Below are 144,179 nucleotides of genomic sequence, written 5' to 3'. Positions count from 1 at the left end.
TTCTTTCTTTTTCTTTCTCTCTTTCTTGTCTCCTTCCTTCCTCCCTCCCTCCCCCTCCTTCTCTCTCTTTCTCTCTTTCTTTCTTTCTTTCTTTTTCTCTCTTTCTCTCTTTCTTTCTTGGTTCTGGGACTTGAACTTAGGGCCTGGGTGCTGTCCCTGAGCTTTTGTCCCAAGGCTAGAGCTCTACCACAGTTCTGCCTCTGATTTTGTTTTGTTTTTGTTGGTTAATTCAAGGTAAGAGTCTGAAAAACTTTCCTCCTGGAGCTGTTTTTGCTGCAATCCTCCGATCTCAGCCTCTTGCCTGGCATGAGTCACCACCACCCAGCTTTTGCTTCTTTCTTTAACCATAACTTAAAAACATAAAACTACAGAACTGCCTGCACTGACTCTTTATTATTAATGAGCCATTAAAGGAGGAAGCTACTAACTCAGAGTCATACTGAAACAGAGCCAAAGTCAGGGAAATGGAACTGCTGCTCAGATGCTGCGCCAAAAACACCTTTTCTCTTCATCCTTGCAGTTTTCACAAACTGGATGCTATAATTTTTTTCCTATATAACTTTGCTCAATGTTCCTCTGTATATGCAAAATCTATGATGGAGGCTTGTAGAGCAGGAAGAAAACTAAGCCTTTGTCATGCCAATCTATGATGCCCTACAAGGTGGACAGCATTGCCCATGCTGTTCAAGTTGTTTTACACTCTTCCAGCCTCCTTTCCCAAAATCCTGCCCCTCCTTTAGGCATGAATTAGGAATCAGATCAATTAGATTGCTTTCCTTCTCTACTCCTCTTTCCTGTCTACTCTGCTTGGAGTACACAGCCAGTCTGTCATTTCTTGTAGAAGATCTTACCCACCTTTAAAAGCAGAAAACTCTGCCTTTTGCTCCAACACTTCAATCACTTCTATTGCAGAAACTTGTACTAGAAACCATCTCAAAATAAAAAGGTAGAAGCTAGGTGCTTCACACCTGTAATCCTAGCTACTCAGGAGGCTATTCGAAGCAAGCCTGGGCAGGAAAGTCTGTGAGGCTCTTATCTCCAATGAACTACCAAACAGCTGGGAGTGGAGCTGTGGCTCAAGCCATAGGACACTAGCCTAGAGCAAAAGAAGCTCAGGAACGGTGCCCAGGCCCTGAGACTAGCACAGGAACACACACACACACACACACACACACACACACACACACACACACACAAAAGGAAAAGGAAAAGGAAAAAAAAAACCAACAAACCCTAAACAAGATAAAGAACTGTGATTCTGATTTGCAGTATCTGCCAATTTCTGAAGTGTAAATTCTCCCAGATGGCTCAGTTCAAGAGACTAATGTTATACTTGTACCTGGAGTTAAGGAGATGCTTAATATCAGTATTAACCAGCTCCTGCACACCCTAGCACTCTATAGGCCTGGCTCATGGTGGTACAGTGTTTACGTAGACTGTGCAATCACTTAGGGAAGGGAGGGAGGGGGCTTGTCTTTATGCATCTTTGTTATTATTACATTTTTGGATTTTTAGCATATGGCAAGCCTCAGTGAATATTTATTTCTAGTGCATGCTCTCTCCCCTATGCATGACCAAGTGGTGACTGTGTCTCTCTTGGACCAGCTTGATGGCTGACTTGTTTGGAGAGGGATCACTGACTGTCCTATAATGGTCTTTAAGCAGATAGAGTACCCTGGGGAAAGCCACATGCCTTGCATCAGATGCAGGACAATATACAAACAACTGGGAACAGGGACAGGAATCTGAGAACTTGGAGATCAAGACCCTCTCAGCCTCCTCCAAACAATGCTAGGATGAGCATTTGTCTCAACTGCAGCTTCCACAGAGACTTCTTGTGGAAGCGTCCTTGGGCACAGAGAAGTCCCATTGGCACAGGTGAAAGGCTACAGAAGGAAAGGCTTTGACAAGTCATTGGGATGATTAGGACAGAGGGAGGCCGTAGCTCTTGGCGCAATTTGTGACACTTTTGCTATGAAGGGCGGCAAAAAGTGCTGTGGTAGTAATTTGAAGGCCCATTTGGGAATGGTAGATGCCCAGTATGTCAATATTTGCAGGCATGAGAAGAAAGAAAAACAGAGGTGAGTCTGGTGGAGAACAGCCGGAGTAGCCAGAGCTCATCCTGGCCTGCTGGTTTGTTGCTTCTTTGAATTCTTGTCTGGATTTGGCCCAGCATTTTGGGCCATGACCAAGGTTTCACGATCTTTGGAGGTGCCGGTAGACTTCAACACAAGAAGATATTCTCTGCTGTTCAGGTTGATTGGCAGAAGCACTGTTGAGGACCAACAAATGTTGGCCTTAGACTTTTATTTTTCCTTTTAGGGCATTTAAACAGGAGAGGACTTTGTCAAAATTGCTTACTGAGGTTGAGGGGCTGATTTGATCAAACAGCTGAAAAACAGTGAGGCAGGATATTCTAAGTGTGGCAGAAGCAAACACTGAGATCTGTCTCGTATTATGGGTCATCGTGTAACACCAAGAGGTTTCATTGGAGTAGTCTTTGCCTCAGTTTCTTTTTACTGCCTTGAGCTCCCTTTCCTTAATGCATTTGTGTGTGTGTGTGTGTGTGTGTGTGTGTGTGTGTGTGTGTGTGTGTGTGTGTGTGTGTGTGTGTTAGGTGTCAGTCCTGGAGCTTGACCTCAGGTCCTGGGCACTGTCCCTGAGCTTTTGTGTTCAAGGCTAGTGCTCTACCTCCACTTCTGGCTTCTTGGTGGTTAACTGGAGATGAGAGTCTCATGGACTTTCCTTCCCTGGGTTGGCTTTGAACCATGATCCTCAGATGTTAGCCTTCTGAGTAGCTAGAATTATAGTGTTGGCTAGGGCATTTTTTTCTCTTTAGGATTTCTCCTTATTTCAGGAGATTTCCTCTCTTTAAGCTTCATTGTAACACAAAACATCTCTGGCTGTTGTGTCAGTCATTTATATGCTAGTGTGAATTTAACGAATATTCTACCACAACCTGTGATACTTCACTTCAGATATCCCAGCAGTAGGACTTTCCCAGGTGCAATAAGATAAAAACCCTGCCAGCCAGTCATCTCTGGTGGCTCACACCTGTAATTCTAGCTACTCAGGAGGCTAAGATCTGAGGATCATGGTTCAAAGCCAGCCCTGGCAGGAAAGTCTGCGAGACTCTTATCTCCAATTAACCACCAGAAAACTAGAAGTGGAGCTGTGGTTCAAAGTGGTAGAGTGCTAGCCTTGAGTGAAAGAGTTCAAGGGCAGTTCCTAAGCCTTAAGTTCAAGCCCCATGACAAACAAAACACCCCCAAACAAACTAACAGCTCCCCTCAAAGCCCCTAGCCATTTGCAGGTTCTTTTACCCTGCCCCTCTATAAGCTATAAACATAGAGATGAGAAGGACACTTTGAGAAAAGTGCATGCAACACTCCATTCTTTTCACCCACAACGCGAGTGCATTGTTCTCCTAATCTGCTTCCCACCGTGGAAACATTCGCCTCTTTCCTCAGTGGGTGCAGGAGGATCGCAAACTGGAAATCTCAGCTCAGAAGTCTGCAACTGGAACCAAGTTTCTAAAAATGTGGTGCGTTATATAATTCAGGGGATGGCATGGAAAAGTACAGGCTGGTATGCAGCTGGAGGCTTTCCTGCCTCTGACTCACCAGGCACAAGTACTGGAATTAAGATGCAGCTCAGAAAAGCCAGACAAAATCCATTCATTGTCCATTCATTGTCCTGCTTCACGTTCATTGCAGGGAAGCCGAAATGTAACCACGGGACCGAGCTGGCCCAGAGCAGTCACACAAGCTCACAATGTTGGTTCTTGTGCCCCTCCAGGCCGGCTTCCAGGCCTCCCCCATCCCGCTGTAGATGCCCGATGCCATCGCTGTATCTAGGGCATCATTCTACCTCCAGGAAGACCAACTCTGACACCAGCTGGTCTCCTTTGTCAACACCTCCTTCTCGGCCCCATGGTCTCTCATTGTGCTCAGCACTGGAAAGTATTATCCTGAATGAATGCTCAGGTCCTTGTCAGCTCACCAAATAGGGTGCCTCTCAGGAGGCTGAGACCCAAGGATTGTGGTTCAAAGCCAGCCTGGGCAAGAAAGTCTGTGAGACTCTTATCTCCAATAAACTTCTTAGAAAAAGCCAGGAGTGGTGCTGTGGCTTAAGTGACTCAAGCACTAGCCTTGAGCAAAAGGAATCTCAGAGCAGTGCCCAAGCCCTGAGTTCAAGCCCCAGGACCGGCCAAAAAATAAAAAACTCACCATATCTTACCCCCAAACAGTGTATGGCTTCTACAGTCAGTGGCAGAATAATCTGTCATGCATATCAGGAGTGGAGAGCCTGGCCTAGCGAGGAGATGCTTTGGGCCAGTGAGCATCCCGATTCAAGATGTCTTCCGATTGGAGCTAACAGTTCTCTCCACCATGAGCCTTATGTGACGGAGCCCATCTGGAGCTTGCAAATGCTCTTCTCAGCCCTCTGACTGCTTCAGAAGTTGAGAGAATGTACACACATACTCACGCATACTTGCATGCACGCATGCATAAAGACTACACACACATATACATGTGTACACAAATAAGCATATACACAAAGACACAAGAGCACACATGTATACAATGAAATATGTACCATACACATGGATGGTGTCCATGTAGACACACATGTGTGTTCACACCATATGTACATATATGCACACACATGTACAGATATACATACACGCTCCCTTGGCCGTGTCTGTGCATCACTGAGAATTTAACCTTTTCTTAGGTGTCCTCAAGCCTTGCTATGAAAATATGACATTTTATGTCAGTTAAAGAGTCTGAGGAGGGTTCTTCTGATTTAAAGAGCTGAAGACAGCCAGAAAAATCTTCGCTCTGTCTGAGCCTAGCACTTCTTGTCTTCAAATTCGGGTGAGTCATCCATGGTTAACACCATATGCAGTATTTAGTAAACAATGGCATAACCTTACATGGAAATAAATAATATTGATTCAAAAAGGGTATGATTGAGTTTGCTCCTGTCTACTGTGCACTCAGAGTCCCCCGCCAAGTCCTCCCCTCTCCTGGCTGTTTTTGTTGTGTGTCTGTTGTAAGATTTGAACTCAGGGCCTGGACGCTGTCCCTGAGCAATTTTTTTTGGGGGGTCTGGTCATGGGGCCTGAACTCTGGGCCTGGGCGCTGTCCCTCAGCTCTTCAGCTCAAGGCTAGCGCTCTACCACTTGAGCCACAGCGCCACTTCCGGCTCTTTTCTTTTTGCTTATGTGGTACTGAGGAATCGAACCCAGGGCCTCATGCATGCAAGGCAAATGCTCTACCACTGAGCCACCTTCCCAGCCCCTCCCTGAGCAATTTTTGCTCAAGGCTAGTGCTCTAACCACTTTGAGCCACAGCACCACTTCTGGTTTTCTTGTGGTTCATTGGAGATAAGAGTCTCATAGCTTTTCCTGCCTTGGCTGGCTTGGAACCATGATTCTCAGATCGCAGCCTCTTGAGTAGTTAGAATTACAGGCATGAGCCACCAGCACCTGGCTCCTGCTGGATTCTTTGATGTTTGATTTTTCTCCTTTTGATTCTTACATTTTTCTTGGGGCCAGCTGACTGGAGCATGAGCGAAGGGCAGGTATTCTAAGATCCACCCTCATTATCGACAGTCTTTAAAAAGTAAAGATGATTTTGATGGACATGTTGTACCTGTTCACCTTTATGAGGTATAATGTGATGATGCACGCATACAGTGAGTCGCGATCAGGTCAGGGTACCTAGCATATCAACATCCTGAATTTACAGTGTTTGTGACGTGTCCATACTAATTCCTTTCTTTGTGCTCTTCTGAGATTCACCCTACATTGCTGTGAATTCTAGGCCCCCAACACCAGCGTGTTTCCCTCATCTCTCGCTGTCACATGGAGCCATTGCTGGATTATGAATCTTTCCTGTGCCCTCCCCTCCCTGTGCTCCTTGTCGCTACCTGTCTACTCTCAGGTCACACAAGATCAGCTTTTTAAGATTCCATTTATAAATGAGAGCAGGCACATCTGTCTTCCTGTGCCTGATTGATTTCACTTAAGATAATATCCTTCATGTCTATCCCTATGGTCATAAATGGCAGCATTTCGTTTAAAAAAAATAACAGTGAAATGAAGGATACAACCACTGTACAAATGAGCAATCCCACGACTGCGTCCAAACCCAAAGGAAGTGATGTCAGCCTGCCCAAATACATCTATTCCTGTTTCTTGTAACACTATCCACAATAGCCAGGATACGTGGTGGAGCTAAAAGTCCAACACTGACTGGTAAAGAAAATGTGGTTTATAGACACTGCTGACCCTTCAGAGAGATTGGCTCTCTGGGGTTTCCTGCAAGGTTCAAATATGCACAACTCGGCTTGTTTTATAGACAGCTAACCTGAAACCCAGAAAGACTGGGTATCAGGCCTAGCCCATGAGACCGTGGGGGAAGCCATTTGAGTAGTCATACTTCTGCCTCTAATCACATGGCCTCTACACTCACTAGAATCACAAGAATCCCAGAAGACCATTAGGACAGCCATGGGTAGTCTTGTCAGCATGCTCTATACTCTGTCAGTAAGAGGAGATGTGCTGAGTACTAAGCTCTTCAGGTGTGTGTGTGTGTGTGTGTGTGTGTGTGTGTGTGTGTGTGTGTGTGTGTGTGTGTGTGTTCTAGGACTTGAACTCTGGGCCTGGGCATTATCCTTTTTACTTAAAGCTAGCACTCTACCACTTGAATAACAGCTTCACTTCCAGTTTTTTTGGTAACTAATTGGAGGTAAGACTTTCCTGCCCAGGCTGGCTTTGAAAGCACGATCCTCAGATCTTAGCCTTCTGTCATAGCTAGGATTACAGATGTGAGCCACCAGCATCTGGCCTGCCCCTCCGTTTTGTATTTAAAGAACTTTGGATTTTCGAGTAATAGCCTTTGGAAGCACAGAGCTTTCTCTTGCTTAGTTGTGAGGAAACAGAATCACAGGCCACCAGCTCTGCAGGGTTCAACCCAACATCCTCCCTTTACAGGGAGTATACTGAGATCTCTTAGAGTCAGGCTGGTCTACTGGATATGTCTCAGGATTGCTAGTGCCTGAACAGAGACCACAAACTTAACCTGATTTCTAAATTTACCTGGGACACACCTTTGCCTCCTTCAGGGCCCAATCGTCATGCAACTTTGGACGGCAACGGTCTCACTTTAAGTATCGTGGTCCAGGCTGTACTTTGAAGTCTCCAGGGAGAGGGCCTACTGTAAAGTTTTACACGCATTCCCTGTGTGACTTGGCCTTCTGTTGCTATGATAAATACCTGAGCAAAGGTTAATGTGGGACGTTCTAGTCCAGTTGCTTTGGGGCTGGAGATGGGATGGTGCATCTTAGTGGAAGTGTATCATGGAGGAAGTTGTCAAAGTCACAGCCGGAAGTGAAAGAAAGGAAGAGAAAGAGACCATGCATTCCACAATCCCTCAAGGGCACTCTTCTGATGACCTATGACCATTGGCAGGCTCAACCAGCTAAAGATTCTGCCACTTTCTGAGAGAGCCATGGAATATGGCACAAAGCTTGTTTTTAATGCCTACGTCTTTGGAAAACATTCTAGATCCAAGCTTTAGCATTACAAGAATGTAAGACCTAAGAACAGGGCTGCAGGGATTACCTGCCATTGACACACCTTGTGATGAGAATGATTCCCTTTTCCCACCAGAAGACAGCCTGGGGCTGGCATGGGTGAAATGACCCTAAGCTCCAATGCAAGCTGATCCCAGAAGTGATTCCAGTTGGCCATGCGGAGTGGGAGGGGGCAGTGGAGGCAAGGTGAAGGGGAGAATAACTGTATTGTAGTTGGAGTTAAGTGCTCGGACCAGGAGAAGAGACACTTATTACTGCAGATGAGACTTTATCCCTTGCATTGGAAACAGAATAGCTCTTAACTCTCGTCCTTCAGTTTATGTCCGTTATATCTACTTCAGACCCTTCAGATACAAACCATAGAACACAACCCACAGGAAAAAGTGACTGAGAGTTGGATTTAGGGAAATAGAAGTTCTAATCCACAATAAAAGTTTTGAGACTGTAAAAGGTGATATTGGAGAAGTCAACACATAGGATACAATTTCTTTTTCTATTGAAATTATCTTAGACATTCAGAAATGGCAAAAAGAGCACAGAGAGCTTACATCTGTCCTTCTCTGAAAGTTAATGAAGTCTTGTGTTATATGGGAATTTGATCTCGAGATACAGAGAAGCCACGAGAGTAGTTCAAAAGTGGAGGTTGAGGCACTGGGGCCTAAATAAGATCATGATCAGGAGGCAGGGTTACCGGGAGCTGAGAGTTAGAGTCTTGTGAGTTCATGGTATAGTCCTGGCAGGTCCAATAGCCTATTGTCCAAGTCACCACCCCCTGGCTCTAGGAATTCAGGCACATCATTCCCCTGGGGTGGGGGTAGGACTGTACCTCTAAGAGTTTTTGGACATTCCTTATCATCCACCACATTGCCAAGATGGTGCCAGTTAGACTCAGTATCCATATTTCACTTGCATATCTGAAAACCAAGCATGAGGGGCTGAGGATGTGGCTTAGTGGTACAGCCCTTGTCTAATATGTTTGTGGCCCCAGGTTCCAATCCTAGCACCACCGAAAGGGGTAGGCAATTGATTGGTGTATCTCGTGTACGTAGGCTGTATTTTACTGACTTCTGACTTAGGATATTTTTCATAGACACCACCTCCGCCCCTCTGCCACCCAAATAACAATCTGAAATATAGGAAGAGATACAGATGTTGAATCAATTATCACAGAGGTATACCCTAGGATCTGGGACCTGAAAGTTGACTGATGGTGTCTTATTCTCCTAAAATACATTAAATCCATTTAACTTGTAGCCTGAACTTCCTGTCTGAGCTCAGGTCTGCCTCCTCTAGATGTTAAGGTCTTTTAGGGCAGTGTCTCTACCTTGCCAATACTTGTGACCTTCTTAGAACACTTCTGGGGTGAAGCTGACAAGCAACACACTGGGGTTAAATGAGTTGACAAAGATATGGAGAGGAACAATTTCTTAGAATCCCCGTGGAAGGGAGCTGATGGGGCCATTTATATATATGAGATCTGATTAGTTTATCTATGAACGTGACTTTCTAACTAGCCTTATCTGTAGTGATAAGTAGGGTTCAACTCGGGCCTGCTTGCTTTTGGTATTCATGCTCTGGATTCACTGGTCTCCAGCGTGGAGAATGTGCTGTGGCCCTGTTATTTGAATGCAAACAACCCAATATGGCTGGCTAGAGTCCTTGACCTACATCAGTCATATGTTTCTGATCTACTACTTATTTCCTACAGTAGAAGGGATGAATGTGACACACATATTTTAAAAAGCAGGAAAGTAGGGGCACCAGTGGCTCAGGCCTGTCATCCTAGCTATCCAGGAGGCTGAGATCTGAGGACCTCAGTTCAAAGCCAGTCCAGGGAGGAAAGTCTGTTCAGACTCTTATCTCCAATGAACCACCAGAAAACCGGAAGTGGAGCTGTGGATCAAAGTGGTAGAGAGCTAGCTGCCTTGCACTGAAGAGCTCAGGAACACTGCCTAGGCCCTGAGTTCAAGCCTCATGGCAGACAAAAAAGCAGGAAAGTCCCACAAGTCATTAAGTCTCTGATTTTCAGCTTCAGTGAGTAGCCCCTTTCGTCTTCCTGACATGAGCACAACTTGGGGCCAGAGGGCGGTATGAGAGGAGAAACCTACCTGCTCAGACCTATGTGAAAATGCCAGCTCCACATTGGAATTAGAATATGCTCCGGGTGAGCTGCTGGATTAAATGAATCCACACTAAGACTGGTTGGGAAAAGGGTGGGAACTCGGGGAGGAGAAATAAAACCCATATAAGCCGCTCCCCAGAAGCAGGGTAATTTCGTGATGTTTCCTCCAAATCAAACACTACCTGTGTCGGGATGGGAAGGGCGGAGAAGGTTAGCTGACTTAGGAAGTGTTTTTCGGGGCATCCCTGCTCTGTCCATTTGAAGGCCCTTCACACACCAGGGCGGCGGCCTCCAGGCAGGACTCTCAATCAGCCACACCACGGAGGTCCTGCCCAGAGTCCCAGTCTCAGAGGCTTCCACTGCTCCTTCTGCCCCTGAGCTGTTGCAGTGTTTGCTCCTTGGTATTTGGGGGGGGGGTTCATTTTCAAAGGCCGTGAGATTTGAACTCAGGATTTCATGCTTCCAAGGCAGGTGTTCTACTGGTTGAGCAAAACCACCAGCCCGTTTTACTCTGGTTATTTGTGACTTTCCATCATGGCTGGAATGGCAGATGTATATTACCATGCTCAGCCTTTTCTGTTGAGAAGGAGTCTTGTGAAATTTTGTTGGGCGCCTTGATTGAACATCAGTAAGGATATACATAGGTCTGGCTTTGATCCCCTCAATCTCCAACTCTCAAGTAGCTAAGACCACTGGCAGGTGACCACTCTTTGGTCTGTTTTGAGACAGTGTCTCACTGTGTAGTCCAGGCTCGTCTTGAACTCATGATTCTGCCTCAACCTTCAAAACTGCTGGGATTAAAGGCATGTGCCGTGACACCTATTTTCCTCAAAGTTCTCTCTCAGTAAGATGCAGGAGACATCATCCTTGAGCAATCCTTAAGCATTAAGACATAACTCATGGGACAAAAACAAAGAGTAGATATTAACACTTCCCAATAACAAATAAGTTCTGATAGTGCTATCACAGTTCTAGGAACTTAAATACTAATATTAGTACTTAAGTGGATAATTTGTTACAAAACTCACTGATAAGTATTATGTATAACAATTACTCTTATCATCTGCTAGATTTTAATATCTTCAGTAAAAGTAAGTCTCTTTTTTGCCTTCGAGAGTGGACATATTTTTATAAGCAAATTTTATTTATTTATTTATTTGCCAGTCCTGGGTCTTGAACTCAGGGCCTGGGCACTGTTCCTGAGCTTCTTTTGATCAAGGCTAGCACTCTACCACCTGAGCCACAGAGCCACTTTCTGGCATTTACTGTGTATGTGGTACTGAGGAATTGAACCCAGGGTTTCATGCATGCTTGACAAGCACTCTACCACTGAGCCACCTTCCCAGCCCCAAACAAATTTTATTGACAGGTAATTCTTACATCATAAAATGAACCATAATATAATCCAGTATTTTTACATAGTTACAGTTATATAATGACCACCATAATCTGATTTCAGAACATGTTCATTACCCAGCAGAGAATCTGTTCATTAGCACCCATTCCTCTGATTCTTAAGATTATAGGTTTGAGCCACCACACCCAGCTTCTGACTATTTTTAACTAAGACTTTTACTGTTGAGCTGTAAGAGTCATTTTATATACTCCAGACACACTAGGCTCTTCACAGGTACATATGATTTGCAATGTCTTCTTCCAGCTGGCCTTTCCCTTAGTTTCTTGAAGCTGTTGTTTGAAATGTAGACATTTTAAGTTTGGATGAAGCCTGGAGTATCATCTTTTTCTTCTCTCATCTCTGCTTTTCTTTGTTGTCATTTCTAAGAAACATTTGCCTAACTCTCAATCAAAAGGGTGGGCTCTTACTTTCTTTTAGTTGTATACTACTATTTTGTTACATACTACTATTTTGTTAAATTCTCCTGGCCCCCTTATTGAAAATCAATGGCCATAAATGTAAGGGCTTAACGATAAGCCCTATTCTACTCATCAATCTATATACATCTACTCTTATGTCAGTACCACACTGGGTGGTTTTGTGGTAAATTTTGAAATTAGGGAGTCCAAGTCCTCTCATATGATTCTCTTAGAGATGATTCTTTTTTTTTTTTTTTAAAGAAGGAGTTACTTGTCATATCACTGGACAGTGCCTTTCAAGCCACATTTAGATTTTCAGAGGTTGGCAAAAGTCACTCAATGTCTTCTTGTGAAGGCCAAAAAGCTTTGCCTGCTCAAAATTACATCACCTGGTTTTGCGTACATTTGTCATGGGCATGAGTTGTCAACCTTCAGCGAGTTGTCGAAATGTTCTTGAATAACTTTATTCCAAAAGCGTGACATGATCAGCAGACACATGTTCCTCATTTCCCCTCACGTGGCTGCCTGGAGGAGAATGATAGATCAGACACTATCTCTGCATTCGGGGTGCTTATTGTCTATCCAGCAAGGTACTGGTCAGAATTTTAGAGGTGAATTTCTTAGATTGTAAACTAACCCCTTTATAGATAGCCAAAGGAATCCTAGACAGAGACAGACATTTATTGGGGAACCAACTATAATGCCCACACAAGTTACTAATTATGTGTCAGTGGTCTGCATCCTTAATCCATATTTGCTATGATTGAATTACTAAATGGCGTGGAGGTTAGTGGCTGTAATATTTAACTGTGGACATACATAGAATATTAACAATATGCTCCTTTTTTTTTTTTTTTTTTTGCAGACTGGATTTCAAATTTAAAACTTCTTTAGTGCTCCCTGCCTGGCCCGGGGTCTAGCTGAGGCTTTGAGTGACATGATCCTGATTGAACCAGCAGTCTGGACCCTGCAATCCACGTGGGCAATTGCTTTTTTTTTTTTTTCCCCCTTTGGCACAGAGAGGCTTGAGACTGGTTGAATAACCACCAGGGTCATGAGATGAGGAAGGCAAGAAGCAGGAGAAAGCAGCGTGAGGAGGAAAGGGGACTGAGCGAGGGACAGGAAATTTGACATCATGTGGTTTCAATGGTTCAAACATACTTCATGCCAGCATTAGGGCAAGCAATTTAGCCTTTCGGGAAAGCCGGCTTTTTCTCCTAAAAGCCATTTGTTTACTCCTGTCTGGCAGGCTTATCAGGTCAATTCCCCAAAGTCATAAGCCAAGTTTTCTTAGGTGGAGCAGGACGTGGTCATTCCGGCTGGGGTAGACCCGGAATTCCCAGGGCCCATGGCTAGTGGGAATTTAAACTGCATCCCACATTAAGTCATTATTGTAGAGGCTGTTTGGCCTAGATGGTAAGATACTGAGTTTAGTTCAAGAGAAGGTTGCTAGGTGTTTTTCTTTTTTGCCGCTTCAGGAGGAAATAAGTTTGAATGTGGTGGCAAAGTTAGACAGCTGTCAGAACTGAAAGAGAAAGCCAGTGTTGAAGTTAAAAAACAGGAACTGGGCTAGATTGCATGGTTAGATTTGTTACTGAGCCAATAGAAGCATTGGAAACTATGTGTCACTTTTCTTGTAGTTTCTCATTCAATACTTCAAATCCACCATGTTCTAAACCCTCATTTATGGGCAGTACACTTCCTTTGTAGTATATGATGAGATTTACTTGTTTATTATGTTTATTATTTAACTGCTTGTATTCTTTATCCTCTACTTAAAAAAATAGTACTGGGATGTTTAAATTCAGTTTTGCCCTTGCTTAGGTGGGCACTGTAACACTTCATCTATGCCTCCAGCTCTTTTGGTCTTGAGCTGTGCTCAGTCCGAACTAGACTATGATCCTTCTATTTCAACTTCCTCTTATAGCTGGGACGACAGGTGTGTGCCACCAAGCCCAGGCTTTTCTGTTGAGATAGGGTCTCAAGAACTTTTTCCAGAGACTAGTCTTGGACTCTAATTCTCCCAATCTCTGCCTCCAGAGTAGCAGATTATAGATATTATAGATGTGGGCCACTCTTGCTTGGTTCACCCTTTCAACTCTGTGTGTGTGTGTGTGTGTGTGTGTGTGTGTGTGTGTGTGTGTGTGTGTGTGTGTGTGTGTGTGTGTGTGTGTGTTATGTGCACATGCACGCCAGTTCTGGGGCTTGAACTCAGGACCTGGGTGCTATCCCTGAGCATTTGTACTTCAGGTTATCACTCCACCACTTGAGCAACAGCTTCACTTTCAGCTTTCTGGTGATTAATTGGAGACAAGAGTCATACAGACTTTCCTGCCCAGGCTGACTTTGAACCATGATCCCCAGATCTCAGATTCCTGAGTAGCTAGAACTACAGGTGTGAGCTACTGATGCCTGACTGTCTATTCTATTCTTAAGGGGGACTTGTTTTATGATGGTAGTTATTGATATGGTCGTAGATGACTCTAGATTTTGGAAGATTTTGAGATTTTGGGACACATAGCAATTGGTGAGTAAATCTTTGTTGGGTATGACTAGCAGGTCAAACTCCACAGGGTGGTTAGGAAGATGAAATGATTTAGTATGGTAGACCCCGAGCCCTGTGGCCTTCATCAGAGGGGTGTCTGAGTCAGCCCACATTGCAGGACAGGACCACTTCCCACCTGTTTCTTGGAAGTAATTACTCACAGTGATTCTTTTTTTTATTTAATTTTATTTTATTTGTGAACATACTGTACAGAGGAGTTACAATTACATGGGCAGGATAATGCGTACATTTCTTACCAAGCATTGCAGCCTCCTCCTTTGTTTACCCTTCACATCCCTTCCCAGCCTCCCCCCTCCCCACCAATCCCAATCCTTCTCCTTCCCCCCCCTTCCCCCCCCCCCCCCACCGATGTTGTAAAGCTCGTTTTGGACATGACAACTTGTACTTCTCATTATTGCAACAGGTCCACCTGTATCCTTAAACAACTGGTTTTCCCCCATCTCCTCCACAAGTTATACTGACATCAAATATAGTGAAAGCAGGGGTTATACTGTGGGGGAGGGACATACAAAGCAACAAAGAGATAATCTTATAAATGCGTTAGAAACACATGCATAAAAGAAAAAAACATTAAAATACATATCTAAGGGTTCATTTTCCTGACATCACATTATCTGACCTTTTCCACTTGACTCATACATCTACTAGATATTACAAATAAGGGAAACCATGGGACCTATGTTTCTTTGGGCCTGGCTTACTTCACTTAATATAATTTTTTCCAGGTTTTTCCATTTCCTAACAAATGGGGCAATGTCATTCTTTCTGATGGAGGCATAGAATTCCATTGTGTATATATACCACATTTTCTTGATCCATTCATCTACTGAGGGGCATCTGGGTTGGTTCCATATCTTAGCTATGGTAAATAATGCTGCAATAAACATAGTTGTGCTGGTAGCTTTAGTGTGGTCTTGTTTGTAAACATTTGGGTAAATGCCCAAAAGTGGGATTGCTGGGTCATAGGGGAGTTCTATGTGAAGTCTTTTGAGGAACCTCCATACTGCTTTCCAAAGTGGTTGAACAAGTTTACATTCCCACCAACAATGAAGTAAGGTTCCTTTCTGTCCACATCCCCTCCAGCATCTGTTGTTGTTAGAGTTCTTGATTTTTGCCGTTCTAACTGGGGTGAGGTAATATCTCAATGTTGTTTTGATTTGCATTTCTTTTATGGCTAGGGATGTTGAACATTTCTTCATGTGTCTATTGGCCATCCTTCTTTCTTCTTCAGAGAAGTTTCTCTTTAAGTCTTTCGCCCACTTATTTATTGGGCAGTTGTTTCTTTGAGGATTTCACAGTGCTTCTTACCACTGAAAACAAATACATATAGGACTGGTATCGTGACACATACCTGTAATCTCATCACTACAGTAGCTGAGGCAAGAGGATCTGGATATTGATGCTATAGTGAGAGCTGTCTTAAAAAAAAAAAAAGTCAAACAAAACAAGCAAAATAAAACACATTTTAGTGGTAAATTATGTAGTTTTTCCCCTATGGGTGTTTTACTTAGTCACTTAAGAAACTCAATGAAAGTCATCTCCTATTTACCAACCACCATCTTTGATGCTAAGTGCAATAGCTGTAGTTCCTTGCCTTCTGGAACTCTCAATGGAGAACTGTAAGAACTCATCGAAGTAGACAACCTCATGGCTCAAATGCCTGGTTAATAGGAACCATTGTGTTTACATCTATAATATTCCTTGCTCTATAATTTCCTACAAGTGTACAGAGTATCCTCTATTAAAAGCAGGTGACATATTTTGAGTCAATAAGAAGGCTGAAATACCTAACTCCATTTCTCATCTTGCCTCCAAATGAAGCATTGAATTCGCCAAGCAGCTGTAGCTTTTCTCATGTTTCTCTGCTGCCACCTAGCGGCCCAAGCTCTACATTGCCACTTTGTATAAAGCATGGTTTGTGTATTACAGTTGGTAACTATTGAAAGTTACCAAGAAGTTGAGCCTTATCTACCCCTCCCTTCCGCCCTCTCTCCCTTTCTCTCAAACATCTACTATGGGTAAAACACGGTGTTAAATTCCAAGGACACAGAGATGAACATCCCAGGCTGCGTTGCCCCACTTAGGATTTCTTGGATGTACCTCAAGAAACAAAGAGGACTTAGAATTTGGAAGGGGAGTGGCAGGGTTGACTGTTTCCCATCTTTCTGGTAGAAGGCAAAGCTTTGAGAGCTCTTGAGACTTCCACTAAGGGAAACAAACCTCGTGTGTGTGTGTGTGTGTGTGTGTGTGTGTTCTGGGGCTTGAACTCAGGGCCTAGGTACCTTCCCTGAGCTTTTCTTTTTTTCCCTCAAGACTAGAGCTCTACTACTTGGGCCTCCAGCTTTCCGTGGTTAATCAGAGAGAAGAGTCTTAAGGACTTTCCTGCTCAGGCTGGTTTTCAACTGTGATCCTCAGATCTCAGCCTCCTGAGTAGCTAGGATCACAGGCATGAGCCAATGGTACCTGGCTTACCAAGCATTCTTAGTTCAACATCTGCCCACAATATCTTAATCACCACACCACTGCGACCCTTTTCATCTTCCTGTCTCCTCCTATTCTTCTGTTCCTCCTCTGGCGCTCTTAGTTTATTTGATCTCCTTTGCCAGTCAGTGTACCAGGCAAGGGCACCGCGCGTGGGCCACGCTCAGGCTTGAAGAGATCATTCCTGCCTTGTTACAATACCCAGGTTCCAGCGTTTTCCAGCAATTCAGCACTCAAAGGCAATGGGGCACGAGTTGGACTTTTCAACAACCTTGAAGGACTTTTCACCAACGTCTTAAGTCACCATAGGGTGGAGCCCACCACGCAGGCGCCTCCTCCATCTGCAGTGCAGAGCCGGGCTCTACAGCTGGGTCAGGCACCATCTTCCTTCCAGGGTGAACAGAGAGCATGTCTGCAGGCCTCGGGCATGTGGACCGAGCCCCTCGCCTGGCTCGCTGCGGACCCGGGTGTTTCCAGTCTCACTGATAAGCAGTTGTTTCTTTGTATCCAAGCCTCCAGTTTTGTGGCCCAGTCTCAAGGTTGTGTGCAGGCTGCTTGTGTGCAGCGAGACCACGGTCTCAGTCCTAAGCCTGGGGCCTTCCCACTACAGAGGGCCTGGCTGCAGGTCTATGGGATGGGGGAAGCAAACAGTTATCCCCTACGAGGCTAGTCTGTGACATGGGGTAAGTCACTGCACCCCCAAGTCCCAGAAGAGGTGTCCCTATGCTTGTGGAAGGTGTGGATTTGTGCTTCTACTTGGTCTATCATTCTGCCTGGTGTTCTGGGTACTGGGGGCTTGGCTCCCCTCCCTCCAGGGAGCCCACACATGGGGCTTCAAATTCTTTCCTCCTTTCTCCTGTCTCTGGTCTGTTTTGCCACATGGTTCAGCCATCCGGTGCCTGGTGCTCTTCCTCAGATTTGCTTTTCTGCACATAATCTCTCCCTGGTTACCCACATACTTCCCCTTCGCAAACTCTGGCAGAGAAAGCTTCTACTCTGCCACCCTGAAGTCCCTCCTTTCCATGCCCAGCAGGTTCCAGGCCATGCCATTCCCTCGGTGCAAAACCATCTATGTGTTTCTAAATAAACACACGGCATATCTACCTCCAAACTTCTCAAAGGAAGCCCTTTTAAAATACAAGCACAATACTATTGTAATACCAAGAAAATGAATGCTAATTCTTCATATCAAAGCTCTGGTCAGTGTTCAAATATCCAAATGGGTTCATGTAGTTTTTATTATAGATTTTGGAATCAAGGTTCAGATATTGTCCATATGTTGTGATCAACATGGCTTTTTGCACATTTTCAATCTATGGTTTTACACATCCCATTTTCTTTATAAATTATTTGTTGAAGAAAATAGAGGTCTTATAGAATAGCCAAGTTATGATCTTATTGATGTTAGTTAGATCAAAAAGGAGAACATCTGTAATTCTGCACCTCTTGGGAGGCTGAGGAAGAAGGATTGTAGGTTTGAAGGCAGCTGGGGCTGTATAATGAGATGAAGGAGGAGGCAGAGGAGGAGGAGGAGGACAAGGAGAAGGAAGAAGAGGAAGAGAAGGAAGAAGAGAAGAGGAAATAAAGGAAGAGGAGGAGGAGAAGGAGGAAGAAAAGGAGAAGAGAAGGAGGAGGAAAAAGAGAAGAGGAGGAGGGAGAGGAGGGTAAGGAGAAGAGGAGAATAAGAGGAGGAGGAGGAGGAGAGAGAGAAAGATAAAGACACAAAGTCAGCCATACTGAGGAAGAGGTAACAAATCACACTGAATGTGAGGAGTCATGTTGTGACTGCTACCATCATTATATCTGCCTTTATGTCAACAAGTCTGGAGGTGTAGCTTCCCTTTATTATTCTGTTTTGATAAAGGGTTAGATCCATTTATGGACTCCCTGACAAATGAGTCTTGGGTTTCTACTATTCACTATGATATACAAGTTCGAATTTCTGCTGTGTTTGATCAGACATTCAAAGGAACACAAATCATGAATGATTTTTTTATTATACTTTCAGATTTGGGCATATTAGAATTAGACTGGGCTCTAGGATTTATGTTCCTCTTAATTCACTATTATAGAAACCATGTGTGATGTATTCTCGAAGGAAGTACAATGAGGGGGCACTAGAGGTCTTCACCTTACCATTGAACAAGGAGCACCTCAGAGAAAATCCACCAGAGCTCACACAGCCTCCCAGGCAGTAGCCGTGGAGTCTCACTTCTGTGGGGTTGGAAGGAAGGACCCAAGAAGGAAAATTGCTGCAGAAGCAAACTAGAAACAAGACGTGGTTTCTAGCTTCTGTGGTTGGATGTCACCTGCTCGTGTTTTGAAATATGGATAGAATTTCAGTAGGCTTTGGGGGACTTAGATTTTCCATTTGTTTTTCAGATTTTTATCTTGGGGAGGACTTCCAAAGCTTCTCAGAGCCTACGGCATTGGTGAAAAACAAAACATGAGGCTGAGGAGTTCAAATGGAAGAGCACTTGCCTAGCATGTGCAAGTCTTGGGTTCAATGATTAGTATTCAGAAAACAACAACAACAATGACAAAGACAATTAAAAAATAACAACTGAGTCTGGCTTACTTCACTTAATATAAGTTTTTCCAAGTCTTTCCATTTCCTTACAAGTGCTGCAATATGGTTCTTCCTACTAGACGAGTAAGATTCCATTGTGTATACATACTACATTTTCTTGAACCACTTGTCCATCAAGGGGTATCTGGGCTGATTCCTTACCTTGGCTATGGAGAATAATGCTGCAATGAACATGGTTGTGCTGGTGTCTTCACTGGAACCTTGTTTGTGTTTTATTGGGTAAATGCCCAGGAGTGGAATAGTTGGGTCACAGTGTAGCTCATGAAACAAAGGTTGTATGGTTCCCCTCATTTGTGGTACATAGAATGTGCCTATAAATCTAAAAGTAAACATGTTGGGTGGTATGTAAGTTGTTGCCAATGAATTAACTGAAGTTTAATAGGCTCTATGGAGAACTCCAATAGTACAATTTTTAGAAAGACTAGGTCAAAGCCCAGCAAAATCAGCGCCAGGAAGTGGGTATGTGGGAGAGGGGGTTAGGGCCAAGAGGAGAGGAATAGACAGATGAAGGAAGGAAGAGGGAAGGCAGTCAAGAATTCATTGTATATGCCACAAAATTAAGAAAAGTCAGGGAAGGGGTGGGTGGGGAGGGATAGGTGACAGACATCAAAATGCATTGTATTCATTAACTCCTTTGTTGAATGACGTCCCCCTGTGTACAACTGCTTAAAGGTAATACAAAAAATAAAAAAGCAAGAAAACTTCAACCAACCAACCAATCACCCAACCAATCAAAACCAAAACCCAAACCAAAAAACCCACTCCAACGGTGTGGGGATTACTACACCCACTTGCAGAAAAATCTTCATCCTTTTAGCAGCCCAGGTAACTCCAGCTCTTTGATGCCACTTCTTCACCTTCACCTTTCCCCAGACACCATTGTTTTATTTTACCTTCCTCCAAAATGCATTTCTTCTGAAAGTCTACCTAAAGCAAGAATTTGACTTTTATTTTCCTTCAAATAATGTTCTTTAAAAAAATTGGTTAAATGCTATTTACATGTAAAAGTTCACCCTGAACGCTGGTGAGAATCTGTTCTCCACGCCCCACAAGCAGGCTGCACCCTGTCTCTGGCTGGCCACAGGCTGTAGGGAGCAAAGCTAGGTCTGGTTCTTTCTTGGTTTCCAGCCTATGCTCCTCTGCCCTCTCCATCCTTGTGAGCTGCCACATAACCTGCTGGGTGCTCTTAACACAGGTGGCCAGCCCTTGCTCACACCCTGCACTTGGCTCAGGAGCCCCAGGGCTCTTCTTTGTGTAAGCTCCTTGAGAACCATTGAATTTGCAGGGAGGCGTGGGGATTGTTCTCACCATAACGACCATGAAAAGTCCTCTAAAGCATTTCTGACAAGGTGATTGTATTTCCTGTGCTTTTGTAGATCATGTTGCAAAGAACTGCCTTTGGTAGAATCTGTTATTTATACCTGTTATTTCCTATGTATGTATGTATGATTATCTATCTGTCTGTTTGCTGCCTATCACCTATCTACTTACCTATCACCTTTTAAAAATCACCTCTGCATCTATCCACTCATCCATCTATTTTATTTATCCATTCATTTATCTAACCTATCATTTATCTAACATCTATCTACCTATCACCCCATCTATCATATCCTTTCAAATCTTCTTTCTCTTCTATTTGATCTATATTTTCGATTTCTGTCAGGCTCTTGATGCACTTGTTTCTCTATCTGTCATCTTAGCTATCTAAAAGTGTGCACACATCATATGTATGTATGTGAATCTTTGTAAGATGTATGTTCAATGTAACAAAGGCACATAATTTATTTTTTCTTTTACAGATAGTTTATTTACAGTGTATCTCAAGTAGATTTGTGCATGGCCCTTTCTTGCATTTTACATTTTGAGATTCTCCTTTGGTTTTGTGTTAAGTAGTACACCATTCATTCATTCTCCCTCTGTCCCTCTGTTCTCTCAATTATGTTATAACTCTCAGTTTGCATTTACATAATTGTTGGCATGTGAATATTTCTCTCCAGTGGCTCTACTTAATGCATAGCACTTTTGAATAAAGTTTCATATTAGTCAAAATAAGTACTTCGATTTTATAGTAAGTATTTAATTTATTAATACAGTTGAATTACTGGTGTATCATTCATCTCCCCATCTCTGACAGAGACCTCTTCTCTTCTCTTCCTCCTCCTCATTTTGCTCCTCCTATTCTCCTTTTTCTCTTCCCCCTCCTCCATTTTCCTACCCCACCTCTCCTCTCCTCTCCTCTCTTCTTCCTTTCTGCTTCTTCTTGCTCTTTTCTAGAAGGCTCACCTTTAGTCTGTGGGCAGTAAGGGCTTGTTAATAGAGACCGTGTCTGATGACTGCCCAGCAAGGTCTTGGCTCACAGCAAGGTCTTGCCTCAAGAACAGATCACCTCTCATCGTCCACCCAACACCATCATCCTCTATGATCTCCATCATCCAAATTTCTGATCCGATTTAAGATTCTGTGGGATAAATACTCTTCGGGCTGGGTATATATTTTTTCTTTTTCTGCTGTGCCAAGTCTTCAACTGCTTTCCAGCTTCCAAAATTCTCTTAACATCTTTCATCTTTCCTGTCTCCTTTCTTGTTCTCTATTCTTACAAGTAACATAAATATATTTAAAAAATTAAATGAGCTTGGGAAGGAAATGAATGAAAATGCTGTCACTGATCTGACTTCCACACAGGGTGTTTCTTAGATGGTACAGAGCTGGAAGAGTCTGTTTTAATTAGAATACAGTTCTCACATGCCTCTTCTATTTTTTTTTTTTTTGCCAGTCCTGGGGCTTGAACTTAGGGCCTGGGCACCGTCTCTGAGCTTCTTTTTGCTCAAGACTAGTGCTTTACAACGGGAGCCACAGTTCCACTTCCAGCTTTTTCTGTTTATGTGGTACTGAAGAACCCAGGGCCTCATGCATGCTAGGCAAGCACTCTACCACTGAGCCACCTCCCCAGCCCATGCCTCTCTTATTTTACTAACAGCTAATCTCATTTTCCCTTATGCCAATATCAAACCAACTGAAACAAATACAGCCTCTCTTAAACATAACAACTTCATTATTTGACCACAGTGGTCATAGCTTTTTAAAAATTCTTCCTGGTCATGACTTTACTATAAGTAAAATATCTTCAGTTCTTTGGGTAAGTTTTTTTTCTTTTTTCTTTTCTTTTTTATTTATTTATTTATTTTTGCTTATGTGGTGCTGAGGAATCGAACCCAGGGCCTCAGGCATGCAAGGCAAGCACTCTACCACTGAGCCACCTTCCCAGCCCCTTTTCTTTTTTTTTTGAAGAATTGAAAAAGCCACAAGTTGGTTTCCCTTTATCTTTCTGGTCAGTGAGCTTTAGTTCCTCAAGGTCCCATTTAAAATGTAGCATCAAACTCTCAGCACTGGCTGATATTTTCAGAATATGACATTATTGGTATTTAAGATTTGCTATCTTTTTTTGGGGGGGGGTCCAGTTGTGGGGCCTGAACTCTGGGCTTGGGCTCTGTCCCTCAGCTCTTCAGCTCAAGGCTAGTGCTCTACCACTTGAGCCACAGCGCCACTTCCGGCTTTTTTTCTTTTTGCTTATGTGGTGCTGGGAAATCGAACCCAGGGCCTCATGCATGCAAGGCAAGTGCTCTACCACTGAGCCACCTTCCCAGCCCTGGGATTTGCTATCTTTAATCAACTTCCAGGCTTTCTCTGAGGCAGTAAGGGCCTGGCTCCCAAGACTGGAACTGAATAGCTCTTCCTAATATCACAAAATAAACCATAGTACAGTATTCTTCAAACTGAGAGTTCGCCAGTGGTCTGATAAAATAGCTATATGTTTGAAAATTTCTGTGATAAACATATGCTACACATTTGAAAAAATTTATGTGTGCAACCTACCTGCATTATATTGATAAATATATATGATCTATAGGTATATCATATGTGTGTGTATATATGAATATACAAATATGATATGGATGTAGGCGTAGAGATAGTTGCATGGGATCAAAGTGCTACATGATAATTCAGAATAGCAGTACTCCACATGATAACTTGTATGATACATGTAGCTATTAAAGGTTAAGTAATGAATACTGATAATCAATAACTAATTATTTGTATTTAAATTTCAAGTATATTGCAAGCATGCAGTAGTGTAGGTATCCCAAGGTGTCTAGTGGCTGCCACGATCATTTCCACTGTGGCAGAAGGTTCTGTTAAAACTTCAGAGTTGGAGGGCTGGGAAGGTGGCTCAGTGGTAGAACGCTTGCCTTGCATGCCTGAGGCCCTGGGTTTCATTCCTCAGCATCACATAAGCAGAAAAAGCCGGAAGTGGTGTTGTGGCTCAAGTGGTAGAGCGCTAGCCTTGAGCTGAAGAGCTGAGGGACAGCATCCAGGCACTGAGTTCAGGCCCCACGACTGATAAAACAAACAAAAACAAACAAACAAAACAAAAACCAAAAAAAACCCCTTCAGAGTTGGAGCCAGGCACCAGTGGCTCATGCCTATAAAAATCCTGGCTAATTAGGAGGCTGAGATCTGAGGGTTGTAGTTTGAAGCCAGCCCAGGGAGAAAAGAGACGCTTATCTTCAATTAACCCCTCAAAAATCTGGAAGGGGAGAGTTATAGCTCAAAGTGGTAGAGCCCTACCGTTGAGCAAAAAAGAAAAAAAGAGCTCAGGGACAGAGCCCAGGCCCTGAGTTCAAGCCTCATTACAGACAAAAAAAAAAAAAGAGTTAGAGTTGGTGGTATATTTTGTTTGTGGCTGTATTCCCACCCAGTAACTAATTTGTCACATCCTATAAAAGCAGATCTGAACTGAAACATTTATGAGCAAATGGAGATCAGAGAAAGCAGGAAGCACTGGCGAGGGGCTGAGGCATTGAGTTCTCACCTCATCTATGGTCATCTACCTCCAGATTTGGAATTTGCATCTTGGCAATTAGAACATTGAAGGGGTGGTGGTGATTTGGTTTCAGCCTCCTCATGTCCTCATCACATAAAATTGTATTACTTTAGTGTGATCACTTTTTTTTTTTTTGGTCGGTTGTGGGGCTTGAACTCTGGGCCTGGGCGCTGTCCCTGAGCTCTTCAGCTCAAGGTGAGCGCTCTACCCCTTGAACCACAGCACCACTTCTGGTTTTCTAGTGGTTTATTGGAGATAAGTCTCATGAATTTAACTGCCCAGGCTGGCTTTGAACTGCAATCCTCAGATCTCAGCCTCCTGTGTAGCTAGGGATTACAGGCATGAGCCACTGGTGCCCAGCTAGTGTGATCACTTTTATAGCTTTTTGTTATATTAACGTATGTGTGCATGTGTGTGTGTGTATGTGTGTTTATGTGCCTATACTGAGGCTTGAACTCAGGCCTTGCCCAACTCACTTGTTTCTTTCACTCAAAGCTGGTGCTCTACCATTTGAGCCACACCTTCACTTCTGCCTTTTTGCTGGTTCACTGGAGATAAGAATCCCATGGATTATCTCTTTGTTGCTTTGTATGTCCCTCCCCCACAGTATAACCCCTGCTTTCACTATATTTGATGTCAGTATAACTTGTGGAGGAGATGGGGAAAAACCAGTTGTTTAAGGATACAGGTGGACCTGTTGCAACAATGAGAAGAACAAGTTGTCATGTCCAAAACGAGCTTTACAACGTCGGTGCGGGGTGGGGGGGGGGAAGGAGAAGGATTGGGATGGGGGGAGGGGGGAGGCTGGGAAGGGATGTGAAGGGTAAACAAAGGAGGAGGCTGCAATGCTTGGTAAGAAATGTACGCATTATCCTGCCCATGTAATTGTAACTCCTCTGTACAGTATGTTCACAAATAAAATAAAATTAAATTAAAAAAAAAAAAGAATCCCATGGACTGTTTTCTTCCCAGGCTGGCATTAAACCATGATCCTCACAGCCTCCTGAGTAGCTAGAATTACAGGTGTGAGCCATAAGCGCCCCCACTTTCTTACAATCCATCCCCACTTTTTTATGATCTGCTACCTGGAGCTTCTCTGAAGAGCCAGCTCTCTGCCTGAGGGGTTTTGATAAGGGCAAATGCCTAGCTGCCACTCTGGATGGTAATTTAGGACTTTATAACTTCTTCCTCACCCCAAGCCTGGTCTTGATAGAGAAGATCAGAGCAAACCCTGGGTAGCACTCTCTCAGTGCTTTGCCTTGGGCACCCGGTAAGACCTCCTGTCTCTGTCTGCATGTGAAGCAGCTGTGCAGGGGCTGGGAGAAGAACTGAATGCTCCAAAGTTTTTGGTTATTGCCCAAGAACTGTGGCAGTTTCCACTGGTAGGATGGAATGTGGGTAGGAGGTGTGATGCAGAAGGCGATTGGGGTCTCTGAGGCTGTGTCCCTGAGCTGACTTCCCTATACCTGGAAGCAGGGATGACTCTGGAGAGTCATACCTAAATAAAAGTCACTGGAAATAGCAGGTAGACATTGGTAGTTGGGGGTCCTTTACCTTAGAGTGAAACAGGAACAGATGTTATAACATCTGTACTCTTCTACCTCTCTTTTTCTCCCCACCTTTCTCTCTCTTGTCCTTTTCCTTTTATTCTTTTTCTTTCTCTATTTTGTATCTTCGTATAAGGACTTGAACTCAGGTTCTCCTGCTCTTGTGCTCAGCTTTCTTGCTCATGGCTGGCACTCTACCATTTCAGTCAGACTTCTAATCCAGCATCTTGCTCGTTAATAGAAGATGGAAACTCTGACTTTTCTGCCTGGGTTGGCAGGCAGAACTGAGATCCTTCAAGTCTCAGCCTCCTGAGGAATTAGGTATGAACAGGGGTTCTGTAGGGACCTAGAACTTGGGAGAGGAGGGATAAAGGAGAAGAGAAGGCCCAGATGGCTTCAGGCAATCAGAAAGTAGATTCAGGAGGTGCCTCTCTCTCTCTCTCTCTCTCTCTCTCTCTCTCTCTCTCTTTCTCTCTGTGGAAATAATTGCTCACTGTCTTTTCCACTTCTCAGGATTTGGATTCTGATTAGAATCAGAAAACATTCTAGCCCGAAGGGGCTTGAGATATCATCTTGCTGACCCTCTTATTCTGAGGCCCCAAAGATGAAATGACTCGTTCAAGATTTCACAGAAAATTCAAAGCAGAGGAGTGCCCAGAACATACGGTATTTTCCCCAGCTCCCAGACCACAGAATGGATTCTCTTCCTCCTCCAAGTGGGTAAACTTGCAGCATGGATTTTAAAATTACTATACTGCAAAGATGTTTTTGGAAGATAGGAGCCAGAATAGTATGAAATACTTCTGAAGCAGTCTAAAGAAACATCTCAGATTCCTCTTGTATTGTTAAATATTCCAGTTCTTGGTTTCATCTCTCTCTTTCTTTCTTTCTTCTTGTTTGTTTCTTCCTCCCTCCACTCTTTTTCTTTCTCTCCCTTCCTTTCTTCCTTCCTTCATTCGTTTGTTCCTTCCTTCCTATCTTTCCCAGTCTTTTGGCTTTAACTCAGGATCTGGGCACTGCCCTGAGGTTTTTTTCTTTTCTCAAGCCTAGTTCTCTGCTACTTGAACCACAGCTCCACTTCTAGCTTTAAAAAAAATTGAGATTAGGTGATTACATAATCTTCACATATTTACAGTATTGTGGAATAGTGATACTGAAAGTCACACATTTTAACCTTCACAAGGCAAATTGTCATTATCATGGTCAATAAAGTTTGTGAATTCTACGAGCTTTGACAATACAGTTATTTCTTCCACATCAGATGATATTTGAACCACAACTCCACTTCTAGCTTTTATTGGTGGTTAATTGGAGATAAGAGTGTCACAAACTTTCCTGCCTGGGTTGGCCTTGAACTGGGATCTTCAGATCTCAGCCTCCTGAGTAGCTAGGATGACAGGTGTGAGCCACTGGCACCTGGCTTTGCTGTGCTGCCATTTTGATGTGGCTGGGAGTTGGGTGTGGAAGGTTGGCTGGGTGGGGGAGAGCTCTTTGAGTGAGTGAGCGTCAGAGTAGGTCTTAGGCAGTTCAGGGAGTGCTTCTTGAATATCTGTTTGCTCTAGCTGGGCCTCAGGACCTCCAGAAAGAGCTGCTTCTTAGTGGAGCCACCCCAACCAATCACTCTCAAAAAGAGGACAGGCAATTAAGGCACTGCATGGACCATCTAAAAGTCCATCCAGAATTTAACGACTTCCAACCCATCTGTCACTGTGTGGCCTGCTAGATTCGGAACATCAATGGTGGAAGAAAAGTAAGTGACCAGCCTATTTGTCTAGGACATAACCCTTCTGCTCATGACTGCTTTTCCAAACTCTCCACAGACTCGCATTGTGTAGATGTGGCCAATTAGAACAGAGGCCAGCTGTCACGTGTTCATGTGTTCCCGTCTGTGTGTTCCCAGTGAATTTAGCCCAGGAGATGAACTTCTCTGTGTCACAAACAAACTGGGATATAAAATAACAAATGAGAGAAGAAAAAGGCCAGCGTCAGTAAGCTCAGGGGCTGATCAGAGCCATTGGCGGGAAGGCCAATCAGGCAGAAATAAATAGCAACAGCAAAACTAGCTTTTAAAGGATTCATTAAGAGGGTTATTGATCTGCCTTGCTTCTCCAACAGCTCATTTCTTCTGGGTGCTCTCGCTAACGAAAAGGACACCTACAAAGCAGGTGAAACTACATTAAGAACTCAGGCTAGGTTTCCCCTAAATCTCACAGGGTAACAGCTGTTGGCCTGAGAGCTCCTTGGGCAGTGTCTGCTCCTTGGGTTCTCAGTTTCCCTTTTTGTTGTCTGCAAGAAAGGCCATGAGACTAAACCCATCACCAAAGCCAGCCTAGACGGAGACATTCCTGCATGGCGGGCCAGACCCACCATCCAAGATCCCAGGCCACTGGGGTGTCTTGGAAAAGAGCACTGAAGTCATTCCTCTGCCTTCTTTCCTAAAGGGCCCACAGCCAGCGCACAGCCTCTCTGGGAGCTGTGTTTCTGTTGTTTTACTTTAGTTATTGCAGGGGCAAAAGTCCCAGGGTAGCTGTGGAGCAAGTTGTCAATCCTAAGAAAGTGTTTTCCTCTGTCCCTTTTAATGGGAAAAACTTTTAAAGGAATTAGGACAATTGAGCTCCAGGAATCGAGTCCTGATAAACGTATAAAAGCTTTCGAGTAAAAATAAGCCTTGGAACCAACGTCAGTAACAGATTGGTTTTGAACTAGATGTCATTCTCTTTTTTAAGCCTTTCAGGGAGCTGTAAGCCGCTCTGCCTGTTATTTGTCAGGGGGTCTGAGTTCTGGTCTGAACTTTGCTACTGGATAAATAAACAAAGAGGGTAAGGTTTAAGAGATCTCCGAAGTCCCCTTAGTAGAAGTAATAGAAGCATCACAAAAATAAAAACACAGAAAAGAATGTTTCTTTTAAAAAGTCCCCCCCCCCCACTTACATTGTAGGGTCTAGATGCCCTGCAATGGATGAATGGATAAAAAAGGTGGTATATATACACATGATGGAGTATTATTTAGCCATACAGAAGAAAAGAATGATGTGTTTTGCAGGAAAGTGGATGGAATTGGCTGGAGAACTTCCTGCTAAGTAAGTCAAGGTCAGAAGGACAGAGGTTCTTGTTTTCTGTCCTATGTGGATCCGAGACCTAAAAGTTACTTTTGAAACATGCATGTAATATCATGAAATAGGTGAAGTGGTCCTGGCAAAAATAAATCGGAGTAATAGAAAATGCATATTTTCCCTTTGTGCCACCCCATCCCTGCTCAAGCCCTCTGTCTTTCTCCTGGTAATTTCTGTTATTAGCTCACAGTGGAACCACCCAGACTTAGTTTAAAATGATTGTGTAGGAGTTCTTCAGATATTCTGGATATTAGCTCAGTAGTCAATATATGACTTGTTTATATGAGCTTGTTTATAGTTCCTCCTATTCTACAGATTGTCTGTTCACTTTGTTGATTGTGTCCCAAGATTTATTTTTTGTCAGTACCTGGGCTTAAAATCAGGACCTTGTGTTTGCTTGGCTGGCTGGCATTCTACAATTTGGTCCATACCTCCAGCCTAACTTTTTGATAACTTGTGATTGTTTGGAAGTGAACAGCTTATTTCTCATCTTCTCCCGTGACTGTACACTAAGACACTATGCACATCGATGGTGTTTTCTGGATCTTCCTCTCTATAAATTCAGCCACATGATCATTGCACTTAGTTTCTTTCTAGTTTTCTCATTGTAGCCTACTCACTGTTGGACCACTTCATCTTCGTTCCTGCTGTGACCACTTTTGTTTTTCTACAATGAATAATGAGCCGATTACTAAGGCAGCTAGCTGCCTGGCGTTTACCAAGGCTCATTGTTCCCATGAGTGGACATGCCTTTGGATTTATGGAATCTATTGACATTTTCCAATATCTTAGGAATTTCAGAGCAGAGATTCTGACTTGCTTAGTATTTTATTAGGTTGACCCCTTTAATCAAGTCAGGATGTCTTTCTTAAGTTAGGAAAGAATGATCTTCCCTGATTCCTGTTATGTGTTTTCTTTTATTCTTCTAGGTATCACACGTGACATTTTGTAAGGGGGATAAGGAGTCTGTGTGGAGCGTGCTTCCCCTAAACTCTGATAAGAGTGAGCCACCACAGCCCTGAGGGACGCCTGAAGCTTCAGAAGTTGGAGGAGGCAAGGAAGGATCTTCCCCCAGAAGCTCCCACACAGAACAGTTTGGCCTTGCTTTAAACACTCCCATCATCCCTCAGAAGGGGGAGAAAATTATTTTCTGTTGTTTTAAGCCACCTGATCTGTGTTGACGATCACTTGTTACAGCAGCCAGAAGATAACTTGTTCAAACTCTTGTGTGGGTTTGGATGCCCACTGATGACAGACAAAGAAATGGGATACATGGACACAGTGGAATACTCTTGGGCCATAAAGAACAATGAAATTGCAGTCATTTGGAAGAAAATAGAATTACAGGTCAGGTTGTGAAGCCAAATAAACAAGATGTAGAAAGACACCCATCACATGTTTTCTGTCATATGTGGGAGCTAAAATAGTATTTTAAAAAGACAATCTGAAAGAAGTAGAAGAACTTATTAGAGAAGGGGTAAGGACTGAGGGGAGGGAAAGAGAGGACAGAACAAGAGAGGATATTTGGGAGCGTGGATTTAACCAAAACACGTATGCAAATGTTTCAGTGAAATCCATTGCTGTGTACCATTAGTATGCACTTATAATTAGGAAAAAAAATAGATTGTTCTCAGCCATTGGGTTTGATCTTTTTGTCCACTATGCAGTTAAGAACTATTGACTCCACAATTACCAACATGACCAAGGTTCACTGTGTGTATACACGGACAAGTGAAAATAACATCCCTTTGTGTAACTAAATTGCTAATTAAAAAATGAAACATTAAGAAAAAGAGGACTACTAGAACCATCTGGGGAATTTTTAATGATTTCCAAATTTTAAGACATCCATTCAACATTGGCTACATTTTGGCGATCAACATGACAGAAGCAAGTTCTTTGGGGGTAGGGGACTAGAAATTAAACTATTAAGAGATATCTTCCTCTGTTTTAAAATTCCATTTTATGTATCTACTTCTTTGTCCTTAAGTCACAACACTTTAAACACAAATACTTTCAAATGTATAATTAGACTTCTAATTAAACAAGATGGATGACTACCTATAGCATGCATGGGTCATTTATCTTGCAGGATACCTACAGACTTGCCATGAAATCCCCAGTAATGGTATAATAAGAGATGGGCTCTCTTTTCTCTTAGAATAATTGTACACTTTGTTTCTTGTTTTGCCTTGAGATGTGAGGATGGTCAATGGAAAGCAGCCAAGAAGAGGTGGGAGACAGCAGGGTTTTAGGAGAAGGAATAAAATCACATTCTCTTTGTTGGACTTTAAACTTAATTTCTCTATGGACAAGATACCCAGCGTTAAGTGTTCTAGTCAACCTTTCTTATCACTGACATGAGCTCTGCCCATTTTCCATCGTTCCCATTTCCTGGGAATGTCATGGCCAATCAGAATGAACATATCGGTAAAGCTCAAGTTACAAGCTATGTTTATTGTGAAGAATCCCATGAAAATTTAACCAGCCCCTACCCTCAGCCATTTACACATCCACAGATATCCACAGAATGAAAGGGGTTAAGTGGCTCCTTGCCCTTGACTGAGGATGCCAGGCAATGAGCTACTTCGGTCTTGAAAAGTGATTTCTGCTTGTTCCTCCATTCATCAAGCATTCTATCCATGAGCTGTTGGTACCCTAGTGAAGAGCCATCATTTAAAGCAGGCTTAAGTTTCAAATCCTTCACAGTGTGGGGAGCCATTTTGTTTTCAAGTAAACCCCTAGGGTTAGTAATGACCTAACTCCATGAAAGATGCCAGCAGATAAAAAACAAGGTGTTGTCATTAATGAAAGCAGAGTTGGTTTCTGCTACAGATTAAAAAAAATCACGTGAGGAGCTAAAAGATCTCAGCCTCTATTGAGTGTTTCTTCGCTCTTCCAACTTGAAAAAGGAACCCAAGAAGTGCTACTTGAACCAGTTCCCGGAGGGAAGGAAATTCCTTCCAGTCTGCTGACAGAGGAGGTTCAGGAGATGAATCCCTCCATGCCTGGATTCATGAAGGAAAAGTTCCTGAACATGTTCTGGTCCATGCTGTTGATCAGCACTCCGTCGGCGAATGACAGCCGGGGCTTCTCGCTTAAGAATTCTTTGTCGAAATTGCTACAGTCGCAGGGTGATTTCTTGATTGAAGTTTAAGGGGGAGAAAAAGAGGAGGGGAGAAAAAATTCAGCCATTAAATCCACGATCTCTAAGGTTAATAATCTGTATATAACATTTACTACAGGGGCTTTTGAACTACAGAGGTTAAGTTCTGTAAGCAAGAGCAATGTCCCACTACCCCAAGCCACATGACCTAAAGAAACACATTGTGCCCAGGAAGAGAGAGGGATGGAGGGTAAGGTAAGGGGCTGGGAGGGGTAAGGAGCTGCCTGGGTGGGGTCATGCCCACCGCCTGTAAGGGAAGAAACCAAATGCTCCCACAGGGGAGTTCTTACCACTTTAGGTCTGAATGGGGGGTCGATCTCCTTTCTCTCAAGTTCTTCCCAGTTGATCTCCCGAAACAGAGGGTGCTGGCGGATGTTCCCCTTCACTCCCAGCCTCTTCTCAGGCTCCCTCACAAAGAGCTGCAAAAGACAGAGAAGGGGCAGTTGACCTTTATAGGAATAAACCATTAGTGTCAGGTAGGGGTGTGTGTTTCTTAGCATCCCAGACTCCTGTGTTTCTAACCTTCTTACTCTCCTGGATGAAGATGAGCGAGGATCAAACTTTGTCCTGACCCCTCTTCTCCCTGATGGAGCCTTTCTGCACATTCCCCAGTCTGCGCTTTGATTTCCTCCCTTCCTCTTTGTCCTGGGCACGCTCTACTTGAGGTCAGTAGACCTGATAAAAGATCAGCTTTTCTTTGTCTTATTGATAGGATCTCTGGCAAAGGGACAGACCCCACATCAACTTCCGTGCCTGGAAAGTGAGATACGTGCCCTCCTCCAGAACTGTTCCAAAGACCGATACAAAAGCAACAATATACACATGCATACATGCATGTAACTTGTACGCACACACCCTCACACACATAGGCAGATGCTGGAAAGACAGGACAGACACTGGAAGGCTTTTCAAACTTAAAAGAACCAGCCAAGGCTGCCAAAGATCAGAACAGTGTAAATATGAACTTGGAAAAGTAACAGGGCCTGAGCATTGGGTGCTTTCATTTCTCCTTTGTCCATCAGCCTGGTGTTTGTGTATAAATGGCAGCAAGTTATAGGTTTTAAGGGAAAGGATGGATACTTCAAATAGAAAGCCTGGTGAAGGGCCAGGATTTTGCAGGAAGCTCCAGAAAGGACTTCTCTTCCATCTTTTGTTTCTCCTGCTTACAAAAGTGTCCAAGCTTAGCCAGGTTTGGTGCTGCATACCTGTAGTCCCCCATTTGGGAAGGAGATGCAGGAGGCTCTTGAGTTTGAGGCTACCTTGAGCTATAAAACATGTCTCAAGACAGCCTGGGCAAAGAGGCCCTGTCTCAATAGCTCAAAACAAATGAAAACCCCAGGCTTATGTGCTTTGAAACACTGATTTATTTGGTCATCTTACTACCTGAAAACTGCAGAGGTGCCAATTACCAACTGATGAGACCTTGGCATTGCCCTAACCTCCCCTCTTCTCATTATCCTAGGATGGCCAAAGAGCACTGGAGTTCGGGGCTTTATAGAACCACATGAGACTGCCATCCGAGAGCTCTACTACCACCCGTTTACCTTTGGGTAAGTTTTCTGAGTGTCACTTGTCTTTGTGCCAGTCATCTGTGTCTATTCCTCTAACGAGGCACCTGAGACAATTGTCTTGCAGAAGAGAAAAGTTTTATTTTGGCACATGGAGTCAGGGATGCCTTTTCTTATCTGCATATCATACCTCTACGCTCATTTTTCAGTATATAAAAAAAGGCGCCAAGTCCACAGAGAGATAAACTTTTCTGTAGACTCAAAACCCAGCAGATAGATTCATTTAGAAGCAGAGGAAATCAGGGACTTACCCATCTATCTCTTCCCTAGAAATAATCACACTAAGTTCTTGACCATCACTTATCGTATTTTCCCCCCTATTGGGGTTTGAACTCATGCTTGCTAAGCAGGTGCTCTTGCCACTGAGCCACACTTCCAACTCTGTTTTCTCTTAGTTATTTTTTAGAGAGGGTCTCACTTCCTGCCTGGGTTAGGCTTCCCGCTGTAGCTAAGACAACAGGTTGACACTACCGTGTCTAGCTCTTTGTTGAGGAGTCTTGAACACATTTTTGCCCAAGCTGGTCTTGACCATCAGTTCTCCAAATCTCAGCCTCACAAGTAGCTAGGATTACAGGTGTGAGAAGCAGCACCCTGCTACTGAGGGATATTTTGAAGAAAGAAGATTAGACAGAGAAAGTTTATGTGTCTCAAAGATGGGGGACCCGAAACGAGGTGATTGTAATGCTTCTGTGAATTGTTAGAAGACGTCCTTTGGCCCTGTGTGCACCATATGTTTCCCATCTGTTTTTTTTCCCCAGCAAAAATATGGGACATTGGGACCAAGATAATCATAACCAAGAACCTTATGGGCTAGTTTATATACCCATGAAGTATATATATATATGTATGTATATATGTATGTGTGCATATATCTATATCTATATCTAACTATAAGTAAAATAGATAAAGACAAGCTGTTGGGGTTGCAGCTAGATCAGGGGGCTCCATCCTGTGCCAGCCCTGAGCATGAGGTACCTCTGCCTCCAATGGTACAGGAGACGCCATGTTTAATTTTCTCTGTTCCCAGTGGATTTTCTAGCCCAGGCTTTAAAGAGCAACCCTCATGCTAAGGACTGAGTTGCCTCCCCTCAACATCCACGTGTTGATGCTCTAACCACCACTATGGCTGTGGATAGGGGATGTAGGGAAGAGTTCAGGTTGAGTGAGGCTCAATAGAATTAGTTCCCTTATCAGAAGGAGGCAATGGTATTCTCTCTCTCTCTCTCTCTCTCTCTCTCTCTCTCTCTCTCTCTCTCTCTCTCTCTCTCTCTCTCTCATACTATGTAAGGACATGACAAGAAGGTGGCTACGTAAGATCTAGGAAGAGAGCCATTCGAACCTTGGACTTCCAGACTCCAGAACTGTGAGAAAGAAGTCTACTGTTTCCGTTGCTCAAGGTAAAGGATGCAGTTGTATTTCTAGATGACAGGTGAGGGAAGATGAGGGAGAGCTGATCTGTATGTCTACTGATCACTGCCAAAGACAATCTGCAAGGCAGGTAATGAATGGGTGGAAAGAGTTTGTTTTGGCAGTGCCAGTTGATGCATACAGTTCACACTGAGTCCTTTATAGAACCAAAGGTAGAGTACATGGAGTAGTTACCATCCTATTGGAACTTGTGTTTCTATGATGGAAAATCAAGCCCTTCAAAAGAATCAAGTCCTTGATAGAGCCAAGGGTAAGGTCCAGGTAGCCATTGCAACATTGAAAATCCCACTGGCATATTTTTTTTTATTGATGCCATCTTTCTTATTGGCTAATTTTGAAATTAGATTTCATTTTACCTGTGTTTCATGCAGTCATTAAAAGTGAATTTAATTGGTTATTTTGGGGCATTCTAGGTTTTATTGTGCATTTGGCTCATAGTCAGAAGGCAAATGCTGAATGAAACAGGTTCCGATTTTTAAATTTGGAGTTCCATTAACCTTGCGCTGAGGAGTCTGAGAGCCTCGTGGACACCTCTCACGGCAAGCTCGTGATTCCTGGGAGAGCTCTTGGAGTTCTCCTCAGACCTCTAATGCCGCAGACAAGTTGTCACTTGTCTAAGGGAGGTGGAAATGTAATGCCCTTTAAATTGAATTCCCCTTACTAGTGAACAAAAAAATGAACTCGGAAATAGTTTTCAAAGCTTCGATTTGAAACTCACGAATGGCTTTTGATACTGAAGAATCTATTTCCATTTTTTCATGGAGTGAAAAAAAAAAGCCCAAAATGACTCCACTCAATGGTAAGTCTTTTTTTTTTTTTTGGTCGATGACATATGAGATTTTAGAAATCAAAATGTATCCTGAGGTTTCATGGGTGTCTGTCTGACTTCTGCCTCGCAGATGAACTCTGGGTACTGCTACGAACATGGTACAAAAGGCTGATCTCTTAATTTGTATCTGAGAATTTGTGTTCCTCTTTTGAGTGCACCATGTGGACGGCATGCGGAGAGAAAGGCAGTCGGTCTGTGTGTATTTTAAGTACTGTTTGAGACAATCTGCTGTGTAAGAAAAAAGCAGTAGGAAAGAGGGCTGCTCAATTGCTGTTTGGTATGTTACCGAAGGCAGGCAATAGTCTGAATAGCCTGTCTCTCAAGAGCTTCATCCCCAAATGTCCCCAAGATTAAATATTTCAAAAGAAACCTATTGAAGTTTCCATCCATCCAAAAGAGGATGAGGGACAGTCATCCAGAGCATGCCTGTAATCGCTGCTCCAAAACTGAGCAGCGGACAGACACGATCTCTGACCAGAAAACAGACAGAAAAAGTCTTAATTTTGCCATGGAGAGTCATGTGGTAACTGATGCTTGTGGGTGGGGTCATTTTCAGTTTCTCAACTGAGTCAGGGTTTTATGACTTAGACAAAAGTTGTTGTTCTTTTTTAAAGCTGAGACTGAAACAGAAGATTCATGTACCCTGCCTAGTGTTCCAGAGGCAGAAAAGAGAAATTGGACTAACCCCAGCTGTTCAACAGGAATTGCTTGGAACAGTCTAAAGTTGTGGAAATTGTTTTGGTGCATTTCTTTTGTAAATGATGCCCCAGAATGTTTATCTTAAATTTATGTTTCTACTGAGTGTACACAGTGTCCGAGCCTGAGTTGCAACAGGCAGTGAGTATTTAAGTCCATTTAAGTTAAACCAGTCCAATACCAGCAGTTTCACTCTCTGATATTTCAGTTAGAATGTAGCCATGCATGGGAACACTGACTGAGCAGAGAACCAAATACAAATCTCAACGAAAACCTTCTTGCCCTTATTTCTTACCTTTACCAAAAGGTCTTTGGCCTCCTTCTCAAGCCACCGTGGGTAAAAAGGATTGTCCATGCGGATGGAGTGGAAGAGCTCTTCTTCATCTTGCCCATGGAAAGGTGACTGGCCAATGAGCATCTCATAAAGGAGCACACCAAAGGACCACCAGTCCACAGAATGGTTGTATTTCTGACCCAGCAAGATCTGTGTGACCAGAAGACCAGGGACATAATTAACAGATGAGGTTGATCACTGATGACACTTTTTTTTTGGTCTGGCCATGGGGCCTGGACTCGGCCTGGGCGCTGTCCCTCAGCTCTTCAGCTCAAGGTTAGTGTTCTACCACTTGAGCCACAGCGCCACTTCCAGCTTTTTTCTTTTTGCTTATGTGGTGCTGAGGAATCGAACCCAGAGCCTCATGCATGCAAGGCAAGCGCTCTACCACTGAGCCATCTTCCCAGCCTGACACTTTTTTTTTTTTGGTCTTCACGCAGGGCCTGGGCACTGTCTCTGAACTCTTTTTTATTTTATTTTATTTTATTTGTGAACATACTGTACAGAGGGGTTACAATTACATGGGCAGGATAATGCATACATTTCTTACCAAGCATTGCAGCCTCCTCCTTTTGTTTACCCTTCACCTCCCTTCCCAGCCTCCCCCTCCCCCCCCAATCCCAATCCTTCTCCTTCCCCCCCTTCCCCCCCTCCCCCGCACCGACGTTGTAAAGCTCGTTTTGGACATGACAACTTGTACTTCTCATTGTTGCAACAGGTCCACCTGTATCCTTAAACAACTGGTTTTTCCCCATCTCCTCCTCAAGTTATACTGACATCAAATATAGTGAAAGCAGGGGTTGTCTCTGAACTCTTTTGCTCAATGCCAATGCTCTACCACTTTGATCTACTTCTCTGATGACATGTCTTAAAGCCACTTGGTCTATGATTTCCAGTCCCATCCATTTTTTTTTTCTGTAAAGGGCATAATTACATTCTCCTTTCTGGCTGATTAAAACTCCTTTGCATATATGTATCTGATTTTTCTCTGTTTAGACATTTGGTGGTGAGCCCTTAGGCTTTGACTAAAACTTAGCTATTGTGAATAGTGCAATAAACATGGGCATGCAGGTATCTCTATTGCTTGATGACTTAGAGTCCTTCATGTAAATACCCACCAGTGCTAGAGCAGGATCATATATATTAGTTCTACTTTTGGTCTTTTGAGAAACCACTGTACTGGTTTCCATAGTGGTTGCACCAATTTTCATCCCCATTAATATTGCAGAAGTTTCTTCCTACTGCATCCTCATTCCTACCAGCACAATGTCAACATTTTTGACTTTGGATAAGCATTTTACTTTTCCTCTGTCTTCAAGGGAAATGGTTGAACCCTGACTCTTCCATTTTCCCATCTGAACTGTGAGGGACTTGGGTGGTAGATATTAGAACCAAGAAGGCTGGTGTGTGTCTAGATTCTGCATTGCCTCTGACGTGGATGTATCACCAAGCCCATGTATTTTGGGGGGATTCTACTGCTGCTGAGTCTTTGTGTAATATTTGAAAGACTCAAGCATCTTAAGGCATTACCCAACAATGTCTGTCCTTAAAGGATAAAGAAAATGTGGTACATAAATATAGTAGAATACTGATGGGTCATACCAAAGGAAGGAGGGAAACGCTGCCATTTGGGGCAACATGGATGAGCATGGATGGAATTAGGCTAATTAAAACAAATCAGCCCCTAATATAATTCCATTTTCACGAGGTACCTCAAGGGTGGGTCAATGAATGCAAAGTCCCTAATATAAACCCAACGAAACACAGGAACATAAAGGTGACTTCCAGATGGAAATTGCTACTAATGCTGTGATAAATGTCTACTTGGAGAAACACATTTCCATTTGTGAAAAGTCAATGTCAAGTAGTACACAGAATTTTGCAATCTGCCACTAATTTCTAGCATAAACATGCTACCTGCTAGTTTTTATTCAGTATTTGCATATGAAAGTTCACCCTAAAATGGATAGAAAGAAAAACTTTGTCTGAAGGAATAAAGGTAGATCTTGAAAGAATTACAAGGGAAGAATGGAGGCCTACAATTAGTCTGTGAAACTTTCTTCAGCTTCCTTTGCCCAACGAAACGGGGTCCACATGCAACTCCACAGATTTACCACAAGGGGGTGCCAAAGGCAAGTGGAAGCAGCTCTGAGTAATGACAGGTTTGTAAACAACTTCATTTTGGAAGAGCAAAAATGGTGCAAATTAAACCTTCTAGGCTAGGTGATGTTGAAAAAAAAAGACGCAATCTTTCATTAGGAGGAAGAAGGAAAATGGAATCCAGAATCAAATGCAAACAGAATATTCATGGAAGGAACTCTAATAAGACATGACAGGCGTTTCCACACAACATGTCTACATGTATAAGAGCTCCCTGGGGAGAATGAGGCTCACAGAAGCTATGATTCTCGTTTATTTAAGGTCTCCTAGTTAGCTGGGTGCTGGTGGCTTATGTCTGTAATCCTAGCCACTCAGGATCGAAGTTCAAAACCAGCAGGTGCATGAGACCTTTGTCTTCAGTTAACCAGCAAAAAGCCAGAAGTAGAGATGTAGCTCAAGTGGTAGAACACCAGCCTTGAGCAAACAAAAAGGCTAAGCAAGAGTGCAAGGCTTTGGGTTCAAGTCCCCTTATTGCCAGCCCTGTCAGCTCTTCTTTTATTCTCCTTTCTTCCCCCCATCTTTACCCTAAGGATTGAGAAGCACAGCCCTCTAAAGCACAACTTGAAACTTGAAAAACCAGTAAATGACTAATAATGGTTGGATACCAGTGGCTCATGCCTGTAGTCCCAGTCACACAAGAGGCTGTGGTCTGAGGATCGCAATGCAAAGCCAGGACAGGAAAATCTCTGACACTCTTAATCTCTAATGAACCCTAAAAAGCAGAAGTGACACTGTGTCTTAAGTGGTAGAGTGCTAGTTTTGAGTACAAAAGCTCAGGGACAGTGTCCAGGCCCTGAGTTCAAGCCCCAGCACTAGCATCAGAAACAAAATCAAATGATTAATAATGGCTTCCTCAGTTTATGTCACCCTCCCTTCCTATCCTTTCCAGTGAGAAAAGTCTGTCTGATCTTTGGCCCCATGGGGGCCACAGACCTACGTTGAGTGCTAAGTGCCCCTGTGGAGCCAAATGGCCTTGATTTCCACGAGAACCTGCTTTCTGCAGAGAGAGGCCTCTATTACTGAGATCAACGTGGCTTGCCTAGGTAGCCAATGAGAATCAGGAAGTACGCGATGCCCCTCCTACCTGCCTTTACTATGGGATGAAACATAGATTTTCCTCATTCCCACAGCCCGGTACTGGGGAGCAACAGGAGATTGAGAGAAGAGTAAAGGAGTCTTTTGTTGAGAAAGCCAGTGGTGGATCTGAGCCATATGAGTGTATTTTTAGGATTATTACAAAGGGGATCTGGTGTGCAGTGAAGTGTGTCTGCTGAGCTCTCCTTCATGTGTGCCCTGTTTAGCTTTGACTTCACTGCATTGATATTTGTGTTGGTGCTCACCTTAAGGAAGTGCAGATTTCTAATATCAGAAAGTTATTAAATCAAATGAGCAGTGCTCTGTGGCTGCCATGATTCCTGGACAGCTGGAAGTCATCCTTCTTTGCCTATCAGAGGTCAACCTTGCCTTTAGACATGGTCAAATGAGAATGAAATACACAAACACAGAGCAAAGCCACATCGTCCTTAGACTCCAGCCTCTGCAGTTAATTGGGCAATGACAGGGATTTGTTGCAGAAATTGTTTTATGAAAGATCAACCCTATCAGTTGATCCTTCTCTGTTTACCAGTTTATTTGGTCATTCGTTCATTCTTCCTTAGGCTAGTTAGTGACCTTTTAATGTGTCAGTCTCTGGACTGGGCCTTGCCTATTAAGGGGAAGATGGGCTCGCACCTATCTGTGGAGGAAGTGCCAGAGAAGCCCGCACTCCTGTAACCAATGCTCGCCTCCTGCTTTTCATATTGGACCTGAGCTATGGAAGATGCAGTCACTGCGGGAAACTGGAGACATTTCTACATTACGCTTGCATTGGCCTGCGGATCTCTAGTTATTTCAAGTTAAAAAATTAAAAGAAAACGCCGGGCGCTGGTGGCTCACGCCTGTAATCCTAGCTACTCAGGAGGCTGAGATCTGAGGATCGCGGTTCAAAGCCAGCCCGGGCAGGAGAGACCGTGAGACTCCTATCTCCAATAAACCACCAGAAAACCGGAAGTGGCGCTGTAGCTCAAGTGGTAGAGCGCTCGCCTTGAGCTGAAGAGCTGAGGGACAGCGCTCAGGCCCAGAGTTCAAGCCCCACGACCGACAAAAAAAAAAAAAAAAAAAAAAAAAAAAAAAAAAAAAATTAAAAGAAAGAAATGGAATAAGAAACAGTACCAGACTTTGGAACCAACATGCAGTCCACACACACACACACACACACACACACACACACACACACACACACACACACACACACACACACACACACACACACACACACACACACACACACACACACACACACACACACACACACACACCTAGAACAAATACTATGTTATGGTAAGGACCAGATAGTTTACCAGTCTCTCTCTGGGGTGGGTACCTGGAGAAGAATCCATAAAAGGAAAGGGGAGGGTTTTGTGACATTGGGTGGATTTCTTCTGAGCAAAATGCTGTTATAGAAGAAGAAATCCGGGGAGGGAGACTTTGGCAAACGCCTCTCTTCTCCCTGCGATCAGTTCCTCTAGCCTTACAATGACACCTTTGGACGGTAGTGGGGTGGTATTTCCCCTGGGCATCTCACCAGCCATTCCCTCTGGCCAGTCTGAGCAGGGTGTGGTGTTTGAAGGCTGCTGGGGATGGCGGTATCTGAGCCATGACTGATAAAGCCGTGGGATGTTTTAGCTCTCGCAAGGCATTAGGAATACATTGCCTGACGTCCCTCTAAGGCCTCAGTAGCTACTCATGGGCATCTAGGGAGTGTTTGCTCCAAACATCAAGTACCAATTTCAAATCCCGAGATAGAAAACCTTGGGATGAGCAGGGCCAGGCCAGGCGGGGCATCCTCACCTCGGGGGCGATGTAGTCAGGAGTTCCACAGAACGTGTTTGTCTTTGCCCCTCCTAGCATGTTCTCCTTGCACATCCCAAAATCTGCGATCTTGATGTGGCCATCTCGGTCCAGGAGGATATTATCTAGCTTGAGGTCCCTGGAAAACGAGAGTGAAGCAAGAAAATCTCACTGGAAGACATGTGACTCGGTTAAAAGGAGATAGTTGTGGGGTGGCAGCTCATGTCTTCCTGGCTGAAGAGGGGCTCCCTGTGAGGAGCGTGGCCGGTCCTCTCCCCACCCCCATGCTAGCCTCCAGAACCACCCAATTTCTCTTTCTGGATGTTAGGACTGCTATGTGGGCTCTAGTCTGTCTCGGCTGGAGACTGGAAAGATACCCAGGCTGCTGTACTTGCCCTAGATGAAAGAGAAGACTAACATATAAATGCAGAGGAAAATAGTGAGTGGGCCAAAAGCAGAGAGAGAGACACAGAGAGAGAGAGAGAGAGAGAGAGAGAGAGAGACAGAGACAGAGACAGAGACAGAGACAGAGACAGAGAGACAGAGACAGAGAGACAGAGAGACAGAGAGACAGAGAGACAGAGACAGAGACAGAGAGACAGAGAGACAGAGAGAGACAGAGACAGAGAGACAGAGAGACAGAGAGAGACACACACAGAGAGCAGAGAGACAGAGAGAGACAGAGAGAGACAGAGAGACAGAGAGAGACAGAGAGAGACAGAAAGAGACAGAGAGACAGAAAGAGACAGAAAGAGACAGAGATAAATGGAAAGAGATAGAGACACACAGAGAGACAGAGAGAGACAGAGAGACAGAGAGAGACAGAGACAGAGAGACAAAGACAGAGACAGAGACAGAGAGATAGAGATAGAGGTAAAGACACACACAGAGAAACATGCAAAAACAATGAGCACCATAGATGTCAAGCAAGCTTCGCTGGTCTCTGATGGCTCCGGTTTCTTAAGGAAACCTCATTTATGCTTATGGAAACATCGAACTGATTTTCTGGAACTCGCCACCAGCATGCATATTCTTCTAACTTTCCCATCACCGTGTCTCCTGTCCATGTCCTGCGCTTGTGAAGAGTCACATGGTGAATGTCAAGCGTGTTTTTTGAGAAAAGAAGATGACCAGAATACCACGGCTCTCCTCCAAAGGCCGTGGCAGCCAGAGGTGAGATAATATCAAACAAAAGAGAAATTGTGAGTTCAAGCACGGGGACCCCAGGAAGGTTTTATGCACTTTTCTATAGAGTATAGACCTGCAGGTTTCCACAGGAGTGTGAATGTTCCTGAAAGAGCTTCCTTCTCCCAGCCAAGAGGAAAACATTTCCCAAGCATCTCTAGAGGCTCCACACATGGTCGAGGGGACACGTGGTACAGAGGGGACACATGAGGGAAAGCAGGACTCAGGTAGCAGGAAGGGGGGTGAGGGAGGAAGTGGGAGGAGGGCAGAGAAAGGGAGAATAAGAACGAGGACCCAATTAAGTGCAGAATAAGACTAGAATCTCCATGCATTTTCCTCCTTGCTTGTAGGCAAATCATCATTCTGTATAGTCACGAGGAGCAGCAGGTGTGGGTGAGGAATGTTCTTCCATAGAAACACACTCACAGGCTGGCAAGCACAAAGATACATCCAAGAGCTTAGTATTTTCTTTTTTTTTTTTGCCCAGTCCTGGGGCTTGAACTCAAGGCCTGTCCCTGCGCTTCTTCTGTTTAAGGCTAGTGCCCTACTACTGGAGTCACAGAGCCACTTCTGGCTTTTACTGTGTAGGTGGTACTGAGGAATCGAACCCAAGGCTTCATGCATGCTAGGCAAACACTCGACCACTAAGTCACATTCCCAACCCAATATTTGTTTTCAAAGAGCATAATTTACCTATAGACAATTCCTTTGGCATGAAGGAATTGCAGGCCCAGGATGATTTCAGCAGCATAAAACCTGAGGTGTGGAGGGGGGAGAGGGTGAAGAGAGAGAGAAAGCCAAAATTCAGCATGAATGCATGAACAGAACAAAATACAATCCACTTGGTCTGATCTGTGAGGTGTGGACAGTGCCAGAATAAATGGTATTTGCCCATAAATGTTGTCAACTTTTTTTTTTAAACAGGGAAAATGTCACTCTGTGTACTCTTATCATAAGAGATCTCTAGCCTCAGGTTTCAGAGTATGAAACAGAGCTACCCTCTCCTCCATCAGAGATTCTTCTTGCATTTTATACTACGCTTGTCCTGACATTTTTTTGCTAATTAAAACTACATAAATATTGACTATGACAGCATAGCACTGCAGGAAAAGAACTTGTCCCTTTATTTCAGACTCTGCTTGGAGTTCTCAGACCGGTCACGTAGGCTCATGGCAAACAGACTTGGTTGGTTTATTTTCATATTGACAGTGTTTAACCGTGGCCAGGACATACACGCCAAGAGGTAGAAGAAAGGAAATGAGGAGATGGGAGGTGATTAGTCACTCCTCATCTTCCATGGTGACAGGCTTAACGGAAATGAGTTTACATCAGACACAAGGCAGAGCTTTCTGGAAGGGAAATTTGCTGGGCGAATTCTCATGAGAGAATGCATTAGGAGTCCCTTTTGGAAAATGCTCAGGACATAATAGATAGAGAGCAGGTGTCCAAGGTGGATTCCTGTTACAGTGCTGGACAGAGGATTGGGCTGACTGGATGGATGACTTCTAATGCAATAGCACTCATTAGGTGCTTTGCGGAGGTTTTCTGAAGACTGCTGGATCACTAGACATGACAAAGTGTCAATTTCAGTGAGAGTTTTGTAGGAACTGCTGGACTAAGTCCATGTTCAACCTATTTCATGTTCAACTTCAACCACTCAATATGGACATGCAGAATGGAAGGAATAGTGAGCAGCAAGTAAATAGTAATAATAATTAATAATGATGATAATGACAATAATAATAAAGAATAATAGCAACCTAGCACATGACTAACATTTTATGATTGCTACCAGTACTGGGGCTTGAACTCAGGGCACTGTCCCTGAGCTTTTTTGCTCAAGACTAGTGCTCTACCGCTTGAGCCACAGCTCTACGTTCACCTTTTTGGTGAACTGGAGATAACAGTATCATGGACTTTCCTGCACAGGCTAGCTTTGAACTGTAATCCTCATATCTCAGCCTCTTGAGTAATTAGAATTCTAAGCAGGAGTCCCTGGTGCTTGGCTTCAAAACTACCATGCCTGTAATCCTAGCTACTCGGAGGCTGAGATCTGAGGATTGCAGTTCAAAGCCAGCCCAGGCAGGAAAATCCATGAGACCCTTATTTCCAATGAACCACCAAAAAACCGGAAGTGGTGCTGTGATTCAGAGTGGTAGAGCACTAACCTTGAGCTGAAAAACTCAGAGACAGCACTCAGGCCCAGAGTTCAAGCCCCATCACCACCAGCACCACCACCACCACTACCACCAAAAAGCCATACAGTTAGATCTCTATTTATTATTATCTTTAGGTATTTGTGCCAAGAAGTTGCCAGGACTTCACTTTTAAATGAGCACTATGGTGCAGCTCCTTACCACGTGATGGTCAGGGTGGGTTTACTAGGTGGGAATTAGGAGTCAAGGGAAATGGCGCCCGCAGGTGCTGTGGGACCTAACTGCAGTCTGAGCAGGTCAGCACAGCCCGCTCTATTTCCCTTGCAGCTGCACCTTCCTGATGCCTTAAAAAAGGAAGAATTATTTTCAAAGAGACTTAGTGTCTCTTCCCATTTCTTGCTTCTCATGCACCAGGAGCCCAGATAGATGCTTTCTACCTTGGCATTGAACGTCCCACAAAAGGCCTCAGCCAAATGTTTCATCCCTCAGCCACCTTGAAGATTCTGTTCTTGTCAGAGGGCAAGTATTTGCTCCCGTGCTCAAGTATTTCAACTAGGGTGGGAAGCCAAGTACAAGTTTTTTTTTTTTAAATTGTGAAAATAACGTACAGAGGGGTTACAATTACACGGGCAAGGTAATGAGTACATTTCTTATCAAGCATTGTTGCCTCCTCCTTTTTGTTTCCCTTTCCCTTCCCTTCCCATCTCCTACGTACAAGTTTTTTAAACCACGGAAAAAGGCATCAAAACAGAGTCAAAGTTCACTCTTACAAACTGGGAAGCCACTGACTGGCTTGACATATTCTTGCCAAGGGTGTACCTGGCCCTGATTTGTAGACACGCCAAATGAAGAAGCAAGGAGAAACTATCTCTGGGTGCTGGTGGCTCACGCCTGTAATCCTAGCTACTCAGGAGGCTGAGATCTGAGGACTACGTTCAAAGTCAGCCTGGGCAGGAAAGTCCATGAAACTCTTATCTCCAATAAACCATCAGAAAACCAGAAGTGGTGCTGTAGCTCAAGTGGGAGAGCACTAGCCTTGAGCTGAAGAGCTGAGGGACAGTGCTCAGGCCCAGAGTTCAAGTCCCACGACCGACAAAAACAAAAAAAAAAAGAAAAGAAACTATCACTTGGGAAAATATTCTGTGGGCACCAGATATGCATGGATGGACAAGACCAGAGACCCCTCCCTCCCGCACCCCTGTGCTCTGTGGAGGCTCTTACGTGGCTCTGGAGAGATCGAATTTGTGGCAACTTTGAATATGGTACATCAAGTCCCCACCGTTGAGATATTCCATCACAAAGAAGAGGTTTTCCTGAGAAAGAAACAAAAAAATCCCAAATTGTAGCTTCTTTCATTAAAAAATATAATTTTATTTTTATTATTAAGGTGCTGTACAGAGGGGTAATCATTTCATGAGTCGGGGAGGGAAGACATTTCTTTTTGGACAATGTCATGGCTTCCTTTGCTTTCCCTCAGTTTCCCACTCCCATCCCTACCTACAAGTTAGGTAGTTCATTGTTTATATAGTATATTCTGAATACCATGATTGCATTTGTTCGTCCGTCCTTCCTCCATTTTTGTACCCCTTTGTCCACCAAAAGACAGCAAAAGGAATAAAGAGAAACAAAACAAAACAATTCTCCTCCCCGCCAAATGCCCCCAAACAAACAACACCAGCCCTACCACCACATCACCACCAACTAAAACCCACATTTCCATTTCCCAGAATTTGTTTCAATAAATAGTAGTTGAAATGGTTGGAAGCCTCATGCCTTTGAGTTCCTCCCTTAAGAGTATAAAGTGTAGCTTCTTTAAAAAAAAAAAAAACAGTTAAAAAAAAAAAAGAAAACCAGGATGAGCTTTTAAACAGGTTAGAGAATTTCAGCTGAACCACGTTCCATCTTGAAATTGCCTAGGGAAAGGCTGTCAAAATCATTTAGCTGATTCCACCACTGGAAATCCTAGTGAGCTGCTCAGTAACCTCTCTTTGAGAGCTATGCCATGATCCCCTGCATGGAGGCTGGTCTCATCCACACTCACGGGACAATGAGACTTTGTGGAGCATGGAATCCATGTTGATAATACACTTATTGAAAGTGGTCAGGTGTGAGATGGAGCAAAAGATATGTAGGTCAGCACCCTGGGTCTCTGACTCAAGGCCAAGACACAGAAAGATGAAACACTCAGTAAATCCCACTGACCATGCTCTGTGCATGTTCAGACTGTGTCACCCATCAAAGATAAAGGAGACCTGGGCCCTATCTTTGGGAACTCTAATTAAAATTTGCTTTGTTATCCTGCTCGTCCTTAGGTCAGAGGGCAGCCAACTGTCTGAGAGAATGTGGTTCCTAGAAGACTAGCTCCCCACTAGCGCCCCCAAGGGGCAGCACTAGATGGAGGCTGGGTGGTCTTCAGGTTGTGAGACAATATTACTTTAACCCAAATGGTCAGTAGCTCCGTGAGCACCCTGAATTTTCCAGGGATCTTAAGAATCACAGAATTAGTAGCCATGGAATTGGGGATGTTGGGCGTGTCCGTGCACGCATTTGCACCTAAAATAATCTCACGTGGATGACTTTTTAACAGCCTTAACCTTTACAACTCCACGAGAGACTCATCAGGGCCTAGGAGGAAATGGTACCAATGGAGGTGTGGGCCCTCAGTGACATTCACTGCCTGCCAGCTTCCCCGCAGGTGCGAAGTAATGACTTGAGTTGTTTTTTTAGGGCCAGGTCTCTTATGTCATTCTAAGCTAAGTGGAGCCTGTGGTGTCCGTATCCTCTCTTTTCAGTTCCCTTGTTCCAGGTCTCTGCCAGAACACTGGTATGTGGGGAGGTTCAACAGCAGAAGTAGGGTTCACTTCAGGGTGGACTACCCTAGGATATCAGCCTTATGCTCACATATTAAAGGCACACAGATCAGCTTGTCCCCCTAAACAAGGTTTGAGTTGATTAGAGACTCTGAGAGCTGTGCTTCTGGCATTCACACGTCTGTGGCTGTGAGAATGATTCAAGCAAGACCACAGAGCTGGCCAAGCACATGATTGCTGGGAACAGAGTTCGGGGTGGGAGGAGGTGTGTGTGTGTGTCCCACAGGCCAACCTATAACACTGTGTGTTAGTATGCTCACACCAGCATGGAGTTTCTTACGTATGGTGGCAATTTGGACTGGTGGAGTGATTTTGATTCTGAAGTAGTTTCATTTCTTCCTGATGTATTTAGCGGTCAACAAAAACATCCTAGAAAAATTTTTGTTTTTTTTAAAAAAACTAAGGATTCACTGTCAAAAAGTCCCAAATAATTGTTTGGGTACGTTCTATAATTGTGTTGTGCTGTGTGTGTGTATGTGTATGTGTGTGTATACACGTGCATATAAGGGAGAGAGACAAGGAGGGAGAAAAATGGCATTCTGAAAATCAGCCAACTCATTTATTAAGGCCTGTTTGTATTTCTCCTGTGAACTCTAATTAGTCAAGCTGCTCTCTTCCATGGACTCATTAGGGAGTGTTAGAAATAGCCCTCCTGAGTTTCTATAGGTCTGTGCCCGGCCAGAGGGATTAGAGCCGAGTTGGCAGTGACTCCCTTAATTGTCCCATTGGGTCTTCCTGAATTAACCAACACAGTTATTTTCCTTTACAACAAAAAGTGCAAATAGACCCCTAGTCATGAATTTTAAAGTGTTTTCCTTGATGTGGTTAGATCTCTGAGGAGAGACAGCCAAGTAACATCCTGGGCTCCTCTACTTAATTACAGACACTTGTAGCCTAGGGCAGTGGTAGGGCGTGGGTGGGAGGGTAGTGGAGGGGGGGGCGGGTTGCTTAGTCCCTTGGGACTGCTTGCATGCCCTTATCTGTGAAATGGGGGTAATAATAATGGCCACTACTTGGAGTTACTAGGAAGATTAAGTGAGCTCAGGCTTTGGCTCATAGTAAGTGATTTATAGATCTGAGATGTCACTCTATGTGTTACTCTAGTTATTGAATACAGTATATATGCTGAGAAATGCATATTTCACCAGCTCAGGAGAGTCCTAGGACTAGACAGAATTTTCAGTACTATAAGTTTGATGACAAAATGAGCATTTTCTACTGAATATTTTAAAAGTATTAAGTTCTCACTACTTATGAAAGGCAAAGGAAAAAAGACATTCAAAATTCTATCTGGAGTGCTTTTGAATCCAAGAGCTATATATTTTCCAGTTGTCAGTATATTTTGATGTTATTTTATAAGTAAAGGAAATCTTCAATGAATTTTACTTCTTAAAAGTGATAAGCTGGAGGCTCACACCTATAATCCTAGCTACTCAGGAGGTGAGATCCGAGGATCTTGATTCAAAGCCAGCCTGGGCAGAAAAGCCATGGTGAGACTCTGATCTCCAATTAACTATCGGAAAACTGGAAGTGGTGCTGTGGCTCAAAGTGGTAGAGTGTTAGCCTTGAGCAAAAAGAGCTCAGGGACAGAGTCCAGCCCCCAAGTTCAAGCCCTACAACTAACCCCCCCCCCAAATTCAATCAAAAGGGTCAGGGGGAAGATGAATAGAGAGAGGAAGGATGAATACTGTCATCATATTCAGTGTACAGGTGTGAAAATGGAGTTAGGTAACTTGAGGGTTGGGAGAGATGGGGAGGGGAGAGAATAATAGAGGTGGTGAAATCAATTAAGATACATTGTACTCCTAAACTGACATTTTGAATAGAATCCCCTTGTACAGCTACTTAAAGATAATAAAAATATTTTTAAAGAATTCAAAGGAATATATCCATGATATTTAGGAGAGAGGGAATGTTTTGGATGGAGGGACCAAAGGTAGAATGAAGCAAGTAAGAAGGTCAACATAGATGTAAGAGCTTCACGACAGGCCTGGCACGTGGGACAAGCTGGGGTGAGGGTGGGGAGGATAGCCAAGCCGAAGCCATACCTTGGTCTGGAATGTACAGAACATGTGTGTTAGAAACGGATGCTCCCAGGCCAAAGACAGGACCCTCTTCTCCACCATGGTGCACTCCACATCGTCGTCCATCAAAACCACATCCTTCTTTAAGGCTTTGATTGCAAAGAATTGATTGCTTTTCTTGAACTCTGCTAGGAAGACCTAGAAGGAAGGGGAAGAAACAACTTGGTTTTAGAATTTAGATCTCCTACTCATTTAAAAACATTTTTATTGTAAAGGTGATGTACAGAAGGGTTACAGTTACATAAGTCAGGTAATGAGTACATTTCTTCCCTATTCTCTCCCAGGTTTTCCCCTCCCGACTTCCCCCCTCCCACCAAGTTGTATAGTTCATTTCCAATATAATGTCTAGTGGGTTTCACTGCTGAATTGGTTCACCCTTTGTCCCACTGTTTCTGTGCTTCCCCTTCCCCTCCCCAATCAGATAAACTTATATACAAGACATAGGGTACAGAAATAAAAAAAAAAGTGACAGAAGGGAATAACCCAAAGAAGAAAGAAAAGAAGAAAAGAAAAAAAAAGAAAGAAAAACCTAGAACTGAAAAAAAATACCATAAAAAACTCTTGGAGCTCATTTTGATTAACATCATTTTATATGATAATAGTCACATAGCTCTTGAGCCTTGGTGATTAAGAAATATTCTCCTTTAAGGGCTGGGATATAGCTCAGTGGCAAAGCGCTTGCCTAGCAAGTGCAACGTCCTGGGTTCGATCCCCAGTACCAAAAAAGAAAAGACAAAAAAAATACAGTTAAAAAATAATATCCTCCTTTGTTCTCACTGGGTGAATGTTTAGTCTGCTGTTTAATTAATCACGTCCAGGTGTAATTATTTGTATTTTACTCACCACTGGGTTTCCTTAAGATTTATAGGCACATTCTAACAGATGCTAGAGGGGATGTGGCCAAAAGGGAACACTACTACACTGTTGGTGAGAATGTAAACTTGTTCAACTACTCTGGAAAGCAGTATGGAGATTCCACAAAAGACTACACATAGAGCTTCCCTATGACCCAGCAATCCCACTCTTGGGCACCTATGCAATTGACCACAAACCAAGCCACACTAAAGCCATTAGCACAACCATGTTCTCCTCCCTCATTAAAGATGAGACAGAGTGCTGAGAGAGATCTGTGTTGGACAGGGAAAAAGGTGCCTCCTCTAATCCCCCTCCATCCTAGATGGATGTTGGTGAGCAGTTAACCTGAGCTCCCATTTCCTTACGTGTAGGAGGAACTAGTATTGCTGTATCTCCTAACTTACAGGATTATGGTAGAAATCCAGTCAGAAGCTACATGAGAAAGTAGTTGTGAACTCTATTAACATTATATTAAAAGTATATTAAAACACCTGCCATTGGTTTCTTTAACTGACTTTTAGAGAATGACAAAGTCAAGGACAGCAAACTAGTACTGACTCACAATGTGTCTAGTTTTAAAATAATCTTGTATGGCTCTGTGGCTAGGTGATAGTTGGCTTGATCAATAAAATGGAGCTTAGATGAGAATTCAAGTAAATGAATGATGCTTCTAGCTCCAGGAAACACGGCATGTGTTCTTCTAGACTTAAAAGTGGATTGAGATCAGGAGTAGCCATTATGCTGAGAAACCCTATTTTTCATAGGGAGTCAAACAGGAAACACAAGTTTCATAGTGTTCTTGGTATCATGAGAAAGGGAAAAATGACAGTCCCATTTGGTCCTTCCTCTACTGTTATCTGTGTGCAGGACTCAGTTCCCAGAGGAAAGGGGCATCCTGCTGTGGACATTTAGTTGAGAAACTCTGAGTTTCAAGCCAGCCCTGGGGATATTTACTGAGGCTTGTATGAGGCTTGTATGTTTAACTGAATGTCTTTCTTATTAACCTTGTTCAAATGTAGAAATTCACATGGGAACTCAGAAAGATAAACATTTCATTAACAATTAAAAGTACGCTTTTGGTAATTGCTTCTTTCAGTAAAACATCCTAAAACCAGTCATAACTAAGAAGCTGAAAAGGCAATTTCCATCTATATTATGTGCTTTCAATTTTTGGTAACAGGTTATAATTGGACATTAATTGCTGCTAAATTATAATAAAGATGGCCTGTAAAATTGCTTATTACACTCAGATTAACACCAAATGAGCCTGTGGTGGTTCATATTATTGTGGAAATGAGCTGAAAGAATTTGTGGATGCTAGACACTGAGTGCAGGGCAGGGAGATTTTTGTGGAAAAGCAATGCTTTGGGTGTTTAAATCCAAACTTACTGGAGCACAATCTCATAGAGCTATGTTGGCTGCTTGGTAGCATTTTAGTTTATTATTCAATAAACAGGGTAAAGTTTCCTGCCAAAGTCTGATAAGCAGATGCTCAGCATGATGTTGGCTTTGGATGAGCAAATTCATGGACAGGGGTCATGTGATGGAGTCATGTGACTTGGGGGTCATGTGACTGGGGGACCATGTGACATGGGATCCCATGACAGTAGTCAAGTGACCGGGGTCACATGATAGAACAGTGCTGGAGGAATATCAATATCAAACTTCAAACTCTATTACAAAGTTGTAGTTATAAAAACAGATGATACAGGCACATGAAAGGTCTGAGGACCAATGGAATAGATTCAAAGACCCAGAAATGAACCCACAGATTTATGGCCACTTTATCTTTGATAAGAGAACCCAAAACACAGGATGGAAGAGAACAGTGCAGAAAACTGAAGTTAGATCCTCATATATCACCGTGTACCAGAATCAATTCCAAATGGATTAAAACTTCAATGTAAGACCAGATACCCCAGACATATTAAAAGAAGGCATAGGGAAAACATTAGGGCTCCTTGGCACAAGTTGAAACTTTCTATGTAAAGGTACAGAAACACAACAAATCAAAGAAAGGTTGGATAAATCAAATGGAACAGTTTCTGTGTGGCAAAGGACATAACCAGCAAGATAAATAGAAAGCCCACAGAATGGGAGATCTTAACTAGCTATACATCAGACAAGGGCCTCATATCAAAAAATATACTTAGAACTCAAAAAATCACTCCCCCCAAAAAAAAACAAATCCTCAAAGAAACAACAACCCCATCAATAAGTGAGCTAAAGACTTAAAGAGAGACTTCTCCAAAGAAGAAATAAAAATGGCTAATAGACTCATGAAGAAAGGTTTAACATCTCTGGCCAGATCAAAGAAATGCAGATCAAAACCACATTGAGATTCCACCTCATCCTAGTTAGAATGGCCATATCAAGAAAACGAATAATAACAGATGCTGGCAGGGATGTTGCTAAAAGGGAATGCTACTACACTGTTGCTGGGAATGTAAACTTGTTCAACCACTCTGTAAAGCAGTATGAAGGGTCCTCAAAAGACTAAACATAGAGCTCCCCTATGACCCAGCAACCCCACTCCTGGGCATTTACCCAAATGACCACAAACCAGTCTGCATTAATGCTACCAGCACAACCATGTTCTTTGCAGCATTATTTACCATTGCTAAAATATGGAAATAAACCCAGATGCCCTTCAATGGACAAATGGATCAAGAAAATGTGGTATATATACACAATGGAATTCTTTGCTTTCACCAGAAAGAATGTCATTGCCCCATTCATAAAGAAATGAAAAGCTTGGAAAAAAATTATATTAAGTGAAGTAGCCAGACCCAAAGAAATACAGCTGCATGGTTTCTCTCATTTGTAATAACTAGAATATGTCTATAAATCTACAAGTTAATCCAATGGATAGTAAAAGACAAATAATTACATTTGGACACAATTCAACAGCACTCTAAGCATTAACACACTGAGAAAAATGGAGGATGTTCTTAGGAGAGGATCACAATGGCTCAAAAGCCATGTGCATATGACCATTATGGAAATGAACTCTAGGAAATGGATATAAGAGTTTTTTAATTGTATTGTTTGTAGTCATTTCTTTTTTCTCCTTTGGTTTGTTCCCTGTTGTCACTGTTCTTGATTTCTGTAACCTTTGTCTTGTATATATGTTTATCTGATTTGGGGAAGGGTAGGGGAATCAGAAATGGTGGGACCTTTAAAGGGTGAACCAACTCAACAGTGAGACTCACTAGACACTGTGTTGGAAATGAACTTTATAACTTGGGGCAGGGGGAAGGTGGGTGTGGGGGAAGTGGGAGAATATGAGTGAGTGACACTCTTCAAAAAGAAATGTACTCATTACCGTATGTAACTGTAACCCCTCTGTACATCACCCTTACAATAAAATAAATTTAAAAAACTAAAAAGAAAAAAAAAGGTCAGGAGAAAGGCTTCAGAAGTAACCACCCTAGCAGTCATCTTGAGTTGGACCTGTGCCTTCCAGGGCTGTGTGAGACTAAATATCTATCATTCAAGCCACTCAGTATTTTGTGGTAGTAGCCTAAACAAACCAACCCAAGCTTGAAGATAACTGGTAGACACACACAAAAAAATACAGATGCTATAAAAGGATACTCCAGGCTGGAAGAAGAGGCGATAGAAGACAAAACAAAACCAACAAAATGCCTGTGTGAAACAAGAAGTAGACAAGGCATCTTTCTGTGTCTTTGATGCCCAAAGATACCAAGCTCATGAGTATGTGGGGTACAGGCATACCCTCAGCACAAGTGGTTTGGGGGACAAAGAACCCCAGGAAGCAGAGGCTGCCAAGGCCCTACCGTCCCTATGTCTCCATCGCTTCTCCCAGCATTTCTGGACCTGTTTTCCCACACCATCTAGTCTCAAGAGTTTAGTCTCACACACCCAGGGCACTGATCTTCCGTCTCTGCTGTTTAGTCCATAGAATTCTACGGTATACTAACGTACCTTACCAAAACTTCCTTTCCCCAACATCTTGTGCAGAATAAAATCCTCGATTTTCAGTTTCATCTGCTGAGATGGTTTTTCGATGTTCAGTTCAGATTGTGGATGATGGCTCGTTATTTTATCTGCCCCATCCAGTGGTGACTCCCAGGAGATTCCTTGAGGCTCTGCAAATGACAAGTTGGGGTTAAATGCCATTCCTGAAGTTACCATCAGCATCTCTTTCCCACTCCCCATTCTGAGGCTGCACCTACAACGAATGTGGTATGTCAGGCAGTGTTAAGGCCTCTCTTATTTGTGAGCCTGGCCACATCGTAACCAATGAAAGACAAGGAACTTTTTAATCCTTTCTAGAACTATCTGAGCCTAGGCAATTGGGAAGTTTAATCCAATCTGAAGACGTGGAAAGACTAAAGAACTTAAAAAAATACTTTTAATACTATCAGATCTTGGACCAACAGAAATTTTAATCCAATTTGAAGAAAAAGGATTCTAAATTGTCAGTGTGGCTTAGGAGGGATAGGGTGGGGAGGGGAGGGTGGGGAGGGGAGGGTGGGGGGTGGGTGGATGGGTGGGGGGGGTGGGGGGCAGGAACAGTGGTGCCAATTTCCATAAATCACTCCAGAAATGGGTGTAGGGAACACGTGAAATCCAGAAGATTGCTACAGAGAGCAATTGCATTATTCATTAGTCTTCAATTCAAGATGCTATGCTGATCTTGTCTAAAATGCCATCTTCCTCACTGCTTGGTTCTTCTGAGATCTAATTTAAACCTTACTTTTAGACTTTGTATACCCATTTAGTTCTTGCCCAATGCCAGAAGCCATATAGAAAAACTTTTTATTTTTTCTGGCAGGAGATTGGAGGTATGGCTCAAGTAGTAGAGCACTTGTCTAGTAAGCACAAGGCCCTGAATTCAAATCTTGGTACTGATGAAAGAACGAAAGAAAAACTTTTGAAATTTTCTTCATATTACAGTATTGTTACATTATTATAATATTGTTGCATTACTTCTACATTTAAAAATTCATTCACATTCTTTCTTAACTCCAAGAGTGATATTTTACAGTGCATATTGAAACAATTCAAGTCCAAGAATCAAATTGTGGGGAAAATAGGGGTGTGATGTGTGATATGTGTTTAGGGCATTGGGCCTGGCCATTCTTTTTTTCTACCCTTAAATTTCCTTTAAAAAAGTCTTTCAGGTACAGAATATGTCCAACTCCTGTAATTTTCTGACCATCTTACTTTATGATAGATTCCTTTCTACAATACCATTTAATACAGACAGGAAGTAAGAGTATAACTTTCTAAGGAAGGATTTGCAGTTTTTCCTCCAGATCAATTCTTCCTCCCACCCTCTTTCCCCAGAAAGATTTCCTAAGAATAGTCGTTTGATTTCCTTTCTGAGAAATCCCCGCCTCTTGGTTAGTGGCTGAATCTGTAATCTTTAAACAGGAAAGGGCTGTCAATTGAACCAGGTGAACTGAGAGTTTAAATCCATAGAACAAAGGTTAAGGCTGATCAAAAGTAGTGATTGACATTGATTGACAGTGGACCATTTCGACAGCTACCTCTTTTTCCAGGGGTAGGGAAGTTTGGTTGCCTTGTTTCACTTCGGATGGAACATGGGAGACCAATTTCGACTGGACCTTCTCGGAAGATGAGTTCTGAATCTCTTAAGGAGCGAGCCTGGATAACAGACAGATAGTCAGATGCCTAGCCGTGTGCCATGGGTGGGACAGCTCAGTTTGCTGTTTCTGGGGACAAAAGCTATTTAAGATTCCTCAATTTAGGCCTTATGCAGTGGCTCACACTTATAATCCCAGCTACTTGGGAGGTAAAGATCGGGGGGATTGCAGTTTGAGGTCAGCTTGGGCAAAAATCTTAGCAAGACTGTATGCCTGTAAACAAGTTTGGCTTGGTGTTGGACATGTGCAATCCCAGCTACAGGAGAAGCATAGGTAGGAGGATTACCAGCTGAGGTCAGTCTGGTCTAAAAGCATGATACATCTAAAAAAATGACTAGAGGTGTGGCTTAATAAAGCAAGTACAAGGCTCTGAGTTCAATTCCTACTTCTCTTAAAGATTCCTCAATGCACAGCATGATTAAAGCTCATCTTTGTCCAACACCCTTTGAATTCCTTATCCCCTGAGAGTTTTTGTATCCAAGCCACTAGTGGAGAATATACAACTACTTCAAACTTTTTGGGACCAACTGAAATCTTTCATGTTCTTGATGTCATTCTACAACAAGTAAGAACTGGTCAGTGGAGAAATAACTTCCATAGGCCACAGCTACCCTCAAAGAAGATTTGTTCTTAGAGGCAGGAGTTCAGGGAGTATGAAGGCATAGGTAAAAGTCATCGTGGACTCAGTACTCTGAGGGAAAAATGGGAGACAAACCCATTAAGTAAGTATTTCTCCCCAAGCTATTACATAGTCCTTATCAGTTATAAAATGAGTAATAAATACTCAGTGACTTTAATAAATTCACGTCATTCTGCCCTTCCTCATCTCACAAATAATTTAAGAACTCTCACTCCTGTGGCTCACACCTGTAAACCTGGTTACTCAGGACGTTGAGATCTGAGAATCATGGCTCGAAGTCAGCGCAGACAGGAAAGTCCTGGAGCCTCTTATCTCCAATTAACCATGAAGAAGCAGAAACTAGAATTGTTGGCTAAGTGGCAGAGTGCCAATCTCGAGTGGAAAAAGCTAAGAGAATTCAAGCCCCAGTACTGACACCAAAAACCCCCCAAACAAGCAAAAAAAAAAAAAAAAAAAAGAGAGAAAAAAAAGTTTTCTTAAAGATCCACACAATACAAATGCATGGATTTAATAAGCAAATGCCTCAAAGGGGAGGATATTGCCATGCAGATGCAAATGAGGTCCCAAAGGAGCTGCTCAAAATTACATTCCTTGACATTCTGTAAGTCTGCTACAGACCAGAGAGCAAAAGATTTGAGGTGACATAGGGGGTTTGCCAACTCCACACCTTCCCTACCTGCTGGGTGCTTTCGATCATTGCCAGTGCTTCAGCCATAAGCTTCTGGTTTATGCCACATAGGTTGGCCACTTTGGTCTGGCACCGGTGGTGGACGTTCATGCCACATGCTGAAAGAAAGAAAGGGGGCAGTGAGCAGGAGGAAAGAACCCACCTGTGCTTGGAAATGGCATTCTCTTGGGGTAGGACCAGAGTCTCTTGGCTCAGGAGGAAAGTCTATGGTCAGCATGCATCCGGGTTGGGCTATGTCTCTCTGAAGGTTATAGAAAGTACTGGAATAAAGAGAGAGCTCTCTCCCTCCCCGAACTATGTGGGGCTATTCTATCTTCCAGGCTGAAGCCTCAGTTTACAGAATGGAAATTGAGAATGGATGGTGTGTGTGTGTGTGTGTGTGTGTGTGTGTGTGTGTGTGTGTGTGTGTGTGTGTGTGTGTGTGTGTGTGTGTGTGTGTGTGTGTGTGTGTGTTTGTGTGTGTGTGTGTGTGTGTGTGTGTGTGTAAGGGTGAACTGGATGAAAGGAAAGGGACCTGGGGTGTGGGGTGGGGCACAGCCTTGAGCCAAGGCTGGTAGGGAAACAGGACAATCTGAGTCTCTTGTGAATAGAACTGGGAGTATGGGTAGGTAGAGACCCCAGGGACTTTTGGTTATTCACAGGAAATTTTATTTTATTTTATTCTAGATGCATTTGAAGGGAAAAAGTAAAATCTTTTTTTTTTGAATCCTTTCTTTGGAACACCACCACCAAAAAAAAAAGTAGCATAAAATGAAGGGACATTTGAGTCTTGATACTCTTTTCCCTCCTATCTGACATCCTTGATGGTTTGTAAACACAGGCCCTTAAGGTAGCCACATCGACTTCTTTCCAGCTGGCTACAGGGATTCATACAGCCCCAGCACAGCTTTCTATATGCCCTTCTCATCCCCCTGTGGATGCCCTGTACAGACCCTTTCCTTTGGTTACAGCTTGCTTCTCTACTTTGGTCAATGGATGCCTTTCCAGCAGCTGTTCACAAAATGCAATGCCAGCTGGGCGCTGGTGGCTCCCACCTGTGAATCCTAGCCACTCAGGAGGCCTTGTCCATATGCTCCCCCAGTAACCATTAGAATCCTATTGAAGTGCATTTCAAGGTAATAAAGAAACTGGTATTTCTTAGATGTTGTTTTTTGTTTTTGCCAGTCCTGGGGCTGGAACTCACAGCCTGGGTGCTGTCCCTGAGCCTCTTTGTGCTCAAGGCTAGCACTCTATCACTTGAGCCTCAGCACCACTTCTGGCTTTTTCTGAGTTGATAAGAGTGTCACAGACTTTTCTGCCTGGGCTGGCTTTGGACCATGATCCTCAGATCTCAGCCTCTTGAGTAGCTAGGATTTATAGGCATGAGCTACTGGCACCCAGTGAAAATGGTATTTCTTGCACTTATGGGTTAATGGTTTAAATTTACATCTCTGATACAGTTATAGAAAGTAGCTATGATATGTAAACATGTCATATGGATCATATGCATATATGCACACATTAATTAAAACATTAAAGTATGGTATGTGCAGGGGAGAATTCTAGTGGTGTAATTCCTTTGAACAATGAACTTATTGTCTAATGATCTAAATACCAGGAAGCTGGTATTTGGGGTATCAGGAAAAATTGAGGAGAAGAGGGGCAGATGAATGAAGAGGGATGGGAGGATGCAGTCATCATATTCTATGTAAATATATGAAAATAGAGCTAGGAAAACTGAGGGTGTGGGGTGGGGTTGGGGGGGATGGAGAGAATGACTAAAGAGGTGACATTGATCAATATACCTTGTACACATTAAGTTGTACACATTGGGTGCAACTTCTTCAAGATAATGAAAAATTTAAAAAGAAAGTAGCTCAGAAAAAGAGACCCATGTTTCCTTTCACTCTTGTACGTCAAAAAAGACCTTTTTCCCCTTTTCTTTCCTTTGGAAAGGAAAAGAAAGAGAAGTGGGAATCGCTCTGGCTGTGCTAGGCAGAAGGTCCTATCTTGCACAGTGAGTAGACACTAACGACCATACACAGCCACCTCCTCTCCAAGGGCTTTTGAGCAAGATTCCTAGCACCAAGCCACACTCGATATAAACAGTGTAGCTCTGAGTCCTTATGGATCAGCCTAAAGGGCTAATTTCCACTTCTGTGACCTTGATATCCTCCTTGGATGAAGTGGGGAGACAGGGATGGGTGTTCTTGTCGGTCAGTGTGAAAACGATTACATCTCATTATTCCTTTCAGAAAACCCAAAATTATGTTTGTTTGTTTTTTTTTAAAAATCAACATTGCAATGAACAACAACAAACACATAAAGATTTCCAGACGCTAGCTTAGAGGATTGAAATGCAACCAGTCTCTTGCTTCTACTTAATGAAACTAAATGTGATAGAATTAGGCAGAAAAGCCTGTCAAATACACCCTTTTAAAATCTTATCAGCTTATTAGTAATTTGTGTTCTGAGAGCCTAGAACAGAGAGTGTAACCGAGTAGGTGCTCCACAAATACAACTGTGACATACACATTAAAATATCTAGGTGATATTTTAACAGTTCTCACCTTTAGTTTTTTGTTTGTTTGTTTTTGTTTTTTTGTGCCGATATTGAGGCTTGAACTCATGGCCTGCGTGTTGTCTCTTAACTTTTTCACTCAAGGCTGGCGCTCTACCACTTGAGACACAGCTCCACTTCTGGCTTTTTGCTGGTTAATTGGAGATGAGAGTCTCACGGACTTTCCTGCTCAGGCTGGCTTCGAACCGCGATCCTCAGATCTTAGCCTCCTGAGTAGCTAGGATTATAAGCATGAGCCACTGGTGCCCAGCCTCACTTTTAGTTTTATCAAGCCCTTACTTCTTTGGATAATTCATCATAAAGCAAATCAAATAACATTTTCTATGTAAATAAGCATATTATTAGTCCCAGTGTATATGCATAGATATAGCCACAAAGATGCATTGGAAGCAAAATCTTTTATATATATTCAAAATCTCTAGCAGAGTAAAGATGATGTTTGTTTTTTTAATGATGGAGTCCAGAATTCTGCATGATCCTTATGTCACACTGAATCTATTTACTAGGGTTTAGGTCTTGGATGGACTGAGCCATGATTTTCTTACTTATTCTTGCAGTGCAAAGTGTGACACTTATCGAAGAGTGGGTAGAACTAGATTGGCATTTTACTTAGGCTGGCATTTTACTTTGCTCTTAAAATGGTAACCAGATCTACGCTTGTCTTAGATGGGCATGGTCAGGAAAGAAAGACCCTTGCTCTCATGGTAACATCACGAGTCTTTGTTACTAACCTAGGAGGTGGTAACTGGATCTCTGTGAGCTCAAATAGTCCCTTCTGATGGCTATTTTCATGGGAAATGTCACAGAGGAAAAGAGAAGACAGGGTAAAAACTAAGGGACCCTACCTAGGAAGTTAACTTATAAGGAAACAGGCAAGAATGAGACAAAGAACAAGGGATGAAGAGAACTGGAGAAGACAAGAAGAATCAACAGATGAGGGCAGGGCAGGTGGTGATCAGCAGAGTGGAGAAGACAGGGAAAGTTTGGGGGGGGTATTAGAGGTAAGAGTGGAAATGAAAAGGGGAAGGAAAGGGAGGGGAGGAGAAAGGGGAAGGGGGGTGAAAGAAGAAAGGGAGGGGAGCTACTTGAAATAAAGAAGGTACAGGGAGAAGGGGGAGAGAATGGAATGGAAAGGAAAGAATGTTAAGGGAAAAGAACGGAACAATACATTTTTACAGATGAATGTGAAATAATGCTAAGGAATCTTCGGGGAAGTTCTAAGCTCTGCCTTAACTATTAAATAGGTGCGCAGGCCAGTGAGAAGTTGGTTGCTCTGGTTGCTGTTTGTATAGTTAGAATACTTGGACATTTTCCCCCCCATGAACTGTTAATGGTATTCTTTAGTGTATCCTTCATATTCATATTTTGCTCAGGAACAGGTATTTGGACAAAAGTAGACAAGTGTTTTTGTTTTCTTGGGCATGAAGGGATTGTGGAGGTTGTTTCTCACCGATGACCAGTGGCCACCTTGGTAGTGATGTAGACCCTAACCCTTTCCTCCATTTGGATGTCACTCTGAGCTCCACCAGGTACACAAGCACTGTCCAGGTAAGGAAGGAGAGACAGGGCAGAGTCTTTCACCTTTAGTCATGTGGCTGTAGTACTTAAGGAAAGGTAGTCCATGGCATAAAGTAGGATTGCAAAAAAGAAAAACAGAAGGTTTATAGATTTAGTGTAGCAAATAAAATGTCTGTGTTATGGCTTCATCAACTGAGTTTGACTTTATCAACTAGGCCCTGCACCTGCTCTTTCTTTTACCCAGAAGGCAAAGGTCTATTTGTGTGTGTGTGTGTGTGTGTGTGTGTGTGTGTGTGTGTGTGTGTGTGTGTGTGTGTGTACTGGGGCTTGAATTTGGAGCTTTGTTTTCTCTCTGGGCTTTTCCATAACTAGTTCTCTACCACTTGAGCCAAACCTCCACTTCCAGCATTTCACGGATTAACTGGAAATTAGATGCTTTCCCTGTCTGGCTCTGAATCAAGATCCACAGATTTCAGCCTCCTGAGTAGCTAAGATTCTGGGCATGAGCCATGGGTGTCCAGTTTGTCTATTTTTTGTTGGATTATTTTTCCTGCTTACTCTTTGATCCCACCAAGACAGCATTCCAGTCTTTGAAGGTGAATGCCTTGATAACAGGAGGGAAACTGAATTGTTCTTTCAGGGTAGGGCTGAGTGGCCACCAGCAATAGTAGCATGAGCTCAGCTCTGCTATTTTTCCAGTCCCAAGAAAAAAACAGGCAAGGGAAACCGGTTCCCAGGGGTTGGACTCTGGCCCCATCCTGGGCTCTATGTTAAACCATGGGCAGACATTCTAGGTTCAGAACCCACCAAGGAGAGAGCAGTTTGGGTCAGAGTGGAATGGAGTTCTGGGAAGATGAGTGAGGTAGAACAGAAAGGCTGACTTCATTAATCCCCAAGATTGTGTTGGTAGAACCTAAGGTCATAGGGGCAAACTTTTGATCCCCTGGTCAACACTGGGCTGTTCCTGCCTTCTCTGGGATGTAAGGAGAAGGGCATTTTGGAGTGGAAAGAGAAGAGTCCCAGTGGCATACGGTGTCAGGAGGCTGGCATGCTTCATCCCAGGTTTGCCAGGCTGGTGTGGACATTGTCCCTGCTCATCACCCCCACCCCCTCCACCCCCCACCATGCTGCTCCGGGCTACACAGGACTCACCATCACACTTGAGCCCCTGCCTCGCCAGGCCCCACAGCAACGTCCCACAGTGCTCACAGAACGTTGGGCTCTTGTAGTTGTAGACTTTGAAGCGGTGTGGCATGTCGATCTTGAATCTCTCCTTGTGGAACTGGAAGAAAAGCAGTAGGTGTGTGACCCTGTGCCCATCCCTGGCTCCCAGCTTTCTAGTATCCTCACAAACACTTGAGCATTGTGAACAGAAAGCTGTCATTTACACATGGGCAGCACGAGTGTGGAATCCATCACAGACGCTGTTGGACCGTCTAGTGCCTGAAGAAGACTGAGCGCCAGGGCCAAGGGTCCTGTCCAGGTAAGGACAAACATACCATCTGCATTTGTCCATCAACATAGCCAGGGATCATTCCAGAAAGAAGGGATAAGGGAGGGACATTGATCCAATGGGAGTTAAGAAAAACATTGCTCCCATTTAAACAAATGAAACTGCCCTTCCTGCTTTGGTAGAAAGATAGCCTTTTCTCTCTCCATCCAGAAGAGTACTTCATGGAAGATGTTCTAAACACCTCCTCTAGAACAAGCATCTTGTCTCCGCTACGTATTTGCATTCTTCATAACATTTAAGACAATCAAGACTCAAATTGTTTTGTTTTCCCAAGTTGCAATTTCCAGGAGGATGAGAATGATTTTGCTTTGTTCTGGGCTATACATCTTTCATAGTCGAATGCTTTCTATGCTAGGTACACAATGAATATATGTTGGATGAATAAGAAAAGGATAGAAGAAGAAAATCAAAACATTTCATAATGACTTTCTTATCTCAGTTTCCCTCTTATATGAGGTAAAAATCTAACCCGTCTTTACACTACACCTTGGCATTCATTCTGAAAGGAATATTTGCTTCTTGACATATGGATTATCTTTCTGTCAGGATCTTGTGCTAATTTACAAAATGCTTATGTCTCTTGTATTTTGTAATTGCCTTATTTAGTCTTTTTAATGCATTTTAATTTTTATTGTAAAGGTGACGTACAGATGGATTATAGTTACGTAAGTCAGATGCAGAGTACATTTCTTTTTGAACCCTTTCCCTGGCTCTCTCCTGTCCCCATCTACAAGTTGTACAGTTCATTTTCACCATAGTGTCTAGTGCTCTAGCTGTAGATCCTACAAGATGTATTTATTTATAACCAACTATCTAAGTAGGCTTTCTGGAAAAAGCCATGTTGGTTTTATTACCTCCCTTCCCACCCCTCCCCCACCTTGGCTCTGGAAAGTACACCTTTTTCTCTTGGAAATTAAAATTCATATTTGTATTTTTTATTTATTTCCTAGTTTTGATAATTCAATCAATATCATTACCGAAAAGAGTTCTTAGATTGACATTCATTGATAAGGCTACACATTTAAGTGTAGGCATTATTAAAATCATGAACCATAAAATTAAATGTCAAGATTAAACCAGGTATAGGATAAAGAGAAGAATGTGGTTAGGTACGTACCATAGTTTCTCGGCTATTGATAGCTGATCCTGTGCACTTCGCTATCACTTTATCGATGCACTTCTTGTGAATTGCTGCATTGCATTCTGAAAAGGGACAATGGCAACTTAAGATCTGCAGGAGTGAAGGAGCAGCTGAATGGGAAGCAGAATGGCAATACAAGAGAAGTCCGTTTTACTTACGTCGACACTGGTAGCCCTGTTTGTTCAGACCCCTGTAACAGAGCACAGAGCACAGACATGATTTATTTGGTTGGTCAGGTGAACATCAGGACAAAAATATTTTAGACTGAGGGTAGGGATGGGAAGAGGGAAAATGAGGGAGAAAGATGGAAGGGGTGACATCCATCAAGATGTATGGTACTTACAGCCTGATTCGTGGAATTGGAACCTCTTTGTGCAACTACTTAACCCCCCCCCCCATTTTAGAGATAAGCAAGATCTCATGGTTTCCTAAAGCCAACACGTTTCTCTGATTAATTTGATGATAGCACTCCCATACATTATCTGCCCAGAGTAGTTTCTAAGTTTTAAGTTGCTTTTGTGAAAAGTGTGACAATAAACAAGGAGATGTTGACTTCCCTTTCATTCTTATATTTTGTAAGCAGGTATGGGATCAATGCTTGACCAAAATTCACCAGAGGCTCTTAGCAGTCAATTTCCATGTCCTAAATTTAAAACCCAAATCATCATCTCACTTGAAAATGCATCACTAACAAAGGAGGAGGTAACAATGCTCAATAAGAAATGTACTCATGACCTTACTCATGTAACAGTAACCCTTCTGTACACTATTTTTAAAATAAAAAAGTATTAATCATAAAAGAAAATGCATCACTTCTCATATACCCTTTGCTAATGTATAGACAATGATGTGTGTAACACATTTTGTTTCCTCTGTCTGTCTGAGAACATTTGCAACCAACAAAGCTCAGTGTGAAGGCAGATTCCAGACCAACAGTCATATGAAAAATGAAAGCAGTTCAAGTGATTAGGTTAATGAAAACCCACCCAAATCTATGTGACTCGTGGATTTGCTGGTAAATTAGGACTTGTACATGAACTGATTCTGGTGCCCAGGGAGAAGAGCATCTCCTGGCAGGCACAGATGCTGAGACCAGAAACTGGAGTGAATTCAATCTCCAGTCTCTCATCACCTTGGTTATGTGGTTACTGAAGCTTCAGCTGATCTCTGAGGTGAAGACACCCTAGGGTCTCATTGAAATTACTCATTCCAATGGGAAAATGCCATCTGTTGCAAACAGTGCAGTGGGGATGGTGAGGCAGAGGAAGTTTTGACTGTAAAATCGTAGAAGCATGGTTAACAGGAGGTACTGCCTCTTTGGGTTCTTTCCTCTCATCCCTAGCAGCCTCTCATTTAGTCAGAAATTAAAAATCCTTTGGATTTTGTTATGGTTGGGATCTGAAATGTCCTCCAAAGGCTCGGTTCTGAGTTGTGGTGTCATTAGAATGGATGTCACTGAGAAAGTGATTTTGAAGGGGATATCAGTCTCTCCCTGTATCCCTCTCTCCATTTACTTCTCCTTCTCCATCTCCATCTCCCTCTCCCCTTTCCTCTCTCCCTCTTTGCTTCCTGTCCACCATGAGATGGGCAGTTCTTCTTGGTCCTGCACTCCTTGCCATGATATTCTGCCTTGCCATAGGTAGGACAAAGCAGCAAGATAAAGCAGTGATACACTAAAATCTCTTTGTGAGCCAATGTAAACCTTCCCATTGAGTGTCCCAGGTTCTTTGCCACAGTGAATGTTAACTAAGACAGACCTTGAGCCTGAGTGGAGTTGGATCCACAAGAGCCACTTTGTGTTAAAGTCACACCCCTCAGATCTTGGCAGTCCCTGTACGGTTGTTGTTTCCCAGCATGCCACACTTGATAGATTAAGACAAAATGGGACAAAATACCCAACCCAGAGCTTGTAGCAGAACACTGCAGTTAACCGTACCAGACAAACTCATGGCAGACAGAGCAAAATGTGGGTTGTGGGAAAAAGGTGGCAGTGAACTCGTGACACTTGACGTGGTGGACTTTGGCTTGTTTGATGGCCCCTCGGCGGTGGTGCAGTGAGAAGAAGCCTTCGGTCTCAAATTCACTCATGTCCTTTGGGTCTGCAGGGTGAAAACACAGCAAAGTGAAGCTCTGGGATGCGACAAGCTCAGCTCAAGAGGGAAGGGTGAAAGCTGGGTGAGGAACAGAAGTGGACAGAAGTGAATCCAAACAGTTTTGAATCACTTACTCTGTCTGGCATTTTGTTTTGGCGGGGGGAGGGTAACTATAAAACTAGCACTGAGCACTAGTGAAATTGCCAGGACTTAGCCGTGTGGGTAAGATGCTAGGTTTCTTTCCTTGAGTCTACAGTATGGAATTATTTTAGGGTCTGTTATCAGAGGATTGAAATGAAGTTGAATTGCTGCTTCCATCCTTCCATTCCTCTTTGATTGAGTGATCTTTCTGCTTTTAAAACCGGAAATCAGAACTTTTTTTCGGTTTAGCTGGAATTAGGAAGAATACTGCTGTGATTGACAGCAAATTGGGTACAGACTTAATCTGTTTAGACAGATTGAATTGTGCTATGTGTGTAAGCAAAAGAATTCGGGGAAGTTGCTCTGTTCTGGTCAGTGTGGAAAGGTCCAATAAATTAAGAGATCACTAGACTTGGAAAGAAGTATGTACGTTATCTTGTGTATTACCTAGTCATCTATATCAGTTCATCAAACTCACATGGACTCCGTCTACCTTGAGCTCATGGATGTTGATGATGGTACTTTGGATACTTAGTGTTTACAGTGACCTATCCCCAGATTAGGTTTCCCAAAAAGTCCAAAGAATTCTAAGATGGTAGAGTTCTGAGAATGACCAGCTAACACATAGGACCCCAAAGAGCAAAAAATGGCAAGGTAATCATGGTTAAAGAGTCTGATCATGTAAGAGGGTATAGCATAATAAACAGTAAAGAAAAAAAAATCCCACAAACTCATGACTGTGCCTGAATAAAGGATTATAAATGCAATCATTGTAATGAATAGAATCATACTTTTGTAATTTCTTAAAGATTTTTGAATCACTTACTCTTTTTTTTTTGTATATATAACATCTAGAAGTTTAGTGAAGAATAAAAGTCTATTGTGTCTTAAAAGTAAAAAATGTTAGCTGGATGCCAGTGGTTCATGTTTGCAATCCTAGCTACTCAGGGGGTTCAGATCTGAGGATTGTGGTTCAAAGCCAGCCCAGGCAGGAAAGTCTGTGCAACTCTTATCTTCAATTAACAACCACAAAACAGGAAGTGACGCTGTGGCTCAAGGTGGGTAGAGTGCTAGCCTTGAGCACAAAAGCTCAGGGACATCACCAAAGCCCTGAGTTTAAGCCCCATGAATGACAAAAAAAGGTATAAAATGTTAACAATATTGAAACTTTCATTATGGCTATGCCCTGGCGGAGGTCTAGCAATGCAAATACCTTTGCTAATGTGCCATATTTTCCCATTCCTGACAATGTCTGGGCTAGAAACTTACTAGACAAAAGAGAGACTGTGCAGGTGGAATTCTCTCCCATAGATACCCAGCCCAGTTTCAAGATACAGTTTAGACCTGACATCTTCTCTATACTCCAAGATAGAGGGAATTCCCAATAATTCTCTAGACAGTTCTGTGGATATGCTGTCATTTTTTGTCTAGTACTTTAAAGCTATGTAAGTCAGGTTATTGTAGTTGGACCTAGGCAGAAATAAGCTGGCTTTGGTAGATGAGGGGTTAAATGAAGGTCATAGAGCCTCCTATCAGTTTTGGCAGATCTATTTTCAATTTGTGATTGTTACAGTATGTCACTTCCTAGTAAGATCTGATTCATTTTTGGTTTGATCAAGACACAATGAAATGAAATAAGGTATAAATATATGACTGTAAATTCTACATAGTGTGTTTGTATATATTAGACTGCTATAAAATTTAAAAATATTAAGAAGGTTTAGAAATGAATTTGTTTCCTTGCTTGCTCTTTCCTCTGATTTTTAAAAATCTCTAACCATTTTAATCATCATAAGAGAGTAAATACATAAGAACACAAATTAAAAAAAATTTTGGTATTGTATTTCTGAAATAATTTGCTCTTCTATTTGTTGGCTTGAATAAAGCCATTGGTTTAAAAAGATGTTTGGTTATTTACTTTGTACCAATGACTCCAAATATTACCAAAAATCATTTAATTGAAGGGTCACCTGTTTACAGTCAGTCAAAATATAAGTGTTTCTGCAAAGCTCTGAAGTAATTGAGCATTCTGAAGAAATCTTAGATATTATTCCTAACTCTTGAGCCTCTATGGTCACCCAGGGCAAAACAGCATATTCAGGAAGAGCAGCTAAGTACAAGAGGCAGTGTATGACAATGTAGAGTAGACACAAGGACACAAATATTTTTAGGAAGTAGGAAAAGGACTTGCTAAAAAGAGACCAAAGAGAAGCAGCTAAAAAATTAAGGGGAAGTTGGGTGCCTATGGTCTACACTTGTAATCCTAGCTACTCAGGAGGCTGTGATTGAGGATCATGGTTTGAAGCCAGCCTGGGCAGGAAAGGTCATGAGATTCTTAGCCTGAGTTCAAGCTCCTACACTGGCACAAAAAATAAGAGGAAAAATGGAAACTATCATATCAGACAAGTCCCCAGAGAATGTGGCCCTCAGCATTGTGTGGTATCAAGGAAGATGAAGGATCAGAAAAAGGAACTTGTATAGAAGGCTGATATACTTGGAGGAAGCCACTTCAGAAAACTGATCTCACTGTAAACCAGACTCTTAAGATTGAAGAATTAAAACCTTAGTGAAAAAAGGGACTAATACATAGTCATTATGACTAATGCTATGTCTCCAAGAAATATTACAGGAAAAAAAAGTAAAAAGGAGGTCAGTAAGAAGGTTAAAAAGAGAGTTTATTCAAAATAGGGGAAGAGGCCTTAATACAGCATGTCTTGGCAATGCAAAGGAAACCACAGTCAGCAGGGATACTAGATTAGAGAGGAAGTGAGTTGATGAAAGAGGGCTTCTGGGGATGAGAGGCCTGAGTTGAAGAAAGCAGGAAGGTTTTCTTTGAGGGCACAGGAGCAAGGAGGGCAAGCATGTACAAAGAAACAGCTGCACTCTAAAGTGCAGGTTGAAGTCTCTATCAATTGTACGGAGCCAGGGTCAAATTCTAAGAAGGAGAACAATAAGAAAGATACTGTTGGGGGGTGGTGAGGGAGATGCGAAGGGATGGTAAGGGGAAACAAAGGAAGAGGCAACAATGCTTGATAAGAAATGTACTCATTACCTTGCCCATGTAATTGTAACCCCTCTGTATGGTATTTTCACACACACACAAAAAGACATCATCAGAATTCTAGGAGGATGGGCACCAAAAGAAAATTTGGAAAAGCTATTGTATGGGCATCAAAAGGAAACTGCTAACTGTCCTGGGGAGTACAAAGGAATGGTCCAATACAAACTTACTGTTCTCTTTCAAAATGCCTAACCTGCAACTTGGTAAAAAACAAAAAAGTAAGATGTGTTTTGACCATCGCTATTCTGAAAGGAATTGAGAATGCAATGCATTTCAGAATACATATATTCATCAGATGTCACTGGGCTATGGAGGTAAGGAAACTGTACCAGCTAAGGTAAGGGAAGTTGGGAACAAAAACTCTATAAAGAAGAGATTGGTAGAGATGGTTTCTGAGCTGATCCTGAAGGATGAATAGTGCCTACTAATGTGTGGGAGGAGGTATGGCAGGCAAAAGAAGATGTTCTCTCTAGGTAGAAGACAATCAGCAAGGATAGAGAGATGAGTCCTTAGGATGAGACTGAGAGGTCCTGAAAAAGTTAAGAATTGTCAGAGTGGAGAGAGTGCAGCAGAAAAGCTCAGTGGTCATTCACATCCACTGGCGCTTGGTACAAGTACCAGGTCACTCTGCACATTTGAGGACAGAGATTTGCCTCTGTCACAGAGGCACTGGTATGGTGAGGGTCAAGCCTGGGAAATATACATTATAGCATCTGCATAGGTGAATGACTGGGATACAATGAGAAGGAACAAAGTAAAGAGATGATAAAATTGAACAATATTGGCAACGAGGACCAATTATTGAAGTGGGAGGTGGAGGTTCAGGAGGCTATAAAACTTCCATGTTTTATAGGAAAATTCATAATTAACTAAGATCATGAGTATAGATGGCAGATTTATGGCTGAAAATAGACACTTTACATTTTGTAATTTACAGTGAACAACATTTAAAGTATGTATGAGAAATCCAGTTGGAGAGGGGTCAACTCTGAAGTCAAATTATATGAATCTGAAATATGAGAACACAACCTTGCACCTGTAAAAGACTCAGAGGAGTAGCCTTTTCTAGCCAGGCTGTGGAGAACAAGAGTGGGGAATGAAAATTTTGAGGTCAGATCATCTATAGTGGGAGAGGGAGCAAGAGATAACAGTTTTTTTCCAAGTCTTTGTATTTCCTAACAAATGGAGTGATGTCACTCTTTCTGACGGAGGCATAGAATGTGATATATATATATATATATATATATATATATATATATATATATATATATATAAAATGTGATATATATATATCACATTTTCTTGATCTATTCATCTACTGAGGGGCATCTGGGTTGGTTCCATATCATAGCTATGTAAATAATGCTGCAATAAGCCCAAAGAAACATAGGTCCCATGGTTTCCCTTATTTGCAATAACTAGTATATGTCTGGTACAAGTAGAAAAGGTCAAAAGCTATATACACATGACCAGATAAGATGAAGTTTAAGCAAAATGAACCCCAAGATAGGGACACAAGTGGTTTTTTCTTCCTTAATATTGTTTCTAATGTATTTATAAGGTACCATGTGATTTTTTTTGTTGCTTTGTATGTCCCTCCCCCACAGTATAACCCCTGTTTTCACTGTATTTGATGTTGGTATAATTTGGGGAGGGGGAGGGAAATAACAAAATGTTTAAATAGGGATACAGGCTGAACCCATTGCAACAATGAGATGTAGAAGACACTATGTTGAAAAAATGGGGCTGGGAAGGTGGCTCAGTGGTAGAGCGCTTGCCTTGCATGCATGAGGCCCTGGGTTCAATTCCTCAGCACCACATAAGCAAAAAAAGAAAAAAGCCGGAAGTGGTGCTGTGGCTCAAGTGGTAGAGTGCTAGCCTTGAGCTGAAGAGCTGAGGGACAGTGTCCAGGCCTAGAGTTCAGGCCCCAGGACCGGACCCCCTCCCCCCCAAAAAAAAGAAAAAAGAAAAAATGAGCTTTGCAGTTTAGGTGGGGAGAGGGGGAAAGAGAAGGAGGAGTGTAGTTGTGGAGGTGGGAGGGGAGGGATGGTAGGGGAAAAACAAAGGAAGAGCCAACAGTGCTCCATAGGAAATATACTCATTACCTTGCTCATGTAACTGTAACCCCTCTGTACAGTATTTTCACAATAAAAATCTTCTTAAGAAAAGAGATAACAGTTTTGTCAAGGGCAGATTTTTCAAGGACAAGACTGGAGTAATCTGTGTATGGAGAGCTAAGGTATTAACCCTATTGTTGAGCCTTCCATGGAGGGATTCAGGAGACAGGATATTATCTTCAATGTTATTCAAGTTTAAATTTCCTTAAACTTCCCTTTTCTCTTGCCTTCTCTTTCCACACCATCTTTCACACTTTTTATTTTCCTAGTGAACACATTTTAAGAGCTAGCTCAGCTTTTTTTTTTGCCAAAGGCCAGCCTCTCTACCACCTGAGCCACAGCTCCACTTTGGGCTTTTTGCGAGAAGAGTCTCACAGAATTTCCTGCTGAGACTGGCTTTGAACTCTGATTCTCAGATCTCAACCTCTTGAGTAGCTAGGATTACAGTTATGAGTCACCAGAGCTCAGCTCATTTCTTTTTCTTTCTTTGAAAGTTTTATTTATGGAAAAATTGAAATATGCACAAATCTGATGAAATATTAAGATCAGTTTTCAAATGTTAACTATTCAGCTTCAACAACAATCAACTCAGAGCCATTGTCTTCTACTAGAACCTTATCTACTTTCTCTATCCTGTACCAATAAATTATTTTGAAACAAACCCCTTGTCTTACATTATTTAGCTTATAAGAAATTCAGCCTGTCTGTAAAAGTACAAGGCTCCCTTTGAGAGAGAAACATAGCGATCATACATTGTTATCACACAGAAAGCATGAATAGCTATGACTCAATCATCTAGAACCTGGTGAGTGTTCAAGGTTTCCCTTATTGTCCCATAATATTGCTTTCACTGTAACTGGACACATAAAGAACTAGATGTGTTTTGAAGAAGCAATGTAAATCTGAGCGAAAACTCAAGGGTTGAACATGGCTAATTCCAAACTCTAAAATAAAAAATCCAAAACTTTTTTCATTTTTCTTGTCAGTACCAACATTTGAACTCAGGGTCTCGTGTTTGCTTGGCTGGCACTATCACTTGGGCCATGCCTCTTAAGTCCCTTTTTTGCTGGTTAACTGGCAATGGAATCTCTTGGATTTTCTGCCTGGGCTGGTTTGAACCCTGATCCTCTGGATCTCAGCTTTCTGAGTTACAGAGATGAGGCCCCAGTGCTTAACACAAGTCTGAAACTTTATGAGCACTGACAGACTGCAACAAGTGTAAAATTCCATGCCAGAAAATTGCTTCATGGACAAATTTACTTAAAATATATAAAATTATCTTCAGGATATGGGCATGAGATATACATCAAACATTAGAAAATTCAATCTCTCAAGGTATCTCATATCTCATTATGGATGCTTAGATATCCCCAAATCCACAGTCAACTAAATCAGAAATTCTGATCTCAACCATTTGGGGTAAGCAATATTCAACCTGTAGGAAAACAAATTTAGGAAGAAGGAAAATCAAAGCAGTCTAGCATCAGGGAGTTCCCAAGTTCACTCTGCAGTGTAGAATTTGATGATTTTGGTCCATATCCATTTAAACAGCACTGACAGACTCTCAAAGGCATCCAACACACAATTCTAGTAAATTAGCTTCTGTGACTAAAGTCTATACAGTACACGGAACCTAAACTCTTTTAGTAGTGGGCTTCCTTATGCTTTGTTGTTCCTGAAAGGATATGAGGTGACTAATTTTCAACTCTAGCATTATGTCAGTAGATTTGTGGAGAATTTATTGTTAGTTTCTTATTTGTTTTAGTAATAGTGTAATATTTGTTCTGAAAAAAATATATTTTAGTGTATGTATGTGTGTCTGTATGTATGTGAATGTTTGTATATATGTGCACATATGTATGCATACATAGCAACACATTATCATTTTACTTAAATTCCTAAACTAAAACAGAGACTTAAAAGCACCAGGCATGAGTTCACCCAATTAAAAAATAAATGATGTAAATGTTTTATATTTACATTTCTATTATATTTATTTATTTGGTGATACTGGGGTTTAAACGCAAGGTCTCAAAACTCTTACTAGTGTTGCTTACTGCATTGACATTCTACCACTTGGGCCATGCTTCCATACATGCTTTTTGCTGGCTATTTGAAGATGAAGTCTCAAGGACGTTTCTGCCTAGGCTGGTCTTAAGAACTTGATCCTTCAGATGTCAGCCTTCTGAGCAGTTTGGTGTGAGCCCCTGGTATCCATCAACATTTGTGCTTTATTTTTTTTTTTTCATTTCTAGTTGTAATTTCTATTTAATTTCTAAATTCAATTTTTTCTGTTTCTTTTTCTTTTATGTCTGTCTGGCCCAGATAACTATGTCCAATTCATGTCTGTACACTACTGGAAATTTTAATAAAGTTCCTTGTGCTGCTTTTTTCTCCTTGCAACAGTGAAACAAGTTACTCTTGAATGAGAGTCAGTGCCCTTCCCACCCCCAAACAGGAAAAAGAACTGTCACTTGCCACTCATTTCCAGAAAGTATCTTGCATTCATGAGCATTCGGCCTTGAGGTTTCAGCTCTAGCTAGGGGAGAGAGGGAGAGAAATATCAGTCAGGATGTGACGGCAGCCCTGAGCTTGGTGACGTCATCACCAGCCACGGGGTGAGGGGTCAGGGAAGAAACCATCGATGCTTTCCTTCACTTGTCATCGTCTGAGCCGTGCAGCACCCCTGAATACAGGCTTTTTGTAGGAAACCACCTCAACAAGTTACCCACTCCCCTTGGGGAGGAAACTTTGCATAAGTAGAGGCAAAATTCAAAGACACATGCTATTTGGTTTTCATCCTGTGTGACACTGTTTATCTGAAGAGCTCCAAGAGTACAGATCCTGAGTTTCATCACCGACAGAAGTAAACAGCCATCAGGACTAGCTCCCAGAGGACAAAGTAGGGCTTTTGAAAAGAGAAATTCTGCTTTGAGAGACCCATGACCCTCCTGCTTTTCCCATTGGATGCAAACCCAGGTTAGATAGGAGAGTAGTCTTTGCTTTCAGAGAGACAAACATTTCCTTGGGAATATTCCAGATGCTCTATGAAAGGGATTCTAATTAGATGGGTCTGATAAAAGAATATATATATATATATATACACACACATATGTTGCATACATATACATAGTATGTATAAAATGTATACAATTGGGCTGGGAAGGTGACTCAGTGGTAGAGCACTTGCCTTGCATGCCTGAGGCACTGGGTTCGATTCCTCAGCACCACATAAGCACAAAGGAAAAAGCCGGAAGTGGTGCTGTGGCTCAAGTGGTAGAGCGCTAGCCTTGAGCTGAAGAGCTGAGGGACAGCGCCCAGGCCCAGAGTTCAGGCCCTGCAACCGGACCCCCCCCAAAAAAATAAAATAATAAAATGTATACAATCAGTATATATGAATATAAGTATATAAGCTTATACATAAGTATATGAGTATATTAAGTATATATACATATATGCATATATGCTTATATATGTGAGCATAACATATACATATATATATATATATATATATATATATATAAGTTATATAGAAGGGATCAGAACAAAGTGCCATGTTAGGAGTTGATTCAGGATCTTATGTAATGTGACATATATTGGAGAACAGGACAAAGCTCAGAGGACATTCATTCACTAACAAATCACTAGCATTAATATATATGTGTGTATATTTATATATCATATATATTTATATGTCATATATACACACAACATTAGTGGACTAAAATGAGTAAGAAAAGAGGCGAATCAAAGGCATGATTTATCATCGCATTCATGGATTAGCTGAAATAAATGAGAGCTAGCAAGATGTGCTTTTAAACCTAGAGTTGAATTTGAATTGCAGTTAAATAATTTCCTACCCATGTGACCTTATATAAAATGCTAAGCCTCCCAAGATGTCTGAGAAACTGACATAATAGCAATCCCATTTTAGGATTACAGTTTTATGATAAACTCTGACTGGTTGGCTACCTGTAAGTTCTCATGTAAGCTTAAATAGATCAGTGGGTAGAGAGATGTTTTCAGTATCAAGTGGAGACATCATGGCTGGCAGATTTGTGAAGCGAGCAATAGAAATGAAGGCAAAAACAGAAAGAGAAGAGGGAGGAGTCGGGGCCTGATCCTCACTGCAGTGGTGCAATCAGTACGACGTGAGGAAATGTGTTATCGACATTCAGGATACAGCAGTGATGCAGGAAACTAAGCCAGGGGCAATGCAACTACTGGAAAGCGATGCTCATAGAAAGACATGTTTTTCTCTTGCTTCTGGGAGTGGAGAAAACCATGAGTTTAGTGGTGACCTGAACGAAGCAGGAGCTCAGTCTCAATGCATTACTTACTCACAGAATAGTTGATGGAGATGAAAGGCAAGTTTGAGAGAATCCATTTATAATGGAGGAATTAATTTTTAAAAAGCAGTTTATAATAGAAGCAAGGGGAAACTATTAGTTTAAGATAATCTGAGATAAAGATAAAAATAAATTAAGGACCTCTCCCCCACACCCCACCACAATTACAGCTTAAAATCAGAAAAGGATGGTGAATTGGTTAAATAAGGATCCAAATGCTGCCTGAACACTAAATGACCATCTGTAGCATCATTCAGTTCTTTAACCTTTCCTGACTCACCTAAACAGCTGATCTAGAGGAGTCTGGATCCTTTTATCCAAGCTCAAAGCAGAAACACTCAATTGAAACCTCTGAACTACGTTCTATACATGTACCCACCTTCAATAAAACCTTGGCTTGTAGCTGTCTGTAAAGATTACATCAGTTACACCAGCAAAAATTTGTATACTTTCCTAAAGAATACTTTTTCTTGTGTACCCAAAATGGACACCAAAAATGTAGTTTTTGGCCTTCTCTCATTCCCCTGTGAAACCTGAGAACTGAAACTCTTTTGTGTAGATTTCTAAAGTCTGAGGTATAGTAAAGCAAGAAATGGAAAAGCAAGATCCTCACCTTTGGCATAAATGATATACACATTAGTAAAATGTTTTCTGGGTTTCAGATCACGTAAAGGCAGATTTTATGGATACACTTTTATTTCATTTGGCGTCCTTAGAAGTTTGTATTAGCATTTTTTAATGCACCCGTGTTTTACTCCTCCCTTTAATATTTCTAAACATCTGCTACCCCAACAGTTATAACCTAGATTTGCAAGAGTGGTGTGCTAAGCATGAGTTGTGGACGATGTTTTTGGTACAGCGTAAACTATGTAACCCCATTATGGCTTAAAAGCATTGATAGACAAACTTGAAAGAGGTCTTTCTGCTAGCCTCTCGCAATCAGATATCTTGAAAATAGTTTCTCCCCTTCAAGAGGAACTTTTGATATTTCCAAACTTAACAGTGAAAGATCAACCACAGATTTTCATAGCCTTCTCTACTGTTATGTAAGCACCAGAGAGATCTGAATATATTTATACATTTTGAAGCTCATAATAAATTGTCATTATCATCACTAAATCACTAAGGAGGAAGTGTATGTGTTTACCCCAGGCCTGGAAAATCCTGACAGAAACTTGGAGCTGGCTAACAGCAAGGTGAATAGATTTGATGAACTAGAGTTCACAGATCCAACTCTTACCCATAGCTCTGTCCTCCCATTGTTCTTCCTGCATCTCTCGGCCAGCGAGTAGAGCTCAACTGTAGTTTCTGAAATGAGGTCCACATTTTTGCCTTTCACAATGATCTGCATCACTCTTCCCTTGTTAATATGGGCGTCGAAGGTGCTGTCCCAGGGCGGGTACATGGTTGGTTTCTTCTGGATATACATCTGCCCATTTTCTAGGACCACAAAGGTAGAATTCTCATGACTCATTCAGGCAAAGTTAGAGAATCATTCAACTTAATGGTAACACCAACTCCCTCTGCTCTCTGGAATGGGTAATTCTGTTGCGAAGACAAAAATAACAGAGACAACGCAGGTGACAGAACACACCATTCCCTGGTCGAGATGCGAGGTCATGCGCTGAATCTTCAGAGTTGCATGTAGGTTATTTATTTATTTATTTATTTATTTATTTATTTATTTATTTTTACAAACATTTCCAAAGTTTATTGAAAATACTGAAAGATGTTTGATTATCCCTTCAAACAAAGCACAACCTGAAACCAAAATAAAGGATACCAAACTGTATTTTAAGTACTGATAGTAGGTCTTAGTAAACACTCATTTATAAATTACCTTGGCTTATGTGTTTGTAAATAGAAGTTCTTCAGCCTTCTGGAAATAAATAAGATCAAAATATTAAGTGTATTTTGAGGAGATCCTTCAAAAGTATGACAAACATTATATGCCATATTTCAGAAAAATTTGTACCTATTACTACAGCTATTCCATTACTTTAGTTTCAGTAACTTTTCCAAACAAAATGCATGTAGGTAATTTAAACAATAGGCATCGGATAATGTCTTAGACTGCAAATATTTATGAGTTGATTGCTTCACTTTGGGCATGAATATCTGAGCAAATAAAACTTTAAATAAATCTCTAAGACAGGGCACATACGTGGAATGCCTACACTCTAGAGGCTGAAGCAGGACGACTCAAGTTCAAGGCCGGCTTGGGCTAGATAGCAAGACCCTTTCCCAAAAGATCAAAAACAAAACACATAAAGGGAAAAACAAACTTAAACTGTTCTGCCTTTTGATATCCTCCTTTATTAGTCAGTAGGTCTTGGTCATGTGATTAATTTCCCAGGCATCCAGTGAAAATAATAGTCAGTATAAAACAACTGCAAGACACAGTGGCACAATCTGGGTTTATAATGACAACTTCCTTAAAGAGAGTTAAACATTGCCATTTGGCATAAATACACTTAAAAGTTGAACCACTGCCTTCTCAAATTCTTCTTTTATCCTCTCTTTCTTTAGACAGTGCTGTGGTTTCAACCCAGAGCTGGCTAGGTTGGTGCTCTACCACTTGAGGTATACCTCCAGCACTATTTTCATTTTTTGCTGGCTATTTTGGAGACGGGAAAAAGAAGTCCTGGTTATGGTTAAGAACAAAGCTACAGACAGCATGGTTCCTTTATGAAAAGCTGGAGAAATTTTACTAGGGGAATTAAATAGTTTAGTCTCATTTCTACCCACATTAGGACGAACAGGACCATTTTCAAAGGCTCACAAACAGAAAGCACCTGCCATAGAGCCTGTTCATTCTCTTGACTCATCTCTCTCTCTCTCTCTCTCTCTCTCTCTCTCTCTCTCTCTCTCTCTCTCTCTCTCTCTCTCTCTCTCTCTCCCTCTCCCTCCCCCCTCTCTGTTTCACACACACAATGCAGCTTCACACAAACCAAAGTTCAAAACCCTCCTTAAGTCCTGTAAGAATAATACTTGCGTGATAACATTCAGAGTGATTTCTAATGAGAACAAAACTAACAACACAAGAATCAAACCGAGAAATCGCTACAGTCTACAGGCCAATCTTTTAGAAAAATTGTTTCCTTCTTTTCTGACAAGGTCTCTTGATCCACATGGCTGATTAGACCAAGTTCAAAGGCAAGACCAAAAGAAGAAGGAAATTTCAAAAAAAAAAGAAAAGAGAAAAGAAAAAAGAAAAGAAAAGTAAAGAAAAAGACTCTCCAGAGGCAAATGTCAGCGAGACCTAAAGCTGGAGAGAACACCAGGTCCAGGAGACACATTGAGTCCAAAGCAGCTTTGAAAAACTTAGACATTTTACACTTCAAAGATGTCTGTGACATTTGCAAGGGTTTAGGTTGGGAGCAAGTGGCATTCTCACTTTTAACTAAACAGGAGAGAACTTGGGGCAGAGGGAAAAAAATCAAGATGTTACAGTCTTCTTGCCTTTGATGTACTTAGAGTGGCTGGAGGGGTGAACTGAGCCGTAAAATGTTTTTACTTTATTTTTGTTTTTTGTTTTAGCTATTGGTTTGAGGCAGCACAGTGGGATTTAGACTTCTCAGAATTCTGACCTGTTTGCCTCCAATGGAAGTTCCACCACTTGACTCAGTTTCCCCTTGCATCTGTGAGTGCTCCCAGTCCCCTACAGAGGTCTCCTTAGGACTACTCTCCGTAGAATAACAGACATTTTTCTGTATCCATCCTTCTCCTCTCCCTTTAAATGCCTTACTTACCATTACTTATCACGTTGTAGTTTGGATGATTGCCTTTTGCTATGAGAGTAGGAGCTGTCAAGGAAGAGAGCTCTTTCTGGACTTGCTTGCTATTTTTTGTGTTGTGTTTTCCTCTCTGCTCTAGTCCTAGGGCCCTCAAAGTAGGCTCTTCAAGAACACTTTTGTATATAGTAGTTATGAAGACTTACTTCTCTGTTACTTCAAATCTCTACCCTTGTGGGCCGGGAGTCACATGTCTCCTGAATCAGTCTGAATGCAGGGAATCAGGAAAAGGTTATGAGGATGGGAAGGTTTTGGTATATAAACTTTCCCCTACCTTTCCCTTGCAAAGTCCTTAGAATCCTAAAAAGCAGAAGGATGAATGGAAGCTGAAGGGACCACACACACAGTCCATTAGAAAAAGAAGACTCTAAGTCTACGGAGGGAATCTTGGCTCACAGACATAGTTTGACCCCTTGACATGAACTTGCTGCTTGGACGTGTTCACCTAAGACATGGCTATACTTCCATTCAGGTAGGATCTTAGTAAGTGCAAGTTGCTAGAATTTGGATTATAATGGTTCACGATAGATTCACTCCCCCAAACTTCACCAAGCTTAGCCAAGGAAACAATAAGCAGTCTTTAGAGTTGATCCCAAGATCAAATTAGATTAGACAGTATTAATCTACTCGTAATCATTTAAAGCAACTAGGCTTATGAGTAGAGGTTATACATCCTCTATGTGCTTCTTCTGCATTAATACTTCACCTAATTTCCTCAACCTTTTGCCTTATCTTTGTTTATGTGAAAAAAACCAAAAACAGCAGTGGGTCTTAAGGTTCTAGTCAGTACGTATCACTTAGTATGCGTCCTTAAGACACACTGGTCATTGATGTCTTGAGCTGTAAATTCCAGTTGAATCAAATGACCTTGAAGGTCCTGGAAGGACATCATCCAATATTCCTAGCTGGAGTCACCTCCCCACCTCAGTCCCCATTCTTACCTGATTCAACATACTCTTTTACAAGTACGGCACAGTATGGGTTCACAGCCTCACCCTGACAGGACTGGCAGGTCCCACAGTCAAAGTTGGACAAACCAATCCGAAGAAATGGTGACATGGTTGCTCCCTGGAAAACGACAAAAGATAAGCACTGTTTCAGGCTGTCAGATATTTTTTGCTGTTCTGTTCTCCACTTAACCAGTGTTTTATTATGGACAGCCAGAGCCTTCCATGGATCCACTATCCAGCTGAACAAATGCTTCTATTTCCGCTTCTGCAAAGCACATTCTGGACTCCCCCCAAACCACAGACTGACTTGCCAGAGCTCTAGGCCGTCTGGAAGTGTGCATCCAACTTTGCTAGTGAGAACGAAGGAAAGACCTAATTGCAAGCAGTCTCAGAGAGTTAAGTTTAATGGCTTCAGCGTGAAGCACATGTTTTCCAGCATTTTGTTTTGTTATTCCTGAGGTGCACAAGAAACAGCACATAGTAATCAGAAAATGAGTTGACAAAGAGTGAGTCTATTTTAGTCACGCCAGTTAAATATGACACTGCAAATTCTTACATGGTCTATTTATGTGGGTATTGGAATTGTCTCTAGGCATTTACCAGCTGATCCGTATTCCTTTTGGATATTTTTACAAAAGTCTGTTTTTGTAATAGTCACTCTCTCTCTTATGCACGCACACGCATGCACAAACATACACTCACGTGCTCATACCCACACAGACATAAAATGAGCCTTTGAAACACAGACACTTAAAAATATCTTAAGCCATTAGCTATTGAAAAATATGGTTTGAATATTGTATGAAAAACAATAATGCCTTACTCTCAAAAGATGAACCAAGTTCTTCACAAATGCAAAAAAAAAAATCCACCTCTTTTTTCTTTTGCTTTTTTGGTCTGAGACTGGTGTTCAAACTAGATATAATACTTTGGCTCATAAGATAGTGCTCTACCAACTGAACCAAAATTCCTCTTAATAATTAGGCTTGCCTAGAGATCTAGGTGAAAATTATCACAGTGTTGGATACAGATTCCAGAAACCCAGTCTGGTTGATCTGCTGTTATGTCTTTGTTTGCTTTGCCCACTCACCTCAACTAAATATCTTTTCTTTTTTTATATTTTTTTAAATTTTTACCAGAGTCTCCATGAAATATTACTGATCTGAAACTGAAGTCTTGTATTCAGCAACAAAGTTATTTCCTTGCTTCCTCCCTCAACTTGAACCTTTCTACCCCTATTTCCCCAAACTTTGTTAAGTCAACAAATACTTAATATTGTTGGTCCTTCCTGCATCTGTATGGCAAAGTCAGAGACAGTAACCTAGCTAGAGTCTTGGGCCTCTCATAGGTAATCTAACAAAACCCTAGGAGAACTTCAAGTACTCCAGAATGTTCTTTGGATAAATTGTGAGTCTGTGGAGAGACAAATTGACGGATGCTCTTAGTTTCACAGACATTGGTGAAGTCTTGATTTCCGGTAGAGTTTGGAAGGCTTATCAAAAGGAAGTAGTTATCTGAGCACCATTTATTGGGTGTTGTTAGTTTCTGAAATGTTTCTGCACAGACCACAGGGTGGAATTCCAGTCAGATGGCATTGTCACATTGTCCTTCGTCTCATGACTTAGAATTCTTGGACAGCAGCTGGGCTACTGACTGGAAGTCCTGACAGGATTTCTGGGAGAACTTTTCCTTCTCTGGGAGTTTCCACCTGGGGGTGAGTTTCAGGTTGTCTTGATTTCTCCAGCCATCAGGAAAAAAATCCTTGAGAAGTCTCTGCTTTGATAGAAATCTTAATCATGGTAGACCTTGAAGGATTTCCTTTGTACAAGTAAGGGGAATTCTAAGTTAAGACCTAATTTGAGTGCTAATTTGAGGGCTAATTTGAGTCCAGACGGATCACCAAGTCTGAGTTACTACCACTCTGACCTTTGGGAACTTGTCATTGCTATTTTCAGGGTGTGTTTCCCCATTAGGCAGCTGCACAAAAGGAATCTGTCTCAGGAATGGATGGAAAGCTATGAGGTTGCTAGGGTTTCTCTTACTTCCTGGGAGAGAGCTGTAGTGAGCTTCTCCCTCATTCTCAGGGCCTTGATTAGATATCAATGACTTCCTTAACCAAAAATGCCTTCATTAGAGTCATTTGCACTATTCTCCTACCCATAAGCCTTTGGACAATTTACGCACAGCATGTATCTTGTTTTGTTGTTTGTTGTTTTGGTTTTATGTGTTGGGCAATATTGGGATTTGAACTCAGGGACTTGCATTTGCTCAGTAAGCCCTCAGCCATTTTAAGTCAGGTTCACTGACTTTTATGGTTTATTTTTCAGAGAAGGTCTCATGATTTTTTTTTTTTAACTCTAGGGTAGGCTTCCAACACTAACCTTCCTACTTCCACTTTCCAAGGAGCTGGTATTACAGTTGTGCATCACCATGTCAACTGTACTTCTGGGAAGGCTTAGTTACAGATCTCTGGAATTTGTGTAGGTACATATGTCAAGAGCAAAGGTGTGGGGTAAGCCTGGTGGATGAAATTAACATCAAAGACATTCCGTAGTTGTTTTGCTCTAGGAGCTCAGAGCTGATGGCAGGGATAAGGGGAATTTCCCTGACTGTTAAATAGAAAGGAGAATTCCTTGGGTACAAAATGATCTGGCTAAACAGTATGCTTCAGGGCAGAACTTGTGGAGCTGTCCTCTGTACGATTCAATTAACCTAGTCTTACTCTCCATCCAACAGTCTCACACGACACAGCAAACAGGTATGTAAGATGACTGATTGGTCCGGCTTTTTTAACAGGGCAAGATCAGGTCCCTTCATGTCCTCAGTCGAGCAATAAATCACATGCTCTGTTCTCCCCTACCATCTCCATGTTTAGCACTTATATTTCCACCAGTCCTCACTTGGAGTATACCACCTTCTTTTTTCAGATCTGCCCCTTCGTTTTCTTTGCCAGCTACGTGACTGGTGGCATGAGCTTCAGCCTCTCTTGGCTCTTCCTCACTTGCTTTGTCTCCTCCCTGCCTGCCTTCGCCTTCAGTTTTGCCTCATCTCCATCTGCATTGCCTCTTGTTTGACGAACTATAGCAGACGTGATTTATTCTGCCTTTGCTTACCCCCTCATTCTCTAATGTCTCGATGCTATTGTCCATATGGTTTTAGGATCTTGCCATTGATTCTCCAATGGCTTCAGAGATCTCCATTTTTAGTAAATCTGTACCCCACTTCGGAATTGTGGTCGTGCTTCACTCCGTCCTTTGCCTCCCCCTGCCCTACCTTCTTTATTTGCAAATTCCTGCTTAGTCTCCTCTTTGGTTCCTCTCTCCCCTCTTGCCATTACCATCTCACCCACTCATCTTGTTGGGATTCACTAGGTCCTTCTGTGGCGTCCTATGTACACTGCTAGACAGCAACTACTCCCTTTATTTGCCTTGCCACTACCATTTCTAAAGACTGAATGTGGTACCATCTAGGAGTCCTGTTGTGATCTGATGTCTCCAGGTCTCTGCTCTCATAAGTGGTGGGGACTTTGTAGAAACCCACCAGACTGTCTCCTTCTTAATCCTCAAGATGCTTCACAAACTCAACTCAAGTGTAGAGAGAAATCTCATTTGCAATAAAGTTAGCAAAAGCCCCTCTGAGTGAGGGCAAATGGGTCCCTTAATTCCCTTGTCCTTAAGGTAGAAAAAGGATTTCCTCTGTTACCCCACTCCCTTGGACAGGCAGTTGGCCCATGGGGGATGGGAGAATCAGCAGTATGGAGCTCACATTGCCTTACTATAAATAGACCTATGGCTGTCTTCCCTAAGAAGACTGGATGTTAAGAGCACGGACCATGATATCATCTACTGTGCTTCTCCATAGCTGACACCCTGCCTCCTAGCTGGTAGCTGCTCAATGCATTGGTTTTACTAAGGCAGTTAATTGGTAAAAGTAACCTGTTACGTAATCTCTTATCCTTTTACCAGCAAGGACACACAACAACCAAGTGAAACAACAGTCAGGGGTTAGAGGAAGTGGCACACAAAGGAAACATCCCAACACTGGTACAGTCAGAGGAGATCGATGCCCTCATGGGCTCAGCCACCCGAGTTCTGTAACCTCTGTCTCCCCTGTTTTCTCATTTGGAAAGTGCTGGTATTACTGCTAGTAGTCTCAAAGGACTACGAGGATGAATTGGGCGAACACACATATAAGAGCTTAGAATGGAGCTGGCACATAGTAAACTCTCAATAAATTTTAGTTATTAGTATTACCACCCTGATATGTTTTCTAATAGACTTTCTTCACTTTATTGATTTCTGCCAAGCAGGGCAGGAGAAGAGTAGAAATAGTCTTTCAGGGACACATGTTATCTGAATTATGTGACCTTCATCTGTGCTCTGCTACCCAGCTCGCATCCAGCCTCCATAGATCTTCTGCAGAGTACCCTCTACCCTCAAATACGGCCATAACACTACTAGCACTTACCCTGATGAACATCAGCTACGTCCATGGAATCATCCACATTTTTGCGATTCCAGCTCTAAAACACCATTGTAATATGTGCTTGAAATGACTCCTTCCAAGCGCCACAATTTCACCTTTAAGTGTGATCTCATTTGTCTTTGGCACATGGCTTTGATGCAGGTTATTGCTCGGTGGGTATACTTTAGGTTCCAGGAACTGAGCAGAATGGAGAATTCTGGTCTCCTGACTCACTGGATATGAGGCCTTGCTTACTGAGGCTGACTTACCCTGCATAAATCACTTCACCTGAATGCTTTTGTGGTGATGCTAGAGTTGTCCACATACTTGAATCTGATGAGGATCACATTCACAGAGCTAGAAAGTAAATAAATGAGCGATATCTGCAAAACAGCCCAAAAAGAATGCCAGGCCTTCTCTTCCTGTGCAATAGTGAGTCTCTCCCTCCCTCCCTCCCTTCTCTCCTTCCTTCCTTCCCTCCCTCTCCCTCCCTTGTCTCCTTCCTTCCTTCCTTCCTTCCTTCCTTCCTTCCTTCCTTCCTTCCTTCCTTCCTTCCTTCCTTCCTTCCTTCCTTCCTTCCTTCCCTCCTCTCTCTCTCTCTCTCTCTCCCTCTCTCTCTCTCTCTCTCTCTGTCTTTTTTCTTTCTAAATTGGACTGCATATTAATTGCTTTGATTTGCCTAGAGAAGTCTCAGTGGCAGGGGAGAATACTATAGGAATAAAAAGTCATCACTTGTATCAAATCCTCTAATGTGCAGAAGAGAGAATCCAGACTAGTCACTAGTAAACTTGGAGATGAGAGGGAAACACATTTAATGTTTTCCAATTACATCAGCTCAGCTAAACTGGGTAAGCATTAGCTCAGAAAAAAATTTGGCAAGCTACATCCTACAGCATTTACATGATTTTGACTTTCTTCTCTCCTCCCCCATTTCCTCCTATTCTTCCTCTTCTACCTTTATTATGTCCTCCTGTTCTCCTTCATCTTTTCTTCATCATCTTCATTCTTAAAATTTTTTTATTGTTATTATGAAGGTGATGTACAGAGGGACTACAGGTAAAGGGTACATTTTTTTTCATGTCTAGCATCTTCCCCCCCCCCTTTTTATTGTAAAAATAGTATACAGAGGGGTTACAGTTATATGAGTAAGGTAATGAGTACATTTCCTATCGAGCATTGTTACCTCATCCTTTGTTTGTCCCCTACCATCCCTTCCTTCCCCCCTCCCTTCTCCCCCTTCCCCTCTCTCCCCCAACATTTGTTTTTGGACAATATCACCATTTCCTTTGCTCTCGTTCCTCATTTCTTTTCCTTTTGTTGGTTGTGGGGCTTGAACTCACAGTCTGAGCACTGTTTCTGAGCCTCTATGTGCTCAAGGCTAGTGCTCTACCACTTGAGCCATAGCACCACTTCCGGTTTTTTAGTGATTAATTAGAGATAGGCGACTTTTCTGTCTGGGCTGGTTTTAAACTGTGGTCCTCAGATCTCAGCCTCCTGAGTAGCTAGGATTATAGGCATGAGCTACCAGCACCTGGCTTCCTCATTCTTTTTGATAGTACTAGAATTTGACCTCTGAGACTTCTTCTTCTTAGGCAGGCACTGTATCACTTGAACCATCCCAGGTCTTCCCATGATAAAAACAAAGAGTGGTACAATTATTTTCCTTTCTTATGGTATTACCAAGATTTAGCCAAATAGGAATTTGGAAACTTAGGCTCCTGCTGTGGGTTATATAAAGCTCACAACTCTATCCGACCCATCTTTTCTCTGTTTCTCTTTCACAATTTAACAAATGACCCTTAAATTCAAATGTTAGTCATTGGTTTGCTCACAATGTTATGCCAACAACTGGAACTGTTGCTCAGTTAAGTGGCTCATCTGTATTCCACAGGATGTCACCTCGGTTCACTCTTTTGCGACTTCAGCAGGGGACAGCTGGAAGGGCTCAGCCTTCCTCTCCTCCTCCTCTGAGGTGTATCCTGGGCTTTTACTTTTTGTATGATTGCTGCACTCCAAGAGAGTGAGAAGTAAGGAGACTGTAGGTCCCAGGATGGCCTGGAACCACAATAGAACCCAGCTATTAATTGAAATGAGGACTTGTGAACATTTGGCCAAGGTTGGCTTTGAACTTCTCTCTAGATTCTCCATTTCTTCTTCCTGAGTAACAAGTGCTCGCCACTTGTGCCTGGCCTGATTGCAAATAGTAATGTATTTTCTCTTCAGCTTGAATGCTACCAGTGTTAACTGGCATGAAGATGGAGGAGGAGCAGGGGTGCATGGGAGAGAGGCTCACTGGACCCTGTAGGCTTTCATATCTCATAGTCCACCTGCCCTTTCTCTCCCTGCACTTTTAGGCCCTGGGAGGTGTCTGCCAGTTATGTGAGCAGATGTCATGCATATATGATAGAGCCTCATCATATGCCACAGAGCTCAGGAATTCACAGAACCAACATTTACCAGGGCACCAGGCTTTCCTTTCAACTTCCTCCCGCATTATAGTGCTCCAGATGATTGGTATCTGTCTTGGAAACCCAGGATTTGTTACACAGATCCAGTACATTTGGAATTCCAACTACTGTTATTGAAATGAGTAACTTTTGAGCTAGTTATAGTGTGAATGTATGTACGTGTATTGACTAGTAACAGTAGTAGTTACTGACAGTATTGACAGTCACACTAGTAGTTATTATATTAAAACTCAATACACAATATTGATGCAATATAACTGTTTTCTTTTCTTTTCTTTTTTTTCTTGGGTCTGGTTATGGGGCCTGAACTCTGGGCCTGGGCGCTGTCCCTCAGCTCTTCAGCTCAAGGCTAGTGCTCTACCACTTGAACCACAGCGCCACTTCCGGCTTTTTTCTTTTTTGCTTATGTGGTGCTGAGGAATCGAACCCAGGTTCTCATGCATGCAAGGCAAGTGCTCTACCATGGAGCCACCTTCCCAGTCCTAATATAACTGTTGTCCTTTGAACATTTTGTGCCAACTTAGTGCCTGCCCTAAGTGTGAGTAGTCACAGTGACTACATTGCATTTCACTTTTCATTTCTTTCTTTCTTTTGTAAGTGGCAAAGCAAGAAGTTTAACTGGGAGAGGGAAGGTGTATTGTTAAAGAAAGTGGAGGGCTTCAGCTAGATGGCTCGAGAATCAGAGAGAGAAAGGAAAAAGGAGAAGGAAAGGGAAAGGAAGAGGAAGAAGGAGAAGGAGGGAGGGAAGCAGAGAGAGAGAGGAAAAAGAGAGAAGAAGAAAGGCAGATGGGGGAGAGAGAGAAGGAGAGAGAGGGAAAGAGAGATAGAGAGGGAGGGAAAGAGAGAAATGTCCTGTTCCCCAGGCAGGAAATGGGAGTTAAAGACTTTCTAATTTTTCATTTCTAAGCAAATCACCCAGCAGGTGTTCTACTCATTGGAGAAGATGACAAAAGTAAAAATGGGAAAGTATTAACTGGATACTCCAGATGCTTTTGCTTTAAGTCCCTGAGCAAGAAAAAAAGAAAGAAAATGCTCACTAATGACTTTTCTCCACCATCTGTAGGCAGATGAGTCTTCAGCTTGGTATCCTTGAGGGAGCTCTAACTGGAGGCCATGAAGCAGACTTATGAAGAAACTCCACTCCCCAGGGCTATAAATCTAAGTGTGGTGGTGGGAGGGGAAGGTGGGGAGACAAGTTTGGCTTTTTATTTTCCCAGCTTCATACTTGGACACCTCAGGTATCTCATGGTGGTGGGCCCTGGGAGGAATCCTAGGGAATTTTCCAGTGACTTACGAATCTGTTTCTTAGGCAGCAGATGGGTGGTGTACTTGATATCCATACTCTTACATCTATAATATAAGGATAATAACATTTTCCTACTGACAGTAGCTTGCCATTGTTCACTTAGATGTATACAGATAGGGAAGTACTCCTGCGTTTATAAATGGTAGTGCCATGTCTAAAAGCCAAATACTATCACAGATCGAGACTACAGTAATAGAAAAATGGGTTCACTCTTTCTAGGACTATGTTCCCACATCTGCAAAATGAAGAGTGGAGTAGATCCACTTCAGAGGCAGGTCTCTGAAAGACTGGCTCTCTCTGTCTTTGTGATGAGGATTTAATAAACCAATTCACAGCAAATGCTTTTTTTTTAAACAGTGTTTGGTGGCAAAAGTAGCTATTTGATCCCCTAGGAGTTTTCCTCAGCACTGGCCACGTAGATACACAACACACATACACACTTACTTTTAGCCATTCCTCAATAAATGTTTGCTAATGATGTTGAGTTTGTGGATATCCCTGCTCTAGATAATCCATGGGACTGGGGCATGGGGCAGCCCTCTAAAAGGCATCAAGGAAGGGGATACTGAGATCCTGATCTCTACTTTCCTGCCTGTTAAACCTATGAGTGGAGTGACATGGTCAGTTAACTGACCTGGGTGTTAAAGACTGGACAAGAAATAGCAAAGCCAGCGTTCACTGCTGTGTACATCAGTAGCAAAAACACCCCTGTGCTCAACTGTGCTGCTTTACAACCTCTCCCACTTCCTCCTGAGGGTGTGTGGATGTGTGACACATTTCAAAGAAAATACATTATGTATAGTATCACCACAGCAGGCGGAAATAGCAGTCTGCAGTCCTTACATGAACTGACGGTTTTATACAGAACAACAACATACACGAAACCCTCAATGTGTGAGCTGGAGAGACAGTGGTGGTCTGAGTCATAGATGAATCACATGAAGGAGCTGCAGATAACAGGGATGGCTCAGAGCAGGGCACCAGAAGGGTGGGAAAGCAGAGCTGGGACACTGTGAAAGTCATGGTGTTGGGTCACCTTGGCAATGACCTTGGCAAGACCTTGGACAACTTGAATCTGGGACCCTTCCATAAGGGAGAAAAAAGTCAACTCTATTCCTATCACTTTGGACTCTTGTGACAACAGCTAAATTTAAAGACAAACAAACTGTCCATCTTAGAAGACTCTAGTAAGAAAGAAAACTATAACCACATACATTTCCTGAAAGATAAAGACCTTAATCATGAAATACACTCTTATTATTATCCTCTAAAAGTCCTCCTCCTTTTCCCTCTCTTTCTCTTCCTCCCTCTCTTCCCTTCCTCCCCTCTTCTTCCTCTGGCTGATTCTCTGGCTGGGGACTGAGGGGGAGGGAGGGGATGAGCAGTGACAATCTAATGGCCGCATTGGGTGTCACAGTTGACAGCACAAAACCAGCCCAAGTCACCCTCCTCCCCCCGGGAAGAAACCTTTACAATCTGGATAAGAGGAAGTTTGTGTTAAGTGATTTAAAAATGTTTGTTTTACCAGGAAGGAATCCTGGGAGAGAAGACAGATGGATGTGTCCTTGGACTGCAACTGAGGAAAGGGTTAAGCTCTGCTGGCACAGCATTTCTTCCTCCAAACAGCACAACTTAGGACATCTTGGATCTCCTTTTCCTCATCCCAGCCCTCAAATTCTCCCATCCCAGGCCTTCTGGCCATGGAGATGTGTTGAATGCCTATAGGAAGGTTGGAGAACTTCTTTTAATGAATTATTAATTAATTCATTTTAAAGGAAACTTCATCTTATTCTAATGAGGGATTTTCTTCCTCTGGCTCTGCTTACCTTTAAGAGAAGTAAATGGGAATGGGACCTTCACAAACTTGGAAATTTATTAAAAATGCCTCCCACTTTAAGGACATCCTCTTGTAACACTTTCAAGATGATAGCTATGTCTGTTGGTTTTTTGTTGGTTGGTTTGTTTTGTTTTTACAAATAGGGAAACAAGCTCAGAGAGGTAAAACCTTTTTCCCAGTGTCGTATGGGGAGCCCAATCCTGGAGAGACCAGGAGCTAACTCCAGCGCCACGTCCTTCCCTCCCTCAGGGTCTACTCCAGAGGCTCAGTTTTTGTTTGTTTTTTGTTTTTCCCTAATGTCCTGTATGCTAAGTGCTGCTGTATGCGTAATTACTTTTAATTGCATCTGACCAAGCTGGTGGCTGTTGAGATCTTTGTGAAGAAACCTCCGGCTTCCCACTGTGCTCTGCGCAGATCCTCACCGCAGAGAAGTACTAATTAAGAGGTGACTTTAATCTTTCACAGTGATTATCTGATGCTTCTTTGGGGCTCTCAAAAGACACTCCCACTCCGGGAGTTCCCGGTGATGAAGCACACTGCTGTCCTCTGATGTGTGTCCAGGGAGACCAGAACATACACTGCCCTCTCTGCTTCTACTTCTGTCCTTCCCCACACTTCCTCCTCCTGCGGAGGCCTCTGCAGTTCTGAGCTTCCTGGCTGAGGGCGCGTGAATAAAAGGCAATGTTGGAAATACAACATCAGTCTAGGCCGATCAGGGTGGGGGGGGGGGGAAGAGGAAGGGGATAGATTTTTCTCTGTAGGAGGAATTATAAGAACTATAGGACTCTCTGGCCTCTTCACTTCCTTTTTTCCTGCCCTGGCTTCAGGGACTTTTGCAGGAAGAGACTCAGGGTGGAGGTTGACTGTGCTATGAATGGCAGGGTGACCCAACTGGGGGGCTGTCCTAAGTGAGACCCCCCAAGATGAGTTGAATTTGAAGAAAATACATGGAAGTCCATACTCAAATCCACTTTTGTCTCCTCTGGGCCTCTAGAAAGCTCAAAGAACCAGCTGGCTTTGGGATTGGAGAAATAGGAATGACTTCTAGTAGAGAAACAGTAAGGATTATGAACTTCTTAACATGCTCAACCCAAAATGATGCAGACCATGAAGTTGAAGGTCAAAGGAAATGATCACACCCTTCTTTCCCATGGAAGATAGGAGCCTGGGCTGCAGAAATTGGACTGTGGTTCTAACAGTTGATTATGTCTTGTGCTTTCTCAAGAAGGCTGAAACTGGGGCTGGGAAAGTGGCTCAGTGGTAGAGCACTTGCCTTGCATGCAAGAGGCCCTGGGTTCGATTCCTCAGCACCACATAAGCAAAAAGCCGGAAGTGGCACTGTGGCTCAAGTGGTAGAGCACTAGCCTTGAGCTAAAGAGCTGAGGGACAGCGCCCAGGCCTAGAGTTCAGGCCCCACGACCTGACCCCCCCCAAAAAAGAAGGCTGAAACCAACAGGAAGTTCCACAAGGAGATGGCTAAATTGGGGGGGAAATCACTTAACCCATCGGAGACTCAGCTTCTTTGCCTGTGAAATGGTTAATCTCTGCAGTCTGTTTTATTCCAAAGGCCTGCCATGTGCAATAGCTTGCCTGGTTTAGTAGGTGGACCCCCTATTGCACCGAAGTCAACCCACTGGCAGATGAGCCTTCCATCTTGGGGAAATAACCCTTGTATTCTCACGTGACGGGACCAATCTAGAAATGATCCCTGCTCACTAGCCATATTCAAAGCAAAAATATCGAGTATGGACTGTAGGCAAGCACAGGTAGGAAACAGAAACTCTGTTCTTGGAATACGTGTATTTTAGTGGAAACGAAATCCTGAATATGACCTCGCGATAGAAACTGTGGAGATCCAAATAGGTGACAACAGAGCATCTATAATTCTAGAACTAGTTTTCCTTCTGAGACAAGAACAGAGCTTGAACACAATACTGAGGTGGGATTACCTGATATAATTCCCTACCCCTTTTGGTATGTTCACTTCCAGCACAGAGGGTTATACATCACGTGGGATGCTGAGATTGTGAGGACTCCAGGCTGGCCTGGAACTGAACTAAAAAAGCTGATTGTGGTGGCACAGGCTTTCATCGCAGCAATGCAAGGAAGCATAGTAGGCAGATCTCAGACCAGTTGAGCCCAGGCAGGAAATGAGACCCTATCTCAAAAATAACCAGAGGAGCCAGGTGTGGTGGTTCAAATCTGTAGTCCTAGCTATTTGGGAGGCAGACATCAGAGGGTTTTGGTTTGAAGCCAGCCCAGGTAGAAAAGTCTTCAAGGTGCCATCTCAATCAACATGTGGCATCAAGGACCTTTTATCCCAGCTCTAAAGTAAGTGCAATGGCTGGGCACCGTGGCATATGCTTATTATACTCAATGACACAGGAAAGTATAAGCAGGAGGATCACAGGCAGTTTCAGGCAAAAAGTGAGGTCCTACCTCAGAAATAATCAGAGTAAAGACAAGCTAGAGGTGTGGCTCAAGTGGTAGAGTACCTGCCCAGCAAGTGTGAGGACCAGAATTCAATCCCAGTAAGGCAATACTCACAAGGAACAAACAAGGGTTGGAGAAATGACTCAGCAGTAGAGCAACAATCAATCAAACCCCAGTAAGAAAGAACATGAAAAGGAAGTTTGAGGTTGTCATGGCTAAGTACATCATTCCTTTTCTAGACCATCTAGGAATTCACTGGGATATAGAATTCGTACAGTGGAATAAAGTGCAAAGCCTAAGTCACAAGAGGGACGCTTTTTGCCTGACAAAATAGAATAATTTCTGTTTCAGCTTGACTTCCAATGACCTTAAAAGCTGGAAGGAAATCCCATTGCCAATGTACCTTTAACTAATACAGGCTTCCTGCACCAGGCAATCAGTAGTCCCAGGCTAGAGGTATGCTCCTGGGCAGGCCTAACTCTTCCTTGGTAGCAGGAGGTAGAAATCCTCTCTGCTGTGCTGTGAAGCTGTGTTCTTCACTTAGCCGGGCAGCTCCCACGTTTCCGTGTGTTCAGTTATGGGCCAGCTCACATCCTGCCGTGTTTACTTTGAAAAAGAAACAAAGGATAATGTCACACAGGTGGAGCCCAGGCATCTGAAAATGCCCTACCTTGCCACTGAGCCCCTTGCTGTATGGTTGACTCTTGTGTACTAGGCCTGCGCTGCTCTGTTTGTCTCTAATGTCTTCAAACACAGTGAAATGGGGAAAGGTGGTGTTGGGAAGAAGGCGAGTGAGAAGATGTCAGAAATATGTCATGGCTAAATTCACCAAGAAAGTTTATAGAATGAGAGTTCGCATATCATTTTAAAGCCAACTCCTGTCACCTTTCTTCGATTAGAGAGATAACCACTGTGTGGTAGTTATACTAGCAAAGCAAACATGTACCTCCAGATGCTAAAAACACTGTCACTGGTGATCAAGTGCAGTCCCCCTGACAGGACAAGGTCATGCTTGCGGACAAGGTTATATATGCCTCATGGAGCTTTCCTCCAGAGAGGAGACACTGAGCAGGACTGAAGACTCGACTGGAACGGACACTAGCTTAGAACAGAGAGTTTCAAGGAAATCTGGGATGGGCCACACTGTCCTGTTATTTGATCTTTTTGTCCAAAAGAGGATCTCAATATGTAGCTTAGGCTGTTCTGGAACTTCCTAAGCAGCCCAGTCTGGCCTCTAACTCATGATCTTCCTACTTCAGCCTCCCAGTACTAAGCTTACAGGTCTGTACCACCACACCCAGCATCATCACATGTTCTTAAAGTACATGCTTCCTGGCTGAGCTGAGGGTGGCCTTGTGTGGCTTATATTCAGTTGTCAGACTCAAAAGGACAGCATGTGCCAACCCTCCCTGTCCTGAGAAGGAGACCAGTTGTCATGAACCCCACAATATGAAGAGGTGGTGAATTTTCTAGTGTGCACACAGCTTCAAAGCAAATGGCCACCATGGCCATTTTCCTCTCAGGTAAATCAAACTGGTTTATCATTAATCTCACTACAGCCAAATTACTAATGGGGAAAAAAATCAACCAGAAAGAAACCAGGCTGTTGATCACAAGAGTCACCATTTTGATTTTAAGCTACTTGATGTTCACTATGGAAAGTTCTGGGTAGCTTTCTATTTTACCCAGAGCATCAGCATTCAAGGTTCCTTATCAGATTTGCCTCTTTAACAACTTAGACACCCTTCGGACTACAGTACCAATTTTCCATTTTAATAATGCAATGACCACAGACTTTGCTGTTCACAGCAAGGAGCAATAATATAATTAACTCGACAGTGATTAACTCTAATTACTTAGGCCAAGGAAAATAACAAATTAACATAATGGAAATCTGGGTAGAGACTCTGTGGATTTGATTCAGGGTGTTTGGCCTCAGTTGTTGAATTCATATAAGAACCCTACAAGCTTCTATCTTATCTAAGCTACTGGAGATCTGACCATCTGATGAGTTCTATCTACTTTGCCTTGCTAAGTGACAGGCATTGCTGGAATTTTCCTTTCCACCATCATTTCTCCAATGCTGGCACTCTGGGAGCAATCTCTATAACTTACTAACCAAGAGCATTTCCCTTTCTAATTCAACACAATAAGAACCATGGGGCACTTACTGATTATAACATTAGGAAGTAAGGAAACAAGAGAAGAAAACTTCTTGTGTTATCCTCATGCAATTTATAATCTAGAAAGGGAAAGGAAGAAAGCTAAACTAGCATTTACTGTGCTGGGGGAGGGGGAGCTGTTCCTCATTTTTCATGATCCTATAACATCTGAAAGAACAACATCTGAAAATAGGCTGCTATGTATTTTCTTTTTTTTGCTGGTCCTGGGGCCTGAACTCTGAGCCTGGCCACTGCCCCTCAGCTCTTCAGCTCAAGGCTAGTGCTCTACCACTGGAGCCACAGTGCCACTTCTGGCTTTGTGGTGCTGAGGACTTGAATCCAGGGCCTCATGCATGCAAGGCAAGCACTCTACTACTGAGCCACCTTCCCAGCCCCTGCTATGTATTTTCTATGGTAGAAGCAAATGAGGCTGAAAAGATAAAAGTAGAATATTACTGAGCCTTAAAAAGGAATGGAATTCTAACACATATGAACCACACAGATGAACCACGAGGATACTGAGTAAAATGGAAGAAGCCAGTCACAAAAGGAACAAAGATTGTATTATTTCATTTAAATGAGTACCTACTACAGTCAGATTCCTAGAGATCTGGAGGGGGATGTGGTTGCCAAGAGCTTTGCGAAGGGAAACAGGAAATTGGGGTTTAATGGGTCCAGAGTCTCTGTATGGGAAGATGGAACAATTCTGGACATGGATGATGGTGAAAGTTTTGTTACTGAACTGTGCACTTAAAAACAGCTAACCTGGCCGGGCGCTGGTGGCTCATGCCTGTAATCCTAGCTACTCAGGAGGCTGAGATCTGAGGATCACGGTTCAAAGCCAGCCCGGGAAGGAAAGACTGTGAGACTCTTATCTCCAATAATCACCAGAAAACCGGAAGTGGCGCTGTAGCTCAAGTGGTAGAGCGCTCGTCTTGAGCTGAAGAGCTGAGGGGCAGTGCCCAGGCCCAGAGTTCAAGCCCCACAACCCACCAAAAACAAAAAAAAACAAAAAAAAACAGCTAACCTGGTTAAGTTATGATATATCATGCATATTTTCCCACAGCAACCAGAAAGAAAGGGTTAAATTAGATTACTCATGGACTCACAGCTATAAATGGAGCAATGAGGAACTAACATCACATACTAGATGTTATCCAGATGTGTCCCAGGCCCCAGGGTGTACTGTTTCTGTTCCTCGTCTTCATGTTACAATGAACAAACCCATTTGAACATAAAGGGCAATTAAAATAGGGTGGTAGTGGGAGGAAGAAAAGGGATGAAGGCTGACTCACCCCAACTTCTTCCAGGCTGGGGGAGAGGTCCCGTGGACATTTGATAAAGCTGCTGGGGAAAAGAAATGTTGGCATGGTGCTAGGAAAAGAAGTAGAAGGTGCTGGTGGCTGACACATGTCATCCTAGTCACTCAGGAGGCTAAGATCTGAGGGTTGCAGTTCAAAGACAGTTCAGGTAGGAAAGTCCATGACACTCTTATCTCCAACAAACTACTCAGAAAAAAAGCCAGAAGTGGAGCTGTTGCTCAAAGTGGTAGAGTTCTAGTCTTGAGTGAAAAAAACTCAGGGACAGCATCCAGGCCTTGAGTTCAAGCCCCACGACTGACAGAAAGAAAAATAAAGTAGAAGGGATGGGAAGCCATTGGAGTCCAGAAAAGATTCTCTACTTAGTTCTGAGTGTATTCAGCTTGCTTATGTGTGAAAGCCCACACTGAGCCTTTTGTCCATTTATACATTCATCCACCATAGACACCAACCACAGCAAAGCTGTTAAGTTAGCAGATGTATGCCCTTGTCTCCCAGTAGATTCTATTCTAAAGGTGGTGATCAAATGCCTGTGAGATTGGATCCAATACATGAGACTGTGGAGTACAGACAGTCAGTTCCTCACAAGGTAAGTCAGTCCATAGGTAGGGGGAAGCCAAAGTGGCCTAGGTTGGTTCCTGTGGCATTCTGGAGAAAGTAGTCTGTGGGTGTGTGGGCATTCTGCCATGAAATTTCATTAAAGTTTCTTTGGGATGGCTTTATGCAAGTGGAGTGGAAGTATAGAATATTCTGGAAGGTAGCTTGCTTCAGAAGAGCCAATTTCAAGGACTGGACCAAAGTGAGGAGTCTGGGTTAGACATTCAATTAGATACTTCAAAAATAGTCAACTGGTAAGTAGAGTGATGAGATATCTTCATATCATGCAAAAATCCTCTTATAGTGATTAATTAATTTATTTTTACTATGATAAAACCACAGCAATCTTATTCATGTTTAGTTAATCAAGTGTTTAGTACCACAGCACTTCTTATTCATGTTTAATCAAGTGTTTAGTAGTGCTGTCTAAAATTTCCATCCGTCTATTTGTATATTTCTCTTTGCATTGTTGTGCACTCATGCCCAACCCTTTTTTCATTTTGTAAGGAAACTTGGTACCCATGAACCAATAACTTCCTTTTCTTACCTTTCCCACCAATTTAATATATCTTTATGAATCAGACTACACAATAGGTCCTTCAAAGCACTATTTGTCCTTTTTTGACTGCCTTAATTCACGTTGCATTGTATCATCAAGGTTCATCTATATGGTGGCATGGGAAAAGATTTCCCTCCTCTTCAAGACAGAAGAGTATTCCACTTTGTGTATATACCAGATTTTGTTTATTCATTTGTCAGTGGCTATTTGTCTTTGCTGCCATGAAGAATGCTAAGGAACAGAAGTGTACAAATGTCTTGTCAAGACCTTGGTTTCAATCACGTTAGCTATAAACTAAGAAGTAGAATTGATGGATCATATGTGGATCTATTTTTACTTTTTTTTGAGAAGCTACCATATGCTCTCCATAGCACCTGTGCCATTTTACATTCCCAATAACAGCACACAAAGTTTCCATTTGTTGGACAACATTCATTATTTTCTATTTTTCTGATAGTAGCCATTATAATGGGCATGGAGAGGTATCTCATTGTGGACATAATTTGCATTTATTTTCTAACGATTAGTGAGTTTAGCACCTTTCCATGTACTTTTTAGCCATTCACATGTTTTCTTTGAAGAGATGCTTATTCAAATCTTTGTCCCTTTTTAAAGACAGGCTCTTTTCATATTTTGAAGTTAGTGACAGTTATTAATTTTTAAATTGTATAATAAATGATGTTTAGGCATATAAAAATATAAAAAATTCTAAGTGAACACTGCCATTTCTATAATTCAACCTAAAAAATGTAACCAAATACTGTTGAAGACTCCAGTTTCTTCTCCTAAAGTTGTATTCTCTTTCACACCCTCAATAAGAATTATTATGTAGATTTTGGAGTTGGTTATCCCCACCATTTTTATACATATATAATATATAGCTATGCATTTCTAAAAATATATAATTTTCTTTTCTGGCTTCCATTTATCTTGCTTATAAGATTTGCTCTGGTTGACATGAAGTCTCAGTTTATTCATTTCTGCTCATGGCAATTTGTTCTTAATCTTTTTCTTCTTGAGATTCCTTCACTCTCTTAAAAATTCTTAAGAGTGTAAAAGAGCTTTGATTTATTTGTCTTACACCTACTGATGTTCATCATATTAGAAAATGAGACTGAAAGTTAAAAATAATTCTTAATAACAAAAATCCTTTGAGAAAAGCCACACACATTTTTATGACGCACAACATAGTTTGGGGAAAGGGATATTATTTGACACTTTTGCAAATCTGTTAATGTCTGGCTCAGGAGAAGACAATCGGCTTCTCCTATTGGCTTTGCCTTTGGTCTGTTGCTATCAGAACAAGAGGCCCTAAAAAAGCCCACCGTAGAGAATAAATGCAGATCGGGGAAGCAAACCTTCATAGAACTATGAAATTAGTTTCAACTTTGCAAATTCCCTAAAGGGTCTTCAGGAGCCAAAGGGTTCCTTGGAACATACTTTGGGAATTGATGCTCCATTGGGGAGAATAAATATATATCTATATTTATAGCTATATATCTATATATTCTGTTCTATTGCTGTTCAACCTTTTCCTTCCCCCCCACTCCACCAAAAAATCCAGGAGCTTCTTAAGTCAGATGTTTGGGCCAATGTCATCCATTTAAATTGTTTTGTTGATACTCAATTTAGTTAAAATCTTGAAGGCAATTTTTTTCTTGAACTATATGCTTGTTTCCTCCAGTCTCCTATCTTTAAACTATGTGTGAGATGTCTCCACATGAGCTACCAGCCTCTCAAGTGACTAAAGTAAACTGTGAATTCCACCTTTCCCTCTAATGCCTATGCCTCTTTTCTTTCTCCTGCCTTGATCAATGGAGTGACCATCCACCGAGTCTTCAAAGCCAGAAATGTGAAAATCGCTTTCCAGTGCTCCTTTGTTCTCACCTCCTGCAGGTCCCCCGCACACATGGAGTCCTGATCATTTCACCTGAGGAGTTCTGCTGTATTCTACAACATTCTTTATCTTTCAGCTTGAGAGCTTTAGATATATTATCTGGACTATCACTCATCCCTTAGCCTCTCACATACCCCATCCTTTCACATTTGACACTGCACCTTCCCCCCTCCCTCCCTCCCTCCCTCCTTCCCTCCTTCCCTCTCTCCCTCCCTCCATCCCTCCCTCCTTCTCTTCTTTCCTTCCTTCCTTCCTTCCTTCCTTCCTTCCTTCCTTCCTTCCTTCCTTCCTTCCTTCCTTCCTTCCTTCTTTCCTGTCCTTCCTCTCTCCCTCCTTTCTTTCCTTCATTCCTTCTTTCCCCTGATGCCAGTGCTGTGGCTTGAACTCATGGCCTGAATGCTGTCTCTAAGCTTTTCTACTCACAGCTAGTGCTCTACCACTTGAACCATAGCTCTACTTCCAGCTTTTGTTTTTGACAGTTATCTGAAGATAAGAGTCTTATGTACTTTCTTTCCCCAGGCTGGCTTTGAACTGTGATTCTCAGCTCTCAGCCTCCAGAGTGGATAGGATTACAGGCACGGGCACCAGCACCTGGATTATACTTCAGCTTTATTAAACATTGCTTCCTTGTTTTGAGGTATGAGTCTCCTTTGCCTGACAGATACAACAGACTAATAAGCCACATGATCTCACCATTACACACCAACTTTCAAACATTAAGGACGTACAATTGTGACAAAAGATATATTTTAAACAAAGAAAAATGTTTAAAAATGTTTTGGTTTCTTAAGATGTGTATCCTTCTAAATAGCCTTGAATTGGTTTAAAAGAATCTTAAGCAAAACAAATCTTCCCGCACACAACTGTAAAATGAAAACAGACATACAGTGTGGCTTTTTTTTTTTAAGCCTTAGTAAACACATGGAGGAGATACATGCAGAAACCCACAGCTGATTTAATTTGCAAAACCACAGCCTTAGCTCAACTAAAGTGAAGATGACTTAGATAAAATATAACCAGAAATCTGAGATAAAAGATACAGGGTAAATAACTTCAGCTGATGGTTTAGTAAGCAAACACCATGGGTATAGGAGGAAGAGCTGAGAAGTAGCTGTGGTCTAGCAAGCTGCCATGGACTCCTATGAGCCTCTGGAACATTGCGTGCTGAGGGGCAATCGCTGCTTCCTGGAATAGAGTCCTATAGGACTGTGTTCCCGGTACTTTGTGAGGTCAGCTTGACACACAGGAAGAGAAGTAAGAGATTTGGAAGATCAAGTGAAGGGATCGAGTTCCATCTTTTACTACTTTTATCTTTTATGTATGAAGGCTGGAGGAAATTCTCAGATATTGTTTTTATCTTTAGGGTCTAAGAAAATGAATCAGAGGAAAAAAGATTCTTCTAGAAATAAAGATTTGTTGTTGTTGTTGTTGTTGTTGTCTTTGAGTCAGGGTGTTTCTGACTCCAGAGGAGCGTGCCGGATGAACAATGGAACACAGCAAGGTCCACCCCTTCAGAGGTGACATGGGTAAGGCAAGGGAGGACGGGAAGTGAAGGCTGTAGCCTTGAGCTCCATGAGTGGGAATCTGGCAGGTCCTGAGGTTTCCTCCACTCATTTGTCTAGCTGCTAAAACTTCAACCATACGCAATAAACATTAGGGATTAAAAGTATGAGTGATAGACCTAATTACGAATACAGATTACATATGAGATTCCTTAGCATTGTAGTCACTTAGAAGCAAGTATACAACAACTGTGTAAGAAGGGTTGGACATGCATACAGCAGCTAAGGAACACCATGATGGAGAGAATCAGGCATGGCCCCAGACCTGCTGGAGGAAAGAAGGCATGAGTTCTATTTTACTGGGTTCCTCTGAAGAAAGAATATGCCTTTTTTTTTTTTTTATCTTATTCTTTTTTTTTTTTTTTGCCAGTCCTGGGGCTTGAACTTAGGGCCTAAGCACTGTCCCTGAGCCTCTCTGTGCTCAAGGCTAGCACCCTACCACTTGAGCCACAGCACCACTTCTGGCTTTTTCTGTGTATGTGGTACTGAGGAATCGAACTCAGGGCTTCATGCATGCTAGACAAACACTCTACCACTAAGCCATATTCCCAGCCCTTTTTTTATATTATTTAATAACTCATCTGAACCTTCCTTTTGTTTCCTGCCTCCAAACCAGAATTCTGTGGTCATGATATCTAAGAATGTTTTTCTCTTCCTCACATTGAAAAAAAAAAAGAGCAGAGAGCTAGCGATCTAGAAGCAGGCCACATTCTCCAAGTCCTTTTGACCTCTGCAACTCTTACATTTGAGTTTCATAGCACCTGACATTACCTAATATTCCCTTAGTTATGTGGTTACCATCTTGCTCTACAAATGAAATTAGGTTTCCCAAGGGTTACTGCCTGGTCCCTCTTTTCTCCTCTCTATTCTCTATACCCAGAGCAATGTCTGACATGTTTAGGTGCTTGATCAATAAATATTTGTTAGTTGAATAAGTCCAGTCTACCCTTGGCTCATAAAAGGTTCCCATTTTCTCCTCATTACTGATTAAGCCACTCTGATGTGTAGCTTACAATCTTTAAGAGGATCTATGTCCCGTAAAATCCTAGCTGGCAGAATTTCAGGTACTGGAATAAACTGTAGCAAGAACTTTCTGGACTATTTTGAGATTAGGTAGAAACAGTGTTTTAAAGGCCCTCTGTATACCCTTCCCCCAAATTATAGAGAAGTTAATCTCAAAAAAGCAATTTCCTTTTATAGCTTCATTTAGGAATGAATGTAGAGGTCCTCTAACCATAGAGGATGGGGGAAGTCTGCATATTAGAGATGATAAGGACAAAAGGGAAGACATATTAATTTAGCTGTGGATTTTTGTTTTGTCAGTCCTGGGGTCTGAACTGAGGGCCTGGGCACTATCCCTGAGCTTCTTTTTGCTTAAAGGTAGTTAGTGCTCTACCACTTGAGCCACAGTGCCACTTCCAGTTTTTTTCTGTTTATGTGGATCTGAGGAATTGAACCCAGGGTTTCATGCATGCTAGGCAAGCACTCTACCACTAAGCCACCTTCCCAGCCCTAGCTGTGGATTCTTTACTTCAGCCTCTGAGGAGGTCAATTTTCAGCCTTGACAATTGCTCTAATTTTTGCATTTATTCATTTCTAGTTTAATATTCATATATTTATTTTCTGAAAACTGCCTATTTGCTCAGATATGAAGTCTCCCTTGTATGTATGGTTTTTGTTTGAAAACCAATCAAAAACAAGATATAGGTTCCCTAAAGTTTCAAAAATTATACTATTTGCCAAAGCAATGCTTTCTTGGGTGAGGATATCTTTTGGAAAGTTTCAGAATCTACTGCTTTAGGAACCTATTAAATCACAAGCAATAGGCATAAAAGGGATTAGAAAATGAATGTGAAGTTACTCGTTCATATATACGAAAATATACTAGCTAAAAAAGCAAATTAAAAAAGTTATATCAGGCGAATACTAAAAATAAGACTGTCACAGTTTGGCAGACTAATTTGCTTTTTTAAATTCCCAGAACAGTTCTGTAAAGTTGATCCTCCAACCTCAAAGTTATTACTCAAGAATGTTAATCTGGCTATATTTTCTTTTGCACTTTTAATTAAATAAACTTTCTTCTTAGTGGCTGTTTGCAAGCTGTGTGTGTGTGTGTGTGTGTGTGTGTGTGTAGACCTGACATAACTTGCCTTGTGTAAAGCTATTCAACAGGTCGGATGTGATGGCCCATTGGGTTTTGCACAGCTAAAAATTCTCAGAAGCATCTACATCACTTTGGTCAATATCTCTCCTCTGCTGCTGTTGATTGGTGCATGGCCATCATGTGACTGAGTGCTGCCTGCTAACTTGAGATGCAAGCTTGGATGGCCCGCTTGTACTCCTTCCCATGTGAATACTCATGGCCTGGTTGGCTGTGAGGGTTGGAGTCCCTGTCTTCTCTTTACTGCTTTCTCTTAGCCCTTAACCATGGTACACTCATCAACATCTTTTATGTTGACCTTGTTTTTCTGTTTTCCTTTGTATCCTCATTGCTTGTCTTTCATTTTCTCAGAGCATTCTCATTGGCTGTTCTTTCTATGTCAAGAACATGTTAGCTCTTGGTCTGTCCTACTACCATATTCTACTACCTTCACAGCCTTGACTCTTCTATTCATCATACCCACCTTCTTCCTGTTTGGGGTTTTCTGATCTCTCCCTCCACAGCTGTGTCATTTGCCTATACTAAGCTGACATTTAGTATGTGTTTCCTGCGTCCTTGTTGTCTGTTAAGGGTGAGAGCTAGGCTGGAGATAGAGACACAGAGACCTCCCTCCAGGAGCCTGTGTCACAGCAGGGATGGAATGCAATTGTGCCATCGCAGCAAAAGTATCTAAGTGTACAGGGTGGCAAGACACACTGAGGAGCAACATCGCCTACACAGTCTTCTCAGAGGAGAAGACATCTCAGGGAATGGGCAGCAAAGTGGCAGAGCGGAAGAACACTGCAGTCCTGTGTGACTCAGTATGGAGCTACTGTGCTGACACAAAGGTCATTTGGAGGACTTTTTAAGACAGGCAGAGTAAATAGCAGGAAAGAGCTACCAACCCCTTGGCAAGAAGTCTAGATTCTATTCTGTAGGTAAATAGGGAGCAAGCACATCATTTGAAAGCAGACAAGGGCAATTGCTCAGAGTTTTGTTTTAATAGACTTCTGCTGCCAGGTACATCATGAGTGAAGCTGGCGGCTCAGTCTTGGAAAACAAAGTCATCTTTATGAGATGTTAGTATATTAATAGCTTAAAAGTTTGTGTTAGCTAGTGCTTCTATAGACACCTGCCACAGCCTGTCTCATTCCATCTGTTCTTCTGAGATGTGATTCAGGGTGTCTTGATCCTGCCTAGTAAGTAGCCCTATAATGGCTTTATTTAGTCCTTAGGAGCTTTTTGCCTCTGAGCTTTGCCCTTGTACATGGGTACCCCTCGCTCTTAGGATCTCATGATTAAGGACAGAGCCCAACACAGCCATGAGAAAATAAAGCAGGGTTGTTTTAAGCCATTATGTTTGGGCAGAGTTTGATTGATATCCAAAGTAATATGCAGGGCCACATATATGTCAAAGAAAGAATAAACCCCTGGCAATTTCGGAGGAATGACATCAGTTCAACATCACTAGATATCAACTTGAACTTCATTCTTGATTACCCGATACCAAACCCCCTTCCAAACCTATGTCACATTTAACTGATTAGAGCTTAAGCTTTTTAGAAAGGAGTTCTTTGAGAATGTAATCCTCTGATCGTGTCTTGCAAAAACGCTAAGAAAAAGTGTCTGGCACGAGGATTAAAAGCCCTTGGAATTTGTGGTGAACTTTTCCTACTGGTTTTAAGACAGATAGCCAAACAAATGAGTGTTTCTTTTTTCTGAACCTGTAGAATATTTGTTTGATAGTTCTTTAGCTGTATGGCTAAGTCTTTGGTGCTATAATGGTACATGAATATATTCTGTCTGTTCTGAATTCCTCAAGTATGTTCTTCAAAGGAAAAGGGGTTTGTTTCCACCTTCCATTTTTATTGCGATAATGAAATTCAAATGCCACACTTTGTGTTGACATTTCTCTCTGTCACCTCCAGCTATGAGAAATGGTTAATGGATGAGTTTTACTTCATTAATTTCTAAAATGATGTGCTAATTTATGCCCAGCAATATTAGCCTTTTTGGTCAAATAAATTGTATTTATTTCATTTTAATTAATTTTTTAAAAGAAGGCTTTTTCTCTTGGTTCAGACACTTTACTTTCCTACAGCACTGTTAGTCACAGATCTCAAGTGTACTATAAATATTAACACATCTGAATGACCAGGAGCTAGGAAAGTGGCTCAGAAGTGAAATCTTGCTCTCTTTGGAATGAAGGGAAGAATATTGAAGGGCTGTATATTTGCCTTTGGCAAACACTCTAGCAGCTTCTGATCCAGAAGTTAAAATTCCACAATGTATTTTCATGGAGTTAATCTCATCAACGTTAAAAGGTGTTTTTTTTTCACACAATTACCTAGAAAGGGCTTAGTTGTACTTAAAACGTAGGGTAATTTAAGTTTTCCTTACGAAGGAGTTCATTTATGCCTACTTTTACTATTACCCCTGTTGCATAGCCTGAATATGTCCTAAATAAAATGAACACTGATTTATATTTCTTTGTTGAAAAGAAGAATGAAAAGTTTCCAGTCATAGAGAAGATTCCATCTGTCTATTAATTATGGTTGTCTGTTCTTCCAGAAATAAAGCCCATTGGGAGAGAATGAACTTGTCTTTTTTTTTTTTTAAAGAAATTAAGTTTTTATAATATTCTTTGCATGGCCTTCACCAGTGATAGAGTTGATTTCCAAAATCAAAACCAATTGTAGTTACATGACTTCCATGTTTGGATGACTACAGTTGGTGAAGGGTTACACCTGCAACTATTGATTACATTTAATAATATATATCAGTCGTTACAATGGGATGGGTTAACCATTGTCCGGGGCCTTGAAATGTATCTACTTCTCCACCATGCTATTTGTTCAGGTGAAATCCTGATCTGTCTGGAATGTAGGATACCTAGAAACAACAACACACCATTCAGCTCAGGAGGAAGTCTGGGGATCTTTGTACCTGACTCATCTAATATGGTAAAATTGATAAAATTTTCCTCTCCTATTTCTGTGACTTCTGCTATCCACCTTCAGTGTTGGGTGGCTTTGGAAGATTGGCATGATTACGGTCAAGTAGGATCAGGCAGGTGAATGAAGCAATAAGATGCTACAATCTCTCTTTTGTCGCTTTTCCTGAAAGAGGTAAGCTGATTGGAATCCATATTTCCCTCTTGTGACAACTCCCAAATGTCCCTGGTCACTGCAAGGAACCTGAAGAACAGCCAGGTGGCAAAGGATTGGAAAGATGATGTGTCCAGATTTCACCTAGAAAGCTGGAATGGCACATTTCCCAGCAACCACTGGATAAGCAGATGCCAAAGACCAAGGTTTCCATGGACTTGACCTTCTCCCCACCTCCCAAAAGCCTCCACATTTCAGACAGATTTCCTAAAACCCACCCTGAGAAAATGGAACACAACTTAGAAAGCTCAGAGTGCATAACAGTGATGCTTATTAGGCCCTGGAGATGAGCTATTCATATTTGGAAAATGATACATCATCAACTAAAGGAAAAGAAAATACATTGTCTGGCTATGGAGGCTTCACAAGCCTTTACAATCCCAACTCCAGTCTGAGCTCTGTGCCAAGAGTCAGATAGAGCAAAAGGAATAGGAGACTTGGTAGGTACTCTTAGACAAGCTTACTCAGGAGGCAATAATTAAATTAAAATATCATGACTGAGCTTCAGTAACGAGCTGAGGAGAAGCTGTAAGTCCCAGGAGAAGAGGGAAAGCAGAAAAAGGAAGATAAATGCCTTACAAGTGACTGAGAAAAGGCATAACACATTAGGATAATTTGAAAAGAACTGCTCATGACATAAAAGCAAGTAGTGTTGTGGTTTGAATGGGGAGTTTCTGAACAAAGTGAGGGATGCACCTGGCACATGCAGGGAGGGCAGGCGTTATAATTTCCCAATCCAAAAATTAAGTCTAGAGCTGGCATTGGAGGCACTGGAGCATTCAGAGGATTCATGGCAAGTCTTTCTCAGTAAGAAGTGTCCTCTGCAGGCAAAGATGAACATAATGAATTGCTTGCCCTTACGTGACTCTGGGCTAACACCTCCTAGGAGGGCAATGTCCCCGTGGAGTACAGTGCCTTTTTCCCTTTGAGAATTGTGCCGTTAATATGGTTGATAGGTTGGGATAGTTTTGGAGGTATGAGCCAGATACCTAAGCTCTGGTTTTAACATTGTTTCAGCTCTTGCTTAGTAGTTGTTAGGAACTCATCGTATTTTTCCACTGCTGGGATGCATTTTTAAAAATTTTCAAAAGATTTTTTTCTTTACTTTCATAGTTTTAATTATTTTATTGTTGAGTGAGCCCCTATAGAGTTTATCTCTATTTAAAATCTAGGTTAAATGTTTTTGAGAATGCTTTCACTAATTTTAATCTTTGGTACACTTCTATTATCTTAGTTTTTAAACTTATTCTTTTACTTTTTATCTTTCCCTCAACTGCTGTAATGAATTTTAAAGTAATCATGATTTAATTCTGAAGAATCCTTAAGCTCTTTATATCATTTAATTAAAATTATTTCTCAATTTTTTACCATTTTATTTTTATTAAAATGACTTCAGGGTCCTCAGTGTATCTACATCTTACATCACTTATTGCTTCATCCTTTTGCTTCTAGTATATATTTTAGAATATTTTTACCATGACCTTCTATTTCTTGATCATTCTTAATCTTTTTCCCTTTTATCACTGACATTACACGAAGTGAGAGGCCATGAAGATGACGGAAGAAGAAATCACCACATACTGAAGAGGCAAGGACATCTTTTTCTTGTAGCAGGTCATCTTCTAGGACTTTGAATTGTAAAAATCTATTATAACCAAGAGTAGTAAAGAGTTTCAGGCAGTAAACATTACCCATCACCTCTACTTCTGATTTCTAGTAGAACTTATTGAGATAATCCCAGAAGCTAACAGGCAAGTTTTTTTTTCTGGATGATAATGATTCTGCTTATGCTGATATTTAAAGCACTAGATTACAATTCCTTCCTTTTAACATGACAAAAAAATCCCATAGGTATTACAAATCTAAAACCTATGAGTATTCATTTCTTCTATTAGTCTTTATTAATACCTACTATATGTTAGATACAATACTGGGTGTGAATAATGTGTTCAAAACACCGTTCTGACCCATTGAAAGATGAGAAGTAAACACACAGTGCCGACATGTCCATCCTAAGTGTTGCTGCATAGATGATCAGACAGGTGTTTTGAGAACATGAGGAAGGAAACCAAATTCTGACTTGTGGAACCAGGAAAACCTTTAGGAAAAGATGCATGAGGCCCGAGTTCAGATAGGAATTAGCCAAAGGAAGGAGAGGTTTAGGGGCTAGACAGAGTGTCCAAGAGAAAAAGCACAGGGGACCTCTGAGGGTCCTGGTGAGGCTCAGACTTGGAGGAATGTAAGGCCTGTGTCTGGAGAGATTAAGGTGGAGAGGAAAGGATTAGAACCCCTTCTAATCCTTCTAAAAGATGCTGTACTTCACCCCAAGGGTCTGAGTAGCCATAAGAGAACTTAAGGCAAATGCTCGAATCTGGGGTTTAGAAGGGTCTTTCCTCCTGAGACTAGTAAGGAGGTTCAGGCAGGGATGCAGAAGAGAAATCGTGGTGGCTGAAACAGAGTAGAGGTAGTAAGGGGTGGAAAAAGACCAAGAGGACAAGCAAATATTCAGGGGGTAAACTACTAGATCTTAGTTTAGCTGAGCTATTGAGTTGTAAGAAAAGGAGTCAAGGAAGAATATCCAGACTTTAGGTTTGTAACAGGTAACAGCTATGCCAACTACAGAACTGGGGAGCTGGCAGGGATCTTGGAAAGAAAGGAAAGAGAAAGATGGAGCATGCAGTCCAAGGTGTGGAGCACTAGACGCATCTATAAACTATTCGTGATCAGTAGGAATTTGGGTCCCTAGTGGTTGGGTTGAAATCAGCAGGGAGATAGCTGTGGGGGCCAGTGAGAGATTAAGTGCCTCACACAGAGAGAAAATTGAAGGTCAGACTTTCAGGTTCATGGAAGATGAGTCAGAGTCTTCAAAGCAGAGAAGGAAGGAAGAGAAGTGGGAGGGGAAGCTGAAGGAAGACAAGACTGTGGATGCAGGAGCACTTAGTAGCACAGCTATAGAAAGTCCAGTTGGAAAGGGGTGGGCTACAGCAAAAGTTTGCATGGAGGAGAGTGTGTGTGATGCTTTCTGAAGGGAAAGCCAGGTGTCTGTGGGTCAAGAGAGGTGGAATGAGGACAGAAGTGGTAAGTGTAGAGACTAGTGTAAAGATTTGGGTGGTAAAGAGGAGAGAGAGGAGGAAATAGCTGAAGGAAAGGACAGAAGCATTCCCTCTTTTTTTTTGGCAAAGAAAGAAGGGATTTAAACAGGCCCAATGCAGTGAGCACAGGGCCAGAAATGAGGGAAGGAAAATGGTGGTGGGAGAGAAGATACTTAAGTGAATGAGATTCATGAGAATGCAGAACTAAATGGCACTCGTGGGAGGTGAATGGTGGGACCCTTCTGGAGGTGAGGCATTTTCTTATTACTGTTCTGAACCAAGGGAAAGATGGGAGCATGGGATGCAGATAAAGTGAGGTGCACAGCCCTGTGGTCATGAGGCTGGGGGGTTATTTCTCATCTGGAAATTTCTCAAGTCAAGCTGGAAGCAAGGCAGGCTGGTAAGGGTGAGGAGTAGGACAATGGAGGCAGGTGAAGGTCTGGAATGGCTGGTGTAGAGATAACCATGGAAAAGTGTGAGGGCTGGTGGGGGAGGGGGGACGGGTTATACAGCCCATCTGAGGTTGGAAATCATGGACTTATGACATGGTAAATTTGCATGGTTGCATAATTTTTTCCAGCACAACTCATCAACCTATTTATAGATGCTGGGGAAAGTAGACAATTCGATTCCACAGTGACAATGACACCAGATTTGGAAAGAAAAGCACATCACCTCACATGGCACCACCAGGCTAAGATTCCCCAGCAGAGATGCTGAGGTCGGGGGTGGATGGGGCACATCATTAGAGGGATGGGTGGCCATGTTTTTTTTTTCCTTGCCAACTTCATGTTGAAAGACCATGTTCTATGGTCTTACTAATAGACATGATTTCTTCCCAATCCTCCTCTAATCCTTTAGGCAGCTGATGAGGTATCTGAAAGTTTACATTTACGAGGGATGTGAATTCCACACTTTCCCAGAGGAAGTATCTTCCCCAAACAGTCCAACAATTAATAAACTTTGGAAAATACAACTCATAGACCCATACAAAGAATGTTCAGTGAGAAGCCAAGAGATCAGGGTGAAAAACAGGGTGGTGAGTACTCAAAAAGCTAAATATAGATTTCCTACATGACCCAGTAATTCCACTTCTGTGTAACACCCAAGATAACTGACTGAGGGATCTCAAGCAGGTGCGTGTGCTCTCACCTTCAGAATGCTGTGAGCTGCAAGATGGTCAAATGTTGAAAACAACTCAGAGGATCCTCCCTAGATGAATGGATAAGCAGAACACAGTGTACACATGTAACAGACTATTAGACTTAAAAAGCAGAGAAATTTTTGGCACATGCTGTAACATGGGTAAATGAACCTTGAGAACATCAAGGTAAAATTGAAATCAGCCAGACATCAAACAATGCCTTCTGAGGCACTTACATGGGTCATACTATCTGATTCTTTTGTGAAATATCTGGAACAGGGAAATTCACAGACAGATAGAAGAGTGCTTATCAGGAACTGGGGATATGTGTTTCAAAGATACAGAATTGCAGTATTTTGCATGATGAAAAGAGCTTCGTAGATGGAGGGGGGGTGGTTGTGTACTTAGAGAGTGTACTTAGTGCCTCTGAACTATTCACTTAAAATGGCTAAGATGGGAAACTTGATGTCCTGTGTATTTTATCACATTACAAAATTTTAATTGGTAGACGATCTGGTGCTGTGGTTTATAGCAAGAGTTTAATTGTCATATAAACCAGATTACCTCCTAGAAGGCATAAAACCTAAGCAAGTACTTTAGCTCTTCTGAGCCTTAATTTACTAATCTGAAAGAGATTAGTAATATCTAATTTATCAGTAATGGCTTTATGAAGACTAAATGAAGTAGTAATTTATTAAATATAAAATTCTGACTGTTATATCTAGTACATAAATTACAATGACTTACATATTATAGTGACTTCAAGTATTTCTGATTACTATTATCATTAATATTATTAGCTTAATACAAAAGCTAACATCAACCTGTCCAAGGATGTACTGCTAAAGTGAGAAATTTTAATATCTGTTAATTTAATCCCAGAACACAAACCTATGATTCTGGGCTTGGTGGAGCTATTCCTAATTTCTGAAACCTCAGATTCTCTTTTAGCCCTAAGATTATATGTAGAGGACACAGTAATCAGAATTTGACTGTGTATAAGCCATATAACAAAATAACAAAAATTATTTCAGTCCTCTTAAGAAAGCATATTTTTACTCATTTTTTCTGGCTCAACATCATGTTTTCTACTTTAAATTTCTCATGACTGATGCCTTAACAGATAGAGTAGGTATGGAAGAACTAAGTTGAGTGTATACCACTGAGAAATGTGATGTTTAAACTTGAAAAATGGTGACTAAGAACAAAAAGTATGAAGTTAATGTTGTATTTGTCACCAGAAGCCTAATCTCCCTATTTCAAGTTATAGATTTAATTTGGGGCATTTATGTATATATGCATGCATGCATGTATGTAAATAGTAAGTAGCTAGCTATTTTTTACATTTCATTTCTCTCACTGGAACTTTTCATCTTATAATAGTATATGATTGTTATTATGTGACAGATAATAATTAAATGATTTGGGGGAAAATTATTTTAAAAATTAAGACAACCCTATGAAAGAAGAACTTACCTGAAATCAACTACAACCATATTGACAAACTGTCACATTAATTAATACATCAGATTAATAGATCAGCAACATTCTCAGGGGCATATAGCACAATCAATAACTATAACACATTACATACATTAGAACAGGAAGTCCTAATTCAAATTCCTATTTCAAAGAAAGTCAAATACACTATAAATCAATACCACATGTGAAGGAGAGGCTTGTGAAATGAACTTGTATAAGTTCATTCTAGAATCCCTGTAGGGAGAGACTTGTTCCATAAGCCCATAGCCCTGAAAGAAAATAATGGACTAGGTCCACAGAGAATTCATTATAGAAAAGAATTTCATCTTTTCCGGGCATGAGAGAACGTATGTATTGCAATGGAATGAGGAATCTTGATAGAAATGACCAAAGACATATGCTCTACTTCTGGAGGCCTCAGATACCTGCTTCTAACTAGAGAGACAGAATATCAGTGTTGAAAAGGATCAATCACTGAGATCCTAAAAGGAATGTTGGTATGAACAAACATGTCTGTTCTCCCTGAAAGAGAGCTAAGATGGCAGGAGAAAGCCAAGTTGCAATGGTAGCTTGGTGTAGCAATGCACACTCTCACTGGAGGAGGAAGGGCTGGTAGGAGGGCAGGTATAGAAGTTTGCCCAGGTCCCTATCACCCTGAGCCACCATAGCACAAGAGAGCAGCGGAAATGAATGCAACAAAGCAGATGGTAGCAAGATTCCTTCCCCCAGCAGTTTACATTTTGAAAGCGTAGAAGACAATCATGGGACTTTGAAAACAAAAGCTGCTAATGCCAAACAGGTTGCACTTGAAAATGAGAAACAAAAGTTGATAAGAGGAAAAAACAAAACAAAACAAAAGAAAAAGATAACCTCAATTTAGATGGAACATCTCTAACTTGCATGAGCTTTGTAGGTTTCTAAAGATCATCTTGTCTTCAAATGTATGTGCATTTAATCAACAAAAGAAAAGAGACACCTGCATCAAACAATGGTACTGGTTGCAAGTAGGGAGGGGCAGAGAGGGATCTTAAACAGCTGTGAATAAACTTCAAAAGTAATTGCAACCCAAGTAGCAAAATGTCACTCCTTTCTACTAGACACAGCCCCCCCCCCCTTTTAAAGATGAAGTATCTACAGTCAGCCTGCCATCTTAGGAATTATTCAAGATCAGTTAACAGTGATTGGTTCATGGATTCTGGCCAGGGACTCAGGATTTTCAGAGCACCTGCTCGTCCATCCAACATCCCCAATCAGCAAAGGCCCAGTGGTGGCCAAGGCTTCTCAAGGCATTGCTCCTTCCATGAGCCTCCTGGATCCCCATTCTTGGAATTCCCTTTGCCTGGCAAAAGGAACAATGGAGCGGAGCGGAGGAGGACAGGCCTTTTGAGCACACTCCCTAGGCCTTGGAAGGCTTGGTTTATGCCTCCCAGCCACCCAGAGGACTGGCTGTTGGGCATAAATGGCCCATTTTCCCCAACCACTTGCTGTTGTGGAGAGCAAGTCCCCTTCTCTCCCTATCCGTCCCTCCCCTATTTGTGCCAGGACTGAATGATCTTTGGTGAACTCCCTGTCCAGCCCACAGAGTGGCAGGACAGGAACCTGGTGTCACTCTCCTGGCAGAAATGTCTAGAATCTTCCAGTGCAGAAAGCCCCAGCTCCCTCCATGCCCACGGGGAGCATTTACGACTTTAGTTTGCAAGCCACTTAAATCATAACTGTGGCTCATCATCATCATCATCATCATCAACAGCAACAACAGTACAACAAGGAGACTCTAATAAGCAAACTCTGTTCTGTGAACCGGGGGCCCCTCAGTGGGGTCATCAACAATCTTAATCAAGATGGCAGAATTAAGCACCCCAACTTTAAAAATATATATATATATATCAAAGCAGTAGTTCCTCACCTCACTGGAAACCTTTGAAAAGAAATTTGATTTCCCCAGAAGATGCTGCAACGTGTGGCATCCTGTCTACGGCTCCCCGCAAACTGGCAGAAAAGATGGGGGTGCTGTCTGTCTATGGATCGGCAGCAGGCGACACTTGGCCTTACAGAAAGCGCACACACATTTGGCCAAGAACCTACAAACTTTCCACCGCCTCTCTGCTTCTCGGTTCAGGGAAGAGGGGAAAAGGAGAAGGAAAGAGGAGGCGCCCCTTCCACCCCAAACCCAGACCCCACGGACGCCACCCCACCAGCAACACACGAGATCAAGGTGCGTGCGTGACAGGCGAACCCCGACTTTGCTTGGGCTTCGGCTCCTTTTCGGTTTCCCTCTCCGGCTGGCTCACCTTCCCGCGGAGACCCCAGGCTCCTTCCTGACACCGTGGCCCTTCCCGGAGGGGTCCGGGCTCCCCAGCCCGCTCCCTCCCCGCCCCTGGGGCGAGGGGCGCAGGGACCCTTACCTGGGGGACGCGACCGGGTCCTGGCGCTGCGCGGCGGCTTCTCCGGCGACGCGGGGCCGGGCGCGGGCCGGGCCAGCCGCGCGCTCCGCGGGTGGCACCAACCAGGGGGCGCTCGTGGTCACCCTCCCCCGCCACGGCCCGGCTGGCCCGGGGAGGCGGGGGACCCCGGGACCCCGGCGCTCAGCCCCAGACCGGCTGAGACCGCCGGTTGCGGGCTACCTCTCCCTGGCTCCTCCCGTGTTCCCCCTCCATCCTCGCGGCTTCCCGGCCACCTGTCGCTCCGAGGCGACCTGCACCCGAGCGCGCGGCCCCCTTCTGCGAGCCAGGAACGAGGGGCGCACGCCGTCTCCTCCCCACGGACTGGAAACCCGCAGACAGCCTCCCGCGGGGCGGGCTCAGACCGTCGATTCCAGATGTTTTCTCATTAGAACGACTTGCAAACGTGGCTCCTCTCTCTCTCTCTCTCTCTCTCTCTCTCTCTCTCTCTCTCTCTCTCTCTCTCTCTCTCTCTCTCTCTCTCTCTTCTCTCCACCCCGTTCTTTCTCCCTCCCTTCTTCTCCCTCTCCCTCCTCCCCTCTTTTTTCCCCTTCCAAATTACCACCCAAGAAGGTTTGGGTTTAATTCGGATCCCAGGATAATAGTTTTCGATTACATTTTGCGGATTCTCTGCATCTGCTCATTATCTTTAATTCTTTAAATCTTTAAAGCAATTCAGGTTTTCCAAATTGAATGGCTTGAAACTCCGCAAGTCTTTAAAGTTGCAACAAGGTCTGGAAGAGAGCGTTTCTCATTTTAGGGTTTTTTTACATTAAAAAAAAAAAGATACTAAAGATGATCACAATGAGAATAAATAGAGCAATTTTTTAACATGTGTCAAACAATTATTTTTTATTCAGATTGGAAATTAAAACTATGTTACAGAGTGATTTCTTTTCCATGTTGACACTAAATGATAACTAATATTTGATTGTTGCTGTAATTTACTAAGTTCAAATTAGTCTGAGAAATTAAACAGTAATCATTTCTTACCTCCCTCCCTCCCTCCCTCCTTCCCTCCCTCCCTCCCTTCCTTCCTTCCTTTGTTCCTTCCTTCCCTCCTTCCTTCCTTCCTTCCTTCCATCTATCTTTCCTCCCTTCCTTTTCTCTCACTCTTCTCTCTTTCTGTCTGTCTCTGTCTCTCTGTGTCTTCTCCTCTTCTTCTTTCTTTAATTACAAATGTACCAAAGAACCACAAGCCTTTGGTGATATTAGTTTCTGATTTTTAAAGTATAGAATATTATTTTAAAAGGAAATTCTGAGGCTCCAAAGTTGGCTAACTTGATTCAATCATTCAGGACTGGGCTAGGAAGCCAGACACAGTGATTTTTGTATGAACCCAGCAAAGCTAGCACACGCACCTTTGAAGGTTAAACATACCTGAAGGCATGGTTCATTTGACAGCATGCTTGGCAAGCATGGGTCCTGAGCTCATTCATCAGCACACACACACACACACACACACACACACACACACACACACACACACACACACACACACACACACACTCCTATCTTCCTTCCATTTGTACAAAGATCTAGCAGCAAAACAGCATTGAGTTGTACTTGGAAGATGCTAGCTCAGAGGTATAAGTGTTTTAAAAGTCTCATCTGTGACATCACCAGAGCCAGGTCAGTCCCTATGATGTGTTAATGATGAACATTTCACCTACTGCATATTGTCTCTGCAAGGGCAGCAGAGCAACTGCTTGTTCTAAATTCCCCTGGAGTCCTTCTCCCATCATCCTTCAGGGCAGCCTATTAGGTACAATTAGCCTGAGAAGAAATGGCAAGATGGCTGCTATGCTGAGGGCTTCTCACAGCCCCACATCTGGATGTAAGGAGAAGAAGGATACGTACATTCATGTGTGTATGTGCATATGTGTATGTCTGCATATGCGTGTATATGTGTATAGCGGGATGTATATGTGTACAGGTGGGTGTATACAAGAGCTCAGGGAAAGTTTGTGTGTTAATTTAATTACTTGTCAGTGGCTTTTAAAAATGTTTCAAAGGGTGATAATGTTGACTTTCTACTAAGTACCTATGGCCTGTTAAGGCCATATGATGGGCACTTTAGAGAGACAACACTGTTCATTTAAGCTTCATATCAATTTTATGAAGTAGCTATCAACACCACCACTGCCACCATCACCATTATTGCCATTTGGCATATGAAAACAATGTGATTTAAAGAGATGAGTGGCTTGTGCAGGATCTTATCATCAGAACTCAAACCCTGAGCAGCCTGGAGTCAGCCTCTTGAATCATGCCAGGTTCTATCAAATCCTGCCTCCATTCTTATGATCACTCTCTGTTTTTTTTTTTTCTCTCTCTCTTCTGGATATCTCGTCTCTGAAGACTCATGTACTCTAAAATTCTAGTCCTACAATTGGAATCCCATTAATTTGAAGGCTAGCTCTTTTCCAACAATATTCATCATCTATCGTAGGAAAAAATGTTCATTTGTCTTAAAATGTTATTATAAGACTCCCAATGTCTTCTTGGTACATGTTAGGGGACACAGGAAACTGTGGACTTGCTGATCACAACTGTCCACCAGCTTTCTTCTTCATCAGACTCAGAGGTTTCCTATGATCTATCAGACCCTCTGTTGCTGTAGTACATGGGACTGGTGCCAAAAGCTTCTCCACACCTTTGTTTCTTGGAAGAGGAAATGGCATTTCCGGGAGAGGATGACATGTGGGTGGTGAGGTTCCACTCCTTGTGTTAAAAAACATCTTAACTTTCAGTTCTGCACTTCTTTTCCTCCTCCAGTGACTGCCCCCAGGGTTCCTGGAATAGTGCTGAGTGTCGTGTAGGGACACCCCTGTGGTTCAGTTCACTTTAGTGGGGAGATAACACAGTTCACATGCTGGATCCACAGCTTCCTGGAGTGCTCGGGAACAGAACCAGGGAAACCCAGGCAACTTGAACTGAAAGCTCTCAAGACTCATTTTCTTGAAGGCAGCTTGAGACATCACTTCTATTGTCTTCTGGACCAGTTGAGGAGGATGCACTGTCTCCATGAAAACCACCGCTGTATCCTTCTGTGGAATACCCTTCCAGAAGGGATTTAGGATAAAAAGTAGAGAAAAAAATCTCTCTGTGTCTGTGTTTGTGTCTGTGTTTGTGTTGGTGTCTGTGTCTGTGTCTGTGTCTGTCTGTCTGTCTCTGTCTCTGTCTCTGTCTCTGTCTGTCTGTCTTTGTCTCTGTCTGTCTGTCTGTCTGTCTGTCTGTCTCTCTCTCTCTCTCTCTCTCTCTCTCTCTGTATATAGTGTGCCTGCCTCGATTTTGGAGAGAGGTAGGAATGATCAGCACAGATAATTTGAGCACAGTGTTAATGGACAAGGGCATGTCTATCCTTGCAGAAAGTCATCACTTGGAAGAAACAAATTTGGACAATTTTATAAAGAGCTTGGTCGTATAAATGACCATATAAAATGATGCCAAGCAAATGAATCCCAAGATACGGTCACAAGAGGTTTTATCTTTGTTGCTGCTGTTTTTAATGTACTTACAATGTACTGTGTGATTTTTTTTGTTTGTTTTGTATGTTCTTCCTCCATGCTATAACCCCTGTTTTCACTGTATTTGATTCTGATGCCCTGCATCTTGTATATACATTTTTCTAATTTGGCGAGGGGAAGGGAAATAAAATGCTGAAATAAGGATATAGGATGAACCACTGTAACAATGAGACGTACAAGACACTAGGTTGAAAATGAACTTTACAGCTTGGGCTTAAATAGAGACTGAAGAAACATGTGGAACCTAAGAATTCAGAAAATGTCAAAATAATTCTAAGAGGTACGTGTTGAAGTAAAAGAGGCACACACTAAACCACACATTCCCATGTGCACCTTGGACAAGAGAAAGGGAGGTGTGTGTTTTCAACCCGACTCTAGAGTTTTGAGTGACAATGGTTGCTATTGGAAGTCAAGTTTAAATTCAGAAGCAAAAACTGGCTTTCCTGTTGGGGCATGAATAAGCTTTTCTACCGCCAATAATAAGGTCAATAACTCATGCACTGAGGTCAGAACTGAAAGGAGAATGCAAATTTTAGCCTCAGGAGAAAATGGTCATAGTGCATTTTGGGGGCATTTCATTACTTGAAATATTTATAGATACATTTAGTAGTGTTAAGCTACTTTGTGATCTCAGATAGGATAAGAGAAGTAAATTCATTTAAGAAAGAGATTCTGATGATAATGGACAAATGCCTTCAAAATGTATTATTTGGTCCCAAAGAGCAACCTGAGGATTCATTATTTATGTTATTTTTTTCATTTTTGGCTTTGCTCATATATTGTAAGTAGATCTAAGCTGACATTTTTCTCTTTGCTCTTCCTTTTTTTTTTGTTCCTGTCACTAGAGAGAGCAACAAAAAATAAACAGCTCTGAGTTTGGGATTTAGCCTCTCACTCACAGAGCAGATATTTCATCTCCAAAGGAAAAAAAATGCCAACACACATAAGGGTGTCCAATATACAACTAAAATGTACAGTGATATAGAAATACTGGCCATATTTAAACAATCATATCAATCACTTACAGTGATATGTTCACTCAACATCAACATGAAGAAAAGCAAAAGAACTAATTGTTTGGTGTGCCACATGATAACTTGATTGGACATACTGTTTGGAGAGCAAAGACAGTGGGATTAGATGTATGTCCATTTTTCCAGATAGACTGCAAATGTGGTGTATGTCTTCACGAATTCCTTGTCCCATAAATGTGTTTTTTAGTAAAGGAGCAAGACATGTGCACGTTACATTCTGGCAATTTCATTGGAATGACTGAGTAGATAAATCAAAGGTTTTGATGCTTATAAATGTCTAAAGGGAATGATGTATTTGACATTAATAGTCATCTTTTATGTAGCATTTATATTATAGTAGTTTGCATATATGATCTTCTTGAACCCTTAGAGCAATCCTAAAATATGAATGTTATTCCTATTTTATAGATGGAGGCTCAGAGAGAGTAACTTACCTAAAATCCACAAGGCAAGTGAGTGTGAATGCCAGGATTAGAACCTGGGTAAACTTTATTTAGAGCCTGGTCACCAGCTATAGAGGTTACAAACAAGGGTCATACTCCATGCGCAGACTTTGAAAAATAATGTCTGTGTTTTTTTCTATGATAAAAATTTACATCCACTCATTTACATACGAAGCTAGAAGTTAAATAAAAAAGGGAAAGAGGAAACGATGATAATTCCACAGTCCAAAAACAATTAAGTGTTTGGTGTATATTGGCATAACTTTGAGAATTGTTTTATAATATGATTTTTAATTTTTATGTCATTTTAATATGATTTTTAAATGGTACTGGTTGTCAATAAAGTAATTGATATTCATCATAGAAATTAAGAAAATTATATATACATCTATTAAAGTATATAAAACTTTAATCATTGACAATCTCAAAACATGAGGGTAGCTGTTGAGCCATTGATATTTTATCCTAATTATCACTGAAATTACATATCCTGAGTTTGAACCCAAGAGTATCTACATGATATGGTTTATAATTTATTCCACAGTGTCATTTAAAAATTATTTGTTTTTTTCTTGAGTTGTTGATGTTTTCTTGAAATTATGAATATGCTTTTTAGGCAGATGGTTAGAGCTTTCTAGTTGCTCTGAGTAGGACTAGCTAATTTCTACTTAAAAACAAAAAGAATCACTTTCACAGGGTCTGGCCTGGTGGTACAGGTCACATTTGAAGGCTGGCCTGGGCAAAAATATGAGATCTCTATAAAAAACAAATGAAAGCATAAACAAGGTTGAGTTATGACCCAAGTGGTAGAGCACTCACCTAAGCCTCTCAGCACAACCCTAGTATTAGGAGGAAAAAAAAGTCTCCTTTCTCCTGACACAAATACTTCAAAGAGTGAATTTCAGTGTAAAGCTGCTCATATGCCTACTTCCTCTCATGATGCCTTAAAGCTTTTCTTTGTATTTGACTTTTCTTAAGCACTTTCCACTTGTCTTAAGCACTTTCCAACTTTTTGTTTACTAATTGGAGTGTGAGCTTTAGAGGAAAAAGCCTTTGGTCTAGACTAAACCAGTCAATATTACTAGATAAATAAGTTTAAGTGCTACATGAATCAAATCTTAACCTCACTAAGAAAGTTTCTCTCCAAACAAGAAGCAAGAAGATTACTTCTTCTTCTTCCTCTTCCTCTTCCTCTTCTTCTTCTTCTTTTTTTTTTTTTTTTTTTGGTCAGTTGTGGGGCTTGAACTATGGGCCTGAGCACTGTCCCTCAGCTCTTCAGCTCAAGGCTAGCGTTCTACCACTTGAGCTACAGCACCACTTCCGGTTTTCTGGTGGTTTATTGGAGATAAGAGTTTCATGGACTTTCTTGCCCGAGCTGGCTCTGAACCGTGATCCTCAGATCTCAGCCTCCTGAGTAGCTAGTATTACAGGTGTGAGCCACCGGCGCCTGGCTAAGAAGATCACTTCTTGAGAGCCTTTATGCCACATGATATAACCTGCCAAGGGAAGTTCAAAAGTCTTAGAATCTTAAGGACTCAATAAACATTATGGACAACCAGGCCTTAGTGGCTCATGCCTGTAATTGTAACTGTAAGTTATTGTAAGTGTGTGTAGAGTGCCAGCCTTGAGCAAAAAGAGCATAAATTCAAAAAGAACCTTTCAATTCCCAATACCAGCACAAAAACCAATAACATAAAACCCAAGTAGATACACGCTAGGCTACCTTTCTGTGCAACAATGCTACTAAGCTTTCACTTTTTCCTAAGAATATGAAAAAAAAAAATTGAGCTAAAGAAACCAAATAACAAGTAACTGAATTTTTCTTTTAACAACAGGGCTTGATTTTATGGTCTTATACATTCTCTACAGAGTGCCAAAATACCAAAAGACATTCCAGAAAACTCATGGGCATGCATCTATCTCCCCAAACCTCTCATGTGCTTTCAATTTCTACAGAATCACAACTTCTCTATTCCTTGTAATTGCATTTGGGTAGAACTCAGATTTGTCCATGATTCTAAACTTAAATTATTCCATTTATTTCTTAGCTATGAAAGAACATTCCAAAAATTCCACACTGTACTTAGCAGCTCCCTGGATATAGTGGCTCCATTATATACATTATGGGGAGGTTGTGGAGAAAGTAGAATTCTCATGCAAAGTAGTCCAACTTCGCAAAATTGTTTCACAGTATCTGCTAACGCTGAACAAAGACATAACCAGTGACCCAGGAATGTCGTAGGCATGCACACAAAACACACAGCTGTGCACATATGCACTACATGCATAGATAACATGTTCACTGGTGTCCTGTTTAGAGTTCTCTACAGCTGGCAATAATCCAAGGGTAGAATGTGGTACTCCCATTAATTGAAACCATGCAGCATCATAGCAAAATCAAATCTTACAAATATAATCTTGAGTGCTAGAAGACAGGTCCAAATAAGTCCATACTGTATGATTTCACTTACAGAATGTTCAAACACGAGTTAGATTCATTCATGCTCAGAGACATAGTTACTACATTTTGGGAGATGAATGGTTGGGATGGGAAGGGGATCTAGGAAAGGTATTTATTATTAGAATATTTATGGTGTATCTTTTTACTTAGCCTGAGGGCATGATTTCATGGTGTGTCTACTTTGTGAACATGTCCATTGGTGATTTGTATGGTTTTCTGTATATGTCAAGTCAAATATAAAGGATTTGCCAATGGACTGTGATATTGTATTTATAAATCCTTTCTGTGTAGCCACAGTAGGGTTAGTTTCCCAGGTAATGAGGAGTTCATCAGAGTTCAGTGAGTGGAAACCAGGTGGCAAATATGTTCATTTTTCCTTCCCTGTGCTATCCACGATGTTAACACATGAAGCTTAATGACCTCAAAGAAGTCACTGGTGTTTTCTGAATCCATTTTTCCTATTTGCTAAGTGAAGGAGCAAAGAAAATGTCATCTCCAGTCCTTTCTGACCCTCACCGCTGCGGTGCTGGAGTTCCCTACATGCATCCACTTGTGTTCTCTCTCTCCTTCCTCCTCTCTCTCCTTCCCTTCTTTCCTTCTTTGGTCTAAGATTGTGCCTATCCTGTATTTCTTCTGATTTTCCATGGCAATGCCTTGTTAATAGCAAATAATAACCCAATGTTTTTATAGGGGCAATAGTTCAGTAAAGTTAAAATTCCACATTATAGTCAGTAAAATGCCTCAAAGATTGAAAACTGAGAATTTTCCCAATGTGGGCAAAAAGCAGCTCATGATATCTAGGTGGAATCCACTAATAAAACTGTGCAAGAAGGGTAGACGAATGAAGCAGTGATACTCCCTGGACACTGTTTTGAAAATAAACTAGACAACTTGTAGGTGGGGATAGGAGGGGGCAATAAAAACAGGGAGAGAGTGAGGGAAGGGGGTGACATTCTCCAAAAAGAAACGCACTCATTTGTATAACTGATTTCTATAACTGTAACCACTCTGAGCATCACCTTTATAGTAACAATAATTTTTTAAAAAATATGCAAGGAACAAATGAGATCACTGTATATTATTATTTGGAGGTAGCTGGTCTTTGAGAAGAAGTACGTAGTCATTACTACAAAGTAGGAACGAAGTAAAAAAAAAAGAGAGAGACAGGTTGGTTTAAGAAAATTGAATTTGAAGTCATTAAGGTTTCAGTGACGGAGTCCTGGGGACTGATAAAGACTACAAGAAGAATTGAAGGGCAATGATTTCACAGTGTGTGTTCACACTTATTCAGTTGTGCTTAATTATACTCCTATAGGGACGAAGCTGAAAATGTGGCTAACCTCAGAAGAACAAACCTCCATTTGCTCAGTATAAATATCCTTTGGAATGACTTCTTTTTTTTTTGCCATATTCTTCTTCATCACAGTTTCCTTGGTTCATTCGGACTTGGGTGGCGGGGTGCCAGGTCACTCTCCTGTATAGATTCACAACATCGTGCTGGTGATATGGACCGAACTGAAATGATAAAATTGCCAAATGCAGGCTCAGGTGCAGGAATGGAAGCAGCTTCCCAGGTGCCCTGAGAGCAGAGTAGGGGACAGTGTGCAACAGAGGGAGACCTATGAGGCCACACTGGAGTGGGTATCAGCTTCTGGCTGATTCCGTCACTTGGTTGCACCTTGGGTCTCTCCCCTGCCTCCACCTGTAAGTGTTGAGTGGCACACACTCTGTTACAATGGGGTAGCCATCAGGTTATAACAGAGTTCTGGAAGTTTCTATGGTGTTCCTGAGAAAGACAGAAACTCAGAGGGAATTTTCAGAGGGTGGGTTTTGGTTTTGTTTTCTGGTTGGCTATGGGGCTTGAACTCAGGGCCTGGATGCTATCCCTGAGCTCTTTTTGCTCAAGGTTAGCACTCTACCACTTTTAGCCATAGCTTCACTTCTAGTTTTCTGGTGGGTAATAGGAGATAAGGGTCTCAAGGACTTTCCTGCCCAGGCTGGCTTCAAACTGTGATCCTCAGATCTCAGCCTCCTGAGTAGCTAGGATTACAATCATGAGGCCACTGGCATCTGGCCAGATAGCACTTTTAGAAATGTGGAAGTAGCTGGGCCCTGGTGGCTTATAACTGTAATGTACTCAGGAAGCTGAGATCCAGAGGATCATGGTTCAAAGACAGACTGGTGGAAAAGTCCATTAGACTCCCTCTCCAAAATAACCAGTCCAAAACATGTCTAGAGATACAGCTTAGATGGTAGAACATCAGTTGTGAGAAGCAAACAGGAGGCACTGAGTTCAAACCAGCCCAAGTACTACAACCCCCGCTCCCCCAAACCCTGAAATACATTCAGCCCAGAAAAAATACTCTTACCTCCTTCATCACCTTCAACAGCCACACATGCTGGCAGTCAATATTTCTATGGATGAATACAGAGCCTTCTCACCCCTCCGACTCTGCTTGCCTACCTCACGGATGAGAATTAGTTCAAATAAAACAGGTGGACATTCCTAACCAAACAATCTTACTGTCCTCCTTTTTCTGAAACCACTGTAGAAAGAAGAGAGAGTGTGGTGTGGTGGAAAGAAAGTGGGCTTCTTGTCCAATGACCCCAAATCTGTGCTTGCTGTTATGTCTGGGCCTACTACTACTGGTGAGATATTTGGACTTGGGGAGTCACATCTCTTGGCCTCAGTTTCTTTAGCTGTAGAGAAGGCTACAGGGCAGAGAATGTCCATTTGCACTGTTAGGATCCAAAGGAATGTAAGTCTCATGGATATTTGCACTTGTTTCTCTGCTCTGCAAGAAGACATGAGCTTTGTATTCAGCTGAGATTGACTGCCTAAAAATAACACCTTCAGTTTACTAGAACTTCTTGCCACAGAAGCAGCAGAAAGTAAGATGTTTCCATTTCCAGTGACAGGCACCTTGTATTTCAATGTCTTCCATTTCATTCTTCAGTGTTTTCACTAAAACATATGTGGTTTTCAAACACAGGAAAGAAAACATGGTAACCTGTGGTTATAATTTCCACTAGAAAAGAGAACCAGCAGAACTCAGAAAGACACCTTGTGGGGAGTTCCTTTCTGCTTGAAACAGGAAAACCCATGTGAGAAAATTTTGCTCTTGAGATGATCACTATTAAAGACTGGCATTTTCAGATGGTGTTGAAGGAGGCCTTGTGGTGTCAGGTGTCAGGACTGAAAGAAAGTTGAACAACTAACTGTATGGAACACATGAAGTCTTTAGAGAGTTGTTTCTTCTTTTCTCCCCTTTAATGGAATCTGAGACATCAGACAGCATCTTCCTAGACATTTCCCAGCTAGCTCCAAGATGATCTTATGGGCGTCCATTGGAAGAAGATTGACCTGGAAAATATATCTTCTCTTGTGGTGCTGATGTAGATAGCTATTTCCCGCACCGGTTCCACCTTCCATGGGGCAGGACCAGTTGAGTTTGTTCTGTATTGAAATCAGTTCTTTAATAACTGTTTACAGATCACCAACGACATTTCCGATATGAATTGCAGAGTTAATCAGGAAAGCAAAACACAAATGAAAAGCCATTTTCTCAAATCTCACAATCAAATACTGAAGATATAAAGCAACTTTTATGTAAATGGACTTAAGATACTGTTATTTTAGCTTTTGGGGTAGTTGGGGTGCCAAACAGTAGAGTGAGAAACACTTTTATTGAATCCCAGACATTGGCTCAAGAAGCCATGTTCTCAACCTTCAGGAGAAGTCTGTGTCTGTGGAGTCATAAAATATAAGGAATTTTACTTTTCCTTCCAGTTGTCTTACTGGTTGTCATCAGATAAAAACATAGAATGTATAGATTGCAGGCCTGTAATCCTAGCTACTCAAAAGAGACCAAGATCTGAGCATTGCGGTTCAAAGCCAGCCAAGGGAGGAAAGTCTGTGAGACTCTTATCTCAATTAATTAGATATTTGGTAGTTAATCTACCAAAAAAAATACTGGAAATGGAGCTGTGGCTCAAGTGGTAAGCTAGCCTTGAGCAAATAAAGTTCAGGGACAGTACCCAGGCTCTGAGTTTGAGCACTAGGACCAGCACAAGTTTAATTAATTAATTATTAATTTAAAAAGAATACAGAGAGTCCATCTCTTTAGTGAATCCAGAGGGACAGAGGCCAATGTTTGTTGTTCACAGGTGTGTTGGGTTCAGAGGGCTTAACAGCAGCATGCATAGATCAAGAAAGCCAGTGGGGAGGGTTGTTCTGTACCTCAAGCTCTTATCTGCAGAGAGCATCATTTTATAGGTGGGTGTGTTTTCACACTGCACAGAGGAATATGGTAAAATATACACTTCTATCTGTTCAGGGTGGCACTGGGGAGCACTCCTGACTCTTGGTCCATGGCTGCTTTTTCTCAACATAGCAACCACAAAGATCTGGTTTATAGCACTTGGCAGGTGTGTGGCTCTTTCATGCAATTCTGTGGGGCTCCCTTCTTCCAATGCAATCTGCCTGAGCAAGTTTCTCACCCATGCTTTTTCCTCACTGAGCTCAAGCCCAGTGGTCTCCTCACTAGTCCTTTGCTGCCCCTCAGGCTACAGATTAGAGCATCTGCACAAGGCCTCCTTCTTGGATTTGTTTGAACATCCATTCCTCTGATGATTTTCCTGCTGACCTTGGACATAGCCAGGATCCAGTGCCTCATGCCTGTAATCCAAGGATTACAGGATGGTAAGACCTGGAAGGTTGCAGTTTGAAGCCAGACCATTTAGAAAGAGCACTTAAGATTTGGTCTGTAACCTCCCAAAGTGCTGGACTGGAGACCTGGTTTAAGCAGTAGAGTGCCAGCTATGAGCAAGTGAGTTGAGTGAGAGTTTGAGGCCCCAAAAGAAAGAAATATTGTGACAACATGGGTAATCCTGCATTTTACGAGGACAAGAACAAGCCAGATACAGAAGAGAGTTAAGTGCATAGACCCATTTATATGAAACACAAAGAAGAAAAATAATCTGTGTATAGTGGTAGATGGTCTGTTTATAGAAGAGAGGTGGGTCTGGAGATTACAGAGGAAATAGAAAATTTCTTATAAAATGAAAATATTTTATATCTTCTTTCCCCAAATATTACATACGTATTCATTTAGAATATGTTTAATATCTTTCAGTAGTTGGACAAAGGAGTTGCCATTCAATGAAGTAGTTTATGAATACAATGCATCTGGATCAATGTTACCACTTTCAACAATCTCACCCATTCTCCACCCACCACTTCCCTCATGTTTCTTAATTTTGTAGGCTATGCATTGAATTTTTGGCTGCATGCTCCCCACTTCTTCATTTATTTGTTTTAATTAGCAAATAAAAAGTATATGTATTTATGGTGTTTTGAAATGCTTTGAAATATGCATACGTTGTGGAATGGCTAAATAAGCTCCTTAACATATGCATTATCTCAGAGACCATTTGTTTGTGATGAGACCACTTGAAATGTGGCCGCAGCAATTTTTCAGTGTATAATGCCTTGTTAGGAGCAGATGGATAAATCAAATGATAGATCTCCAGAATTTACGTCTAAGGGAAGTTTTGGATCCTTTTGACAAACAGCTCCCCAGTGTCCCCCAACAAGATCTCACATGTTGATTGAGATGATGGTTACATGGATGACATTTGGCAGAGTTATTTATTTTCATCAATGGTTATTTTTTATCAGTTAAAGAATAATGTTACCTGCAATGAAATTCACACAACCTGAGTTTTTCAGCCTCAAGACTTCAAGGGATGGATTTGGAAAAAGAGGCAGAGGATATAATGTAGCCCATAAGAAAAGGTAAACAACTAGCTGTCTTCTATTTTGTACTTCAGGGAAGCAGAGTGGCTTCTAGGGACAGACGATGGCTAACAGGATCTTCAAGAACGAGTAGACTTTCTCCGAGGGGAGAAATAGGCACAAGACATCTCAAGAAGAGGTAACAGAGCACAGATAAGAAGCTGTGCAAATTCCTAATGCCTGTGGAAGGCATGGGGATATTATGTGCAGTTGGTGTAGCAAATGGGTGGCAGGAGAGCTGGATGGTGACAGGGGCAGGCGCACTAGCTGACAGCATGTCTGCAGAGAAGAAAACTGCAAGCTCGGTGGGAAAGCCTGGATAATGTGATTGCATCCATCCCCTAAAGCCCAGCCTCTGCAAAGGAGTTCTCTGCAGAGTCATTTACTTCACTTTTTTTTTTTGGTGGTTAAATTACCGCCTGTTCCTGTTGATGGGTTTGCAGAGAAATTCACAGATGTTGCTGATATTTTCAACCTAGCCATGTTGGTTCTGAACAATGACTGGTTTTGCCTTTTGTGAGTAAAAATACTTGCTTGTACAGCAGCCTTTGAAGGAGACATTGCAAGGTCAAAGCATTTTTGCTGGATGCCTTGAGCTACTGATTGAAATCACATTTCATGACATTCCTTTGCTCTCCTTTCTCACTGATGGAGATATCAATGGTGGGTGAAGATGGTAGATTTTCTCCCAGTTTCAAACAAAAGCAGCTCTTGAGACTAAGTCTGCTAAGCTTCTGATGAACAGTCTTTTGGTTTTATGTTTCTATAAGTAACAATGGCAGCTTGTACTATCACTCTTAGGTAACTTTTACAACTTGTGTGACTTTTTTTTCTTTTCTTTTTCCTTTTTCTTTTTGGTGTGTGCCAGTCTTGAACTCATGGCTTCTAGTTTTTCACTCAAGGCTGGAGTTCTACCACTTGAGCCACAGCACCACTTCCTACTTTTTGCTGGTTAATTGGAGATAAGAGTCTCTTGGATTTATCTGCCCAGGTAGACTTCAGACCTTGATTGTCAGATCTCAGCCTCTTCTAGAGTAGTGAAGATTACAGATGTGAGTCACTGGTACGTATCTTACAGCAGTCTCTCTAGGTAAAGAAAAAACATGGAGAAGGAGCAAATAGCTTTGGCTACATGTGTTGGGGGAGATATAACTACAGCTTGTGTACCTTGCTACTGCTATGATTGAATAGTAGCCTTTTTTCTGCTTTATTTTAGAATTCAAAGGCCTTTTAGTATAAGAAAACAGTACACGGCTTTAAAATGCTATGGGGCAGTAGGAGAAGGTATGGAGAAGACAGTGCAGACTTAGTCACTAGGGTAAGCAGGGCCAATGCCGAATGCTCCACGCCTTCCAGAGATCTCTGCATGTCCTAGCAATCAAAGGGCTCCACATGTTCAATTCATCAGTCAGATAACTGCCCTTCCCACGCTCATTCACATATGTGTATCCAGGTTTAGATGCCATATGATTTGGTTAAGTAGTAAATGATTATTTTTCAAGAATGCTCTTAGGGATTAATTGTACTGTCTTAGGAGTGAAAGGTAGACAGAAATGAAAGCCAAATCTCTTAATTTGCAAATGCTAATTAATTTTGCATAACTAAGCATCATCATGGGAAGATGGACGGGAAATTTCCTAAAGTAGACATCCTTCATGCAGCTGTGAGCAGTGAGTTTCCAGTAGCTGAGACAAACATCATTTGCATATGCAAATCCAGACAGCTTAAACAATGTATTAGTTGTTGTTATTTAAATGAGGAGTAAACAATTAGCATTCTTAGAGCAGGCCAGCTTTCACTTAGTTGACTGTGTGGATTCAAACTCCAAAATGTAAACAATGCCTAGATAGCTTCCACTGGCCAAATTAAACATAACCCCAGAATTCTTAAACTTAGAAAGAGTCCTCCTCTTGTAGGGAGCATTATTCTCTCATGCTATCAGTATGTATATATTCATTGTGAACACAGAGTGAAAATCTTTTTTCTCAATATTCTGAAACACAATTAGAGAATTAATAAAAATAGAATTAAATACAATCCCACAGACACAGCATGGAAAGAAGGGCACACAATTGCAAGTTCAATTTTGTTTGGACAGTACTGAGTATGAAATGGAGGGTTTTGCATATACTAATCACACATTCTACCACAAATCTACCTGTGTAGCCTTTCCATTTCTGTCCAAGCATGGTGTACTTTGAGGTTGAATTTCCTCTCTTATTTGCAAGGCAACCGGCCCTGAGTTGTCAGTGCTCTGGCTCATGTGCCAAGAAGATCTCTGGCATGTCCTGAGCTTACCATGCAGCTGTTTGGCTCTTATTACTTTTGCTGTGCAGCTTTCCAGCTGGTTCCTTGATGGTTCAGGAATCCTTCAGAGTTTTCTTCATGTGCTTTCTTAGGATAGAGGCTGGAATGCTGAAAACTGCATCTCCTAACCTTTTTTTATTTGTTTGTTTTTAATTAGAGATGATTTAGGTTGTGCTGAGCAGAATTTTTGCTTGGAATGAGAGTTGGATGTGGGATCTGGGTCTTTTGTAGAGTTTCTGGAGCCAGCAGGTCTAGAAGTGGATTTGTCCCTGAGATGGCAGCTTCCGGATGTCTGGTTGTGACAGAAGCTGTAGACTTCTTAGTGCCAGGCACCACAGTGTAAACTGAAAGTTGTTTTGTAGAAGGGCAGTCAGTTTGTTTCTGCAGCATCCCTAATGATTCTGGAAGAGGTCTAACAGCCCGTGATAAGAGGCAACACATCTGTTCTCAATCACTGAATTATTACCTTACAGTGATTGTTGTCATTCTCCTCAGGAAAATGAGGAGTTCAGAAATAAAATTATCTGATTGCAGTTGAAAGAAACAAGGATGCTCTACCTTCAGAATGTGAGTTGTTTTAAACTGTACCAAAAAGATTGAGAGAGAAGCCAGGTACTGGTGGCTCACACCTGTAATCCTACCTACTCAGGAGGTAGAGATCTGAGGAGCATGGCTTCTAGATAGCCCAGGTAGGAACGTTCATGAGACTATCTCCAATAAACTAATCAGACAAAGCTGGAAGTGGTGCTGTGGGTCGAGCACTAGCTTTGAGTACAAAGAGGCTCAGGGACAGCACCCAGACCCTGAGTTCAAGACCCAGGACTGCATAAAAAAATTGAGATTGAGAGAGGGGGACAGAGAGAGAGAGAGAGAGAGAGAGAGAGAGAGAGAGAGAGAGAGAGAGAGAGAGAGAGAGAGAGAGAGAGAGAGAGAGAGAGAGAGAGAGAGAATACTCATAGACACAGACATACACATACACACAGACATTAAAGGTTTAAATTTTCTTTTAAGAAACAGAGATCATAGTGACTTCTGTAAATGCCCTGAAAAATATTTCCATGTCCTGTGGTCACAGGGTTGATGCAACTGAACATCAGATGTGCTCTGCACTGTGTGTTGCACGCCTCCAGCTTCTCACCAGTTCTTGTGTATAGAGAAATAATTCTAGGCAGGAGAAGATGGGAAGGAGTGTGTTTGGGAAGATTCAAGACCAGGGAAGCTCCCTCACCAGCCCTGGTAGATGGTGTTCTCCAGTGACTGAGTGGAAAGCTCTTACCTTGGTGATCACCAACAGGGACCGCAGCTTTGCTCCGAGGACCATCTTCTGACCTGCTCCCTCCTGATTTCTCAATTCCTGACAACTCTGGAGGGAACTGTATCCCTGCAAGGTTCATAGGTAAGCACAAAGTCTTTCCTGGAGGAGGGAACCTCACAAGCTCAATGGATGGCAAGAATCTGCTCAAGACTACTTGTAACAGAGACCAGGCAGTATAACAGAGTGGATTTTACAGGCCAGGAAGGCAAGGATGTAATTTTAGGTCCAGGCTTGGGAACATGCCTATAATCCATCTACTTGAAAAAAAAAACAAAAACGATTTAGGGTGATCAAGGTCTGAGGCCAACATGGGAAAAGCACAAAACTCTATTCTGAAAAATAAAGCAAACATGGCCAAGAACATGGCTCAAGTAGTAGAGTACTTTCCTAACAAATGCCAGGCCCTGAGTTCAAACCCTAATATTGCCATAAAACAAAACTCCCATAATTTTATATTAACCTGGATGTATCAAATCAGAGCTCTTGCCAGAGGTTCTGGATTTAGTGTGCTCGCAGGAGTAACAGGGAATGGTTCTGAATGGTTGTTGAGAGAATCAGCTCGGATTCGACCCCTGAGAGGGCAGAAATGCCTTGGTAAGGTGAAGAATCAGAAGATAAGCCGATCAAAGTGCTGAAGGAAATTTGCTATATAGAGCTAGCTAGCTAGCTCACCCCTGGTATGAGTGTCCGGTTGTCTCTATAACAAGCAAACCACAAACTATAACAAATAACCACAAACTTAGTGTCTGAAAATAATGTTGGTTCTGGGGGCCAGAAGTCCAAGGCATTGAGGTATTGTCAGAATGCATCCCTCCTGGGTGCTGAGGGGGGAGAATGTGTCTCTGATCTTTTCTGGTGGCCATGTTCTTTCACTGTTGTCTCTTTTCTGTGTCTGAAGACAGACACCCCATGGGGAGAAGAACCGAGGTTTCTGCCTTTGAGCCCAGGGTTCTTTGCCAGTGTGCTGTCTGACGATAGAATCACTCAATAGGGGAACAAGACTCAGGAAGCGAGATCAGCCTGGCCTCTGTGTGATAACACAGAGCACCACAGAAGCCCCTACGTCACCTTCCTTTGCCCAAGATGAGAAGAAGCTCAGAGCTGAGAGTAGCGGCCTTCCTCTTCTCTTCCCACCAGCCTCACATAACACCCAGGACATGTCAATAGTCAGCCCGTCACATTTGCTACCCACTAGCCAGATTCACTACCCCTCCAACCCAGCTAAGCAGCATGGAGAACTACAGATCTCCATGAGGCTCAATTCCACAGCAGAATATTGAGAAGACACAGTTGGATGAGGATCGATGTGAATGCAGACAATAGGGCTCAAATGACATTTAAAATGGAAAATGACATAATATAGTTTTAGGAACATATGCATCTCGACAGTTTAAATGACTAGAAATGGATTGGATTTCTCCTGCATGGAAGCTGGGAGGTGGGTATGATAACAAACCAGAGGAATATGATAAGGCACCTTAAAATTTTGGCTGAAGATCTAATTAAGCATTTGGCTCTTTCTGGGAAGTTTTTATCTAATGCTAAAAGAGTCACTTTCAGTGTTGGGGCCAGAAATGGTGGACAGAAGAGTGGAAAACTTGGCTTGGAATCAGCTATGGCTAAGTAAGCTGGACATCTGCCCTGACAGTTTTGTTTTTTTTCTCTTCTTCTATTGTGCAAGGCAGGACCAAGTGATGTCATGGGAACCTGCAGATGGCTCTGTCCTCTTCTTTGGCTGGTGCTGAGAAAACTGATCTTTGCAATGAAGTGAGTTCTTCACCCAACCTCCCCCCTCCCCCCCACACCTCCCCTCCCCCGTGCCCAGATTCATCAGTCTGCCATTTGTAAACCTGTGGCCACCAGCCAGCTCGTGGGACCTCCAGAATTCCTTCTCTTTAGAGATACAATGTCCCACCACCTTCAGCTTCTAAAAGAAATGCTCGTTTATCTCTGGGATGTTAGGAAAGCTGGTTTGCATCTCAGCTGTGTTCACGGAGCACACAGAGAGGCAGAGTAATCAATTCCTTTCCTTTTTTCCCCCCTTGGCATTACTCAGGACCTTGAGCTTTGGAGGCTGGAGCAATATTGCTCAGTCATACTGCCAGTTCTGCTTTTCAACAATTCCTTTTAGAATAAAGTCTCATTTTCAGCCCAAGTGTGCAACAGAGCCACGATCCACCTACTTTGGGGCTTCCTGGCATTGCCGGGATCACAGGTACACATGATTGGGTCCAGCTCCCCTTCTGTGGAAGTCTCTTGACCTTTCTGCCTGGGTTAGCTTGGGACCCAGATCCCCCCAATCTCAGCAACCCATGTAACTTGGGGTGACAGGCACCCTCTGTGTTCTCAGATGTGGATTGAAAAGGGAGTCTCACTACCTTGGGTGGGCTCAAACTGCCATCTTCCTATTCACAGCTAGGATTACAGGCATGGACCACAGATACTGGGCTCCTATTTTTTCTTTTACTCTTTCTTTCTTTCTTTCTTTCTTTCTTTCTTTCTTTCTTTCTTTCTTTCTTTCTTTCTTTCTTTCTTTCTTTCTTTCTTTCTTTCTTTCTTTCTATTCCTTCCTTCCTTCCTTCCTTCCTTCCTTCCTTCCTTCCTTCCTTCCTTCCTTCCTTCCTTTTTTTGGTAGGTTGTGGGGCTTGAACTCAGGGCCTGGGCTCTGTCCCTGAGCTTTTTTGCTCAGGGCTAGTGCTCTACCACTTTGAGCCACAGCTCCATTTCCACCTGTTTTCTTTTATATATTTGTTCATTTAAGGAGACAACATTTATTGTCTACTCAGATGTTGCAGAAAGCAAAGAATGATGTCACCTAACTTGCCCTAAAGGTAAAAAAGCAAAGAAGTTGAAGTAGGCAACAAATAGCTACCTTACACTGTTGGGTAACCACAGCAATAACAGCATAGAGAAGATCATCTCACATAAAACAGGAGGACCCTTTGGTCATGGTTCAAAATGAAACCAACTTGTGAACTAGACCAGAGCCCAAATGTTGGTTGGGGTCAAAAACTCAGATTTGCCTGAGATGGCTTTCAGGATTTGTTATCATTTACTCAGCAGGGAAGAATGGAAAGGGAGATTAAAGAAACAAATTTACAATGAGGCAAGTGATAATCTCTCACTGGGTTTTTATTGCTTCTCTGAACAAATGACACAGGGTTTGGGCTTACCTAAGTTTTAGGATCCTTTAGCTTTCAGGCTGAGATCTGAGGATCATGGTTTGAAGGCAGCTTAGGTAGGAAAGTCCACGAGACTCTTATCTCCAATTAAGCACCAAAAAGCCTGAATGGAGCTGTGGCTCAAGTAGTACAGTGCTAGGCTTGAACAAAAAGGCTTAGAGATAGTACCTAAGCCCTGAGTTCAAGCCCCAGGATTGGCACATACGAAAAGTTACTTTCAGAAAAGTGGCTAAGTAGAACTTAGTAGCAGAATGTAATGCCTGAAGAAAAAAACAACCAGGGAAATTTATAGCTTCAGTGAAAACTTACTAGTCCCCAGCACATAAAATGAGACTGAGTTGCATGCTAGGATGCTTTTCAAGTGTATGAAGTTGAAAAGGCCTCAACTCACAAACAGTATGGCAAATTGACATACTGGTGACAGACTACTTGATGCTGAAAGATTCTATATAGTAAGTGTATAAAAACAACTTCCTGATCTGGGAAGGTGGCTCAGTAGTAGAGTGTTTGCCTTGCATGCATGAGGCCCTGGGTTCAATTCCCCAGCATCACATAAGAAAAAAAAGCCAGAAGTGGCGCTATGGCTCAAGTGGTAGAGAGCTAGCCTTGAGCCGAAGAGCTGAGGGACAGCACCCAGGCCCAGAGTTCAGGCCCCACAACTGACAAAACAACAACAACAACAACAACAAAAAAACCCAACTTCCTCATCTAGCTTTGTTATAAATTAAGTCATTTGTAGATAATGAGACCCAAGAGATAGGTTCAGTTACACTGCTCAAACAGGCAAGATATAGTTTATATATTTTGTCTTCATATCTTAGAACAAAGCACCCATTTTGGAGGAATTGTGCTGGCACCCGGACTGATGATACCTCATCCCTTGCTGGCTTCATACAAGGCCTCACTTCTTCTGCTGAATAGGAAAATCTGGACACTGTCACAACACACTGGTTTGTTCATAAAGAAATGCTGGGGTCAAATACTCTTGGAGAGGAAAGAATGCATTTTGGATGACGTTGTAAATATGGTTAACTTTATTGAAGAGAGATCAGCTCAGTGGAGAATGTTTTGAAAAATAATTGGGTCAAGACTCAACTAGAGGAGATAGAGTCTTCTCTACCAAATAGAAATGTCATGGTGTATTTGAAGGGTACTTTAGAAAATATAAAAGAGTAGAGTTTTTTCACAGTGCTTTGAAGATGAAGAATGGCAGAAGAACAGATGTTTCTCATGGCAGGTACCAGTTAAAAAACTCTCCAAAAGGCCCTGGAGAAAATGTTTTTACTCCAAATGTCAAGAGTTTCTGGATTTAAAAGTAGTTGAATATTTTTTTTTAAATCAAGTTACAAAAGTAAACCTTGAGATGTTTTCATTAAGGCTGAGGCTAGCAGTTATTCTTAATTTTTTATTGAGATGAATCTGTATGAATGGCAGAATAAAGTGGAACCATCCCCTCCTCTCTTCTTAGATGCAGAGCTGTCATAGGAACTTTTCTCAGAAGTTGGCATAACCCAAGAACATTTTTGGAGAGATGCAGAAAAGTCACAGCTGTCCTCAGATTGTGCTCTCTAGAGAGACCCAGGGAGCTTCCTAGAGATTAGTTGCAGGTTTCAGGCTAAGACATAAGTCGTGTGAGCCATAGAGCAGCAATAGAGCAGTTCCTGCAAGTTCAAGTTCTCGCATGCATCACAAGATTTCTGTTATTTCACAAGTTCCAAGAGCAATGGCAAAAATCAAACACATTTCAATTGGAAATGAAATCCATGTGTAGGTACCTCAAGTTCAACTAAGGACTGAATTTTTAGGTGGTACTAAAAAAGCATGGGTAACCTATTAGCTAGGAAAATGTGATTCTTTTTTTCAGTTTCAAAAATAACACATCTTAAGTGTGTTCCTATGTCTATCAGAACAAAGAATATCTATCTATCTATCTATCTATCATCTATCTATCTATCTATCTATCTATCTATCTATCTATCTATCTATCTATCTATCTATCATTTTGTCACTTCTGGGCCTACCTTTGAATCTGATTATATCGTTAGTAAGAAACTCCTTTTTTTAAAAAAAATTAAAGATCATATAAAAGCATAACTGAAGCCATGTTTTAATCAGCTTAAACTGAATTGTGACTTTAGAAATTTTGCTATTTATTTGTGTATTACTTTTCATTCTATGAATATCAGTTAAAATAGTCTTTCTTGAATTAAATCTTTTGTGTCAAAGTTAAAAAGATTACAAAACTTAAAACCTCAAGGAAACAACAACCCAATTAATAAATGGACTAATGAGAAACTTCTCAAAGATGTAAAAATGGCCAATAGACATGTGAAGAAAAGCTCAACATCACTGGCCATAAAGGAAATGAAAATAAAAACGACACTAGATTTTACTCCATCTCATTTAGAATAGCCATTATCAAGAAAACAAACAAGAACAAATGCTGGCCAAAAGGGAACTTTATTACACTGTTGATGGGAATAAGCTTTTTCAACCACTCAGGAAAGTCATATGGAGGTTCCTCAAAAGACTGATCATACAGCTTCCCTGTGATCCAAGCAATTCCACTCCTGGGCATCTATCTAACAGAACACAAACAAGGTTACACTAAAGCCATCAGCACAAACATGCTCATTGTAGCACTATTCACCATAGCCAAGATACGAGATCAGCCCAGATGCCCCTCAATGGATGAATGGATCAAGAAAATGTAGTGTATTTACACAATGGAATTTTACTCATCCATTAGAAAAAATGACATTGTACCATTCATAAGGAAATGGAAAGACTTGGAAAAAGTTTTATTAAATGAAGTAAGCCAGACCCAGAGAAACAAAGGTTGCATGTTTCCCTCATTTGTAATAGGTAGAAGAAATCTATATATCTGTATGTAAACACTTTGGGTGCCATACAAGTAGCTACAAATGAATTAACTGAAGTATAATAGATTCTGCAGAGAGCTCAAGTAGTATAATTTTTTAGAAAGACTAGGAAGACTAGAAAGATAAAATAAGTATCAGGAAAGGGGTACATGCAAGGGTGGGGGCAAGGAGAGAGGGATCAACAAATAATTGGTGGAAGGGGAGGGGAATGCAGTCAAGAATTCATTGCATATGCCACAGAATAAAGAAAAGTAAGAGAAGGGGTAGGTTGAGGGTTGAGAATGTTAAAGGGAGTGACACTGATCAAGATGCATTGTATTCATAAATTACCTTGTTAAATGGTACCTCCTTTGTACAACTACTTAAAGATAATTTTAAAAAGTTACATCTTATTTTGGCTTATTCCAGTTATTTACTAGGTATTAATTATGCTTCCTTTATGAGTATTGAAAATTTTGAAGCAAAAGAAAAGGCTTAATTTGTGAAAAGTAAACCAAGATAACTTATCTGTTTGCCTTTCTCTTAGGGAAGGTTCATTTACAACTCATCATCCATTTTAAATAAGAGCAAGACATTCCTTTTTACATATACTATATACCACATATAGCATGCATCTTAAAATTTTTTTTTTACTGAAAACCATGTGAAAGGTTCCTCCAGGTTAAGAAATGATTGAGAAAGTCTGCTCTTTGAGAACCATTAGCTATTTAGCCTTAGAACATTACCTGCCAGGGGCCACAGTGACAGGAGGTCACACTGAAGGTCACATTTCCATATGCGTTTACCACAAGACATTTCCCTCCTTTTATCCCTCATCAACACCAAGCCTTTTTCTAATGATTGTGATCAATGTTAAAGAATACATTTGTACTTTTGAAATTAGCATCTAATAAATAAGCATGGTTGCTGGAGACAGATTTTCAGTGGTGACACTCATGGGTTACAAGTAGCTTAAAATTATTTTGGAGACATTAATCATAAGCACAGTGGCAAAATACATCCCTGCATAGGCTGTGTCTAGAAATGGGTTTAAGGCTTTGAGTTGCTCAATGATCAGTATGAGGGTAGGAGAGTCTTACCTCTGAAATAATGTGTCTGCCTCCAGTGTTGAATGTCAGATGTGGACAGATCTCTAAAAGGTCAAGAGAGCTGAGACTTCAGTGAACTACTGGAACTTCTTCAACCACTAGCTTATAAAGCCATTTTATTCTAAATGTCATGACTATATGTGTGGCAGTGTTTTATCTGTTGACTTTATTTTATTATTATTATTATCATATTGGTAGAATGAACATGTAGTTAACCCCGATCTACTCCAGAGTTTCTATATAGCTGTTATCTGTCAAAAATAACCAAGAATTTTGCATAGCCAAGTTCAAATTGACATGACACATTCATTTTCTCTTTAATGCTTTTCCTTCTCCCTCTTTAGGAAAAAAATGATTTCAGCACTGCGTCTCCAAATTAAACTTCAAGAACATCCTAGATAGGAGATGAATTCTTGATGAAGTCCTTTTATTATTCACTATAGTAACCTCATGTCTTGATTTTGAAAATATCTATTTCCAGCTTTTTCCTTCATGGTTCATTTTCTTACATGCTTAGATGGTAAGTACTAAATGAATACAAAGACATTTGGCTATAGGTTTTTAAAAATAACATTTGAAATAGAGATTTGCTGCAAAAATTAATCAGAGGAAGTTTTCCATGGAAATGGGTTTTGGGTTAGCCAGTACTTCATTTTACATTGAAAATGGAAACTCACATAGTTCATTGTCCATCTTAATGTGGCTTTATTATTCCACTGTGTTCACCAGTGTAATGTTGCTCTTCCATGAAATTCTTGCCTGGGAAATAAAATCTGTGAATAACATTGCTCATTTCAAGAACATCTTGAAAGGTCTGTTGATTCTCCATTAGCAAACATCAAATGACAATTTCCATACACCAAGATTGTTTGACCCTCTCGAAAATATTTGCATTGCTTTACGTAGTATTGAACAAGTTCTTACACTAAGAGACATACCTTAAGTCTGAGTTAACATTTTCTTATTGTGAGATTCTACTATTCAATACTAATTACAGAAGGCTCTTGATTCTGAGTTCCTGCCGTAGACCCAAACTGGCCATAGTAGCCAAAATGGAGTCACTCATGCCAAGTGTCACATGATCAAATTAATACTGTAAGGAAAGACCCATACAGATCAGGTTTTGTTTTTTTTTCCTGAAAATGTGTGATTGATCTTTACTTGAGTTATTACAATAAGGAAGGTTTTACACACACACACACATACACACACACACACTGAAGTAACCCAGTGTCAACCAATTAGCTTTTTCTCCTTTATTACTGTTTCCCTGTTTACAAACTATTGACAAGAAGGAGATCTCCATTAATTTGAAAGAACAGAGGCTGCTCTGATTCAAGAATTGTAGACAAAAGCCAATTCAATTCTTACCCAAATTTGTTGTCATTTTGCCTTTTTAACACTACTAAGAATGCACTAAGGACAAGTGAAAGTAAAGTATACGCTTATTTACACTAATGTTCAATTTTTATAACATTGTCATTATCCTTGTCAAACAATATGCTAACACTCATTAAGCATTAGTATGCATTGGGCTGAGTCACCAGAGTTTTCAAGAAAATTTGTGCCAGGGAAATAAAGTCAGTGCTGGTCCATTTTCAATACAAAGCATCTGACCCTGGTGAAAAGTTTCTAGGAGTTTGCTTACACACATACAATGATTTATTGATGTGACAATGATAAACTTTATGTTCTTGGATGGTCCCTAGGCAAAGGGTATAGCAAAACAGGATATTAGAAGGAGACCAATTAGTAAGGGGAGGATGGACCACAATGAAATGAGAAAGTAAGTAAAAAAACTATGCATGATAGAAAGCAGGTATCCACCAATGCCTTCCTGACACTAATGAACAAATGGAGATGGAGTTAACCAAGGCCCTCTCCTAAAATCCACCCAGTCTCAAGAAATACATATAGTAAAATAATCTAATAAAAAAATAATGAAACTGGGATGGGAATGTGGCTAGTGGTAGAGTGCTTGCCTAGCATGCATTTATGCATGAAGCCCTGGGTTCAACTCTTCAGTACCACAAAAACAGAAAAAGCCAGAAGTAGCGCTGTGGTTCAAATGGTAGAGTGCTAGCCTTGAGCAAAAGAAGCTCAGGGACAATGCCCAGGCTCTGAGTTCAAGCTCCAGGACTGACCAAAATAATGATGATGATGATGATGATGATGATGATGATGATGATGATGATGATGATGATGATGATGATGATGATGATGATAGTGAAACTGGTGATGCCCTGAAAGATTGTACACCTCATAGTACTCAGCCAATGAGAATCTAGGGGAGGGACTTGCACATGAAGGAATCAGTTGCTTGGTGTAACCTCAGACACAGGGGTGTGCTTTCTCACTAGATATCCAGCCTTGCAAGACCATCACAAAAATCTTGTTTCTGCTGTGTGTCTTGTCTCTGAGCTCATTCTTTTAGACTAGCCAGGTGAGTGTATTTCTCACATGGGAAAAGTACTCTTGCTGTTTCTGTTTTACTGAATGGAAACCCAAGGCTCTTAATGACCAAATTACTCACCTTCCTTCCTATAGAATACGTGCCACTGACTCTTTTTCCTTTGCCTTCTTGTGATCTGTACTCTGCTGGGTCAGAACTCAGCCCAAACATTAACCACTCTATAGCTGAGTATGGATCCTATACCATCTCAGAGAGAATCCACAGTTATGAGTCACTTGTTCTTTTATAGTCTACACCGACCAAGTGGAAAAGAGAACCGCTAGCAAGTTACATAACCCAGTCACTTACCCTGACTTAAAGCAATGTGCAAAGGGATTTGTGCACCTCCTTTCTACTGCTGTTGCACCCAGGACTTGACTCTGTGTAGGCTGTATAATTAGTCTCATCAATCCAGTAAATGATGGCAAAATGCTTGGTAATGATGTCTAACTGGGGCATTTCCAAGGACCCTTTGTTGTTTAATTGAGAAATAATGGATGTGGCTGTGGAGAACATTGGGTTAGAAGAGGTGCTTGTGTGCCAATGTACTTATGTCTAGTTCAATACAATGGCTTTCTAAGGCAACTCTTCAGATAAATTGACATCATTATGGTACATGGATTTAAAAGAGGTCATTATTCACTCACTAATTTTTTTAACATACTTAGGAGCAACCAGTGACTGTTGGGGGTAATAAAAGTTGCACAGATGAAGAAATGGATTGAGTGCATAGGTTTAGGTTTTGTAACCCCTCATAGGCCCTCACTTAGCTGCTATCTTTCCACATGGAATCACAGATTTAGAAACTTACGTCTTCTTAAGTGGGAAACATGAAACCGATAAATTACAAAACACTTCTGCATTTGTCATTCCTAGTGGTAGCTCCTCTGATCAGGTTTTCCCTGTTGCAAGTAATATGAAAGCAAATCAAGCCTATTTAAAACATGTTTTAGGATGGGCTGGGAAGGTGGCTCAGTGGTAGAGCGCTTGCCTTGCATGCCTGAGGCCCTGGGTTTGATTCCTCAGCACCACATAAGCAAAAAGAAAAAACCCGGAAGTGGCGCTGTGGCTCAAGTGGTAGAGTGCTAGCCTTGAGCTGAAGAGCTGAAGGACAGCACCCAGGCCCAGAGTTCAGGCACCACGACCGGACCAAAAAAAAAAACAAAAACAAAAACAAAAAACATGTTTTAGGGAAGGGAAACCTAATAGCTAGGAGAAAAGGAGGCTTAAGTGTTTGATAAGAGTCCTGGCTCTACTCTAACCCCAGACCTTCCGCCCACTCTACCTTCCTCTGAATTTCAGCTTTGTCCTCAGGCTGATTTCACTCATGTAGGGAAATAGATAGCTGTGAAATTGCTTTCTGAAAAGACAATGTTATACTTCTCTTCAACTCTGCCAGCCATCTAACAAAAGCTCAGGATTATTTAGTCCATGTCTGGGAATTCATCTGGCCAGGGGAAAGGTGTGTGCTGATAAGCTAAGACCTGGGATGTGTGACCAAGAGGGGTGGGACCATGCTGATTGGTTTAAAGCCATCTGCCTCCTCCAGTCTCTTCTCAGTGGACTGAGCATGGGATCAGACATTCATAGGCTGTGGATGCTACACATAGTGGTGGAAGGGCAGGGCTCTGTAGATAACTTTAGTGTCTGTTATAACCACACAAGGATGCAACATTAAGAATAAGACTCTGCCCCAGGTGTATCAAAAGAGTCACAGAGCAGAAAGGCAGCAAGCGATCATTTATTAGCAGAGTGACTGTGCACCTTGATACATGAGGTGTGCAATTTGGATAAAGGCTGATTGTTCTGAAGGCATCAGGTTCTTATTATGAATAAGGCAGGGTAACTAGTTGGCACAACATTAGGGTTCTCTTCTTGTGGCTCTTCCCAAATGGTTTGGTGATTATATAATGGCTGCCAGATGGGGGCAGTCATGTGTCTGCACTTTCAAGAAGGTGCTAGTCTGTCTGAGCGTTTGATTTTTTTTTTTTTTTTTTTTTTTTGCCTACTGGGTGTAACATGGCCAGCAGAAGGTCCTACAGGAAGTAGTCATTGCATGGACCCTCTTGCTCTGGGGAGTGTGCTACATGATGAGGATATGGGGCCAGGTTCCATCAACTGTCCACAGTTGGAGCCATCTGGGGTTTTGTAATTCTGCATCTGTGAAGGGGAATGAAAACCGTAGCCCAGAACATTTCCTGGTTCCTGCTCATGTCTGCCTAGCAGCCTGCTCTACCATAACCTGGTCACCATGTGGGAGAAGCCATTTAAGGTAAAGATCACATCTTAAAGTAAAATGTATTGCCTTTCCATGTCCATAACTAATTGCTACAAAGCAGTACCTTAAATGATGACGAGGGGTTAGACGTGTGGATAGGGCTCCACTGGCTTCTGGGTTTAGTGTCTCACCCTGGTGAGACTAAAACAAAGGTGTGGCCAAAACTGTTCCTCTCATCCAAGCGCAGAATTCTCTT

General features: G+C 41.9%; 1 protein-coding gene and 1 long non-coding RNA gene across 12 annotated transcripts; one reads left to right on the top strand and one right to left on the bottom strand.

Annotated features, from left to right (window-relative positions):
- Positions 1-31,160: 31,160 nt before the first annotated feature.
- Positions 31,161-115,634, bottom strand: LOC138805637 (protein kinase C theta type). Of its 10 annotated transcripts, none has more exons than XM_069990514.1 (20): positions 115,179-115,634; positions 111,300-111,359; positions 94,056-94,258; positions 81,136-81,262; positions 77,641-77,840; positions 74,530-74,590; positions 66,576-66,738; positions 64,798-64,829; positions 64,616-64,701; positions 63,138-63,267; positions 57,896-58,005; positions 56,463-56,580; positions 54,892-55,055; positions 50,053-50,226; positions 46,356-46,447; positions 43,672-43,734; positions 41,794-41,932; positions 36,706-36,894; positions 32,180-32,308; positions 31,161-31,864 (listed from the first exon to the last, which is right to left on the bottom strand). In XM_069990514.1, exons 4-20 carry the CDS (start codon positions 81,251-81,253, stop codon positions 31,709-31,711), a joined length of 2,124 nt encoding a protein of 707 aa, XP_069846615.1. In that variant the 5' UTR covers positions 81,254-81,262; positions 94,056-94,258; positions 111,300-111,359; positions 115,179-115,634; the 3' UTR covers positions 31,161-31,708. The 10 variants fall into 10 exon arrangements, with proteins under 10 accessions (XP_069846615.1, XP_069846614.1, XP_069846613.1 ...); XM_069990513.1 differs by lacking the exon at positions 115,179-115,634 and adding an exon at positions 114,680-114,762; XM_069990512.1 differs by lacking the exon at positions 111,300-111,359.
- Positions 115,635-118,844: 3,210 nt separating this feature from the next.
- Positions 118,845-136,234, top strand: LOC138805639 (uncharacterized). 2 transcript variants are annotated; one of them, XR_011365609.1, is made up of 5 exons: positions 118,845-119,024; positions 128,515-128,618; positions 132,081-132,182; positions 133,787-133,868; positions 136,105-136,234. It is a non-coding gene; the product is annotated as an uncharacterized lncRNA (long non-coding RNA). The 2 variants fall into 2 exon arrangements; XR_011365608.1 differs by having other exon boundaries at positions 133,783-133,868.
- Positions 136,235-144,179: the final 7,945 nt, after the last annotated feature.

Source organism: Dipodomys merriami, unplaced genomic scaffold (assembly GCF_024711535.1).
Source record: "Dipodomys merriami isolate MVZ:Mamm:240054 unplaced genomic scaffold, mDipMer1.0.p SCAF_4, whole genome shotgun sequence".
Lineage (NCBI taxonomy): Eukaryota > Metazoa > Chordata > Mammalia > Rodentia > Heteromyidae > Dipodomys > Dipodomys merriami.
The sequence above is the reverse complement of the archived record's forward strand: the minus strand, read 5'-3'. Positions and strand labels throughout refer to the sequence as shown.

Coding starts and splice junctions, on each gene's coding strand:
- LOC138805637 (XM_069990514.1), bottom strand. CDS start 81,253: ATGTCACCATTTCTTCGGATTGGTTTGTCCAACTTTGACTGTGGGACC. Junction 66,739..74,529: donor ATACTTTCTGGAAATGAGTG/GCAAGTGACAGT, acceptor TTCACCCTGCAG/ACCCAAAGGACATGAGTGAA. Junction 50,227..54,891: donor GGAAAGGAAGTTTTGGTAAG/GTACGTTAGTAT, acceptor CCTTCCTTCTAG/GTCTTCCTAGCAGAGTTCAA.